At 41.9% G+C, this 121,431-nt stretch overlaps 5 protein-coding genes across 6 annotated transcripts; 2 read left to right on the top strand and 3 right to left on the bottom strand.

The window, feature by feature from the left end:
- Positions 1 to 318: 318 nt before the first annotated feature.
- On the bottom strand, positions 319 to 55,998 carry prkar1b (protein kinase, cAMP-dependent, regulatory, type I, beta). 2 transcript variants are annotated; one of them, XM_044051060.1, is made up of 11 exons: positions 55,868 to 55,998; positions 54,091 to 54,278; positions 43,173 to 43,343; positions 40,196 to 40,287; positions 23,919 to 23,980; positions 21,291 to 21,337; positions 17,933 to 18,091; positions 13,380 to 13,440; positions 10,618 to 10,739; positions 2,093 to 2,174; positions 319 to 1,782 (listed from the first exon to the last, which is right to left on the bottom strand). In XM_044051060.1, exons 2-11 carry the CDS (start codon positions 54,262 to 54,264, stop codon positions 1,610 to 1,612), a joined length of 1,143 nt encoding a protein of 380 aa, XP_043906995.1. In that variant the 5' UTR covers positions 54,265 to 54,278; positions 55,868 to 55,998; the 3' UTR covers positions 319 to 1,609. The 2 variants fall into 2 exon arrangements, with proteins under 2 accessions (XP_043906995.1, XP_043906996.1); XM_044051061.1 differs by lacking the exons at positions 54,091 to 54,278; positions 55,868 to 55,998 and adding an exon at positions 45,596 to 45,788.
- A 687-nt stretch (positions 55,999 to 56,685) lies between these two features.
- On the top strand, positions 56,686 to 81,543 carry LOC122785903 (dynein axonemal assembly factor 5-like). Its single transcript, XM_044051911.1, has 14 exons — positions 56,686 to 56,781; positions 57,720 to 58,272; positions 59,427 to 59,611; positions 59,728 to 59,852; positions 59,984 to 60,102; positions 61,775 to 62,007; positions 62,402 to 62,626; positions 66,230 to 66,373; positions 67,481 to 67,649; positions 70,089 to 70,236; positions 74,128 to 74,278; positions 75,709 to 75,865; positions 76,354 to 76,545; positions 80,981 to 81,543. The coding sequence occupies exons 1-14, from the start codon at positions 56,767 to 56,769 to the stop codon at positions 81,133 to 81,135; spliced, it is 2,571 nt and encodes an 856-aa protein (XP_043907846.1). The 5' UTR covers positions 56,686 to 56,766; the 3' UTR covers positions 81,136 to 81,543.
- Positions 81,544 to 82,724: 1,181 nt separating this feature from the next.
- Positions 82,725 to 90,161, top strand: LOC122784752 (glycerophosphodiester phosphodiesterase 1-like). Its single transcript, XM_044050077.1, has 6 exons — positions 82,725 to 83,183; positions 84,001 to 84,176; positions 85,040 to 85,145; positions 85,343 to 85,435; positions 86,431 to 86,642; positions 87,336 to 90,161. Exons 1-6 carry the CDS (start codon positions 82,920 to 82,922, stop codon positions 87,481 to 87,483), a joined length of 999 nt encoding a protein of 332 aa, XP_043906012.1. The 5' UTR covers positions 82,725 to 82,919; the 3' UTR covers positions 87,484 to 90,161.
- A 6,043-nt stretch (positions 90,162 to 96,204) lies between these two features.
- LOC122785277 (protein-glutamine gamma-glutamyltransferase E-like) lies at positions 96,205 to 99,088 on the bottom strand. Its single transcript, XM_044051008.1, has 4 exons — positions 99,082 to 99,088; positions 98,788 to 98,948; positions 98,074 to 98,213; positions 96,205 to 96,858 (listed from the first exon to the last, which is right to left on the bottom strand). Exons 1-4 carry the CDS (start codon positions 99,086 to 99,088, stop codon positions 96,699 to 96,701), a joined length of 468 nt encoding a protein of 155 aa, XP_043906943.1. The 3' UTR covers positions 96,205 to 96,698.
- Positions 99,089 to 103,300: 4,212 nt separating this feature from the next.
- Positions 103,301 to 120,307, bottom strand: LOC122784771 (trinucleotide repeat-containing gene 6A protein-like). The gene is made up of 4 exons (XM_044050107.1): positions 120,165 to 120,307; positions 115,055 to 115,155; positions 114,805 to 114,826; positions 103,301 to 104,735 (listed from the first exon to the last, which is right to left on the bottom strand). Exons 2-4 carry the CDS (start codon positions 115,115 to 115,117, stop codon positions 104,299 to 104,301), a joined length of 522 nt encoding a protein of 173 aa, XP_043906042.1. The 5' UTR covers positions 115,118 to 115,155; positions 120,165 to 120,307; the 3' UTR covers positions 103,301 to 104,298.
- Between the last annotated feature and the right edge of the window lie 1,124 nt (positions 120,308 to 121,431).

Raw genomic sequence — 121,431 nt, 5'->3', positions numbered from 1 at the left:
CTTTCTGACAGCCCAGACTGACGGATAACTGACACTCGCCTTAATGGGAGAGGGATGACAGTGGGCTGGGGGTGGGGGGTTGATGGAGAGGAGTTGCCTGTGAAAAGTGTGACTGAGGCACACTTTGCACCTTCGGGAAATTAATAGAGATCTCAAATTTGGTGAAGGAAGGAGTTAAAGGGAAAGACAGGACTGAGTCCAGTCACGACGTCAGGACATTGGGATAAACAAAGGGGATTCAGAGTCAAATTTACTGTGGGACATGTGGGGGCTGATCAAGAGAGGAGCAGGGGGGAAAAAAAAGACTCTAATCAAAGATTTCAGAGGCTTATCTTTATTTTCTCAACATTGTTTGATAGCTGAAAGAAAGAGATACAGAGACAGAAAATAGGGAAAAGATTATTTTCTTAAGGTCCCGTTTCATACAACAGCAGACGATGGGTCAGTTGTGCAATTTTTGACAGAATATAGTTGATCAAAGGAACACAAACATAGAATATGTATACATATATGTCTATAGCTATTTTTTTTTTAACCTTTTTTTTTTTTTAAATAATATTCTATGTTATTCATAACGTAAAAGTCATGTCTTAAAAACAAGCTGGTTCAAACTGTTGTAATAACCCAACGCTACAAAGTCTTACGTGGTGCAAAAGCTTTCATCTAGCAATAAAACGGAGAACAAAAGCGTTGCGGAACAATCGGAGTAAAGGTCTGTGTTTGTGTGTTTTGCAGATTTCAGGCCTGAGAGAGTGTAAGCATGTGTAGCACGGCTGTGTGTTCCGTGTTCGTATCTATGAGGACAGCACTGATTACATGACTGCAACTTTGGAAGCTCCTGATCCGCTTCAGGAAAAACTGACACAGAGAGGGGCTAGAAAAGAAAAAACAATATAGATGCCACACACACACACACACACTGCATACTCAAATCAAAACATCAGTGCCTCTAGCAGCCTTGCCAACTGGTGGCAGCAGTAAAAGCACATTTATGATGGACTAAAAATGGACGTTTTCTTCACACCTCTACATCTACATTTTAGTGTGTAGTGCTGGTCTCATCTGACCCAGAAATAGCACCACACACACACACACACACACATACACTCAGAAGTGATAAAAAGGCAAACCACAGCGTGCAAAGAAATGGAGACTCACTTCCCCCTGCTGTACGTAAACATGACTTCTACTTCCTCCTTATTTCCTGAATTCAGCCGTGTCCTTCAATAAATTCACAAAGGTGCAAGCGCCAGTCTTTGTCAGTCTAGAAGCATGCATCACATACAGTCCACACACACTGTACAAAACAAAGTGAACAACCTCTGTCCTCACTCTGGTTTTCACCCTCCTGCAATGGTGTTGATGACATAAAGCTACGTCAAGTCAGCACAGGTCAAGTCAAAGTGCACAAATGTCAAATGTCCAAAAAAAAAAAAGAAAAAAAAATGCGCAAAATGAAAAAAGAAAGCAAGAAATGTGCGCCCTGTTTCTGTCGATGTAAAACCCATGTCCTTGAAACCCACATCCTTATCCTTATCCCACCCACTGATCAAAACTGCCGCGCTGATGTTGCCCACCCCTGCTGGTGGGGCCCGGAGGGGCCGGGCTGTCACACAGTCAGCGAGATGAAGCTGTTGTATCTCTGGATGTTCCTCTTGAGGATCTCTGAGCATGGGCCCAACACACGTTCGAAGCGGGGCCTGTCCAGCTTCACACATTTGAGGGGACCGCGGGCGACTACGGTGGCTGCCCTGGGACGGTTCAAGAGCAGGGCAATCTCGCCTGGAGCAATAAGAAGACAACAATCAGCTGGGATGACATTCAAAATCCTCCACACCTACGTAGATATGAACAGCTGTAAAACATGTATGTCTGAAGACGTTCCTTTATCGTTGAACGTGTACGATTTGTGGTCATTTATGTTGCATTTAAACTGATCAATATATCAATATATAATAATTCTGTTGCCTTGTCAGGATCAGCAACGCGGTCAAGTCGGTGTTCAGTATCAAACTGATTGAAGTTGTCTCGGTGAGTATGAAAAATCAGTAAAAAATAATACATTCATCACAAATGGCTAAGCGTCACTCACCAAAGTAGTCTGAGGGTCCGAGGCGTCCGACCTCCACATACTCCTCGTTGTCAGACCTGCGCTGCAGAACTGAGGCTATTCCCTGAGGACAGAGGAGATGAGGAGAGTGAGAGGAGAGGAAAGAAAAGGCGTCAGAGACAAGAGGAAGAACAAAATGACGAGATGGGAAAAGATGTGGAAGGTTTCGTTGTTGTTGGTGGAAAAGAACGGGGTATTTAACAGGGGATTGAAAATCATCAGGAGGATTAAGCTGAGGAGAAATTCCTTTGCCTCATAAGAACACAGGTGCACAGGATTTAGCCCACGTCTGTGGGATAGACACCTGCTCCGTGGGACGCAGTATGTGCAGCAACTCGCTCACATGTTCCAACTGGGCTCTTGATAGAACATCTGATCAGTTCTGCTTTCAGAGTGTAACAAACACAAACAGCTCAACCGCTGAGAGGGCTGAACTGAGTCCTCGGTGTCTCCATCGTGTAATCCACCGGTATTAATATTCACCCACAAAATGGAAACACGAGTATTGTCCAAAACTGAGGCAGCTACAACATAATGTGCCCACTGATACATACACGCTCAGCATGGTAACTAGTGGTACTGTATATAAAAAAAAGAAAAACATAAAGGAACAAACAGATGGACACAGAGTGAAAAGCACACTTTGTAAAAATTCCCCAAAAACAAACACACACAGTGGGAAACTCAACAGCTGATGTCTGCTGGATCCTATGACCGACCGTGCTAAGGCTGTTACCATTACCCTCTGATTATTTAGTGACTTAGTGTGTGTGTATGTGTGTGTGCATAATGACTCATGTAAAAAGTATACGGGAGGAAATTTGATTTCCGTTTACTCTGCCCAACAGATCATGTTCATGTTGCAGCTGTTGAGAAAACCCTTGTGCATGTGTGAATTAATATTTGTCTTTATCTTTAGCCACCACCAGACCAGAGTTGTGCCCCTACGTCTCTGTTACAGACGCGCGGTGTTGATGTCCAGACATTCACACGTGCTCAAGTTCGGCTGGACTTGGTAGCAGGTAGAAAACCCCGTGGGAGAACTTCCGAGTTTGCCTTTAAAACAGATTTCCAGTGCCTTTTCTCACCATCTCTAATTCTGTCCCCTTCACACTCTCACCAGGCTAACGATGCTAAATGTGAATATAATGAGACTTAATGAGAAACCCCACGACTGCCAGCAACTTTCTGCAGACATGCAACGCTTCAGAGACTTTATATCACTCTAAGGGGGTTCACGTCGCATGAAATGAACGGTGGAGAAGTAAGAGGTAGTGTTCAAGACAACGGCGGTCACTCTGTGAGTAATACCTGGCCAAACTGTGCATAACATTTTTTTTAAAAAACTGTGAATCATGCAAAGTGACTGAGCTCGTAGTTTGCTCTTTTTTTCCTTTTTTTTTTTTAAACCTTTTTTACTCCAGTTCTACTGAATCAACGATATGTGTGAAGTTGCATGTTCTCCTATGTCCTCCAACAGACCTGTTTAGGAATTGAATTGAGTGATTTGAATCTGCGGCGATTGCAGCAATTAAAGCTCAGTTTCCTCTAAAAAATGTCGTCAAATATGTGCTGTGTTATATTTACATTTCAATACTAAACGTGCGATAAACGCGATTAGAACGTGTCACTAGTTTGTTACTAGTCTTACGTTACACTAAAACTCTCTCTAAGGTTTGTTTCACTGGGGTGAGCTCAGCGGTGAATGGACACAGGTGGCAAGAGCGTCACTTCCACGGAAGCTCAGCTTCTCTGGGAGTCGACGGAGCAGTGGGCGGGGCGCAGACGCTGGGCTTCTGCATGATGATTGGAGGAACTGTCTCAGTCCTGTGTGGACGTTGTGCGGGAGGTCTGTAGACAAACAGCTTGTTGTTGTGTGTCATTTCCATTTGTATATACACACTGTAAATAAAAACTATTATAACATTTCAGTTCAGCATAATTATCATGTTTCCTTGTTCTGTTTCAAAAGGAGCTTCCCCTGACCAGCAAGACCTCCGCTGAGATACATACACGGGAAAAAAATGTATGAAGTAATAGTGGATGTTATTTATTAGAATTACTTGGGAGTGCAGCGCAGATATTTGATTGTATTCTGGCAACATCTTGGGCCAACAACACAGCGAGAATTACTTTCTCTGAGAATGTGTATTTGTGTGAGGTTCTAACTCGATTTGACAAGCTCGAGGGGGTGATAGGGATGGCAGCCAAAATCCCAGTCGGATGAAGTCTGCTGAATGTATTTTTGTAATTATGCCTACTGATTAAAGATCAGCCAGTCCCAGCTCCCAGGAGGTAAACTGATCACCCGAGACAGCTCTCTTAACGGCACTAAGCATGTGACTACAGACCAGAGGCAGGTAACTTCCTGTGTCGCCCCAGACCTCCGTTTAACTCACTGTGAGCATGTAGTAGCAAGCAGCAGAGAAAAGGCTGGTGTCACACAGTTTGCTTTTGTGGTTGACTAGAACACAGCTATGCTGACCAATTCAACCTGGTCATGGTATGCTCAGTCTAAGGCTTTTAAGGCACAATATGAGCACATCATGAAGAACAAGACTTGAGCAAACACAGTTTTAAATCAACCAGAGTTAAACTTTTGACAGACTGAATCAGAAATAGGAGATAGAATAATGCGGACGAGGTTTGAACAACTGGAGAGAAATGACGATGATGTGATGGAGCACAACCACATGACATCACCACAAATGTCTGTGAAGTCACCAGCTGGATTCCAGCAGTCATTCATTATTAAACATCATTTTAAGTCTTGTTTTCAATTTGTCTTGACAAATCCACCAAACATCTACAGGTGTGTAAAATGTAATATTTGTTGTGTGTCTGCTCCTGGTCTCTTTCTTCTGTCTCTACCTAACCTCCCTCTTGTCCTTTCTCTCCCCCCTTTCTGTCCTCCACCTCTCCTCTGTCAGCCATTTTTTTTACTTTCACCCCAACCGGTCGAGGCACATGAAATAATAAAATATAAAATAAAATTGAATTGAATTGGATTTATTGGTGTAGCATAGCATGTTGCAGCTGAATATCCCTGACCCTTCCGACAAAAACGTAGCATATCATGGTTTGCATTCGCCCATTAACCTGAGTTATTACTGTGTCACGCCTTTTCCCTATTTCCCAGAATTTCATACGACTTAACAATGAAAATCATGAACCCAAAAAATGTCCCTCTGTTTTACACAGAGAGACATGAATGGAACACAGCGAGAAGGACGGTGCCTTGAAGACCCTGTGTTTACAACCAGTTGATTCCTTTCCTTTCCATTCATGTCCAAACAAAGTGAGACAGCGCAGCACCATCTTGTACAGTTCCAGTGTGGTCCAGATTACCATCTCACACTATACCACCCCACGGGCGGCTCCACAGATATTTCTTTGTATAAACAACGGAGATGCTGCTCCGCCACGCTGCCTGTCACAGGGTGCAAAGGTTACAAAGTAGGACAGGCAAAGAGAGATCACACAAAGTATGTGGGAATGAATGAATATCAAAACATGTATGAATATATTAGAAAGAAATCATCACTGCTGAGTGGTATTCCTGGTCACATAAGGTCATACTTACTACTCATGTGGACCCTATGTGGAGGACTGTACACACTGTCTGCACATACTCCCTGCAGCATAATACTAAACAGTCCAACAGGTGGCGCACTCTTGTTTTGGCCAAATAAGACATCAAATAAGATGGAAACCATTGACACTCAAAGAATACTAGACGTTTCATATGAGGGCGAACGCCACAACAAAAATCTCCGCTACCGGAATGTAATGTAAGATCAAGTACACATGTGTGGAACGCTGTGGAATTGCTGTCCTGTCTGTCCTCCACGCGGCTGCACGTTCACACCCACTAATGTCTAAACACGTCGAACAATCAGCTCACACTGAGAGATGCAGCCGGAGATGGAGGAAAGGTGATATGATGTTCACGAGGCTGTCAGCAATGTCTGCACCTTCTCATTCAAACTGGAATGGAATATAAACACATGTAAACAGACAGATCAGAGCTGTTCTTCTTCCTACATGAAACAGCCTTTGAAGAAAGTCGCTGAAAAAATGCTTTAACCCTAATCTTTACCTTTGCTCTTGTTGCATTCAGACACAAATGACTTCATTCATTAAATGCATTGATCTTAAGCTCCATTAGCTTATTAGCACGTCCATGCAATGATGGTTACAGTAACAGCCAACATGTGACTTTACTGTGAGACCCACGGGGACCCTTCAGATCTCCTCAGTGGGATTACTCTTGTATGGGGTCAAAGGTCAGATATGAGACAACACGAGAGCAAATGCATTAGCACGAGGATCATCAACCCTCACCTTATTTAATTACATTTTCATTAAGTAGTAGCTCAAGTCATAAAAAAAGATTGCTTTGGCAAAATAAAACAAAAAGACTTGTACCCCAACGTTGACTTTAACACCAGCAATTCAGTGATTTCAGTTTTTAGAAGTAAGATGGGAAAAAAATGAAAGATCACTTGGTTGCAAAATTAGAAGCTTTGTAACCCGAATTACCTGACAGGACGCACAGCTGTACTATTTTGCTTCTAAATGTTATGAAGTTAATTGGGATGCAGAAAGCATTTATTATCTCAGTAAATCTACTCACTGTTTAGTATAAATGAAAGGCACGTGCTGATTTTTAAGACTAGAGACTTAATTAAAGGCCAAGGCGAGTCAAACATGATAACTTCTCATCAGTGTTATTGTTAAATAGATTTTAAAATCTGCTGCATGTATATTTATACAGATGTAAAGACAACAGCCGTGCAGCACATCCTACACGCCACTTTCTTTTCACCATTTCACTCTCACAAATGTCTTTTCCCTCACCATTTCAGGGCGCACTAAGGTACTTAGTGACAGAGAATGTTGTGTGAATTGAAGAATATGTCCTATAAAAGGGAGGAGTCGAAGAGAGGGAAGGTGAGGCGGAGTCTTCACGGCCTCAAGAGTTCTGTAAAGGCTTGTTTGTACAATGTAAGGAAAATATGTAAACATGCCACTTTTCATTAGGGCCCCATTCCTCGTGCCAGGAAGGGACAGTGATGTCTCCATCTATACCTCTCTTCTGTGAATCCTCCACATCAAAAGGATGGAATTGGTTCTTCTGGGGTTTGTCTTTGGCTAATGCTCTGAAAACTATAGCAAAGAAACAAATGAGAGTGAAGAGACACCAAAGAAGAGGGAGATGAGACGGAGATAAAAACATTACACCTATTTTAGCTTCCTTCCAGAATACATTTTAAGATTTTAATGAAGTATGATCTGGTCTTGCCTCCAGATACATTTTGGTTCTCCCCTTACTGTATGAGCCAGACTGTAAATACAAGATTTATTTAACCATGTCCCATGTCAGTTCCCTTACATATATATATATATATATATATACATATATATATATACATATATATGTGTATATATATAAATATATATATATATAAATATATATGCAAATATCAAAATCATCTCGCAACAGAACAAAGTTACGAATCTGTGCAGAATAAATAGGTAGGGTTCAAAAAGAGAAATATACATATTTAATGTACAACAATAAGATGAAAAAGGAGTATACACATATAAAACATATAAAAAAATCATAGAATGTGATAACTGAAAAATGCACTCTACTCAGCTGAAGATTGCAAAAACAGATCTCGTTAAAATAATGTGAATTTTAAACACATGCTCAACTAAGCCTGTTGTCGTGTTGCTGTACTAAAAGTTGACACAAAAAAAGATTCTCCTTCTGCTTTGGGGTTTTTATGGTTGTTGGCAAACCAGCTGAAATGTGAATTACCGCCACCTTTATTGAACTCTGGGACATGGCGCTTGTCACGTGACGACAGGGGCAGCTGACGTCGCCGCTCTGTGAAGCATTTATGACAACACAGGGATGACAGACACACACTCCTGACACTCACCAAACACAGCTGTTCTGGTTCCACTCCCTCTATGTTGATTACAGGCCCCGCCCAGGTTTGGCCACCTGTGTCTGATTTGCCCATTAGCGCTCAGTATTTAAGCTCTGCTCACTGCAAGATCATGTTGCCACATTACTGCAAGTGGTCCAGTGTGTGTAGCTGTGTTTGACCCTGTTTGACCCTGTTTGACCCTGTTTTAGTGATTTTTACCTGAACCTTCTGTGTCTCATGTCCAACCACTCTTTACGGGTTGTTTCTTTTACTGATTGTTTTATTCAACCATGCTGTAACCGTGTTTTGAAAAGTGCTATGTAAATAAAGTTGCAATAGTTAACTGTGTGCAATCGTCAGATTTACATTCTTAATCAGCCTCCGTCCTGCTGTATGTCCCTCCCTGATCTCTTTGACTCATCCCTGTCTTTCTGACTCTCTCTCTCTCTCCCGCTCTCTCCCTCTCCAGGGAGGCTGGGTCTCCTGACCCCGTGTGAAAGTCAGCAATGCGCATTCCACCACAGTCCACCCTGCTCTGGGAAAATCAGTCCCTGCTACATGAGAGACCGAGTGAGAGAGCGAGGAGTGACAGAGTGACAGAGAGAGCTTAGGGGAAAATGATAGAGAAGGGAAGGAGGCACATAATGCTGCTGGGTGTTGCAATTAAAGAAAGACCAAAAAGGGAGGGGAAAAATGTTATTCTTGATCAGGAAAAGCTTAAGAAAGTTGGAGAATTGCCCTGGTGCACGCTGCTTACTTGCTCACAAAATTATGATGCTCAAAATCTCTGGTGTGACATTCATGAAGAGGGAGATGGTAACCTGGAATGTGCTGGCTGCCTTTTACTTTTTCCTCCTCTGGCTCTCCATCCAATAATCCTATGAAGATTCCCGTGCATATTTTGTCTTTCTCCTCACAGGGATGTCAAATGTCTCAGACTGATGAGTCATGCATTGCAAGCTGCTAAATTTGCATCCTTAACCCCAAATGGATTCATTTTTTTTGCACACACTGCTTTTAAGGGATTTCTGCAGTTTCAGTAGGCTTCAATTGGAAGCTCAAACTTGACCAACGCTGGTCTGATACTGTGTGGTGTATACTTAGAGAATACTTTAGTGTACTAGTGTAGAAATATTTGGACAAGGACACGTAATGTGTTTGTTTGGCTTTATACTGGGTTTTTAAATAAAACTGTGGCCAGTGAGGAATTAAGAAACAACCTTCAGTTTGCTGTGTGTCTGTGCAGGCCATTTTTATTAACATCAGCCCTGAGTGATATAATACGTGTGGAGCACAACTGTTCATACCTGGAATTAAAGTGTGTCCAGGTGTCTCCTGTGACATGTCTGCTGGCCTGGTTGTAATGAGTCTGACTGTACAAATGTGTCTGTTCTCAATTTGTTTATATGTACATCTGTTAATAGAGAGAGAGAGAAGAGGGTCGAGAGAAGAGTGGCTACAAATACAGGTGCTGAAAAGTGTAAAAAAAGACATTCATTAATGCGCCCCCAAACCATCTCCTAATGTGGTTTCTGTGACCAGATCTGAAGCCACGTTCAGGACATGGACTTGTTGAAGGTCTGAACAGAGCCCCGGTGACAAACACAGAGGCATGGCAGCTGACACATGTGCTCTCAAGTGCTGATTGTCCTAAGCATGTTGACAGCAGATGTGCGAAGTAAAATAAAGGCAAAATGTACCTTATTTGTTTATTGTAAATGATGTACAAGAACAAAAAAATACAGGCGCTACACTGTTCAAAAAACGTGAATGGTTGAAATCAGAAGTTTAGGCTTATGGGCAGCAAAATATTTGAAGACGGACGTCGTAGGAGAGTGGGGAGATAGATGACAGAGAGATGGAGGATCACAGGTTAGATGCACATTATCATGCTCTTCACCCTGTGTCCATCAAGAGTCCTCATGAGTCATACACGGGTTCCTTTGCTGTGATTAAGACAGACGGGCATTCAACTAAATCCGAGAATAAGTGGGTAAAGTAGGAGGCAACGACAACATGACAGACGATTGCATGCCCACCCCCCAGAACCCTGATGACTTATGGAGTTAATCAAACGTGTGGTAAGATGACAGGCGGGGGGGCCCTACAGTGTCAGGGCTGTTCTCACAGTATTTGTGGTTGAAGGTCTGTGACAGAAGACCAGTGAGTAGTCTGTCTGCTGGTGGCCATATTCTAGGACCAGTTCAAAAAAAAAAGCCCCCATCAGCGCTTCAGCGTGACGACATGTACTGTACATCAGGTGTAAGACCTACTCGATGATACATACATGGTGTGGTTCCTCACAACATCTACGGCTTATGAGTTATGCGTTGTGTGTTTTTATTTGCTAGCTCTCTCTGCAGGTAACCACACCATTGGTTATGGCACTGCAGTCATTGCTTTAATTAATCTAGATATAGTTTGTGGTTTTGTTCGATTACCTCGAGTTCATTTGACAGCAAATCCCTTTATCCGTCCTCCCCAACATTTCAAAAACATTTTGGATTGTGTTTAAAGGGAGACGTAACACACGCACGCACGCACACACACACAAACTGACATTACCTCTGTGATAATGAAGAAGTCATCGCCAGGTTCTCCCTGCACCACTATTTTCTCTCCATCGTCAGACTGAACAGGTTCCAGAGCATCCGCTACAGTCAAGCGTTCCCACTTATCCAAGGACTCTGTGAAAGGACATTTCATATAGATCAGTAACAAAAAAACAAAAAAAAAGAGTACCTAGGTTTGTAATAACATTATCAATGCGGTGCAGCTGGAGATTTACTAACATGTATCTGTTTATGTCTCGTGGTCCAGTGAGAAGGACTGAATTATGAGTTCAACCATTAACCTCTGGCTAATCCAGTCTTTCATCAAGCACCATTACATCTCAGATGCTCTGCCTCCACAGTCCCATCATGGGGCATTGAAATGCTAAAGCACCTCAAAATAAACCTCTAAATCTGTAAGACTGAGGGTGTGGTGATGGAAAGCTGTCCTCTCCCGGATTAATTCCAGTCTGACCAAACCATGACACTAAGATCAAACGTTTCTAGTATAGACTAGTATATTTGGAAGGGAAACTCATTTATATATATATATATATATATATATATAAAAAAAAAGGAAGGAAGATCTGATGTTAATATTTAATATTTCCGTTCTTTTTATGAAAATTGTGTTACACACTCGACAAGAACAACACATTTGTAATTAAAAAGAAAAGTTGATGGTTACTCAATGAATTTAAAATCTCAGAAGAGATTTATTTCTGTGACATTTATCATATTTGAACATTTGTGACTGGGTCCTGCAAAAACCTGATGAAAACCTTTTTCAGTTCGTGTTGATCTTGAGAGCCAGTGGCGACAGCTGTCTTTCCGACTGTCCAACCACACGTAGAGTCACGTGGTTAGCCTAGGGTATTTCTAGAAGCTGTTGGTATTCACGCAGAATCCCAAAAACACAGATGGTCACACATCTTCACTGGGAAAATGTTCCGAAAGAGTTTGGAGAAACTTTTTTTTTCATAGGCACAGGAACCAATAGTAACTAAATATCTCCACACAGAAGATTTACCACATGAGCTCACCCTACATGCAATCGGATTACTTGTCTGCAATGAAAACACTCCCCATCTTTAGCTTTGTCGAGAACAAAGGATTATTCAGTGCCTTGATTTGACTAAGACGTGAGTTAGAGGTGTAAAACTATAGCAGAATCTCTTTGTCTGAGACTATTGTCTCCTGATCTGAGTAACTGATCCCTGTGTGTGTGTGTGCACGTGCGTGTAAATGTGGTGTGTGTGCGTAAAATGTGTATGTACTTAGGATTAACTAAGGTGCAGGTCTGGTGGTTTGGAGGTGTCCAGTGTCCTTTCTAGTGGGGCCGTGGTGTCTGCCGGCCGGGCCCCAGATAGATGTCCCCTGTCTGGCTGCAAGCTAAAGGCAACAGGTTCTACAGAGGTGATCCTTAACAGCCTGGCAGGTAATGTGATACACAAATGTGCTGACTAAAGAAGCTACATTTCATGCTTCACAGAGCCTGCACCCACTTGGATCACCTTGCTACACACACACACACATATATATATTACACTCACAATTGGCCATTTAGATGTTGAAACCTGTGCATGTGTGTGTTTGTGCGACAAAGAACATGTTGTTTTCTTACCCTTCGCTCCACGACATCAAGGGCTTGTAACCCAATTTCATGGCTATCTCAAAAATCAAAGACTAACAACAACACTCCCGCCTCCTACCCCTCCTCCAATTCAGGGAAGCAGAGCAACACGAAGACAAGGAAAGCACTCCGAAGTGAGATGCGAGTGCTTGAATACAGGCCTCAACACGGCTGTCCAAAAGGGGGGTGCAAAAGAAAAGGAGGTGAATGAAAAGAGAGTGGACCTTGTAGAGACATTCTCTTAAGACCTGAATTGAGTGTATGTGTTTACTCAGCCAGCTAATAACTCTGTACAGGGGGCATGGCCTTGCTCTATACACCACACACACATGATCAAGTGGAAAGGGATGAGATGTCAGTTCCATTTGCAACTCGTTTTGAAAATCTGAATGAATCTCATTCCCCATTTCACCAAACTCAATGGCCTGTGTAGGCCGGTGTTATCCTAATTCCAGTGGGAAAAGAGAGGCTTAGCTTAACTCCCTCTTTTTTAATTGTCCACACAGCGACATTGCACATTGTGACTGGCTTTAATAAGAGCAGAAGATTAGGACTGCACACACAGAACATACTCAACTATGGGCCTTGCCTGTGTTTATGTGGGCTAATCTACAGAATACAGTATGTTGCACTCACAGACTTAACTGCCCGCACCCGCTGACTGGTTCTGAAGATTTATGCGTAACCGGGTGCACACGTGTGAATGCAGTCATGCTTCAGCATATTTGTGAATGCTGAAACAAACAAACGGGATGTCATTGCAGTTGGGCTGCAGCTAATGGTTCATTTCAGAATCGATTAATCTGTCGACTACTTCCTCAATGAATCGAGCGCTCGATCGTTTGGTTTGTAAAATGGCAGAAAATGTAGAAAAATCGGTGTTTGCCAAACCTGGAAATGAACAAACCAAAAAAAAAAACTAACCCTAACCCTAACCCAAAATGATTTCCTTGTCATATGGAGCAACAAGGAAACCACAAAAGGAAACATTTAAGAAGCTAACGAATATGAGAAACTTGTTTTTAATTATTGAAAAAACACTGATTTAATCGATCATCAAAATAGTTGACGATTCATTCATTAATAATGGACTCATCAAATAATCGCTGCGGGCCTAAAGTGCCGACGTGATTGAGACTCACCAAGAATGGAGACCTTGCTTAGGAACTCTTCATACATCTTTCTCTTCCTCAGTGTGCTGCCCTGTAAAAGAAACAAAGTTTATAAAATGATACGAGTGATTAGCCTGAAAACTTTGTGATCATCAGAATTACTAATTGGAGGAACTCCTAATGAAAAACAATATTGATCAGTGATCAATTGTTGCCATATTGAAGAGAAATCCTGTCATTTGTGTCATTATATTGTACCGTACGGCGTCAGTGTGATCATCCATTCATGCATTCAAGTGTAAAGTCTATTTAAATAGACACAAGCACTTCATGCCACAACTGGTATTGGTACAAATATTACAAAACGCAGAAACCACGGGCAACCACACAACAAAATATTATATGATTTCATAGATCATAGCTCATGGGGTCAGACTTATAGAAAACGTTCAATGCTTATGTGTGACTGTTTGTGTGTGGCCCACCCCACCCACCGAGCGGGGGACTTTCCCCTCTCTGCCTCTGCCATGAACATCAGGTGCTTCCTGACAAGTCTAGACCCAGAGGACCCCTTCTCTGACTGCATTTCTCCCTCTTCTTTTCTTTCCCCCTCCTTCTCTGCATGGAACCACTTGGCAAGAGTGGGACCATAAAGAGAGAAAGAGAGAGTGAGGAGAGACAATCTTGTCCGCCCGCCCTGTGTCTGCCTTTGCATATGGAAATGATATATTGAGGCTTGGGGTGTCTTTGGTGCGTAAGTGCCTAAGACCCGCTGCTGCCTCTAATTTCATATAATTTCACATTTTGTCTTAAAAGGGGAGAAAATGTTCCCAAGTGAGCCAACGTCAAACTCAAAATCGTAAACAACTTGATTAAAGGAATTCTAGCCTGCATTGCCTCCCTGCTGGATAAATGATTGGAGTCTGTGTGTGTGTCTATTTGTGTGTATGCAGAAGGACAGTGTGTGTGTGTGTGTGTGTGTGTACTTTTAGTTGTGCCACTTCTGCTCCGTCTCTGCAGACGAAACTGCATGCTCACTGACACATGCACAGTATACGCTACTTTGAACATAATCTCACACGCAAGTACAAACACACTAGACACATGCGCACAGTTCTTCGGATTTTATATATTTTCTTTCTGTGCAACTCCTCTGACAGACTTGTCGAGCTTAAAGGCTTATGCCTGGGCCACACTGGACGCGTGTGCAGAGCGTGAAGGCTGCATCACTTGATCTGCTGCGTCTTGCCCGTTTCTGTCGGTCTGCTGCAGAGCTGCTGCTGCTATGTTTTTACGTAAAAATGAAGTCAAATTCAAATAAATCCTGTTCTGTACCTTTTTAAATATGCCTCCGTACACTAAACTAAATGGCAGGACTCTACAGTATGAAACGTGCATCTACTGGTCCTGCAAATGATTTCATGATAAAAGCCTTCATCAAAAAAATATATATAAAGAATGAAATCACGGAGCCGTATGCTTTAACTTTGAAAGTGGTGGAGAAAGGCAGTAGAACTGTGACTTTGCATGCACATCTTCGCTGTGGCTCAGGGCCTCACTGTGCACACACAACATATTACACAGCAGGTCTCAGGATTTACTGTCATGGACAGAATGAAGGTGATACCGTTTCTAAATTTGTGATTCTACAATTTCGCATTATCATATCTTTTTACCTGCATCTGTCCCTCGTCTTCCCGGCTACTTGGGAGGGCCTACGTACATATTCCAGGTACGAAACCCCCCCCACTCCTGTTGGTCCTAATGTGTTCACTCCTGCTGTGGTTACAGATGAACCAGCCTCTGCGTCTGCTCACTGTCTTTGAGGTCGAATCATCAAAGTGCTAAGATGTGGAGCAAAGCCAGAATAAACCAACCTCACCTTATGCCCCATCTCCCTCACCTTCATCTCACTCCAATGTGAAACACAAACACACACACACACACACACACACACACAGCTCCTCATTTCTTGATATAATTTCTCCTTTCGTCTCATGTTCTATTTGTTGACAGTGGTCTGTTAGTGTGTTAATGGATTTGTCTGTAGCTGTGTGTCTTTAAATCAAAGATGAAAAAGATACATGGCACAACAAGGAGGGCATTGTGTGAGCGGAGCTGACACAATGGAGTTGGTGTCTTTATCACGGGAAATGGTATTACACTGTTTACAAAATGAACTTCTGGATAAAAAGGAGAGGAGGAGGTGGGGTAATGTGGTTTTGAAGACTCAGATTTTACATGACAAGTTCATTTTGTTACATAACCCATGTGTCGACGTGCTCTGTGTTTGAAATTTGTATGGCTGTGGTGTGATGGATACGGACACATGTGAAGGTGCTCTAGAATAACTATTCATTTCATTATCAGGGATTGTTCAAACTACAAAACTTTGAGTACTTCCAATATTTGTCATTGTTTCTTCTTATTTAAGTGACTGGAAATAATTTATCATCAAACCTGTTTAAGGTTTTTAGTGATTAACTATTTGATTAATCTACACCAAGGGGTTTAAAACTATGAAAAAGAATATAATATATAGCAGTATATATAATGTGTGTGTGTATGTATATATGTATGTATACGCATGTATATAAATAACCTGCAATCTCGTATTCATCGCTGTTTGCTATATGAGCGTGTTGGCTGGACTTCTTTGTCTATACGTAGACTAAACCATTGGCAGATATTATTTTCCGTAGCTATTCTCGGTCTTCTCCCCTCCTACCTGTTGACTTTTATCAATCAGAGGAGCTCTGGATCCTATCGGCTTCATTTCCAGGGTGTTCTCTCCCTGCCTCTCTCACTCCCAACAGTCAGAACTGACTTGGGGAATGAGGCTTTTATGTTCGCAGCTCCCTTAAACTTAAAGGCTTGGTCTCACTGGATGTTTTAGGAGAATGCTGGACGACCGGAGGCAGACACATCTGTCTGTAGATGTTCTTGCTGATTTATGGTTGTGATCTTGAAAAATGTGTTTATTTAGTTTTTGTATCGTATGTACGGCCGCTGACTGTTTGACAAACTGTAACCCAAATATTCAGTCTTTACAGTCTGAAAATGTAGAGATGCACCCGAGAAGCAGGACAGGGGAGAGCCAGATGTGCAAACAATGAAAATGATGGGAGCACAGCAGCCCACCTTCCCAAGCTCCTGACTAACTAGCTCCAGGCATAAGCACTCAGAATCATTCTTACAGGGAAACACGCACACAGTAATAGAGAAAGAGAGAGTGCGAGAATGCTTACTGTGTTGGCCTATGACGCTGCCAGCATACCACATTTTATAAAAACAGCTTTACAAATCATTGACAGCAATAATTAACTACAGGTTCACATAACTGAATTCTGTTTCACCACGTCTCCTCTCCTGCTGCAAGAAACGAAGGAATGAAGGCTAAGAGAGATAGAGAAAGAAAGGGGGCGGGGTCCTCTCAAAAGAAGGGTTACCAGGGCAGACTGTGCCCTCAGTTAAACTATGTGCTTAAGAGGTGACATGAGTGCTGGGCAGGCCGGTGCCAACTTACACTGAGCTGAATGGTCCAAAAACAAATCAAACTATTTTAAACAAAGAAAATGTTGCTTTCACAGGCATTTGGAAGGTTAATTGGTGGCTATCTAATTTATTTGGAATATGGTGCTAGGAACATTCAAGGTGGAATTTAGATGAGCAGAAGCAACTGTGTGTGTCTGTGTGCATTTTTATTTTAACCCCTTCAAGACCTTTTCTGGACTAAGGTGTGAATTGTGGTAAGGTTAGGGTTAGATATTAACTGGTTATGGTTAAGGTCAGGGATAAAACTGCAAGTGAATGCAGTGTCCTAACAAGAATAGCTGCACAAACCTGTGTGTGTGCGTGCGTGCGTGTGTGTGTGTGTGTGTGTGAGAGAGAGAGAGCTGGGTATGACAACTTGGGCAGAGCACCTTGTGTTTCCAGTTTAAACATTTAGACATTCCAGCCAGATAGGCTCCTAGAGCGGGACATGTATGCTGAGGTATTAGAGTTGACCCGCTGTGTCTCCACTGCAGCCCTCACCCACTCCCCTCCTCTTCCACTTTTCTGGCCCTGTTCATTTAGAATCAAACCTAGAGGAGGATGTGACCAACTGAGTATGTGGCATGTGTCTGTTTTGAGCATTAAAAAATGTGTAAACTATTCTATTTAAAGACGAGGAGGAGGAGGAGGAAGGACCATGAATGGTGAGCGTGTAGAGAGTCAGCGCGGTGCAATTCTACCATCACAGTCCTCTCTGTAGCTTTGTCGCTGTGTGGCAGCTCTCGGTGAGTGCTGTTCAAATCCTGCGAATCAATTAACCTGCAAAATGAGCAGTTTCCTAGATTGCTCGGCTTCTGCTGAATAAAGAAAAGAGTCAAATTCGGAGCTAACAATTTCTCTGACCATGGGTGGCAATGCTGATCTGGCTGATGTGTGTGTGTGGGTACACAATGAGGTTAGTGTGGTGTCTCAGCGTCGGAGTTAATTAATAGCTACCAAAGCACTCTTTCTATCTTTAGTGTGATATTAACAAACTAAAACAACCTCCAAAAGTGGAAATTGTCAGGTCAGAATGTTGAAGTTCCTACCATGAGGATGCGCCGGTAGCTGTCTCGGTCGATACCCCACAGTTTAAGATCAGTCTTGGCCTTGACAGTGGCAGCTCTGGGAGTTCCATAGATCAGGGCCAGCTCTCCAAAACTCCCCCCTTCTCCAATACTGGTCACCCACTCGCCGTTCACATAAACCTGCAGACAGAGTGACAAAGACATTGCTGGATGGGGTTGTAAATGCTTCTGAAGAATGTCAATCATCTATTTTTTTCTGGGTTCCTCGGTTTGCTCACGAGGCTTGAACATGAGATCCTCGCTAAGCCCTAAGATGAGACCTTCCAAAAGGATCTTATCCCTCCCTCCAACCACCCCTTTTCTTTCCTCCACCTTGTCTTTTTAGAGTCTTTGCTTTGATTTAGAAGTGATAGAGAACAAAAAAAGCTGTGGTAGATTTTGTGGGTCTACCTTCACATCTAAAACAAACACATACACTATCATGTGCAGCTCTATTTAGGGCAATCAGTGTAGCTTAACAGACAATAAAACCTCACTGGGGCTCATTCAGGCTGTCTCTGGGGCTGTTACGGTTTCACCTGTTGACACATTACCCAATATCTTATTGACTTAATAAAGAGCCTTTATTCCTCCTGTGGCCATGGCGGATTTTCAGAATTGTTGCAATGCCATTATTCAAGGCTCAGTGTATCACCAGGGAATCGTCACTATAAACTGGGATGGCCTCCGAGGTGCAAAGTGCTGGTTACAGTTACATCACGCCCAGAAGAAGAACAATTATATGAATGTTACTAAAGCATGACATCAGAACATACGGGTCATATAACAGGCTCTTTTGCAGTTTCCTGGGCTAATGCTTAAACAAAGAGTATGTAATTTCAGCTGTTAGCGGTCCCTAAATCAAAACAATAACAAAAGACCAAGAACAACGTGAAGCGAACATCAATGAGGAGTCTTGTTCCACTAGTGATAAATAAACACAATAAAATGAACACACTGGCTAACTAGTAATACCAAATATTTCCTTGTAGCAAAGATGATCTCATACAAAGATGACCAGATGAAACACAGATTTCTAGGGATGAGTTAATTTTTTTTAAATAATTCTGCTGAAGCATGGCTGAAAAGCAATGTCTGACTTTCATTGGTTATATTTCATAGAATTTTTATTTCTTATTACTTTTGTCAGATTCAAGTTATTTCTGTGACCATTGTGAGTTTTTCTTTCATTAACCGAAGGGCAGCAACAATTTTGTCCGTGTCTAAGTGCAATCAAGTTGGTTTTTTTTGGATACTTAAATGCAGAAATGTTCCATATTATATCTTTAAGTTTTCCCTAAAGACAAAGACTTTGCATTTATTCTTTACGTCTGTACATGTGATCCTGTTTGGCTCCTCACACACACACACACACACAATATTGAAAATATTAAAAAATGGAAACTAACGTACAGTAATACGTCAGCAGTTTAGAGAAGGTAAAATGGAGTTCGTGAAGCACTCTTAGTCTTGAACAATGTCTTCTGTCCCACAGCTGTCACAGATATTTTTTATTTAACTACAGCAGACTGTGTGTGTCTGGTGCTAATTAAGAGGCAACAAATCTCAAAGTCTGGTGTATGAGCAGGCATTGTTTCTGTTTGTAGTCACTCAAAGTGCGTTTTCTGTCTTGAAGCAATTTCAGGTTTATTTTATATTGAAACGCACAAGAAAATAAGAAAACAATGAATTGTTTACATGGAGGTCAAAGTACATAATAACCTTAAGATTCACTAAAAGTAAAGTATAATATAGATATATTAATCTGTGGTGCTAGATATGTGATATTTAGTGGAGAAATAACATTTTATTTAGATCATTTTGGATTGAGGGCCTAATTTCTCTTCTTAAAAAACCCATATATACATAAAGTCTGTGACATGAATGCATTTGTGTGCAGACATGGAGGAATGATAAAATCGGTGTCAGCTTCCAGAGGTTTCGTGGGATGCCAGCAGATTCACACCCCAATTTAATTAAAGACATCTCCACACTTTAGTAACATTTAGTTGGAGGCAGCAGCTGTCTGTGCAGACAGATGGGTGGATGGTGGAGTAGAGGAGGATGTGGTGTGGGTCACAGTGCGGCAGGGGACAGGGGTCTTCACCCCAGCTTGGACGCTGATTGACATGGCCCTGCTTGTGAGAGCCGATGACTATAAGGCCAAAGTCTTAGGTGAGAGCAGACCTCCAGTTCAACGTTCAAAGACAGAAATGGATTCTGAAGCTGTAGGACTGAACAGAACTGTAAACTTCTAGGTGAAGTAAAGTTAACACAGACAGATTTATATAAAGAACCTAAGTGAGCAAGAATAGAATATCTGCAGTGCGTAAGATAAACTTTATTTGACTGAGCAGGCAATATCTTATCACAGTTGAGGTTAGTCTGTGGAAGTGCAAGTGTGCAAGTTTGCCACGGCTCCTCTGAAAACAATCACGATGGCACATCTCGAAACAGGCGGCAGTAATGGCTGGTTTTGTCTATCGAGTAGACCATCTCTACGTGCAGTATTTGCACACCTCGGTGGGCTGTCTATATTGGCAAGTCCGGTCAAGCTTGCCAACCTGCCTCACTCCTGTTACCCTGCGCTCACCGCTGTAAGCCGATAAGGTCACTTCCTGTTTAACTTTCCGTCAGCTCCTGTGTTATCTCTCCACTTAACTCTATCGCTCTGTGTCAGACTTGCTAAAACAAAGAACATTCTCGGTTCGGCTGTCTTCACAGGGCACTGGATTCTAAAGCACCATGTTCAGATTGTCATCAGAGTGAAACCGAACAAAACATGGGGGCAATCCAATACAACCTGTCTATTGTTGGAGGTAAACATTGTCGTAATATCAGTTGGGAAGGCTTGGCTTTCCCACTGAGTCACAATTTTTATGACCAACCCTTAAAAGAAGGTGAATAAAGGTTCATAAACTATAATACTACTTTATGTTTTATGCCTAAACAGAGCTGCCTGTTCATGTGGGGGGGGGGGTTGCTGCAAAGAAAATAGTATGATGATTATGATCTGTGGGAATTAAAGGGTTGTACTGACAAACACACAAAGCCACGGTCTAGAATGTCAACCCATTATCATCCCAAATCCCCCCATTAACAAAGATGATGTCATCGATATGAATTCAACACTGCGTTCCCCAAGGAACTCCACAAAGTTTGAAGTTTTTTTGGGAGAAAATGGAAGAGCTGACAGAGTGAGATCGATATTTATAGATGAGTGGTATGGCGTGCGTTCATTCAGGTTAATGTTAATGGCAGGAATTGTTCTAAAGAGAGAGAAATTTGAAAGAATAAATACACATGTTTTTGTGTTTGTGTCTCTGTGTGAGCCACTTACGTCCACTTCACCTTGGTCAATAACATAGAAGTTGTCTCCTTCATCACCTGGACGGGAGAGAAGAGAAAGAGGAGTTTGTGAGTGACGAGAAAAATACCTGGCTTTGAACCAACCAGGAAGCTTATTTTTCCTCTTACTCTGAACAGTGTTTAAACCATTAAACCAAAAAGGAAGTTACGCTGGGCATTGAGTTTGAAATCTGTCAAATACCTGGATCAGGTTTTCTATTTGTTTTCTATGTGTTGGAGGACTGAACCAAGTTGAAACTTTGTTACACACATTGTTGGGCCTCAGCCTGTAAAGTTTTGGGGCAGACCAATATTTTCTACACTGTACTTTTAATAATGTAAACTCAGGCCAAGGATGTAGAGCTACAGCCCCTCAGTAAAGAATAAATCAAGGAATAGTCTATCATTTCAAATGTGTGCTGAAAGTTTCTGACACAAGTTTCTGAAAGTTTCTGACACAGACAAACGTTTCACGGTGTCCATTTGGGATCTGTTTTCAGTGTTTTTGTACAGGCAAAAAAAAACAACTCAATAAACGCACATGAGTTTAAAAAATGGAACTCAACCTTGGTTTGTTTGTCTGGTTGTGTTTTGTGTTTGTCTGACGGGATCCCCTTTGTGTCACTGATGGTGGTGTGCTTTCAAAGTGAACCCTAACCCTTGAAGTGAGCCACAGGATGTAGGTGGTTGTCCACTGAAAGCATCGAGTCTGGAGATAAGGCTGAAAAATGGCCGTGTTCCTTTAATTATGCTATCCATTACATAGGGCTGGGGATTATTAAAATAGATTGACAGAAAACACATAAGCACTGTGAAACTCTCCCTGCAGCAACCTCTCACACACAATAAGAATATAAGTGCAACCCCATTCACAGGTAAGAGTGGGTAGTGATGCATGAACATACATGACACAAGTATGCTTGTGTATGCATTTCAGAGGTACCAAATGAGGGTGTGTATGACTCTGCGTATGTGTGTTTTTTTGTGTGAATGTTCCTCTGACGAGTTGAAAGGCTGGGAGTGCCATGTGTGCAAAGTTCACAGGAGTTCACATGGCTAATTAATATTGAGTGGAGAGTGCTCGTTAATCATATAGCTCTATCTGTCACAAAAATGCTCCTCGTCTGTCTGACGGTCTGTCCGTGGAGACCCCAGAGACACACACACACACACACACACGCACACAGCCTTCTGCAACCTGGCCCTCTGCTATCTCCCCCTCTCTCTTTCTCTCTGTCGCTCCTTCTTTCATCTCATCTATCTTTCTTTCAGGTCCCTCTCGCTCTCATCTTTCTTCTCTTCTACTCTTCCTGCCTTTTACCACTTTGGTTCTCTGGCCTTTGTTTTCTGCCTTTCCAATCCCCTGTGCCTGAGAGTGCAGGCAAATATTTGACCAGAACGTGCACAAACATATAGACACACACACACACACACACACGGGCTGGTGTGCTCAGGGTGGCCTCGTTTTAACACAGGGTAATTGTTATAGACACTGTTAATGTTCTCTGGTTGTGCTCAATAGGAAGACATGGGTTCATCCTCGGCCTCTGACATATTTTGCTCCCAAAATGCTGGTTGTCAAAAACAACAATGAATATATGCATATAATGTCAAAATAAAATTAAAAAAGGGTTTTATGGAAATAACTCCTGTCCTGCATTTTGCATTGAATGAATTCTCCTTTTGTTTAAATACCAGTACAGCTGCTGAGTCAATAACTCCTGGTGGTGTCTAAACAGTGTGTGATGGGCCAGTAGCACGGGTAGTTTCTTGAAGCTGTACAGTAGTCCAGACATTAGCAATGACATCACTATTGTATATATGTACCACACACTAAAGTGTATATAACAATGGGCTGTCTAGGGTTGGGGGCCCCGCAAAGATAGCTAGACTTATTATCACCAAATTAGGCCTGACGTACTCCCAGATGCTGACTTGGAGTAGGTAGGAATAAATGAGCGATGATGTTGACAGTTTTCCTTGACTTAACATCCAGGTGAGTGTGTTTGCAAGGCACCCTTTCGATTTTGCGCAGGTGTGTATGTGGTGGTATACGACAGTGAGCATTCGTCTATGAGGATGTGTGTTTTCAGCATTTAAATATGTGTTTAAACGCGTCTGGGTATGTGCTTGATAGGAGTTTGAGTGGGGGGCACTGGAAAAATACAGTCTGGCTCTGTTAAGTTCTGTGTTCCTTCAAAGTCTGGGGATGTCTAGTGAAGACGTCAATGACTGTGGTTAAGCGGAGGAGAGGGACCTGACATCTGGTGCAGGCTGAGGGAATGCGAGGGTGAGGCAAAAAGTGGAAAAGGGTGTAACAGGATGAAGTGACTATGAGTCTTGGTAGCAATGCAATACATGCATTCTTTGAGATAAAGCCATCGAAGGGTAACCAGTGAAACCAGCACACTAATTGCTACTTTTCCACTTAAGTGGCTGGGTGGATCAGATACGGCATATGTCGATGTGATGAACTCAAAGAGTCTACGTTGTCAGAGTGTTGCTTTTTATATCAACTAGTGCAGTGGAAAAAACATACGGTGTATTTCAATATCTGTTGTCGCCGTGGTTTTAGGCTTTGTTTTCCTGAAGCAAAACTACCAGTCTGACATTTACATACCTTGCTGGATGACTGTTTCTCCTGCAATGTGAGTGACCGGGAACATGGCATCAAATATGTCACTAGAAAGGAAGGAGGAAAGAAGGAAGCAGGAGGAAAAGAAAGGGAGGGCGAGAGAGAACATAATTGTTATTAACATGTCAATATGGTGCATTCACCTTAAGTTCTTCTGATTTGTTGACTCATTTCAGTGCACGAGTACATTATGTTAGCCCTAGAGTTTAGGCTGCCTAGTCACGTGCACATTATGATGTTGATAGTGTGCCCTTGTAAAGTACTGCACAGTACCTTTGGACCAAGTTTTGATGGTCAATCATGCAATCGCTTTCCACTGCAGCAACGTGCCAATTACATGCGCAACCACACCTCGTTTTAACACCAACACAGGCATGGATTTAAGTGCATTTGCTGTTTAAACAATAACGGTGTTGGATAGGAAAATGGCAACAGTGTTAGTCTGAAATTGGCAAAAACACTCACATTGTATTGGGTTTGAAATACGGCCCATAGAGTTCTAAGGTTCGGAAGCATCTATTCAACCATGTCTTTTGGCAAGCATCCATTATTACACTTGTTTGAAATAACTTTGGGAATTCTGCTTAATCAAATTAAGTACCTGCCAAACATCACACAAATATCAAGTTTCAACCACTCTCCCGGCATCTTTACATCTTTGCAGGCGTATATAGGCTGGAACATGTCGCTACATAACATGATCAAAGCATGTATCTCCTATCCTAAAAAACCCTCTTCTTGAGAAAGCAAACAAAATCGTCTGTGCCTAAGCACTTAATTTCTGTTTCAGCACAGCAGGGAAAGTGACTGTTAGACTCTTCCTAACTGGTCCATTTGACTGCATGAAGCCTCAGCAGATTAAAGTTCCAATGCAGGGATGTGTTAGGACAAGAGAGAACTTAGAAGCCTTTCTCTCCTCCTCTCTGCCCGTCTCACACCTTCAGGGTGTATTTATCTATCTAATCAGTTGCATACCACCCGTCTTATAGAAATATAGTAACAACAATAAAAGAGGGTCAGACATATCAAAGACATGACCTGCTGAGTGAGTGTTAGCGAGTCTAAGCCCGTTCTTGGCTGTGTGTGTGTGCGTGTTTGGTGTCGGAATATGCATGTATATCGCCTATGAAAACACACAGGTTTATGCAAAATAATGTGCAAACCTTGCGGAACATAAACATGTTAAGTGTTGCAGTGTTGCATGATGAAAACTTGTCTGGTGAAAAAAAGAAAAGAAATGCAGGTCAACAGATGGTGGGGAGAGATCTGAGGCTGTTATTAAAAGGTTTGGAGGTGAATAGACCCTGCTGGTATTTGTTTATGTGACAGTGAATAAAAAGCAGACTCGGGAAGGTGGAATTGAGCCAGCTCCGTTCACAGGTAGGCCCTGTGTGATGCAGCTGGCCATTGACTCACGTCCTCAGCGACACGCGCACACTCTTTGAAGTGCACGTGCTAAAAGATGCATCCACACACTCACTTCTACGACACGTCTTCCAGTACATACACGCGGTACTACGCATGCAACTGATACAGTCAGTGGTGCATGGCAACACACTTGCGCACACTTGTAAGAATAACAACACATTTAAGCGCTGGCATTTGTGAGGAACACAGGAACACTGGCACTCTCATATGACACGCAAACTCTTTGATGGTGTTTAGTCAGTGCAACATCTGCAGGAGTGCGCTCCGCTCTCCTCACATCTGTAACGCCCTGCGCCTGGCACAGAGTGTGTTTGTTCAGGGAGAGTCAGGGCTGTGGATTTCAGATCACTTATCCCTAATAAAGTGTGAAAATACCACAGGAAATTCACTGTCCACTGTCATACTATTCATGTCATATGATTGTGGTTAATATCATATATTCTTTGGGAGAAAATACATAGGTTGCACTTTGGTGTATGCCTTTTGGTGGTTGTGGTGGTGGTGACGGACTTGATGATAGTAATAATGCATTACATGGCCAGAAGGATGTTTCGGGCTGCACCGCATTGTCAGAGTGAGAGGATCAAAGGCAAGCAAACCTGTGTTTAGGTAATTACCCTTGACCGTCTCTCTCTTCTATACCCTGCCTCTCACTGAATGCTTAGGTGAGCACAACAAAGACACTTATGCAGGTAATTGCTTCCTCTCAATTCTACCTGACTCTCTTTCCCTTTCTTCATCCCACACTTCCGTCCTGTCAGTTCTCAATCACTTTTTCTCTTCCTCTCCCCTCGCAATTGTCTATCTCTTATCTCTAATTCTCTCCGTGACCCACCTATCCCCGCGCCTTTCCCAGATAAAGTGATTAATCCTGTCCTTTCCGCTACCTGTAGCCCCTCTGACCTTATGAAAAGGCACGGCCCTATTCCCCTTACAATGGATGTGCTGTTCTGACAGAGACAAAGAGACAGAGAGAACCTGGTCTGGCTAGGAAGTTCACCTTCTGTCACCCTAAAGATAGATGATTCCCCAAAAAGGGGTGTACGTGTGCATAACTTCACACATACTGTATTTCGTTGTACACATGTATGCATGAGAATAGACCAAAACATGCGTAAGTAATCCATGTAGTTACCATTTGTTAATTACCTTCATACATGGTGACATAATTGTGCAAACACAGTCTTTGTTCAGACTGCACAAAGCCCACTGTGTCCATTGGTAGTGGCACCTCTTTAATAATATGCACTGCTATCATGACAGTGAAGCGGCATAGAAGAACAGATGATATCAAAATGACAGTACATTTGCTGAGCTCATCATTAACCTATTTTTTTAATAAACATCAGATTAACTAAGCCTCTCTCCACATCGTGTGTGTGCATGTGTGCGGTTGTGTTAAAACGACAGGAAACGTTTACATGCTCCTTCACTCTCTCTTATGCACGTACACACAACAACGTGGCAACAGGCTATTATTCTTCTCAAAACCCCATAAAGACGTGGTGAGCTTGGGGGATTCCAGTCACTAATGAAATAAAAATCAAGCCTGCTTTTGTAGCTGGATTGCTTGTTGTTCTTCCTGGCTTGGCATAGGCGGCTTTTCCCTCGTACCTCATCCCTCCTTCGCTAATCTTTCCTACATCACAGCTGTTTATTTGTTCAGCAGCAGACACCTTATCTCTAACATTAGTACCTCAAAAGACAACACTGCCACTATGCCGTTGCCACCAAAGGACTCTTTAGCAGTGCAGCGTGCCGCCATGTCTTTGTGTTTCTTAATGGAGCGCAGACTGTTGCGTTACACAAGACCTTCATGGGGAGACACAATGCTCACTCCATCTGTTTGGAGGAGGTTTTGCAAAAATCTAAATAATCAACAACTGCACCGCATATGGGAACTTCTCAGCTCTCCAAGCTTTGTTTTGGCTTGGCAGGATTGTGCCACTGGTTTGGCTGCCGCAGCGTTCATGCCGTAGGTGCTTGCACAATTAATTTTCACTGCCATACTTTATACTAATTGAGATTCTGCCTGAACAATAGTCTTTGTTATTGCGTTGAGAGACATCTGTAATAGCATGACGACAAGAAATATGCACTTGATTTGAATAATATGTTGAAGTTTTGTAGGGTACCCGATCTAGATGATGAGGCCTAACATACAACTAAAGAAGGGGTTACAAGACTTTGCGGTCACATGTAAATATACAGCTGTGAGAAGAAGCATTCCTTATTTTCACACAGTTTTACATCTTGTAGCTATTAAGGTGCCAGCGTAATTACAAATACGAGATTAGAAAAAAAAAAGGTTTGCTGATATTGTGTTTTCAGCGCTTCTAACCAACAACACAGCGAGTGTCCTGAACACATTCTCAACTACTTTAAATAAAGGTTGCCATGAACAACACAACTTCAGCACTGCTTTTTGTTTACCGACGTGAAGAGTTGCGATTAGTCAGCACAATGTGTTCAGGCTCAAGCAAACTCACAAAAATAAACATGCAAACATGAATTAGACTTGTTTATTAGCCTTGTTGTGTGACTCATTATGGGTATATCACAGTAAGGTGGAAAAGTTTATGAGGCTAACTAAGTGGTGTGCAGTTTAATGTCCACAGTTTAAAGTTGAGCACAACCAGCCACAGCAAACCACATGGGACAACCAACTCACCCCATTGTGCTCACAATGGAATTGACTCAAAACCATCGAGTAATATAAGCATGTACGCGGTTCTCCACTCACATTCAGACAGACACACGTAACCGACAATGCTAAGGCAGATGAAAGTGTGAGTGGGAGAAAGAGATGAAAGAGGCATAATTATAAAGCTCCGAAGAGTTCAGGGAGGAAATTTATGATGTAAGTGCTCTTGGCACGTGCCCTGTCTCTCCCTGGAGGCCCGGTGAAAGACGGAGATACCAGTCCGTTCCAGCTGCTGCCCGTTCCCTCACACTAGTCTCCAAACTCTGAGGAGAAACCACACTAGCATGCGTCATGTCTTACTTGATCCCATCGAATCACAGATCCCATCAAAACTGCCACTTCACCTCAAATAATATAACTAACAAAATTAGTAATTAAATCACAATACATTTGTAATAATACAAGTAAACAATAATACATTCATTCATTGTCTACCACGACCACTGCAGCCAATCCCAGCTGACATAGAACAAGGTACAACCAGTTTCGACACCCCTGATTTAGAGTGTCAAATTAACCTCTGCATGCTTTTGGACTGTGGGAGGAAACTGGAAGTACACAAAGGGAGAACATGCAAACTCCACAAAGACACATGTCTTATTGCAGCAAGGCAGCAGTGCTAACCACTAGGCCACCATGTGGCCCTGCATAAAAACAACTTGTGTTTTAAAGGGTATAAGGAGTTTTTACTATACTTCACTTCCAAAGCCATATCATCACAGATCAGACCACTCATTTAAACATTATTTTTGAACGTCAGTGTCTTTGTCTGGTGTGATGTCTTCTAGCCTGTACAGAAGGCACAGGCACGCAACTATGCAGCACAGAGGTGGTCCTGCAGGTTTACAAGTGGACATAACCATTTACGACTGGTGGCAATGGCCACTTAGATGGTCAACAATGTGTGAGGAGAGATGAGGGAAAAAAAAGAACCCTTGCTTTTCTAAAACTTAAGTGGCTTTTTACCCACTCTGCGTTTCTGCGTTTTGGATGTGGTCCGTGGAGATCTAAAACTCCAGGTCTGATAAAATGATAAGCTTCAGAACACTATTCTGCAAACTCACAATGGGCTATTGCACACAGAAGACTTTTTTAAGTCCGTAATAGAAACGAAACACTTTGGACCGGTATTTTTGTCTCAAGGATCTAAATTGAGCTAATGTTCGCATACGTGGAGGTCTACAGCAGTCCGTTTAAAATCAGCTGTGTGATTAAATGTTGGAAGTTGTACTTAAAACCAACAGAGGGCAGAGAGCACAGTGTGTTAAACCCACACACCTGGCCCTGGTGGGTTTATAAGAGGGTGTAAACCTGGATGAATCCTGCTCTCTCAAAATGTAGATCTGTGTCTCAGTTGACTTAAATATACCGCATGTGCACTGAAGGAGGGTCATTGCATTTATGCTGCAGGTCTGTGTGACCTGTACACTGCTGCCAAAACCTGCTGTAGGAACCCAGTGTGTCAATCATAATTTCTGCACTTATCAGACCCCCTGAGCAAAAATGAGTCTCTAATTCCAGAGTGCAGAGGCAAGGTCCATATTTCCCTTGGCTCTGCGCTTAGTTTTGTCCAATTTCGTTTTGCAAATGACTGAAAGACATGGGTCATTAAAAGAAAACTGCATCTACTTGGGCCAGCGTGTATTTTTATGCTTTAAACTGTGATTGTGATGTTCATTTTCAAATCCTGCAAAGCCACACCTCTTCATGTTGTTTTTGCTAAGAGATGCCTGGACAACTGATTCAGTCTGATGCGTTGACTCAGCAAGGGAAACATCACTGCCGATTTGGCCTGCCACCAAACAACCCTCATTAACAAATATTTTCACTGCAGTTGTACATGTTGACATGAAACGAAGCATGTGTTCTTCTCAAATGATTCAGAAACAGATTTTGGTGAAATGTCTAGGTTCCTGAAACAGGTGCCATTTGGTCCAGGTGGAAAATCTGAGCCAAAGGTCACTGGTAGGTCAATAAGGGTTGCATTTATCAAACCATGTCGCAACTAGGCCGCTTTATCATCACTCAGAGGAATTAGTCCTGTCAAGTTTTTTAAGATAAAGTGATGTGAGACGAACAAATAAAGCTCGGCAAGAAGAATTTTTCGTGCTGCACGTGCCTCCAAAGTCACAAAACACTTCCCACTATCTCTGAGCTCCAGCACCTCAACTCAACTCATTCAATCAACAAATCGACATCTCATCATTGCCAGCATTTTGGCTCTGCTTTCCTGAAACCTTTAAGCCTAACAACAGTAGTCCTATGAAACAGGCTAAGCAACAACTGAATCAGGACTGGCACCATGCACTCTACTAGTCTTCCACTGCCAACTTTATCAAAGGGAGATATGAAATATCACCTCATACCAGCACACTATTGTTACACCAATGCTTTTCTATTACTGTTGTGTTGCTGGCATGGAAATAGATCGGCTTTGAAGAGAGGAAAAATGGGACAGTCAGCAAAATGTAAAGGGATTTAAATGAAAATATTATAGCACCATTGAGGTGCAGCTAGCTGATGTGGTGAACATATGACAGTGAGACCCTCTACCACAAGTACACAGAGCCAGGTTCGCCTCAGGAAGGTGTGCGTTGGAGTTGCATGGCAGAGGAAGAAAGGTCCAGTCTGAAGAGGAAAAGAAGCAATTGGCAAGAGGATGTGAGCAGAGATGAAGACGTGTTATGGTGTGAAGAATCAACATCAGATTTTGACAGTGTCTTGATTATAAACATACGTCACATTTGAACCTTTTGATGGTCGGAGTCACAGAATTACTTGTATGTTTCTGCAGAAACTTCCATAACAAAGGCGTATCTTCCGACATTCCCAAACAAGGCTGTTTAGTCACTTAGGGTCGTAAGGCTACAGCTCCAATCTACCTTAAGCTGTGATGCTATTTATCTGCCTGTTTCCAGCCTATGTTCCCAATACCCTATTTGTGCCACACTTGGGCCCGTTTTTCTCAGAATTCATAGACTAGAAAGGTCATAAACATCTTAATTCACCTAGTGTGTCCACTGTGGACACACTGTGTAAAAATCCCAAAGCCCTAACACTAGTTGAACAATAGAGTTGGCTATGTTTGCAAGACATGATTAGCTCAAATTTTGAGATTTAAAGATTTCTAGGGTAAATGGAGAAGGGATAAAAACATTAAGTCTGACACATCGAGCTAAATCTCTGCACTGGAGATCTAAAGGGTTCCCAGCTCTCTTATGTTCAGATTACTGTGTATAGAGTGACAAAGCTGTTTTATGGGCCTACCTGATGATCCAACACACGCTACGTGGTGATGTAGCCATGATGTCAGCCTAAAAACATCACAAACATGTCCAACCCTGTTTCCCTTCTTTCCTCTACCTTTCCTTTCCACATTTCCCCACATTTTCCCAACATAGTGATTATGCTGCTGTGCTGTTGACTATCTTCTGTTAAACTTTTTTTCCCTGTGCTTACTTTAAATTGTGTCTATCTAGATCAGATTTTAAGGACTTGGGGATTTTCATGCTTTTTTCTAACGCACCATTGACTCTGCTGTTTATTGCCCCGGGGCAGACAAAAGTGAGTTCTTCCTCCACTTAGAGGGAAAAAGGGCAACGCTGAATCAGGCAGGGCTAAATCTCACCCGCTCTGATGTGTTTACAGGGGGATGTGTCAGAGAGAGTCACAAAGAAAGCACAGTAGAAACCTTGAAGATACATATTTAAGTGATTAGTCTACCGAACACACACGAACATTACATACAGACCGTCTATATATTGTGTACAGGTGCCTAGAGCTGCGCCTCTTTTATGTTCCTCTCTCATTCGCTCTCTTTCACACAGACATACACACACATCCTGACACGTTGCTTAACATCACAAGAAATGCCGCTGTCCTGCGGGCATGTCTTTTCCTCTCCTCTCGCCTCTGTCCCCACTCTCTCATTCTCACCTCACAGAAGACAAGCACGAGAACAAGATAAGCATCTGAGAGGCAGACTGGGACACAAGTTGTCCTTTTAAGGGTTCAAACCAAATAGGTGTTTACACAACACAGCACACTATTGTGCACACTCAAACACAAATGTATAAGAGTGGACAGCTGAGACAGAAAGAGAAGTCTAAAAAGCCTGAGGGTGCCTGAGGAGGGAGGAAGGGAAGGATGAGTAGATGATTAGATGAAGGGAAGAAAAGGAGATATCCACTATAGAAGTGCTAAAGGCTACATCACACTGTATATGTACTGTATGTGTAATGTGCACAGGGTGTATGGGGGGGGGGCTGAATATCTGACATGCAATGGCTGACATCTGACTGACGCAAGGCCTTCCCTGCTGTAAACAGAGAGCTTCATCAGAGACACAACAGGCAGACCTGGATAGTGTTGAGCAACTAACTAGCACCTTGCAGATAATGTGCTAACACAAAGGAATGTACCAGTGTTAGCAAGTGCTAAGCTTTGTAACTGTAACACCAGGAACACGCTCAATTATGGATACAGATTAAAACAAACTACTGACATTTATTTTATTATGACTTTAAAAGAGTAGATCTGAGAGGTTCGACTAAACTAACTTAAAATGCTGTTACATTGTGTTACCAACATGTTTATATCGTGTACATACTACTGGTGTTCATTAACATGGGCTGTCTGAATAATGAATGAATGAATGAATAAATAAATAAATAATGAATGAATAAAAAGAGCAGATTTCTGAGTAAATTTATTGTAAATAGATTATTGACAATCATAGAGCATTGCCTTTCCCTCTGAATCTATGGATTTATATATAGGTTGCTGTTGTTACTGTATACTGTCCATAATGTGGAGGAACTGTCTTGCAAAGTTATTTATGAAGCAGACAGGGAGATCTGCTGCATCTCATGAGGCCAATCCCAGCACAATCACCACATTGTATTTGTTTTTCAATGGAGATGTGAACAAAATTCAAGTAATTTAAAAGAAGATAAAATAATCAATGAAACAACTTTTAAATAAGAAGACAAAAAAAATAAAAAATAAAGTTCAACGGCTCTTCGATGCTCCAAAATCTGCAACACCGATTCACAAGACCTCACATACTGAAACCTATCAAGCCTGGATTTAGACTGACTGCCTCTTATCTAAATGAAACTCAACCAGAGTAACACCAACAAAACGATGAGGAGGTCATGGGAGAATTAACACGCTATAACAAGACTGTTGTCTGTGTCTGTGCACTGGAACCTATCACAGTAGCATAGACAAAGCAGACGGGATGTATACAATAGGAGGCCATGGGCCAACCAATGCTATTTTATAGGGCACTGAGCTTCTCTGTCCTCAGCTAATGTGTGATGGTCAGTGTGTGGGTTGTTCTCTGGGCTCGACTGAGCTATAAAGGCACTGAAGAGTTGCAGGAACATCATGTCCTCACAGCGGGGGCAGACACTGGTTAGGAAGTCACTGTCATGCACACTTGCACATTCAGCCTACATATTCATTCAGAGATGAAACGTGACACTCTCCATGATCACAAACACCCTAATTCACACCTCACTCTGGTAGCGCCGGACACACACACACACACACACACACACAAAGGTAGTTCATTTTAAAAGTAAACAGTTCAGTACTTTCACCTTCTCAGCTGTCAAATCATTAGGAGAAATATTTTTTTTCAAGACAGACTGAGATGATTCATTGATTCAATACTCCCACTGGAGATATTTGATCCTGAAGTGTTTGAATCCAAAATAGAGGCCCGTTTCTCTCCCTTTTCCTCTTTACCGCAAGATAAACATTCACATACACTGGACATGCAAATGTCTACAGAGAAGCACATCCACATTTTATTGATCATGTGCATCAGTGAAACATATTGCACACAAGTATACACACACATTCACATTCATTGGAACAGGAAGTGCTTCGATGTAGACGCATGTCCACACATGCAAAACAAACACGCACACACACACACACACTCACACTGATGGTATAAGCAGCTGAAAAGGCAAGGATGAATCATAGCTAGCTGGAAACCTGTCCGGCACAGACTCGGGGGTACATTTTGGAAGGATTACGAGGTTCTAAAGGGACTCCAGACACTTATCACGACCACATGAGTCATTGCTTTATAGAGAGCTGGATGGAGAAATTGAGAGAGAGAGGGAAGGATGGAGAGAGATGACAGGGGGCGGAAGAGACAGCAGGAGACAGGTTGAAACACAGCAGAGGGTAGAAGTGAGGACAAAAGTTTCCAGCTATCTGTGCAATTGTGTGCAGTGTAACTGTGTGTTTGCTCATACAAGTGTGCACATGTTGATGTGTGTGTGAGTGTGTTATTGGCCAGCAAGCATGCAGTCTGGCTGATATGAACGTTCTTCAAATGCTATGTTTGTCCGCGTGGTTTCCTTCAGCTGAAATGTGAAGTTGCCTGAGCTGAAGCGGAGATGTGATGTGCTGGGGTGGGGGTCGTCCTGTGAGTCTCCGCGCACTGGACGGTGGTGGGGATGGTCGAGGTTCAGTCAGGCCTGCAGGTCTCCTGTGGAGAGTGACCTCATTGCCTGGCCCCTGGCATTGTGGCAACAACACAAAGCCATGCAGGGGACAGAGGAGGCTACACATGAATGTGGGGGACGGACTGGACGTGAGTGTGGATGTAAATGTGAACGACTGAGAGAGGGAGAAAGACAGGAAGAAAAAGAGAGAGGGAGAAAGAAAGAAATAAAGAAGTGAATTCTGAAAAGGGGAAAGGAGGACCACCAGGCTCTCAGGAAGAACGGGGATGTGAGAACACACAGACTGTCAATGAGGGAGTCGGTAAGACAGGAAACACAAACAGAACTGCAAACAAGCTACACAGCAGACTGCAATTAATGCATAGCCCGCCATAAAATTTAAATCATATACGGCATCACACATCTCCACAGCTCGTGCAGCTGAACACACAGAGAAACAGGTCCTCACAATGGCTTGAAAATGCACAAATAACTGTGAAGCCAACACAATGTGATTTTAAATTTAAATCCCAGTTCGAAACAATGCAATTAATTGCAAAGGCTGCAATTTAAATCTTCTCATTTTGATTGTCCTAACTTCTATGCCGATACAAAATGTACCTCGTATTTTCGAGTATTTACCGTTTTGATGGTGATGTCATAAAGGACAGTAACTCAATTTAAAGAGTGTGCAGGACAAGTACCTTATGTCTACCACAGGCAATGGCTCAAGTGACAGATTCATATGTGAATCATCTATGTGTGTGGCAAAAACACCCTCTAGGGGCTGCTGTATGTTAACAACACAATCTGATGCATGTGGATGTTTATGTAGCAAGTGTGTGGCTGCATTTAGTCACATCTCAACAAAATCACACTGCCGGTGCCGTTCAATTCAGGAGGAGTGTATCTGTTTCAGTCACGAACCCATTAACTGGAGCACCAAGCTTGAGTCTCATGTCTATTGATATGGAGCCTGATTCAAATGAATGAGCTATCAGATATGATGATGAGAGCTGTGTTCATCTGATATGACTTCACAGCACCACTATCTCACGCCGCATCTTCTTTGTTGACTTGTTCCATAACATAGGCCTTAAATAAACTTCCGCTGGAACATGAGGCGACACAGGTCTCTCCTGGGTCGTTTTTAGTGTCGGTCCTTTCGCTACTGTTTGTTTATTTAAGTGTTCTGTCGCTCACTGATTTTGCACCTCTTAAAGCACCGTAAACAGAGAGAAGGAGCCAATCCACTAAAGATGTTCCCCGTCCATCAGCAGATGCTAGTGGGAAAGGTGTAGAGGTCAGAGTTGGGGGTCAGAGGTCAACTAATCGGTCACTTCATCAGCTCATTACTCTGCTTGTTAATCAGAGGATTAAAACAGGCAGGATGCAATAATCACCACGTCTGTACAATCCCTTTCCCCCTCTGAATCCTCAGCTGTAACCTTTTAACTGCAAAAAAAAAACATTTTCTTATAGAATTGTTGACAAGAAAAGTATTTTCTTCTATTTCTTCCCCCCCGTGTTAAAGATAAAGTCATGTGTTGTTGATGTACAGCTTGGGTTCTGATCTAAAGCGATTTAACAACTCCTCTTAACAGACAGTTAATGTTATTTAAGAATAGAGCAGACTCTGCAAACACAGCTTAAGGAATGGTATAAATGTATAAACAGGGTTTCCCAATACCTGCCAGACTGTGTGGTTACACAGAGAGCTTCTCGAGTCTGTTCTGTCACCAGGAGAGTGTTTTGTGGTGTAAGGGCATTAGACTAATGCATACAGGCAGGAGGCTACAACCTGATGAGCACACGCATACGTATATGAGTGTATTTGTAAGTGTTTGGTTTGCATCATGGGAAAAATAAATCCTCCGACAGAAATCCCAGAGGTGCCTTCTTATGTAATTCATCACTGAAGGTGACACAATTGCTCCTGTATCTGTTCCTTCCTACCTTCCCTCCATTGTTGCATTCATGCTCACAAAAGAGGCAGCAGATCATCAAGGTCATTTATACAGGTGTGCATAAAAAGTGACGAAAAACAAAACGCTCTACCGCTATCAGAGGTCTCATTTTCATACCACTTAGGTAGGAAACTGATACGAAACTATTACAGCTAACACAAATGTGTTTTAACAGGCAATAGGCCTATTGTTGACCGTATCAAAAGACAAGTTCTAAATGAGCATGTAATATGGGGAAGTGGTTTGTAGATAGGCCAGCAAATCTCATCTGAGGGTGCACCTGGTCAAATAAGCTTTATGTACACACGAAAACGCGTATTGACAATGTGGCCGAGAGCAGATATCCAAATTTGTGCAAAAGATTATGTTATCACTCCTGATTTTTTTTTTTTCTAAAAGCCCAGAATCTGAAAACGATCATCTACGTGCGGTAAGTTAGCTGAAACGAAACAAAATAATCCCAGATTCAGGAGGAAAAATTTGATATTAAGTTCATTTGATATGATAACAACGACTGTACGCCTACAGTATTGAGACAGGTGGTTGCAAGCTGATTTGGGTGTTAGAAACCCAGGCTCAGCACAATATGAAATCGAACACCTGTTCCCTGTTTATCGTGTGTGCTTGTGTGTCTGTTTGTGTGGGCATATCATAATGAGGTCATTATGGCGGCTAATGTTCAGAGAAAAAGGAGCTCCACCCTGTGGCCCGCTGGGAGCCACACCATGGCAGAGGTTCAGAAGTCAGTCAAGGTCATTATGAAAAACACACAGAAATACTGTTCGCTGACGGTACAGTGTGTTTCAATTCCGCCTGTAGTTTTAGTTTTTTTGTATATATTCTGCAAGGCAAAACAGGTTAAAATGGACTACACACACACACACACACAGCTGGTGCAGCTCTGAAACATGAAGTCCATAAAGTTTGACATATGAAATGGTGTGTTAATCAAAGACTCCACATTCCCAGCTGGAACAGCCGCACTGGGAACAAAGTCTAAAATGCATACTTGAGAATGTGGTCGTGCATGCGTGTGTGCGCATGCATGCATGTCATTTATGATAATTCAATCCTCATTGTCCTTAATAGTGATGGTGGTATTTAGTGGACTTGCTTATGCACATGTGTATGTAGAGGGATATGTGTTTATATTATATGTATTACCTCTGCAGGACAGGGGCATTCTATACTGTGAACATATATGCAGCTTTTCTTCCCTCTCTAGAGCATTATACATCACAGGTTTACATCGCTTGAAACTGAAGCTGAGGATAAGCTATGATGTGAAATAGTATTTTACTTGATGTTGCCCTTGTGGATATTTTTTTCTCCTGTGTGGCTTACTACTGTAATTTCAGACACAACAGAAAACTAATGAGAAAAAATCACTGCCCAAAAAAATCCCTCTACCACTCATTTACTGTGTAACCAGAACATGCGTGCATTTGGACACCAAATATGAAAATAGAGTCACATTTATCACTAGATACCCAAGTAATAAACATTTAACATTTTGAAATGTGTACATTTGACTCCCAACATGAGAAAACAAATCTTATTATCAATTCCTGATGATTGCTGTGAAAAAAACCTGCATGTTTTTGATTGAAAAAAAAAAGTCCCCCAATTGTTCTTCACAAAAGAGACGAAAAGAGAGGTCTGATTGTTTTTGATTGTGCTTATTACTCATGGGGATGATAACATAACATACTGCCAATCAGAGAACAAATTATGTGATTCATTTGCATATGATCATGTGAATGACTAATCAAATGTGTTGCCTCATCCCCTTTTTCTCATGGAGCCATAAAACAATAAGCTTTTTATAAAAGCAGTCAGATGAGATACAATTCAGGAGCAGATTCTGCCTATAAGTATCTGTCATCCCATGATGTATGACTCTTCTTCCTTATGTCAAGTAGCTCCCACTAACTCTTCACAGAATGTCTCATAACCCAAATGGCCAGCTGTCTGCACACCAAGGGAATAGAGAAATAGTGCGATACAGAGAGAGAGAGCGAGAGAGAAGTCAAAATACATCTGCTAATGTGCGTCTCTCTCTGTGACAGTTTTGGCACATTGGAAGAAGCCAGTGTTCTTCATCAATGCCAATGACAGAAGGCATCAAAAAGCAAAAGTTTGTCTTCATGGTCCCTTGTGTTGCCAGTAGTAACAGGCTTTCTGTCAAGACCAATGTTGTATATTACATTATTTATAACATTTGAGGAAGTGCAGAAATCAAACCTCATTTGTGGATTAATGTTTGTTTCTCTGTGACAAAGCAGTAATGCTCAAAGACCAGCTTGGCAAAGTTGTTTTCATTAATGCTGGAGGAGCACATTTGCTATATATCAATGTACATCTGTCTGTTAGGGCTCCAGGCACAACAACCGCAACACAACTGCAGTGCGACCGAGCCACCAGCCAGCCATCGAGCATCATCAGCTGGAAGCCAAGAGTGAGGAAGAACAGAAGAGAGGGGGGAGCCTGAGAGAGCAGCGGAGAGTTAGAGGAAGAAGGCAAAGTCAACTATCTGCCATGTCCCTGCAAAATCCACCAAATCACATGGGGGTTCGCACTGCAAGAGCCGTCAGCATTGATAGCTGCATGTTCACCCACAAATCACACAACAATGAATTTCTGTGTGCATGGAATTAATGATTGATGCGCGCTGCGTGTAGTGAGACAGCAAACATGACAGCCAGTCGAATAAGTTCTTCATCATGCATGGTTTCACGGGCTGACGACAGCGCCATTAAATAGCTTAGCATGTCAAAAGGCCTTGGGTACATTAAAACCTGATGGTTTATGGTCTACTGCCACATATTTCTCTAATGTAATTCTAATCTGCCACATCAGCCACCCAAGTACATAGTTCCTCAGGACTGTCCAGACCTATCACATGTTGCGCTCTGCTTGCGGCTGCTTCAGGGGCACTGACATGCAATCAGTGTGTGTGTTTGTGCCAAGGGAGCACAGTAAATTGTCAGCTGATGAAAAGACTAGAAAGAGTGTGTTTTGAGTTTGGTCTTTGGAAGTTTTAGCCAACGAGGAAAGCGCCGGGGTTTTCCTTTCCATGTGGCATAATGGATTCTCACCGCCAATGAAACACTATTTCAGCCACCTGAGAGCCTTTCCCACAACACCCCCTTCCCTGTCAGAGCCAGAACCAGTCATCAGTGGACATGGCAGACAGATGGTAGGATAGAGTTAGATAGGATAATTGAAGAGAGGAGGAATGTGAAAAGAACATTGAATATGAGCAGATGGCAGAGCAAAATTGGCATCTTTGGCGATTTTCTTCCGAAAATGAATAACAATATTTGAATTCTGAGCAATATATAAATGTACCACCACCCATACCGTGATACATAGTGGGTTCCCATGGCAACTAACAACACAATGCAATACACAGACACTTCCAGTTGTTCCCATACCCACCCATCCATCGCTGCAGCCCCAACCTCCTAATCCACATTACTCTACATTAAGCCCTCCTTCTCTCTGCCATATCGTGAGATGCTCCTACAGCAGACAACACTGGCACACAGTGGCCACAAGGCCAATACACTTAACTGGGACAATGGCCTTTTTCATGACTTCATCAGCTCACTACAGTAACAAACACTCACACACACAAATACACTCCTGAGCAAACCTATTAAAGAAGACTTTGGGGTCACAACAGTTTCATACCTTCTCTCATTGTCATCCAAGTGAGCGAACAGCACATTCTTGGAGATGGCTTTGGCCAAGGCGGTCATGGTCTTGTAGTCCTTTGGGATCACCTGTGTAGGCAAAGTTGGAATATCTATGATAACGAAGACTGCAACAACAATACGCAGGTGGACACATGAAACAAACCAGCACAAATGCGTAACAGACCTGACTTCAAAGGCAGACTAAATTGAGTAATTAAAGAGCAGCATATTGGCAAACTCTGAAAGGAATAGCCCACAAATGTGTCTGTGTATTTTTGGGAAAGCCCATCTGTTCAGGGATTACGCTCAAAATGTCACACAGCCCTGAAAAATTCACAAGAGGCCTGAACTCATTCATAAAACATGCATTTTCATGTCCCAGTCTCTGTGGTGTGTGTGTGTGTGTGTGTGTGTGTGTGTGTGAGAGAGTGAGAGAGAGAGAGAGAGAGAGAGAGAGAGAGAGAGAGAGAGAGAAATCATATGGGAATGGCTGTTGACTGTAGCCACAACAAAGCCACAGAAGTCTTTACTTATAAAGAGGCATCCTTGAAGGGAAGCCCCCTTTTTTTACCATCAGTTGGGAAAAGCAAAAAGGAACTCAAAGACAAATGTGGAAAAAGTATGAAGATCGAACAAATCATTTCTTTCTGCAGCAAAACTCAGAGAGACAGGACTGTGTATGCGGGTATGCATTTGAGCGCACGTGTTTTGTCTCCGAGCGTAAGCTGTAATTACGTTAAACCAACAGATGTCTCCACAAGAAGACAACCACAGAGAACTGCACACTACGCGCACACTATAACACACACGCACGTGCACACACACACACAACCACATCACATGTAGAATAAAAAAAGGACCAACTTTTTATCCCTGTCCACTGCTTAGTCAGTGGACAGAAAGAAAAAGAGGCTGTTGTGGCCCGGATACTCATTTAGAGGAGGCCACAGACACCCAGAGGGCTCAGTGGTAGAACTTTTTCCAATCAGCAAAAAGACATCTTTAGCCTCTAACCTATTGGGAAAAAAGCCACATGGGAAAAGATGAATGGACCTTATAAATTATTGTAGGTTAAGTCGTGATGACTTAACCTACAAGGGTTTATGAGGTGGGTCAAATTCAATACTTTTTAATATACATACAGTATGATGCAAGCCATGCGATAGATTTCATGTGAAGAGTCCTTTTCAAATCTTCTAAAAATGAATCTTGCTCCCACCTTGTGATGGGGATGTCCACACAGATGAGTGGGTTTGTCTAGTGCTCATTTAAACTACTGGTTCATTTTCAATTGAATTGATGATGTAGGAAGATGTCAGTGCAAAGGTCTCTGTTAACACCAATGCAAACCTGTTGAGGGAATATCCAAAGTGGGCGTTTTAAATCCACATAGTACTACTGAGTCCTGATTCACTTAAAACCAAACAGCACCAAAGAGTGATCACTCAAATCTATCAAATGTTTGTCGAGAAAGACCGAGTGAGAAATGCTACTGATGTGCCATAACCAGTTAATGCCAAACCCTTACCTTGACCTGACCACAATAGGGCTGTCACTATTTATGTGAAATTCAATTTATTTCAAACATGGGACGTAAGGTTCATTTCACAATTCATATCTTACCCCTAAGTTAACTGTTTCTTCAGAAAGTACCAGGTTTTGGTCCCTGTGAGGACTACTGGTCCGAACGAAGGTCAGTGTTTATGGCAGAAAAGGTCATTAAGAGGTAACAAATACAAGCACACACACACACACACACACACAAACACTCATAATACATGCTTCGCTGGCCATGAGATTACAGCCTGGCGATCAGGGTTCATGCCATTATGTCATTACCAAGCAATTAATTTCGTGTCAGGCTAATTACAAACGAATGAGCACAGTAATGACATAGCTACGAGGGTGTGTGTGTGTGTTTGTGTTTGCATGTGTAAGGGAGAGTTACACTTTCTGGCGGAGCAGCACGCTACACTAAGGTTCCATTAAATTTTGGAATGAACCTGGTTCATGACAGGTTGCAAGGGGATGGATCAAAGAGCCCCAATTTTTCCAGCTACATTCCCCTTGTGGAAACACTACGTTAGAATGAGTCACAGAGACAAGTGCAGCTGCATGTTGTACTGATAGAAGACTCTAAAGTGGGTCAATCGGCTCAGTTGTGGCCAAATAGAAGCGGTTTTGAATAAAAACAGCCCATCTTTCCGGTGTTAAATATGTCAGCGATCTGCAAAAACATGGCTGGGTGTCTGTCACAGTCAGTTCTGCTGCTGACTCACACACACACACGCACACATTTCCATGCAATTATTAAATAAGCTGGAGTGTTCATTGACGGCTGTCATAACTTAACACAGATTATCTCTCGTGCCGCTGTTACATTGTTCCAATTAATGTGTTTATGTGCATGCTTTCAATTAGAGATGCAACTAACGATTATTTTCATGTCAATTATTTTCTTGATTAATCATTTAGTCCATAAAATATCAGAAAACCTTAAATATGTTCATCGGTGTTCGGCGAACCTGGAAATGATGATGTTCTCAAATGTCTTGTTTTATCCACAAACCAAAATGATTAACTTTTAATGATTTCTTTGTTATCCAGAGCAAAGAAATGAAGAAAATACTCACATTTAAGAAGCTTAAACAATTTGGAATCTTGTTTTAATCCTGAAAAAAGCTTTGAACCGATTAATAGATAATCAAAATAGTTGTTGATTAATTTAGTAATTGATTTTCAGCTCTATTTCAAATGAATGACGACAGCAGCTCTTCAACTTCAGTTTTTCTTCTAACATTGTTGTTGTATATATTCCTATAATTGTTCAAATGTGCCAACAAATAAACAAATGACTTAATCTGTTTTATAAAGACAATATGCATATGGAAAAACTCTAGCATGTGCATGTTCTGAATGTGTGTCTATCTCAGCACAGATGTTTGCTTATGCATGACTCTTCCAAGGCTGACCTTGCGCACGTAGCTGACGGCGTCCTCTTCGGTGTACACTTCGGCACTGACCCCTCCTCTGCGGCGTCGGGCCTTGACGACCGGGTTGGGTGGTGGGGGAGAAACCTCATCATCGTGTGAATCTGACTGGCTGTTAGATTTCTGGCGTGCCATGATTTGCTTGCATTCTTCCTGTAAAAAATACAAGAGAAAAGATTGGAGAGAGGGACACTTTAACCTCACATTCAAACAAATCTGAATGTGTGAAAGTATGCAACTGCGATTGAAGCTTCAGGCAAGAGCAAGATCAGAAAGCATCTGTTAGTCACATGAAGAACGGCTGACAACCCTCTTCAAAACCACATCTAATATTACACGTCGCATGAGTTCTTCCTCAGATCAGAATAAAACCGCAGATAAAGTGGACGTGACTTTGTCGTGAGTGTCTGCAGTGATATTGAGTCAAATCTTAACCTACCCAGAACCACAAAGAAGTTTTAAACAGGTACTCTCCTCCTCTCACATAAGCAAAAACAGAAAGTAATGAAGACGTCAAAGGGGAGACAGGATTCTTATGGCAGACTGTGGTCTAACTGCTGAACTCTCTTTAGGTGATGACTTATTTATTGCAGATTGATTAACAAATGAAAACCACTGTTAGCTCATTAATATGTGAGATAATGGTAATCAAACAGCCAGTAACTACAGCACAGTAAATGTGTACAACTAATAATAATGGTTGCATATCTTCGGCCCGTGTTTTCCCCCCGTTGCCAGCAACAGTATTTGTCTCCCTCACAACACATTTTGATGCACTGACAATATCTAAAACACATTTTCAGTACGTTGAAAAAGCCATACTGTTGCCTGTTGTATTAATCTACTATGCAAATGTCTCTTTGGACTGCACACTGACTGAAGTGGCACTCTCCCAATGCAGTATAGCAACACCAAAGAGACAGAAAGAAACAAAGAGAGCACATGGAGCGGACTCTTCTTGGACTGATAAGAACACAAAATATTGAATGATATTCAAATTCACTGTATTGTCAAGAGAATATTGATCAATTACGCAACTAAAATGTAAATACACCGATATAACTAAAACATATTCTTTTGTGAACTGATTAAAAGAGTATTGATTAAATGGCCGGGTCACACTATTGTTTTGGTCAACAAAGAAAGTCTGGCACTCAAAGAATACAAGGACTTCCAAATCAATCTCACGTTCATTCCAGTGGTGGTGGTGAGAAACTGGAGTGAAATATAAGATTGAGTGGAAGTGGGTGGAATTAAGACTGATGTGGACCCTTGTTTAACTATGAACAGAACCGCTGGCTTGCACATGCACGTGGAAATGAGAAGCAGCTCTCCGTGGATGCGAAATGACCCAGCCCTTACAAGGACAGCACCCATGTAATAGTATTGCTTGCTCATACTGACGCACATATTGGCCACAAAGAGCTAAAGCAGTACTTTTGGATATCCTCTGCATGTATTTTTTGGGGGGTGGTATATCACATTCCCACCATTTTTATCATAAAAACATACAAGAAGAGGCTGGAGAACGGAGGATGGAAAAGGGGAACCCTTGAGCAGCTGAGTGATTACTGAGTGTCTTGAGCAGACAGGCATGACAAACACTGAAGCTGGAGAAAGAGAAACAACCTCTGACAGAGAGGTCAAAAAGATCACAGGAACACTGAAAGCCAGAGCGAGACAGGTGGGGACATGCGGTAAATTGACTTATTACCCGAAAAAGGACAGAAATGTCAAATCCAGACCTCACAACCCAGTAAACAAATCCTCCCTTAAACATCTGTTTCACAACATACTGAGAATAATGGAATAAGACAGTAATATACAAAGCGTCAGCCAGTTGTCAGCCTGCACTTTCACTCACTGCTTTCTCTCCCTCATGAACTTTCTCTCTCTGTTATTGTCCCCACCCCCCTCTGTGTCTCTCTCCTCATTACATCCTCAGGTAACTGTGATGCTATGTTGTTCACTGTCTTTCTTAAAAGTCTTAAAAACACACAACACACAGACGTAAGCGGACATACTCATGTCACTTCTTGCTTACGCAGAGTCACTGCTTCTGCAGGGAACACAGCCAAGAGGAGAAGAAGGCAGGCAGAGCACGGAACAGCACACACACACGTAATCTTACAAACGAATGCATAGGCAGATTGCAGGGGAGAGAGCTCCAGCTTAATCTAGGTGGCAAACTCTGCATTCAGTAAACACACTGCATCCTCGAGAGACAGTGACCGTAAAGCAACAAAAACCCTTCCACTCACAAATGTAAACATTATGTCTTTCTTTGCTCACAGGCTACACGTCAGACTCACAAACTAGCAGAAACACTGTTACTCTGCAACAAAACATTGGCTAGCTTCAAGGGCTAACTACATGCTAAGTTTGTTAGGTATTGAGGTATTTACCATGGCATGGAGGGGCCCCTGGTCAGAGGCACCAGGTGGGCATCAAGTCAGAGTGTGAGTGTGTCAAAATGTGCATGGGCATTAACACACATGGATCCCAACCTCATACACATCTGACACACATGCCACACCGCAGCAGCAGCAGCAGCAGCAGCAGCATCTTGCCAGCCTAGCACACTGATAGCAACACACAGCATGCAGCTGTGTGCGTGCGTGCGTGCGTACGCAACACTGAGATTTGCATGTATGTGTGCGAGTAAGCAGAGAATTCAAGAGAGAGAGAGAGAGAGAGAGAGAGAGAGTGCAAGAGCACGATCGGTAAAATATCTGCAATCACCACGACACAGCGGCTTAACAACAAGGCTACTGATGAAAACACTGATCACAGCAAAAAGCCTGTCCCTCCATCTCTCCTGCGCAACTCTCTGTCTCTGCTTTCTAACACCTCTCTCTCTCTCTCTCTCTCACTCTCCCTCTCTCTCTCTCTCCCTCTCTCTCTCACACACACACTCACAATCAGGTGGCGCAACGAGCGGTCTCCTCTCCCTCCCCTGTCACTATGACAACTGGGTACTGTGCACCTCCTGTATAGTTGGTGGAGTCTGAGTGCGAAGCTCGCACACATACATTTGCACACACACGCACACACACCAGTTCCGACATCTGTTGACAAATTGTCTCTCTGTCTCTCTGTCTCTCTGACTCTGACTAACACATACACAGTGATTTACTCCACACAAGGGAAAACGTCTCATGCGTCAATACTAGACTTCTGTTCTGACCAAATGGCATATCTGCATGTTCTGAACCGGCGAGTGGCTCCAAACATTCGCACAGGAATAAATCATTGTCTCACACACTCCCTGTTTGTACCAGACACTGTTCTGTACCATGCAGTGTCTCAGTCCTTTCTGATCTCCATGACTCTTGGGTCATAGGGTCAGCCTTTAAGTGAGGACAACATGCAGTTGTGTTCCCAACATGAGTATACAGACAACATGTACAGTATGAATGTATGTAAATTATTTACAGAGAGGGGCCTTTATTGGTTCAAAGTAAGATGGGGATGGCTAAAATATGTTGTTATCAGCAGAAGAGCCTTTATTTCTGTGTTTGCACACAGTATTTTGCAGGAATTCCATTTTACATTTCCACGAACTAGAGTAGCAAAGCAAATTTCTCTGTTTAGTCCATGTTTGCAGCTATTCTACTACATAATACTTCTTGTGTTTTAGAATCACTTCTGTTGACTATGTCAGAGGCTCTCTCTCCATCCTCTCCTCTGCTGTCCCTGCGTCATCACTGGGGGCTAGGTGCCAGAGAGAAAGAACAGCAGAGGAGAAGCGAGGACATGGGTGTAAGCAGGGCACAGATGCTCCGTAAAACATGGCCTTTCCATTACAGACACAGAAACTGTGCGTAAGAGATTACATCAAGAACTAAAGACTCAAACAAAACATGACATGCACTAAATCCCATGAATACTCACTCTGCATAAAATCACTTTTATTAGACCACTGTTAATTCTGTTAATGTTCCATCTCATTAAAGGTGGATGAGTCATATTAGAATTGGTCGCTCCTGTTTTGTTTTGTCCCTCAACAAAGTTGCACCGAGCAGATATGACACATCCACTCGTGTCATCCTGATAGCTGTGACTAACTAATGTTATTCAGTCCAACAACATTACATTCTGCCCATCAGAAATGATCAGTAGTCTCGCAGTTAGGAAATTAAGATTAAGTTAAGAGAAACATCCAAGTGGTTACCTCGGGTAGCCTTAATGCACACACACACACATATAGGTAATGATGCATAGAGTGCAGATACACCAGAAGAACTAACAGCCTACTCATCACTTTGTTCCACACCATTACGGGACCACAATGGACCTGCTGGTGACGGAACAATGTTCACTCTCATTATGGTTGCTTCACATTGGATTGTTTAAATTCATCTTGCAATCCACATGACATCTCTTCACTGGGTATGTTTGTTTGTGTGTGTGTAACCACCTCAAATGTACCTGCTAGAGAAATAAAGAGGTATATAATGGACAGATGAGAGTGCACAAAAGAAGGACCACCATGTAGACAGGAGCTGTGGGTCCAATTCACCTGTAGGGGCCCAAAAAGGGGGCAGACAGGAGGAGTTTTAGGCCCGGGTCACTGCATGCACCTCAGGCTGATTTGACAGAAAACCCTGCTCCCAGCACGCTGGTGATGAGTGAGCGCACAGATGCTGGAAATCCTAATTATACTCGTGCCACAGAACATTGGACAAAGCATTTGTGATGCTAAACTGCTGGCACACTAACACACACACAGATTGATCTTATTAGTCAGAGCATGGCAAGAGGGAAACTGGGACAAAATAAAGAAAGCTACACCAAAATCTCTTCCAAATGCTCTCAGCAGACTCAACAAACAATCAAGCCCTCCTAATAAATTGTCAATCAGAAGCCTTTGAGGGAACTGGAGGATTTGTTATGATAGGTCCTGGTGACAGTTGAATGGCTAGCAGCACAGAAAGGCTTCTCATCTTACAGGGGAGGGGGAGAGAGTGGCTGATTGACTGATAGAGAGATGAGTGAGTGAGGAAGTCTCTCGTAATGCAAAATGACAGGGTCTTCCACGAACAGTGTTGATGCAGCAGGGCTTACGTTTGTTTTTTCTATATGAACGATTGACCCAATGTGCTGTTACTCTGCTGCTGTTATGAAAACCAATCTTATTATGATATGGTTCATTGATAATAGTAATGCATTAACCCTTTGATCGATAACTTAGTCGTCAGGAGAAACAGAAGACCATAGGATGCGAATAAACATAAAACTTTAGTGTTTAAAGAATTAAGTCTCAATTAAACTTCATCTAAATGCAAATGGTAGCCAGTGATTGGATATGCAAATGTTTTCTTCACTTTCATTACCGACAAGGAGAGATGTACAGAACATACGGAACATAAACATGTGAGTTGACGGGAAACAGGAAGTGAAATAATCAGGAGTATGGAAACATGGGTGTGAAGAAAAAAAAAAGGAATACAGCTTTACACGAATATGAGCGCTATGGAAAAAAGAGGGATGAAAACAGGAGGGACAAGAGGGCAAAAGGTGATGTTGTAAAAATATAGGAGAGACACACGAGAGAGCCCTGTGAATGTAAAGAACACAGGAATACTGTGTAAAACACACACAATCACACCCATAGACAAATAAAATACACACATAACCATGCACAACACTAAATCATAAAATACTTTTTTCATTTAAGCACCACTGCTCAAGCCAGGCAGACAAATTTGCTTCTTTTATATTTTCTGCTGACAAATCTACCCTGACTACACTAATTTAGTTATTAGGAATTCTGCTGGGAATATTAACACGCTTAAGAATTATTTTTATCAGGAAAATCCACCACAGATTTGACCATGAAACGATTCAGTCATTTCAAAACCTCAGCAAATGAAAACTTTCCACAGCTGTTCATGGCAAGTGAGGATCAGCCCCCGGGGACGCAGTACAAACAAGATGAGGAATGAACCGTAAACTGTTAGCTGAAATTAATGTGGAACTGAATGCCAAAGATCACAGCACATTTGAAACAGTTGCTAAGTCTTGATTTAATATTACAGAAGACATTCCTCACTCAAACACAGCCGCTAGACTCAAGCTCATACGTTGTAGGTTTTCCTGTAATAACCTAGCACAACTAAATGAATCCGGGAATTAGGTCTAATTTTTTGGTCACATTTTTCATAACTGGGGCCAGACAGTCAGCTAAAGCCGACACTTGTGACGATGCAGCCCACTTTATAAACTGAGAGAATGTCATGTTGGTACAGATTTATTTAATGTTTTTTACTTTGACAGAAAAGTGATAAAAAACAATACGTTCTTTGAAACTGATTCTTACAATTCCAATGCTATCCATCCAGCATCTTTGGAATAAAACACAGAACTGAGTGTGGAGTGAGATACCTGTTATTTTGCGCTTTACAATGTCAGCTAGTGACACATTACATTAAAACACACTCGTCAGACTGACTCTACAAAGAACAGTTTAAAATTGTTCAAAGAGTTGTGAAAACATGTGATGGAGAAACACAGAGCCAGAAAAAATTGGTTCAGGTACAGGTTATGAAATGAGGTTGGAGCTGACCAGAAAGAAAACCCTTAGCATGTGAGATGACAGACAGAATAAACTTTGTGAACACAGGGATTAAATGAACAGAAAATATTTCAGTCTAACAATCCTCAACAATATTGTTGCCTAGGTACCGGCTCCTAGTGGGTGACCGGTGCTGACGAAAAGAGAGCGAGAGAAAGAGGGAGAGAAACACAAACAAACCTGGAGCGTGAAGTCCATTAAAAATTATGAAGACAGACTTAGAACAGAACAGTGATAAAGGTCCAGTGTGTAGGATTAAGGGCAACATACATGCAAAATCCCTACATTAGCGCTAGGAGCTCGGACGTTCACATTTAACCTTGAAGAATAACAAGATCAATTTGTGAAAATAAGATCTGCAGTCCTAAATCCAGATTAAATGGACATGGTTGAAATAAATTGCTCCATGTGCAGGAATAAAGGAGCACTCTGAGCTCCTGAAATAACTGGGACACTACAAAAACATACATGGCCCGTGGACTTCAAAATACAAACAAAGTCTGGGCAGCTTGACCAGAATAATGCTGAGCAACTACGAGCCAAAAGAGACTACAGGCCTGGAGAATTTTATACAGCTATGTCACAGACCACCATGCAACAGTATTTTGTTCAAGACCACTTCCAAAATGCATGTTAGATGCATATGATTCTGGATTTTACATCTACACGGACAGAAACACATTTGGCAATAATGACACACTATGAAAAGTGTAATTTTGTGCGTGCATTTATGTTGTACTTGTACAAGATGACATGGTGTGAGTCAGAGGCACGCGAGGCATAACTTATTAAAAGCATTACACCGAAATGAATGTCCTTCCTGCACCGCAGACTAGTCAAACAATTCTAAAAATGTATTATGAAAACATCACTAGGACAGGGGCTGTCCTCTTGGCTTTTGCACATTTTGTTTGTCGAAGCAAAACAACTTATACACCTCATTTCCTCTGGATAATCAAACTCACATCTCTGGTCATGTAAACAGAAATGTAACGTGCAGCTTTGTGATCACGAAAGCAGTGAGATTATTGTTTTTCTAATGACAATGTTTGCTGCAGCAGACGCTTGAGTAGTGACAACAAAAACATTACCACCTCCCCGAGAGCACACTATAATCAGAGCCCACAAGTGTTTGCACAAGTATGATTAAATACTATATGTAAGCCTCAGCGGTGATGATAGTGTAGTGCATGTAGCATAGCGGCTGCAGCACAAGCGGCAAGACTGAGCAGGTTACAGCAGCTTACACACAGCCACTCACTGCAAATGGTGTGAGGAATACGCACTACAGTGAATGGAGTGAATGGAGCTTGAGATGCTACATTCTAGCCCCGTCTCAACCAAGCCAACCCGTTCTAATCCCGAGAGCGTCTTGTACCGCCGCTCTGCCACACCCCCCTCGTGCGTCGCCTGACAAAATGTACCCTTCCACGTCTGAAAGAAGACACACTTTAAGTCAGCATCAACTTGGTACTACGCAGCCACTGACAGTTTTGGAGCAACCAAGTACAGTGAGCCGGGTCCTAAAGGGGCGGGGCTAGACATAATGCAGTCTGTTGACTGGTTGATAGACAATCATCACTTCAATGTGGCAACAGGGTGGAAAAAAAAAACAGCTGTGTTGTTTCTGTGCAGCCTGCAAGCTTCTCTCAAACAAAACTTGTCTGCTTCTGATAAACAGCTACATGGCAAGTAGAAAGTACACAAAATGCTGGACGCTCTCCATTATTACCATTTGTTGACTGTGCTACATTCTTCGTCTTTATAGAATGTATTGGTGGGCTGCACTGTGTCACGCCGGCCCACACACCTCGTGGTGGAAACACAAGCCAGATCAGGGTGTATAGAATTCGCAACTGAGCTGAACTGCACTGTTCCACATGTCAAGTCGGGTCCTACTCAAGTTGTGTGATCAACTTCAATGGCTGGGATACACACAAAATAAATGCCATGAGAATTGAAAGCAACTAAAAGTGAATGTTACATGATACCTCGCACTTTTGGCATCTGCTCTTGTGATTTAATAATCATCATTCAACACTGCTATAAAACTGTACAATATTTACAATAGCATCGCTGAATGATGGCTCATCAAATAGTTCCAGAGATAAACGACAATTCCATAGTATTTCCATTTTACACACAGATTTTTTTTCTACTTTACTTTTACTTTTTTAAAATCCAAAATGCAATCTAACATCTGCCTTTAGCCTCGACCAATGTGGTTAAAGCTTGGAGCACGCAAAGGAATAGGCAATAAAGACTGTTAAGAGCATATAACAAAAGATAGACCTTGACATATGATGAAATTGGATTATAAAATATAAAAGATTTTGAGACACAATACTTAGCTTTACCATTTATCTGTACAAGCTACTGTGTATATATATATCCATCTATCCATCAATCTTCCACTTAATCCTCCACATGGGTCGAGGGGGGTGCTGTGCCAATCTCAACTGACAAAGGGCGATAGGTAACCATCCACTCTCATACTCACACCTACGGGTCAATTTAGAGTGTCCAATTTGTCTAATTCCCAAATCTGCATGTTTTTGGACTGTGGGAGGAAACCAGAGAACCTGGAGAACCCCCCCACACACACACACACACACACACACAAGGGGAGAACATTCTGACCGGGTCACGAATCATTATGTGATAAATAATCAAATACAAATGAACTTTTTATATCCCTTTCTCAAGAAAGATATTGGTGCATTTGATCACTCCAGCAAATGCAAATTATGAAAAATCCAAACCCATTTTTATGACAACACACTTGGCATTTTGTTTCCATCAAGGGAAACATGAGATACATGTGTGTTATGTGTGCACTGAATGTGAATTCCACTACACCATGGATTGCTTCCAACTCACTACTGTGTTGCTTCTGCTGAGCTTCATCACATCCATTATTATTCATGCTGCCGCTCTGACTATGCAGCATCACAGTCCACACTACAAGCAACAGCTCTACTATAAATGCTGTGTTCAATTTTAATGCCTGGTTTTATTGACAACAGAACTCTGTGAGGACAACTGACAGCAAACAAATACTTATACAATAAAATCACATGCAGGGCACACACACACACACACACACACACACACACACAGACACAGACACAACCTAACTTTGTTCTTCTATAGCAGGTACAAATGACTATTGCAAACAAGAATGTGATAATTAAATGGCCAGCTGCTTTAATAAATAAATCAATGATTAAATATAACGTACAAAGATTGTAGAAAAGATCACTTGTCATTCTAAAAACAGATGAAATCAGTTGACGCTCACATGCTATCACACATACACACACTGCACTGCAGCAAGGTTGGAGACCCTCCTCAAGGCATCAGAATGATGAGCATGATCCTTGTATATCTGTGGTATCTTCACAAACACATCTCTTGTTGGTGGGTTTTTATCTACAGGCTTAAATTCTCCTCAGACTAACGACAGCCTTCAGCTCCACCTCATCTACCTTTGGAAGAGTAGAGCTCATTGTTAAAGCAAATAAACCTTGTGATCCACTCATGAGCAAACCCCATCTGTACCTCAGCTTGATCAAAGACTAGAAAAGGAACATCCTTGTGGGGTTAAATCATGAGACAACTTGAACTCAATTGCCCTTTAGGCATATATGTAACGTATGTAGACCATAAGAGTCCTGAAATAAATAAAGTCATGAAGTTCAGTTTTCATGTAAACTGCTCTAAAGTGATGCTAGTGAAGGTACATTAGAATTTTGGGACTGTGAATGTGTTGTATTAATAAACACAAGAATCACTGGGGTCAAAAAATATAGCAGGACCACCTGTCTTAGTAATGCAAAGTGGTTCAACAGCCACACAAACCCAAGCCTCCAAATGATCAAACATCTCATGAAAAACCATGTCAACACTGTATGTTCAAAATAATTGTTCTTTAAACTATGGTACGTCTCCAAAGAAATTGGCAAAGAGGAATGAACAGGAATGAACTTGGTAACGTTGATGTAAAGAGATGAGACGTGTATATTCTAACACACTGTATATGTATTTACTAACCCATTGGTTGCATCACAAACACTATTTCAGCAAACAAAACTGAAAAGAAATAGTACTTGATCAATGATCATAGACAGAAAAAGACAGCAATCAATTTGTACTTTACACAAATATCGACGACATTTAAATCACCTCTAAAGGTTTTAAAGTATAACACAACTAACAACTTCAAGCTCACCAGATAAAAAGGTGGACTTGCACAGAGCCACAGAAAGAAATTCAAACTCGGAGACCAAAGTCATCCAAACACAGAACTCTGTTATCACCAACCTTCTCCAGCTTTTCAAAATGCTCCCGCAGGAACTTCATGGGACGATCAGGCTTAGCGATGCAGAGGTTCACGATGCACTCTTTGAGGATCTGCTGGATGTTGTGCTTCTGCACAAAAATTTCACAGCTCTTCAAACTCTCATCTTCTTCCAGAGTGGAGGAGGAGGTGGCCATCTTATCTTTTATCTCTGTGGCAATGGGAGAGAACAGGGTGGACCGTGAGAGGAGGGGAGGGAAAGCCGAACAGAGATGGAGTTAAGAACATAGCAGCAGGAAATGTAGCAGAAAACATGATGAGAGTGACATGAGAGTGGTTATCCCTATGATAAACCATTATCATAGGGAATGCACTCGCTGTTTCCATCTGAACGCACTGCAAATAGTTTTTAAAGTTATGAATCGATTTAATGATGCTGCTATGCTTCTACTTCCTCGCTGCATCTTTAGACTCTTATGAGACTTTGCAGGTGAGAAACCTCTTGCGAGACTCGCTATGCTCACGTCACATCTTTTTGTTACCGTCATCTTACCTCAAAACTTCTCCAAGCCAAATGATTTGGCAGAAACATTTATGACAAGATGAAATGGGAAAATGGATGTCTCTGAAATGCTGTGTTATTTTTGATATTATGTTGCGTCAAATCCTCACTGACTGAGCTGGCACACAGAACTTAGTCCAATAGTATATTTCTATTTTCTTATATTCTCTCTACATTTGTAATCTCTTCAGCTCTTATTGTGCCTTAAGTGAAACTGTACTGTTCATTTTGTTCTCAGTGTCAGATGGGCTTGGCAAAGTTCATAGATTTCAGTATTGGACTAAGAAGAGGCTCTATCTGTTTGTTTTCCTCACAACTGCCAAAGTTAGGCATCTTTGCATTATATTCACAACCCTGAAAATGTTTGTTCATGCATTACATCTCACAAGTAAACACAACAACCTTTAGTCTAATATAATGCTGTAAATATCCATGTGTCATTCGAATGCAAAAACAAATGCATAGGATGCTCTGGTCTTCTGTAAATTATCAGCAGAATTTGAAGCTTAACAGTAATAAATTGGCTTGTTTTTTAATTTTTTTTTAATCTTTCCAGAATCATATCATATCTAGAAAATAAATCAAATCATCCACAATGGAAAACACAGTTTTAACTCACATGAGGGAAGGAGAAAAAAAGCGAGCTGTGGCATAAATATTCATCACCATAATATTACCATAATGATCTACCTGCACACCTTTTGCCTTCCATAATTACAACAATGTGACATTTGGAGGCAACTAAATGTGTAACAGCTGTGATTGTACAGTATCAGTGATGTACAATCGAATAACAAAGCAGTAGCTTATAATGGCACACGAGCCAGGAAGCAGAGCAGGTTGCAGCTAACTGTGATAACTACTAACCTGTGTCACTTCCTCAATAGGAAATCGCGATGGTAATGGTTACTACAGCATAATAAAACATCACTATAACGGTTATCACTTTAAGGTTGTGACATGTGGCGGCTGCAGCAGTAAAGTAGGTTTATATGTACATATACACCCACATATATATAACGTTTATACACCATGTAAAGTAAACTGTTGGGGCTAATGATTATAACCTGTGCATTCAGCGCAGAGCTAATCCAGCTAGCTTTGCTAACCTTATACAATGACAACCTAACTGCAACGAAGTGGAATTACTGCGACTGAACTACGCAATAAGACGCTGTTACGGTGTTAAACCGCCATGTAGAGTTCATAATGACACGGTGCGGTCGCTGTGCTCCTACCGTTCTTTTTTTGTTTCGGAGGATGCTCAGTGAGGTAACACCTCGGTGGGAGAGAGGATAGGTACCGTTTATTAGCTGGGATGCTGCTGCTGCTGCTGCTGGTGCTGCCGCTGCTGATGCTGCTGCCGCTGATGCTGCGCTACCACGGCTCGCTCTGCGTCAGTACCGATGACGTCAATCTGTCATCTTCCCGAACTGCAGCGGGTAACGAGCCCGCGAATATGGCAAGCCTATTTAACATTAGTTTATGACTGGTAAGAATGACATCACAATTACAATAGTCGTAGTCTGTAATCTGTCAATCTTGGTGATAAAATATTAAAGGTGCCTGTCATACACACCAGCCCCTGTGCAGGTAAAAAACTTTAAAGGAAACATCCGGCTAAAACTGAGGGATGCACTGTGATTCCAGGTAAAGTGATAGAGTCTTTGTTTTTGTTTTTCAAGACAATAATCAGGTCATTATATTTGCATTTAAAGCTGCAGTACATAACCTCTGAACATGTAAACTACATCCTTCACCTGAAAACATACTTTCTCAAACAAAACTATCATGGTGCATTCCATTTGTAGGCAGAACTACAGCAGCAACAGCACTGCTACTTTTACCATTAAATAGCACTTGTGTGTGTTTCACAGTAAATCAGTCAAACACACACACCTTTAACCATGGACATGTTGCTACGCTGTTGCATGCACATGATGAGCATTAATATCAATGGGTATTGCTAGCTTAGTGCATCATGGCTATTCCAGGATCCGTTTGAGTCAATGGTTTTTTCCAACTTCTCTCTGGAGCGTGGTTAACTTGGAGGTGACGTCACTCCCACTTCCAAACTCTGAGTTCCGATGGAAATGGAACGCACCAATATATACACATATGTGCGTTATGCACATGCATGTGCAAGCCCAAGGTGGGTTTGTAGCTAACAAACAAAAAGAGTGAGACAATGGCAATTTCTGTAATAACTGAAAAGCACCATAAATACACAAGAAGGCAGTAGTGCAAAATTATCGATGCAAACTGTCAGTATATAGCTAAAAAAGATAAAAGGATAAAAGGTAGAATAGTTGGTTGGTGGTGTTGGCAGCCATAATGCTCTCTGATTTCCTTTTCCTTCTAACTGTGATCAAGAATTTGAACTGTAATTAACAACTGCGGACTGTGGCCGTCAACATTACACCTACAGCCTGCCAGAAATTATTATTAGAAAAAAAAAGAATAATCCTGGATCCAGGAAACTTAACAAACAGGCAGTAATGCAACCTTATGGATTCAAACTGCTGTAAATCACCAAAAAAGTAGAATTATTTTCTCAGGTAAGGTGTTTAGTGTTTATCTTTAAATCAGACTGGTCCTATATTATATACATATATATAATACACTGATCCTGTCCTTGACTCACTCTTGCCCTGCCTTGGACTTCGTCCATAAAAGTCTTGTCTTGGTCTGGGAACACTCTGGTCTTGATTAGGACCTGGTCTTGGTTATTGCAATCTTGACTACACCACATCTGATTAATTTACCAGCAAACCTAAATCCCCAGACTAAGATTTGTTCATAATTACCAATAATAAAAAGTATTGTAATTTAGACTGATTTATTCATTTGCCTATGATTTAATATTAAATACATGATTATATATTATTTAATCCAATGTTAAAGTCAATTAAGTAACATATCTCAAACAGGTTAATGGTGACATTAAACTACAGAAATGAAAAAGAAAAAAACGCAAACAAAATTTAGAGCGAAGTACCCAAGGCTGTGTGTCGATGAGTGCTAATAAAGTTTGGGCTTTTTGAACGGAAGCTGCCGTAAAGCAGTCGTTTGTTTGTCGTGCATCCGCAGGTTGCCCTAACAACAGTCAAGATGGCAGCCGGAGACGAGCAGCATGCTGCAGGGGAAGTTTTAAGAGCACTCGCCCGGCATTTGAACTGTCTAAACGAAGACAACAAGTCGACAAGAAAGAGGGCTATTGAGCAGATTAAGAGGGAGACCGTGGACAAAGGACTTTCCAGTTGCGTCTTACAGGAGGTTTTCTCTGCCCTCCTCAAGCCTCTCCTCAAATGTCTGTCAGACCCCAATGAAGGATGCAGAGAAACTGCGATAGCTGTGATAACAGAGTTCATTCGCTGTGTCCCCAAACCCGAAGAGTCGCTGCCTTATCTCATGCCCTGTCTGGCTGTACGGCTCGGGGAGAAGGAGATCCGTGAGCCGGCGGAGGAACTCCGACTATCGGCCATGGAGATGTTGACTCTGACCGTGGAGGTGTGCGGGAAACATCTAGCGCCTTATTTAAGTGATATGATGAACATACTTCAGAGAACCATTGTTGATCCGTTCCCGGATGTCAAACGAGAGAGCTGCAGATGCACTGTAAAGTTCTCCGATAGTGTGTCAGGTGAGTGAAGCGCTTTGTTTGTTGTTTGTCTGTTGCCATAGTTTCCAGACATGTACTCACAGTTTTTATGATCATTGCACTCGTTTTAGTATCATTTACCTAACCATCTATATTTATTTAAAACATTTATTTATTTGTCAAATTTGACATTTTATTTTCATGTAGACATACTATCTTTTTTGTGAAATTATCCTCTATATTTACATATGTGATTTTCTTTTTACTTACATTGACCTAATATCTGTTATAAGTATGCGCTCAGTGCTGCTCAATGTGTTAATTGTTCTTACTTTTGCTTTGCCATTCAGGCTTTTGCCTTTCTTATTTTCATCCTCTTGGTTGGATTCTGTATTCTGTATCCAGTAGTGTGTGGGGAGAAAAACATTTTAACATAAAGAAAATCTAGATGTCTTTAGATACATTGACTTAATGAAAAATGAAAATGAAAGTGCAAATTAAACCTAGACGGTTTTTGTGATTTCACTGACCTCTAATCTTGACTCTAACTCACAAAACTCACAAAGCTATAATATAATTAATGCAAATTATAGTGTTAAATTTGTATCAGTAATAAGTAAAGACCCAAGTAATAGCCTAGGTGACTCCTATGTGGTGTAAGGGGGCCCCAAATCAAATTTACCTTCGGGCCCCTCAAGGATTGGGCCGGCCCTGGTGATCCAAGTCGATGTATTGTACGATAGCCACTTTATTAGGTACACCTAACTAGTACCCTTTGCCTTCAGAACTGCCCCAATTCTTCTCTTGTGGCATGGATTCAGTCAAGTGCTGGAAACATGCTAGAGATTTGGTCCATAGTGACACATTTGTCAAAATGCAAAAGCTAATCTCTTGTTCCACCACATCTCAAAAGTGACTCCCAAACTTTTTCTATGGATGACAACCAGTCACAGCCCAATTCACTATTTAAATCCAAACAAGAGCAAATATGTGTGAAATACAACAATTCTGACTCATTTAACAGACATTTCTTGGAAATCACAAAATCTCAATGCTAATGCCACCACTGAAAATATGCTCAGATATTTCCCGCGTCATTACCGACAATATACACATGTTTTAACCAGCTCTCTGGTGAGTGATATAAGGGTTATAAATAACTGTAGTGGGTTTTTTTTTTACCTTTTTCTCCTCAGACCACTTTCACATGCAAGCTGAGAGTCTGGTCAAGCCGCTCATGCAGACGATTTCTCATCAGCACTCCCGGGTACGAGTGTCTGTCATTGAAGCCACCAGAGCAGTCATTCATCATGGCACTGGGAAGAACGTGGACGACGTGCTCTCTCACATGGCACAGAGACTGTTCGACGACTCGCCGCAGGTTCAGATTTTGCAAATAGTCCTTACATGTGTTGCTCATTAAGCACAGTATTAAGTCACTCGTCTCCAGGGCTGACGCTCGTACCATTACTTAGTGCTCTATCTTCTGTGTTGTAGGTGAGAAAAGCTGTGACTGCGGTTGTTGGTGATTGGCTACTTCACATGAGGGACAGATACTCGTATTTCCGCAAACTCATCCCTCTCCTGTTGAGCAGCGTCAACGACGAGATCCCAGAAATAAGGTATTATTTTACATAATTACATACATTATGTATTAACCTGCTGCTTTACTTATAAGTTCAGGTTCAGATTATACATCTAATAAATATTTAGGAAATATCTAAAACTTGCATTTGTACTCCCCTCCTCGCAGACTTCTAGCAGCTGATTTATGGAGACAAGTAGGTGCACAATGGGAGAAGGAGAACGAGAACGAACTTAAGGACAAGATGGACTTCCTCCTCACCCCACCTGAATTCTACCCTCCAGGAGGTCAGTCACAGCTGGCAAAGCAGCATCTTCTTTCCAGATCTTAGCCATTTTGAAAAGGACCACCAGCAGTACCCCTGTTAATTTTACTTTTGCATTTTAAGTAATAGCTACAGATCATTTCCAAAACGTTCAATTGTATTTATTCTCTGCCTTTTGGCTCATCTTCCCCAGTTATTTGATCTGTCTATCACACTGTCAACTGGGTGAATTCCAGGGGTTTGTGCAGTCAAACTAGAATCTACATAGATGGAGAAAGAATCAATATAAAATAATAAAATACATTTATCATACCGCTTCTGTCAAGAGCAACACTTGTTTTTAAAAGGCAGCAGCATATAGTCAGGGGATGTTGTGGCTGTCATAAAAAAGCACACACAGAACATTATACTGTAGAGCTTAGAAAAAGCAGATTTAAGTAATGCCAATAAGTCATTACTCCTACCTCTTAAAGTATTTGTTTGCATCCATTGCTGCTGTTTGTTGTTTGATCGGAAAATACTGTATGCTAAGCCTCTGTGATGCAAAGACCAGAGCGTCTAGACAGCTGTGGTGTTTACCTGGTGAAATAACCGTAATATCCTTGAGATCGAGCTTAAGCCCAGACCATAAGTTCAAACATTCTCACATCCTGTAAGATGATCTTGTTGGTGCTTTTAGCCAAAGTATTAATTAATGTGAATTTAAAGGTCGGGATGGAATGGTGGCTGAATTCCATTCACAGTTGCAGCAGAGATAAGATTCCAGGTGTCTCTCCTTTTCCATCACGTTGACAGCAAATGTACATTTTGAATGCAAACACGATCATGTACATCTTCTCTCTTTATTACAGCTGTCTAAGGTTATTACAAAAATATATTTATGTTTCGTATGACAGCATAGTTTCCAGGGCAGGCGCTGGCTTGGAAAGATAAGAATCTGCCCTGAGGGGTTGGAAATGAGTGTGAACCTGAACATGGTCACTATGGCTTACCTGTGTGGCCTGGCTGGATGTGCATGTGTGTGAGTGCTGGGTTTTGGTTAGAGGCTCATGTACATGTCCGACAATAACATATGTGACACTATAGATGCATACAGCCCGTGCCTGGAGACAGGGAAGTACTCTCCCTCTCCCTCTTTGTCTTTCTCTTCTTCTTGCCATCATAAATCTGCTGGGCCTCCCAGTGTGAAGAGGTCACTGTCAGACAGTTAGAGACGACTAGAAAGGGGCTTGTTTTGTCTTGTCCTGGTGTGTTTCTCTGATTTATCTTTGTGTTCCTCTAGTCCCCTCTTCCTCTCTCATTAGTGCGCCTTTTAGGAGAAGAAGAGTAAGGATGGAAAGAGAAAAAGAGACAAGTGAAGGGGGAGGGGCAGGATGCAGGAGTTTTTTGTTTTTTTTTTAGAATGCATTTCACTTGCTCTAACAAGTCCCTTGTTGGGTAAATCTTATTCAATTATTAGGTGTAGTAAATGTGATTGGAGTTGGAGCGCAGTCAACAGACATTTGCAAACCGGTGAATCAGTGTATTTATTGTCTGTATGTAAATTCTGTGTGATAGTTTACTAGATAATCATAGACTGCAAACTTCAAGGCAAAGAAATTGTCTAAACGCAGCAACTTGCCCATCTCTCTGCAAAGTAATTTACTAAATGAGAGGGTTAAATAATGACTAACATCCGTCATTTTCTCTTTCAGTGGAGCGTCCAGGGCTCGGCTGCAGAGAGCTGGTGATAAGAAACCTGGGCAGTTTGCTTCCAGCCATCGGCAATGATATAAATGACTGGCTGGTGCCCACGCGAGTCAGGACTTCACAGTTGCTTTCAGTGCTCTTGCTTCACGCTGAGGACCACAGCACCCAGCACCTTCAGCCTCTCCTGGCAACAATCTACCGGGCCTGCACTGACACAGAGAGGGACGTGGCCAACAATGTAGGTTTTAGGGCTACTTTTAGTTTAGAAATACCTGAAATAATGGTCTTTTTAACTTATCACATTCATTCATATGTTTGATTTTTTGTTTCTTTGTTCATTCTCAGTCTCTACACTGACAGAATAGAATTGTTATGTGATTTGTCTTCTGGACAGGAACATTTCAGGACACATCTGTTGAGCTTTAAGTCAGCACATACAGTTTCTCACTGTTCTTAGCTTAGAGTGGAGCAGGGCTCAAGGACTTGGGATGCACCTGCTTACGTGTGAGAATTCAGATCTCTGATGTGCGGCAGGTTACCATTCCCGCTGGTGTGTCCTCTTTTGTTCGCTGCCATATATTTCTTCCGTCGCTTCACTCTCACTTTCTCTCTCTCTCTTTACCTACATCTAGTGCCTGGCAGCTGCTAAACTGCTGGGAACCTTTGTTCCTCCTGCCGTCTTCCTCAAGCTGCTGCTGGACCATGTGACATCACCCTGCTCTTCCTCCCACCCCTGGACCCCCCTCATGGTGTTGACTGCAGTGCTGGCTGGCTGCTCCAAGCCCCTCCTTAAACCACATCTTGAACAGATCGCCAACACACTGGCCCAGCCCGACGTCTGCCAGGAATATCAGCAGGTCAGCAGAGGGTTGCAGGGCTTTGGTTGGCGTTGACCTGTTTTTAGCTTTTTTTTTTTATTTACCCGTGAATTCTTCTCTGCCAGCCCGTATCACATGCTCGCCCAGTACCACCACATAGTATCAGAGGAGTAGGAGCACATTTTAAATTTACTGGGAGGACAGAAATAGATGAACATTACAGTCAGGCTTTGTTGTTAGGTGAGCTCATTTTTCTGCTTACCTTAGTGCTCTTATTACAGTTCACCGGTCAGACTGTACATTTCTTGCCCTAAATTGTAAATTGGGGTTTAGCTGAACACTTTAAGAGTCTTCAATAGCACTAGTGTACACACGGTGGGTTCAGTGGGTTCACTTGTTGAGCACTCCTGAAATACCGACCCTGGGAAAAGTGACAGTTGGGCCACATGGTGTTTTTCAAATCTAACGTTTCAAAGTCAAATGTGCTTGCACTATGTTGAATCTCGCTTTATTTTATTATTTTTTTACATAGCAGAAGAAATAATTAAAAATACTGTTTGAGGTTCTCAGCAAATAAGAGCCTGAGTCTGCTCCAATGTCGATGGGGTTTTTCCAGTGTCATCCCTGCTCTCTGTACACCCAAATATGTTTCCCTCCCAGAATCAAAATAACAGTTGCCCTGGCAGAGTGCTATTTTCTGATCCTGCTGCACTATTGACTCACCTATACCCATGACCCCATCCCCCCCCCTGTTAGTGAGACCAGCAAGAATTTCCTCTCTAGGATAATAATAACAAAAATCCACTAATTTCACGTGACCCCTGCATGGTTGCTGTGACCCCTCGCAGCAGACAAGGCAGTGCATAGTCTTTGTCTGTTTTATAGCCATGTGTAAGGTCTCAGTACCAGGCTGTGGTTCATCCCCACCATTGAAAGAATCCCAGAAATTCCAAAGCCTGCCTGGTCAAGGCCAGTGATAAATAGGCAGGGAAGTTGACCCCCCTCTGTCCTCCCCCCCCCGTCACCATCCTGCAGGGTCAACCTAAGAAAGAACTAACAGGACGGGACAGTCACACATTGTCGCACAGATGGAGGCAGACCTCTGCTTCCTCTCGTCGGTTTCTCCATCCATCTCCCTCTGTCATTCTTTGTATCTCTGTGTTTTTTGAGGTCAAAGCGTAGAGGGGGCGTGATTCACGAGCTCGCCCAGGCAAAGCACCTGCAACGCTCTGTGACAACAAACGGGGTTCATGGCAAGGAGCAGGACCAGATTACTTGTGTAGCTGTAAATAACAACCCAGGAGACACGGAGCACCTGCATCCCCTTTTCCCTGACCTGTGATATTATGCACTTGCCCATCACACCGTTGTCTGTAACGTAGTTCTAATTATAAAACGGAAAAATTAGTCATATGAAATAGCAGACTCAGTGCCCTTGTTTTATTGTATTTCTTGAAAAGGGCACCATAGGAACTTAAGTATGTGGATTTGGATACAACATGAGAGTTATGTACCAGTTTAACCAGAGGCAAAGAAGTGAAGTTTGACTTGGACAAAACTGAAGCCTGTTAAGAAATATAAATAATCTTCAAAGTGAACAGAGGCAGGGGGAACTATGAGGCTCAGTGGGAAGTTCAGGGAACAACATGAAGATTTGGAAGCTGATATATCATGCCTCTTTGCGACTTATCCTCACCGACTCTTTCAAGTGCCTGTTTTCTTTTCTTTATTTCGGTAGTGGAAAAGACCGCTTACAAAAATAGTGCCAGATGCTCTGCAAAAAAAATGAAAAATATTGGTTATAAATTAAAGATGATGGCAAGTGCTTGAGGGGAAAAATGAAAGGTAAGCCCGTTGTAAGACTTGGTAACCTTGTGTAGTTTAAAATGGGGTGTTTGCTTATGATTCACCCGTTGTCTTTTTAAAGATGTATTCCACAGAGGATTCAAAAACCACAATCTTCACACACACACCTTACACAGCTGAGAGTTGCTATCTTGTGAGATGTCCATGTTGATGCAGGAATCACAGCATCTGCAGGGTTGGAATACATTGGTTAATGACAGTGGTGAGTTTTTGCGTATTTATATTTACAGCCAAGTTTGTTAACACCGAGCGTGTGTGAAATTGTAAAAAGTGCTTGAAGAAGTATCTTTCGCTTTTCAATGTGGTTTGCTCGGGGCTAAAGTTCACAGGGTCGCATACTCTGCTTAATATGCAAACACACCTTCATACATCATCCGCCTCCCTACTGCACACCCTCCCTTTGTCACGAATGTCACCTCCGATTTGCCCTCTGCTTTATAAAGAGAGGAGGAGAAGAAAAGCTCGAGCAGAGACTTTATCTTGCTGCATGGGGTCAGCATCACGTCCACCATCATTGTTTGTTTTCCCATTACCTTAGCAACATCAGTAGCTGTGGGCGGTGCATGCCACACTGGATGGGAATCCATCACCTGATGGAATGGCTCCTTAAAGTGGAGTGTCTGTCTCTGTGTGTGTGTGTGTGTGTAAAATCGGTGCATATCCAGTGGACAGATGCACACATACTGTGTAATGAGGCCCTGAAGCGTGCCAAGGCCAATGAAACCAGGTGTCTTGCCTGGCTCCAGGTGTCCACATAGTCATTACGCCGCACCACTTTTTCCGCTCTCCCTCTTTTCTCACTCTCGGCCAACCCTAAAGGTTGTTTTCTGTCCCATGTACAGCATATTATATGTGTTTATTTACTGCATGTGTAGCCACCTTCCTTCATCTCCTGGTGGGTTTATGTGCGAGTGAATAACTTGAAGCTGATGAAGTTGTCATTGTTCATAGCTGCATGTAAGTTTAGTTTAACCTCAGGCTACCTCAGGAAAATGTGTTTAAACACTTAACTAACACTTGCGGAACAAGCTTTTCTCCAGTGTGTGCTCGGCACTCTGTCGCAAAATACAAACATTTGCTCATTAGCTCCCCTTCCTCCTCACAAATCCAGTGTTTTTCATGTTCATGAGCATCTTTACTTGGCTTAACACTTGTTTTGACTAATGCCAGGCACTCTACAGTAACTACTGATGTTTGTGAGAAGATAGTGCGCCCCCTAGTGATCCACCTCTGGTGTCTTTCTGAGAGGCTATGTGAGGGAGAACATGTTCTGAGCGTGTATACTGAGAGCCTTTGCTCCCCCCCCCCACCCCACCCCCTCCAGACTAGCCATAATGACAGGCTGCGTGAAAACAGGAAAAGAGGCCGTGATCCCAGTGATGGCATGGAAATTAGCCTGAGCCGCAGGTCTTTGTCTAAACATGAGCTCACCACAACACTGGCTGACAAGTGACAGAAATTTGACACATGCTCATTCTCCGGGATGGAAATTAAGATCTCTGTATGACTCATTGTATCTTATGGATCACTTGCTATTTTTCTATGAAAACGTAGTCACTTGGTTTCTTGCACCAATTACAAAGTTACTGGAGAGTAAATGGAGATGTTTTTTCTCTGGAAGAACAAATGGACGCTAGGGACTTTTATTGTGATGACTTAAGTGAAATGGTGTTCTTTAAAAGACACTCAAACCAAATCCTTCTCATAGGGCTCACATCTACTATAAAAGTGGAAAGATAATATTATAGTGCTTCTTCCTCTCTCCTCTTCTCCCAGGTTATGTACTTGGAGCAGTTGTTGGCCTGTGTGGATGTGCTGCTACGTCAGTGTGAGTCAGACTGTGGCTCAGTCAGCCTGCAGCTGCTGCAGGTGCTGGTCACCGTCCAGAGTCTCTCCACTGATACCGACCTCAGTGAAAAGGTGAGAAAATATACGTAAGCAGCAGGAAGATACTCCTCACCTCCACTGCTCTGCCATTATCGCATTTTTTAAATCCCCATACCCCTTCAATTTTCTTTCTTTCCATCACTTTGTATGAGCAAGGTAAGTGGGTTTTAGGAAACAAGACTGCTATTCACAGAATGCAAGCATTTGTACAGGTTCACAGTGGGCATGGTTAACAGTATAATTACCCACTTATCCAGGGTATCTGAAATTGCACCTTTGGAGTGGAACTTTAAATCCAATCCTGGGCGAAACGAGGCGGGTGAAAGGTGGAGAAAAAGAAAGACAGACAGCCGGAAGTATTTTAATTTAAAAAGAAAAGAAAAAAACTTGGGAGACATGAGCTGTGTTTCTTAGCGGGTGTGTCATCAGCTCAACACCTCTGCAGGTCACAAAATCCCACCAATATGAGACTAACCAGCTTTCCTGTTGTGGTCAGCGTCCGAATGCGAAGGCACAAACGAGAAGAGTGACAAGTGAAGCCAGCGGTGTCTGAGACCAGTGTGTCGCCAAACTTCTTGTCGCCGTAGGAGGCTAATGATAGGGAGAGAGAAGCGGGAAGGAACTGGCACTGATGCTAACCAGTCACCACGCGGGCCACCAGTGTGTGCATGTGTTTACGTCTGTCTGCTAATGTCTATCTTCAGACCGGGAGTCGTGTTCGAAAAGAGATGGGAAGGGATGGATCGAGAAAGAGAGGGAGGGTGAGAATGGCCTTGGGCATTCCTGGACGCAGAGGAAAAGTCAAACTTGTTTTCCCAGAAAGGGGGCACGTCTTTCCCATCAGCAAACAGCTCAGGGTTGTCTATAGCTGTCTTTTGAAGGGGCCAGTCTGTGACTCAGACAGCTCCGTCCCTGTCCATCCCTTAGGGACTGTGAAGGGAGCTATGATGTGCCCTCAAGGTCTGTTCTGCTGCCCTAATTATTTACTTGCCTATCTCTCATTCCCGCCCTTTTCCTCTCAGCTTGTCAGGGTCCTTTGCCTTTGTGGCATCCTGTATATTTGTTTCTATAGACCTTGTCATGTCTGCAGTGTTGTTCTTCCCATGGTTTCACTCCCTCTTCTAACCCTCTGTTCCTCAGGCCTTGGAGAGTGCACAGTGCTTATGTAAGGTGCAGGATCTGGACTCGGTGATGGACCTCTATAGACAACATATGGCCCAGCTGCTGGATTGGCTGTCTGCCTCTGTCAACACCTGGTCCAGTTACTCCCCGCAGAGACTCCAACTGCATGTCGTAGTCACCCAATCAGGTGAGAAGTGAAGCCTGAATGTGAACAAGATATTGCCAAATAAGACTGCAGGAGCTGAGGTTTGCACATGATCGAGACACAGAGGGGTGGCCAAAGAAATACAGTAAGATGTTTAAGAGATGGGTCAGTCGGGTTACTTGTTTACGATGAGAAAATCACAGCATCAGTCCTGCATCTCAACGTGCTTTTTGGCTCCTTGGGGGTGAGACCACAGTCTCCATAATGTTTTAACAGACATGACATCAGGGTGTGATTGGTGAAGTATTCTTTTCCTCAACTTGTACAGACACAACACGTTACATCACATTTAAAGCCCCAAGCTGTTTGCCCCATTCGCACATGATCGTGTCACGTACGTGAACACCAGCAAATAAAAAAAAAAAACAGAAGTCAAGAGGTTGTCTTATTATTTCTGGTAGTTTCAAATGTTGGACATATATGTTGGACCATGCTGGTCGGACCAGGTGCTACCATTATTTGGCAGACATGTTACCGGTTACATTTAATATTTCACATCAGTATGTTCTGTTGTCTGAGGCGCCGACAGATATGTGCTCTTCCATGGTGTTGGTCGCCCACAAATGACCCGTGCTCAGAAGCACAGTTGAGAAAATGTTGAATTGTTTGTTGTTTGACCCAAGCGGAGAGGATACAGACACACACACGGAAGCACATGCGTGTGCTGAGAGACACTTAGCACCAGCTAGGTTACTTTTCAGTCCGTCACTATTTGTCTCAGACTTGTCTAAATAGGTTAGTCTCTGTGTTTGTGTTTGTGTGTGTGCTCTGACCCTGTCTGTGGCAGTGAGATTTCATTTTACCATATAATCCTTCCTCATCCGCACCTCCCTGTGTCACACTTTCATCTCCATCCCTTACCCCACTTCTTTCTAATTGACTAGGCAGCTGTACCCCTCTAATCCTCGCACAGGCACACACACACACCTACACTTTAAACCTAACCTGAAGTCATAACGCTTCAGTTTACCTGTTTACCTGTAAAGACTTGTATTTTTTCCCCAATATTTATCACCATTCTGCATTTAGTCACAATTAGGATATAACAAAAAGTCATCTCACACACACACACACACACACACACACACACACAGGGCTAACTGGCCATTCCATTTTAAGTCCGCTCAGTAATCCACATGCGGGTCACCACATCAAACAGGACTACAGCCGCCTGCTCTTGACCTTCCCTTGGATCAAGGCCACTTTGAAGCGCAGCGTGTGTGTGTGTATGTGTGTGTATGTGTGTGTGTGTGTGTGTGTGGTGCAGTGGGTTACAAAGCTGTGACCCCGTCTGTGAATGCTGCTCTCAGCCCCCATGGGCTTTATTCTGACAGACGTGATCTTTTGGACTATTAACATGACTCAAGGTCTTCATTACTGGCAGCGAAACGGACATTGTGTTTGATGTGCACATGATTCAGGGAAGTTGTCCCTGTGCTGAACAATTGTCGACAGTCAATATGACAACCAAGAGTCGGCCGTTTTGCTTGCTCATCAGCTCTTGGGACACTCCATCTGTGTTTGCAGGAATAATTATGACCCTCTCATATCCTCTTCACACTCTGGTGTTCCTCAGCCGGTGTGAGAATATCTGATCCTTTTATCCTGGACCTGGCGGGTCTCGGTGTCTTGCTTGCGGACAGGATATTCGCTGACTGTAATTCAAAGTGCTTACACATAAACGTGTGTGTTTGTTTGCCTATGAGGGCAGTGAAATGTCCTGTTGTCATGTCCGTAGTAGCTGGGAGATGAAGACCGTCTTCTCTAACACCAGTGATTAAAGGACACACCCTTTGTTTTACACATTCCCACTGGATGAAGTGGGTCTTTTCTTCCTTCTCCCTCTTACTCACTCTCTTTATCCTTGTTTTCTCGTGTCACTTTATGACATTGGCCACCACCCCCGGGCAGTCGCAGGATTTCCTCTGTCTCCTCTCATGTCTGTACAATTGAGTCCAAACAGGGCATGGACACTTATCACTCACTACACACACACACAGTGATGACTATATATAGCTCTGTAAACATGTAGTCAGACTGTAGGTGGGTGTGTGTGTGTGTGGGAATCATTCTAACTCGGAATACGTACGTTGTGAGTTTCTCATGTTCCTCCGCACTCCGTCACAAAGAGCTTTATTTTGTGTGTCATTTCCCCCTCGCTCTGTGTCACTGTCTCGCTAGTCCATTGAGGTCCAAAGAACACAAGTCCTCTCTGGTCAGTGCTTGACATAAAATAGATCTGTGAGTCCTGACAAAGAAGGAAAGTAAGAATTAAGGCAGTGCATAATGAAAAGCATTGTCTGTCTGTCTTAATTGTCAGTATTTAGTGGTGAGGCTGAAACAGTGTGGTCGCAGAATGAGTTGGAGCGCACGGTTGATTTCAGCAGTATCAGTGCGCGTGTATGTTGGTGTGATCTGCAGGTCCTGTGATTGGGGAGTTTGTGAGCCAGCTGATGCCGCTGCTCCATCGCTGCCTCCAACCAGACAAAGACGCCGAAATGAGGCTGAGGGTCTTCACGATGCTTGCCAAGTTGCTGCTGGATGCGCCCAACACGCTGGATTCCCAGGGGTGAGAGACACACACACACGGACATTATCAAAAGGAATTAAACAAGTACAGGAAATGAATGTTTAAAAGGTCCAGCGTGGACACATTGCTGACATCTAATGGTGAGACCTCGAAAATGTGACAAAGGGAGAGCTCCTCCACTCACCCCACCCCTGACGTGCGTCATTGAGCTTAGGTGGCCTTCGCATACTACTTTAGAAAGGATGTAAACACTCTTTTGAAACTCTCTGATGCTTTTTCCTCCTTCTTTGTCTGTTTATGCATAGATTTCTTTTTTCTTTACATGTGCAGTAAGCTTCTGCTTACGCATTTCTATTCAGGCTGCTTTAGAAACATATTGAAGCAAGATGGTGACCTCTGTTAATGACGTACATATAAAAGGCTTATTCTTAGGCTATGAAAAATGAATGATTTTTATTTTAAAGTGATTTTACCCTATTTTTTGGACCTTTCAAAACAAAGTGCGGCTGTAAGTGTGTCTTTTATTGGGTCAATAACACATTTTTGCTGAAGTCGTATTGAAGAAAGGCACACACACAACGTGCTCCATCCACTTTCCAACATTATTGTTTGAGTTTGTCTGGGCGGGGTTTTCCCAAGTCATCACTTGCTAGTTCTATTTAGACTTTGCATCACATTAACTATTATATTAACCTGCATATTAGTGTGGCACCCACAAGGGACAATAAATAGAATCACACACCTACGGCCAATATAACCTTTTTGGATGTGTGGTTTATTCTGGCAGTCAGTGATGGGATTATGTATCCTGGTGTATAGTCCATAACTAATCTCAAAATAGTCTCCTAGGGAGCATTATGTGGATTTATCTTAAGTTATCACTTGAAAAGAAATGGCTCCTGATCATGGCAATGAAACTACTCAGTGATCTGAATAAACATTTAATGTTGACAGAAGTAGGATGTGACAGATGTGTGATACCCAGAGAGGAGCTCCTGTTTGAAGGGTCTTCCTCCCTGTTGTGCCCCCCACACACACACTCCCCCACTCACCCTCCATGATCCCCCCCCCGCCCCCCAGAGTCCTCAGCTGTGCAGCTTTCAGCCCAGGTTCACAGCTCTAATCGGAGAGAATGCATTAAGGCTGAGGCCCATCTCGGGTCCCAGTGATCACAGCAGCTGCTTCTGTCGATCAGAAAGACAAACTCTCTTCCAAGAGGTTGCCATGGAGATATCAGTGCAGCGTGTCACTAACCCGGACCCACCAGCCTGTGCGGGATAGTAGTTGTTTCCATTGGATAGTATGAGGGATGAATGGCTATCTTTGCATGCCTTTGGCCTGAACTTGGCCACAGTGCAGACTGAAAGTCGAGTTTCATCATTGAAATTTTTTTGCATTTACAAGAGGAAATGTCCCTCAAAGTCAAAACACTATACCGCCTACTCCAAAATACATGGCAATTATTTTACCCGTAAATGTGCTTATTAGACAAAAGGAGCCACTGTCTCCTTCCCACTCACAGCGCGGCCACCTGTGCTGCTGGATCTCCAGTAATCGTAGAACTGACAGCCGAAAGAAATCAGGTTACACCTTCAAAAGATTTCCAGCAAATGCTTAATTTACACTCTGTGGGGTTGTGCGGTCTGCCATAATATTTCCATTCATACGCATCTCATCCCTTCATTCATGACTTGCAGCCCGATGTTTGGCTCTGCAGACTGTAGCCCACACACACACACACACACATGCTATGTCATCAAGAAGACAATGATAGTCCTAGAGAAAACCTCTTCTCTCTCTCTCTCTTTTTTTTTTTGCAACCAAAATGACATAATGACAGCTCCACTGGAGAAGGAGCAGAGAGGGAAAGCAGGCCTCTGTCTCTTTGCATGTTAGTGCCTTTCATCCACACACACACACACACATAATGTTTTTGTTTCATGTGGATTTGTGAGCTGTGATTAAAAACTTTGATGTGAAATTTAAGTAGAAGGTGTAAGAAATGCAAGTTAAAACTTTTTCTCACTGGATGTGGCAGACCAAAATCATGTGCCACTTACAACGGAGGTATGAGTGTGTGTGTGTGTTTCATACATGTGTGAACAGCAAAACGCATCTGTCTTTGCTCTGAATTTTAACTTTGAAGACATGAAATAATAAAAAAATAAAAGAAAGAAGTGCAGCTGTGGAAGAGACCTTCCTCTTATTTCGAGTGTGGTTCCGCCTTCTGTCATGAGTTCTGCAGTACAGTAACAGATTCAGCGGCACATGTGTCAAAAATAATTTATTCTGTCACATATTTTATAAAGACTGAGTCTGAAAGAAATCACGGGAAACATTTAGCAGTGTGTTACATGTGTGCAAAAATCACAGCTAAACAATCAAACTGACGTTTTTGACATCACAAATCTGAGAAACAAGTGCACTTCCACGAAGGGTGGTAGTTCGATCCCCAGCTCCTCGGGGCTTCATAAAGATGTGTCTTTGGGCAAGAGTGACTGGAACTTAAGCTCATATGAAAGTGTGTGCAAATGCAAATATCTTTACCTTTTACTAATATGACTGAATTACTGACTTTTTCCTACTCTGTGAATAACTCGCTTGGAGGTAGGGAGTCGTTTGCTCTGCAGCTGCTTTTTGAAAAGTGCAGAAGCACAGTTTGCTGTATTTTGACCCCTTAGATGGACAGTTAAAATTCTTTGCTGTGTGTGTGTGTGTGTGTGTGTGTGTACACATGTCTGCAGTGTGAGGACACATTTTGATTCACACCTGTCTTAGTGACGACATTTTGGCTGGTCTTTACAACTTTAAAGGGTTTTTTTATGGTTAGGATTTGGTTTTAGGGTTAGTGTTAGAATTGGGTTTTATTGTCCTCGCTGAGAACGCTGTACAAGAATGTGTGTGTGTGCACGCACACAGCTGCAGATCTTCAAATGAAAGGTAAAAGTCGAGTCATGTTTCCCTTGGACATCGTGTTTCCCTGTAATATGGAAATATGTCTTTCCATCTTCTGGCGTCCTTCGTCCGCGATGAGCCTTCAGCACCTGTTGAGGTGAAGAGACCGATCCTAAGTCCACCAGCAGAGACATGGCAGTGTTAGTGTCGCACTGTCTCCCCCTGCTGGCACTGAGTCACTACAGCACAGTCATTAAATACATGTCAAGTTTACCGGGACCTCAGCTGAACAGCCAGAGGTGAAGATGTGGCTGCCAGAGCTTGTGGGGTTCAGTTTGAAGTGAAGAGAATTGCAGACTTTTGTGTGTGGTGCGTGTGAGAGGATGTCAGAGGGCCGGAGCCAGCATGGAAACAAGAGCAAGAGAGAGAGAGAGAGAAGGAACTGGAGGACACCCAGATGTTGTAGTCCTCGTTGCCTTCGGCCCTTCAGCCCCCCCTCATCCCATCTGCCTTTGAAAAAGTGTGGGAAAGTGACTGTGGTAAAAGCGTTGTGTTACATTTGGTCATGAATTCAGGAGGGATGGCTCTTTGAGTCTCTAAAGTGTAATCTCTCTTTAAACCTCTTTAGTTTAAACCTCTTTTAAACAACTAAGCTGTCAATTAGACATAACAAAACCCAGCCATTTTAAGAACAATGCGTGGTGGACACTTGCAGCAGTTACTCACGTCCTTGTTGCATGATGGTGATGTCGGACACGTCTCTTTACAGCAGAGTTGTTTTTAGTGAAGCATCTACATCATATTTAATTTTTTATGGACTTTTTTTCTATATCTGATCCAGTAATTTTGGTCATTTCCAGCATTTCCAGAGCGGCACTAGAATTCAGGAGTTACGGTGCATCTTCCCAACAGCAACATCTTCAGCAAGCGTGTCATGTGTTGCCTGTCAGCTGCCACATGAATCAATGTAGTCTTACTCTGCTTCTGATGTGTGTCTTAATTTTCTTTTCTTTTTACTTTCTACATTCCTTTCAGGCGTTTTCGTGACGAGTCGGAGAAATTCCTGTGTGATGTCCTGCTTCCTAACCTGGTGTGGCACGCAGGCCGTACTGCTGCTGCTGTCCGCACCTCAGCCATCAGCTGTCTGTTGGCCCTGCTCCATGGAGGGGCAATCACACCTGGAATGGTACACACACACACACACACACACACGCTCAAAAAGGCCAAAATACGAACCTCCTTCTCTACGTACTCCCGATCACCATGCTGTTGACACACTTGTTATTGACTCAGCTGTAAAGGAAAATATGTGGAAGTGCATTCTTCGAATCCATCAGGAGTTGACATTCGCTTGAAATTTTCTGTTTTATCCATTTCACAACAAAATAGACATTCCCAGTTGGCCATTTAGGAAAATATATCCTCCGCCATCTTTCTCCTCTTGGCCGAAGCAGTTGGCAGCGGCAGGTAGCAGGTGTTCGTGGGGTCAAGAGGGTTCACATACCTTTGTCCCTGAGGAACAAAGCTCCCAGTGTTTTGGGCTCTTGTTATATGTAAGAGATGGAAGAGTGAGACATGCCCTTGCACCTGCCGGTCGCAGTATGTGCCCAGTTATAGTATCGTATGCATGCTCACACGCACACATCTGGTTGTGTTTGCCCCCGTGTGTGCTGAGTGACCAGTTGAACCCGGCTCCTGGCTCACACACTTCCTCTATTCACACATCTTTAACTGCAAGGTAAAGCAAACATGTGAGTTTAGGTGTAAGTGTGCGGCTTTGACTGTAAAATGGCATCCAAACGTCCTCACAAGAAAAGGAAATCTGTAAAAAAAAAAAAAAGAAACATGTGGTGACTGAATACAGCTGCGTTACTCTCACCCTCAGGGGTTGAAGTTAGGTTACGGCTGAGATGAAATAAACAACATGTCCTGACGGGTTTGACAACAGAAGGTTATGTATGTATTTCCACAGGCAAATCAAACCGCCTTTCATTTCGAGGGACATGTTTCCTCACTACTCCCTGTGAAAACAATTAGCAGCTTTAGTTACATTTGACATCCTCAACAGTAATGTCGGATGGCCTCTGCCAAATTTCCCTCCTCTTTTTCTCCCCTTCCCTCCCCTTTTTTCACTGTTTCACTTGCAAGGTGAAGGGGTGACAGCGGTTTTTGCCATCACCTTTTGGCGTGTTGCTCGTGGCGCTCAGCCTCAGATACCTTGTTTGTCCATTTCCTCTGTGTAATGAAAACATTGGTCTTCACTGGGCTTCTGACTATGGGCTCCATGCCCATGTGTCTGTACACACCGATCCAGACCTGATGTCAGTCTGCCATGCTTCAGACGATATTTCACTTAATTCCTCACAAATGTCTGAAGGATAGTGTGTAAACAGTCCTTAAAGTTTGTGTTGTTACTTTTACTAACAAGACTTGTTTTTCCTTAGAATTAGAAGCACATTTTAGCGAGAGTTGCGGAAATTCTACTTGGTTGAACTCCAAGTGTAAATCCAGCCACTCATAACCTCTGAAAGAGGATTGCATTCTTAGCCAAGTGAGACAATAACCTGGGCAACAAAAGGCTTTGTAAGTACAGTATGCATGTGTTTTTGTCTGCAGCTGCTGTGTCTTGAGGAGAAGCTCCGACCTCGGGTGTTGTCGGCCCTGGATGAGGACTCTGCCATGGGCCGACTGTTGGCTTGCCGCTCTGTATCCACCATCCTCAGACTCATAGGAGACAGTCTGCACCCTGACGCTCTCAACAAGATCTACCCCGGTAAATGACGTGCACGCCCACAGAAGCCAATGCACCACATTCTGTCACTAACACATGAACACGGTGCAGTTCATTCTTATTTATTGACACGTTAAACCGTAGAAAGTATATAATAATTGTCGAGGTCATCCCCAGTTTCTTCCTCAAAGTCAACCTCTGAAGTAGCAGTATATTAAATAGCCACCAGGGGTCAACTCATTTGCAAAAAATAATTTTTTAACAACAACTTAATTTTGCAACATCCACAAACAATTTCCTGAAGAATTAATGGTGTCAATTTTAAAAATGATGCTCCTGTTAGAAAATTATTCATTGACAACTAGCGTTAGAAGCCTGGTTGCAGGTTGACGTACATAGTTTATATGTCATTTGTTTTATTTTATTGTTTTGTACGCTTTGTAAACGCTGTTTTGAATTATTATTATTATTATTATTATTATTGTTGTGTGAAGCAGTTGCTCATCTTTGTGGGTTTATTTCCTTCCCAGAGCTGCTGAAACGTCTAGACGACAGCAGCGGGGACGTGCGTGGTGTGGCTCTGCAGGCCCTGGACAAGTGGCTGTCCAGCCTGAACAAAGATTACGACCCTCAGCTCTTGGCTCCTCATCTGCAGCTCCTCTTCCAGCAACTGCTTCTGCACATGGACGATCCAGATTCCGCGGTTCAGGACCAAGTGTTCGGTAAGACTGGACGTGGTGTTTGAATTAACGACCTGGGGGATTAGAAGTTGAATGTTGACGGTTTTTAAATGGTTATGGGAGTTGAACATGTGCTCTGATAATGTTCTGTTGAAGTAGGTGCAAAATGAAATGGAGAAAGCGATTAGAGAGCACTGATCTCCATCGAGGCTGTTCAATGTCCACCAGTGTCAAAACACTCCACTCCCAGAATCGAATTATTCATTCCATAACCTACATTTGCAGAAATCTGTATCCTAAACTGTCCTGTCAGACGCAGCCAAAAACAGAATCAGAAAGTACAAGAGTGGACAAATACTTGATTGTTTATTGGATCACTCCATATGTTCCATTTGTTCCGCTGAGTTTGTTTTCTCAGTTCTTTCAGACTCATCAGTGTAAATCATAACTGTTACTCTTTAATGAAGTGCTGTCTTGCCTCACAATCACTTACTGATGACAATGAGGAAAGATTGTGTCTCTACTCTAGCACAGTGGGATCTGAACTGATTACGTGACACAGATATTATCCGATACAAATAGCAAAGGTGGTAACAGTTGATTCGAACACAAATCTAATGGTGATACTGCAGGTTATAACAAATGGAAGACTCTTGTCATTCTTTTTTTGTTTGCATAATAAGCTTCTGTTTCAAAATACTAAGCAGTTTGTGCTGCTGTAGAAACATGGCAGTGCAAGATGGTGGCCCTCCTAAATAACATAGAAAAGTCTTATAAACGTATACATGATAATTATTTTAAAGCAGCTATGCATTTATACAAAAATACTTGTGGGTAATATATTAAATTGCCCTCACTGAATTATTTTACATTCTCACAGCCAACATTTATATAGCCCAACTTTACAGTCTGTACAGCAGGTGACACCCTCTGTCCTTAGACGAAAAACTCCACAAATAAACCCTTGTACGGGATAAAAAATGGGAGGCACCTCAGGAAGAGCCACAGAGGAGGGATCCCTCTCCCAGGACGGACAGACGTGTGGTACTCCTTTATTCAAAAACCCTCTTCATTATCCTTCTTTTCCACACAAATCATCAAGAACAGCTCGAAAAAGTCGTTTTGGGGTTAGGGTTGAGGTGGACCTCAAGTGAAACTCAAGATGCAAATAATTCTCCCTCCAAACACACACACACACACACACAGTGGTCCCAGCTAATGGCAACCACATGGGACCCCCACCACCCCCTGCCCCCTCACTACCTTTTCATATCTGTCCACACACCCATCCCACTTAATCCCTCCATCTTTTATCCGTCCATCGCTCTTCCCGCTCTCATGCGCTGTGTTTTCTTTGACCGCCCGTAGCTTCACGGTTGTGTTGTTCGTTCATGTATCAGTGGAAAGTCTGACTTTCTGGCTTCTCCTGACGTGCGTAACTGAACCTCGTCTTCTCTGGACTTCCACTCTCTCCCACTCTTGTGGATGTAAGCTGTCATTCCTCCTGACAGGGCGCAGGTGAGCGCTGATGCCAAAGGCAAAGATGAGAGGCCTCATTACTGGATATCACATTTTCATTCAAGGAGTCAGAAACCTACATGCAGCAATTAGCCTCTATACCAAGACATCTTTGAAATGACTTACAAGACGATCTGCTCTTCTCTTGCCGTGGGTTATCAAGTGTCCTTGTAACCTTGACTGCAGAAACATGTATAAATAAATCAACTCCAGCTTTCGCCCACATGATGTACGACTGTATTACTCAGGGTTGAGTGATTTGTCTGTCGTGTGCATTTTTCGTGTATAGGACTGTCTTTGATGCAGGATGTTGAAGTTTGATCATAAAAGAAAGTGTTTTTGGGGAAGTTCCTCCTCTGTCTCAACCTCTGCAAGTGATTGTGTATCAAAGCTGATATTAGTAACAGGAAGTTCAACTGAGACAGCAAATCCAATGAAAAGAACAAAATCAGCAGGTATTGTTGGTGCAGCCAAAGCCTGATATTGATAGCATTGATTTCCAAAAGCTAAAAATAAGATAAGAGCTCATGTGTGCACTGTGCAACACTGTTTAAAGTACTTTATTTCTATAGCCGTTTACAACAACCAAGGTGCTTTACAAAATAAAAGCATTACAGACACACGACATTTGAAACGGACTGTACAAACAAATTCATGAAACATACATAAATCAAAGCATGAAAATACTAATTAAAAACAAACAAGAATGAAAAGTGAACTAAAAGAATAAAAAAAAGAATAAAGTCAATTAGAGTCTGTCTCACATAAATTGCTGTAAATACATGGAATAACTTCAAATCCATATTTTTCCCCTGCTGAAAACGGTCCCAACAAAAGCTCAGTTTACCCCTGATTGTGTAGTAAAAAATGGTTGTTGACATGTTGACGGTAGCTCAGTGGTCGAGCGAGTTGTCTTTCAAGTTGGAGGTTGTGGGTTCAATTCCTGTCCCTGCTAGTCTACATGACGACGTAAAGCAGCTTTGAGTGGTCATCGATACTAGAAAAGCACTATATAAATACAGACCGTTGACAAAAGTATAGAATGTTAATTAATACAAAATACCTTAGTCTTTACCCACTTAGTTTGTCCACTGTGGGCTACTGTAAACGCACGATGCTCCAAAATGTCTGCCTCAGTTTGTGATATAAGTATAAAAGGCTCATTCTGGAGTAATGAATGATGACAATTCATACAACCGGGTTGTTGTATACATAACATTTCTGCCAAATGAAAATTGTTCACACTGGACCTTGAGTTTAAAAATGAGAGTCAACCACACAGAGTCAACTTTTTAACCTGTGATACTCGCCAAGTTCAGCTCGGAGTCTCTTTGTGAAAGGAGATGACCTCACGTCTTGCTGAGTGATCGTCTGTATCTGACAGACGCCACAAATGTTGAAGCAATTCTTGTGACTCTTTTTGAAGCGTTCTCTTTTTTCACCCCCCCCCCCATCCTCGCTTTCTTTGTCTTTGTTCCTTTAATAGTTGATCCCATTTTTATGCTTCTTATATTTCAAAAGCATATCTGTGAAGTGCCTTAATGAAGGCAGCATGTCCCAACAGCATGACGGAGAGCAGCCCCCCCCTCCCCCTATCCCTCATCCACTCATCCTTCCTCTGTCACTCATTCTCTCGATAATCCCACCATCCTGGCAGCGTGGCTGCTACCTGCTCCGTCACGCAGATTGTTGGCACAGGTATAACGCAGTCCTCACAAGTCATCATTGTTCTCCTTTTAATTCAGAGTCCCACCTCCGCTTCCTTCATCCCAGCTGAGTACAGTGTACACAAAAGCTAAAAATCCCCTCCATCTCCTTGAAGAACAAAGGCGGGTATCAGATGATGAGTTTACATGAGCTAACTCCTCCGGAGTGACAGCATGTCAACACTAGAACAGCACTTTTTCTTCATTGTGGTTTCACCAAACATTTATCCACTGACAGCAATTCAAGTAATTCAATATATCTGTGAAAATCAGCAGATGAAATGAATGAGTTGGGAGGAGAATTATCGCCTCCCCGTGGAAGATAAGGGCGTTGTAAAGTAGATTCTGCAGATCACCGCTGCCATCTTCTGGTGTTTTGACATAACACAACATGACTTATGCTTACCAGCCACTTTATTAGGAACACAAGACACCTCATAGAGTGCACTCAGTTTGGTCTTCTGCTCCTTCTTCAAGGGTTGAAGTGCAAATACTTTGTTACTGTGCTTAAGTACAAAATTCCTGTATCTTCACTTTGTTACTGCAACTTTTACTTCTACTGCGCTACAATTCCTCTAACTATCTTTGTGACTCGTTACTACCAAATATAATCAGAAGAAGAAGAGTTGGTAATGGTCTGTATTTACATGGAGCTTTTCTAGTTTTGATGAGCTGCTTTACACGTATCATTCACCCATTGACACATCTATTATACCCCACTCAACATAGGTGGCTTGCTCAATAGATATAGACTAGTCAGGAAGTGAACCCACAATCTTCCAGTTGAAAGACAGCTCAATCCTAACTCCTCACTTTTTTAAATACTTTTACTTCTAAAACTTCTAAAAGTACATTTTATGTCCGAAAATTACTTTTGATACTTATGTACAGTAAATGTCATACACTTTTACTTAAGTAATATTATAGAAAAGTGACTTCAACTTCTGCCAAAGTAATTTTCCCGTGACATATTTGCACTTTTACTCAAGAATCTCTTTTAGGTACTTTATACAAGATTTCCCATGATCCCACACTGCTTCCTTGCGTCATCAGACTAGGTTTTTTGTTTTTTGTCCCTGCTTTTATTGAGACACCCCTCACAGCAAAAGTTCCATACAGTGCCTTCAACTATTCTACACCAAGAAGCTGTTGTGCTACAAAATGAACATTTTATATGTTTAATATTTTTTTTTTATGCTTTTCTTCGCTTACTTTGACTAAACTGACTCCCATCTGTCTGTGTCCGTGTCCAGATATCCTGAAGAAAGGTAGCTCGGTCCATCCGGCGCTGCTGCAGAAGGAAGTAGAGGCAGTGAGAGATAAACATCGCAGTCCACTCTACTGTGAGCGGCTGCTGCAGCACATCGGCTCACTGTCTACAGACATGGCAGCAGACTGTCCCGAGTGACATGAACACATCCCAAATGAACAGTAACCATCTTTCTGCTGCGATACAGATTCCACAGGCGACCAGCTTTTTAATTATGTGGATTTTCTTTCTTTTTGAGTTTAATTTTCACAAAGATCTTAATGCTTTTTACATATTGTTTAAGTCTTTTTTGCTTGGAAATAGCTGTCACATCTTGAAATGGATGGATGGAGTAGATAGCAGCATGAATTACATACATACAATAGAATTGTTTATGTAGTCCAGGTCTCAAATCTATGATTCTTAATATATCGAAAGAGAAAGTGCCCGGATTTGTTCAATTTCTAATGTTTCTGTGTCTCTTCTCTGCTGGAACTTGGTGAGATGTGTTTGATGCCTTAGTAAAAAATAACAATAATAATAATAATTAAAAGAATATTTTTTGCATCTGTTGCATTTTTTAACTTTGCTTGTGTTGTTTCGTTTTTTTGATGATAGATTGATGTTCGATGTGCTTTGAGTAGGGTCGTTGTTCTTCCTCGTGCAATACGATAATCGATATCATGCTGTAATGTAAACAGTCACTGCCAGTTTCCCTCGCCAGGTGTTGCCACTTCATGTCGCCTCACAGGGAGCTGCACAAATGAATGAGGGAAACTTGGGTGGAAGTTACCTGGCCGGAGAAGAGGGCATTTAAAAAGGGATAAATGCGGAGAACGCTGATGCTCCATCCACGTTCAATACATAGACTTTATGCACCATGGACCATCTATCGTATGGTGAGGTACCCTCAGTGTGAGTAACCTTCAACAAAACTCCCAGCCTCCAGAGGGTGCTGTCTAAGAATACTGCTCTTTTTCTTAAAATGTAATCTCGGTTCTCCACAATTCAAGATACCTTAAACTAAAATGATGACCTTTTTGTAAGTTGGACAGACAGCACTGACAGAATATTTCATGAAGTTTATGCATTTTTGTTATCTAAAACTCCATTGTTTCATTTTAAAGTTTTTTTTTTACTTATTTACTTCAGTATACTTATTTTATAATAAGTATACTGAAGTGCACACACAAAATGCATATTGAAGAGAAGACATGTTTATTTGTCCTCTGACATTATTAAGCTGTTACATTTTATAAGATGGACAGAATCTGGCCCGGCAGATGATTTAACAAATCTGATCTTAAATTATTTGCTTATCGTCACAAAAAAATATTAGTATAACATATTGAGTTCAGAGCTTTTATTCTGGAAAAAAATATGAACTTATTCAAATAGATTCTGTTGCTAGAATTGTATTTGCATAGCGCCAAATCATAACATATATTATCTCAAATAAAATAAAAACACTGCTCTTGTTATGGACAGCCACGTTTGGAGAGTAAATGTCCCTAAAATAACTACTTACACATAGAATTAATTCTTAAAATTGAAATAATAATAAATACATAAAAATAATGAAGACATTTTAAGGCACTATGCTTGATGAAGATATGCTGTTTTGGCCTAATATTCAATTGCTTACAAAACAATTGGCCCTCAGCCACATTTACTTGCTGATCCCTGATATATCAGGATCACATATCGGTATCGGCTGTCCTCAAACACATCGGTCGACTGAACTGTAATCGGAACCTGTCGTTGGACGCGTCCTCTTCCCGTCTTCCGTCTAAACCGCTGCTTTTCGTTCACGATCAGTTTTGCGGTCATCATCAGCAGCAGCCGCATCATCACTGACTGATGACCTCCATCCATCTCTGTCGTCGACCATCTCTCGTTCTCTCATCCTCCAGGCTCCTCAGACCGTGTGTCCTCCATCCACCATGCTGCAGATCGGGGACGAGGTGATGTGCTTCTCTGCGGTGTTTCTGCTTCTGTTGTTGGGGACCAGGAGCGCTACGGGAGCCTGCCTCCTCACCGCATTCCTCTACGTATTCATGGTGATGTTCCGCTTCCCCCCGGTGCCAGCGGACCGGGCCGGCCACGTCCTCCGGCCCAGGGCTCTTTCTGCAGGCGGCGTGCCGGTGGTGGCGCACCGCGGAGGCAGCCATGACGCTCCGGAGAACACGGTGGCAGCGATCAGAGAGGTCAGACACCAGTCTGCTGTTGTGATGACTCTGTGGAGCTCTACTATAAACCTACTATTATCTTTATAGAAGGCTAAGGGGGAGGCGGGCTGCAGAACACCTTATCTACAGAGTGGTTAGGATGAGAAATAATGGAGTAACCCAAAAACATCACCATGAACATACTAGAAATCATGTTACAGATATGAACCCTTATGTTTGGATAAGAGTATAATCACTTCCAAATTAAAAATAAATATTTGTTTTTTGTTCTAGCACAACTTGGCTGGGCACAGCTTTACTCCATTCATTTGCTTTCCCGTAATTTTTTAAGTTCCTGCACTGGTGAGCCGATACCAATGCCGCTTTTCCACTACACTGGCTCGCCTCGGCACACCTCTTTTTCTGCTTTTCCATTAGCGATAGTACCTGGTGCTTGTTTTTAGTACCTGCTTTGGAGAGTGTCGTCACTAGAAGTCATGAGAGCGACGTCCGACACAAGACTCAAACCAAACAGTGTCGAACTCAAGACCTGTTAAAAAGGCTTAAAATCCTCAAAGTGTGCGTTAATCTGCAACATTTAGCACGGAAATGTCGAAAATCTCAATATTTAACTGAGGAGTCTGGTGTATTTAGCGACAGCACTGATCGTGAGCCGAATCGCAACCCGTTCAGCCACATTTTAACTCAGTGACTGTGTAATTAACTGATTCTAATAATACACCGAAAAGAAAAGAAAAGAAAGGCTCTGCCGCTCACTAGTTTGTGCGTTTGTGTCGCCTTTGATTCATTTTCATTTGTATTCATTTTCTTCTCGCCCTGTAATCTCCCGCTCTAGGCCAGTAGGAACGGGGCCACTGGAGTGGAGCTGGACCTGAGTTTCACCGCTGATGGTGTGCCGGTCCTGATGCACGACGAGACTGTGGACCGTACGACCAATGGCTCCGGACCAGTTAGCAAACTGCAAATTGTCCAAATCAGGAGATTAGATGCTGCTGCTCACCACAGGCTGAAGTATGTTTTCGATCAAGTTTGCTTTTTCGTTATCGATTCATCTGTCAATTGTTTTCTCGATCGCCTGGTCTGTAAAATGTCAGAAATTGTTTAAAAACGTTGATCAGTGTTTCTCAAACCTGCAAATGATGATGTTCTTTAATGTCTTGTTTTTGTTTGAATTATTTCTTTGTTATCTGGAGCAAAGAAACCAGCAAATATTGACAGTTAAGAAGCTGAAAAATCGGAAAAAAACTCTAACCAGTAAATCGATTGTGAAAATAGTTGATGACTAATTTAGTAATCGATTAATAATCGGGTAATTGTTTCAGCTCTAGTTGTCTGATGACATTCCCCCGCTGCACACACAGAAAGTGATTTGTGTGTGTGTGTGTGTTTTAAGTTTTAAGAATAACCTCAGTCAGGTTTAATAATCTTTTCTGTTCATGAAGACCAAACAAAGGCAGAATATCATCATCATCATTATCATCATCATCATCATCATCATCATCATCATCATCATCATCATCATCAACAACAACAACAACAACAACAACAACAACAAGAATAATCACCAAACATGTTGCAGGGAACCTTTAATAAGATACTAAAGTCACTCTTATGGTCCATAGTATTGAATTGGAAATGTTCTTGCAAATGTGCTGACGTTGCAGCTTGAATATCAGTGACCTCTTGCCCTTTCAAATACAGTACATCACAGTATGAAGATTTTGACTCTGTTATCCTTATCCTATTATATTTGAGCTTTTTTTTATCACTGTGATCCAAGCAACACAACTTTGTACTTGATTTTCAAAGTACAGTAGGTTTAAATGTGTAGATTTGCCTCTGATAATTGCTGTGTTTTTGTTTTTCCTCTCCAGAGACAAGTTCGGTGGAGAGAAGGTCCCAACTCTGCAGGAGGCCGTGGAAGAGTGCATGAGACACAAACTGACCATCGTCTTTGATGTCAAAGGTCAACCTGATAAGGTGCTAAATGTGCAGCATTTTCTGTTCATGTAAAATATGAACTCTGTCTCCCCAATTCCCTGAAAGTGCTTTTTTAAATGAACTATTCTCTAAATGACACAATACCCTGTCATTTGGCATAAACCCAAACTTAAGTAGCGTCGTCAATAATTTGCCAGTATCCTCTTGTTCAGTTATCATGTTTTCCTCTTTTCCAGGCTGCATCAGTGCTTCATGAGATGTACAAGAAATTCCCCGTCCTTTACAATTCCAGTATTGTTTCCTCCTTTGAGCCCAAAGTTATCTACAAGGTAACAAAAAGTGATGGATCAGTAACAAAAATGTTAATCATCCACTTTTGAAGAGTTTTCATTTTTAGAATTTACCCATTTTTACACAGGTGTATGAAATGTGTGTGATGTTTGCTTTTGCTTGCAATTAATGACTTATTATTTATCATGTTTATTTGCAAACAGGGTTAGTGCATAGACAGTAAATGCACCAATGGTAATGAGAGGTGGGAGGCTCGAGTCTTGAGACTTGACTTATTAGACTTCAGTAAAATGACTTAAAAATTAGTTATAGTCCTCACTGCAGGAGACCCCGGTTTGAATCCCACACTGGACGGTCCTTTCCTGCATGTCATTCCCCCTCTCTCTGTCTCTCCATTTTCCTGTCTCTCTGCACTACTTACTTAAATACTTAAAAAAAAAATGAGTTACCATTACAATTTCTTTTTGAAACATGGAAAACACTGGGTGTCTGCTTTTGAAAGCTTGCCTTAATAAACCTGGCAACCGAGCGGCACCCACACCACTGTGTGAAATTTCAGTCGTCACTTCAAATCCCACAAAGACTTCCTGTCTTTGTGGGATTATTTTACCTTGATGGGTCAAAAGCTGGTTATAATTAGTGTGCGAAACGTGACGTTTTTTTAGTCTCTTTGAAATGTATTTCCACAGTTTAATGTAGGCCTAATGTTGAATATGTATATTTTTTTAAATAAATGATTCAGTTGTATGGGACCATTCAGCAGCCCTCCTACTGTATGAGTAATACAGTGTTTCTGTTACTGAGAAAACTCAAGCAGCTCAAAATAACTTACTTTTGTGACTTGTAACTCGCTTGATTTTAATGCAGGGACTCGACTTGCTTGATTCTTGCAAGAATTACGTCAGACTTGCACTTGTATGACTTCCTCCCGTTAGTAGACAGTGGGTGTTACCATTCTCTGATGGTAACACCCACTGTCTACTAACGCCGCATACTACAGTGATATTGTCATAAAGATTGTCTGGTTTCACAGATGCGTCAGACTGACCCCGACGTGGTCACAGCCCTGACCCACCGGCCCTGGAGACTGAGCCACTTCGCTGACGGCACTCCTCGGACGCCGTCGGCGTGGGGTCAGCTCTGGACGGGGTTTCTCGACGTCTTGTTGGACTGGGCCCATCATCACATACTGTGGAAACTTTGCGGCGTCTCTGCCATCCTCATGCAGAAAAACTTTATCTCGTTGTAAGTGAAATTAAGAGTGTTTTATCCCCAGTTTCATTTATATATGACTGTATATAATAACACTTTTCATAAACAAATTTAAAACGCAGATTTAAAAACACATATTTAAAAACAACACATTTAATCTCAACAGAAACATAATTGTAAGGTATGGATCATAACTGCTGGCAACAGAAGTTACAATCGTATAAAACAATTTAGAATATTACTATCTTATCAGTCTACACAGATTGGGGCAACAATGCCTGAATTGTCCAGTGTATCTGCATGAACTACACAAGTCATGTTTGAAAATGATAAAAATAGCTAATTGCTTAATTGCTTAATCCACAGCAGCGTGTGGTACAAGTCTGAAGCTGTTAGAGCTGGAGCAAACAAACTGCAAATGTGTTTGGTATCAACATTTCAGGCCTTTTTTTTTATCAATGTTTCCCAAATTACAGTTTCCCAATCATGATCACCCAAAACATTCCTAGATATTAAAAAAAAAATGTTTGCAGCACAATTCAGGATCATTTAATCGGTTTGTGTCTCTTCAAATGAAACATCACAGACTCATAATAGAATAAACAGAATAAGACCATAAACTACAGTATATTAGTATAATAGTATAATAGTGCCAAGACATTAAAAAAATACTGTAGATACTGTGTCTGTGACTGTGTGCTCTTCCCCCTCCTTTCTTTCACTCAGGGACTACGTTCAGTACTGGGCAGAGCGAGGTGTGGAGGTGATGGGCTGGACCATAAACACCGCTGTGGAGAAAGACTATTACCAAAATGTTCTCAAGATCGGGTACATCACTGACAGTCTGCTGGGAGACTGTGATCCTCATTACTGAATCACACACTCACACAAAGTCAGTATTATTGCAACCTTTTTCAGTTTCTTAACACACAAAACGGACACATTTACAGATGAAGTCTAAATTAGTGCTGTCAGCAAGTCAACATGTTTGGTGAAAGACGACATTTATTCACTGACAACAAGCCTAACGAGAGTTGTGGCTCCTTATTGGATAAAGTGTTGTGGGGATACTCTCACACCTGAGACTGAGGCCAAATCCATACTATGTGGTTTTAATTTCAAAATGAGCAGCATCCAGTCGAGGCTTTTCAGCTCAGGATCAGAAGGAGGCTGCGTCCATACGACCACACCCCGAAAACATATATAATGAGAGCATTCAGGTGCACTGGGCATGAGCATGCAGGTGTAAACAGGAGACTGATTCTGCCCCACCGTTTCAAACCACAGACACAACAAACTTTGTAACCAATTTCCAATGTTTCAATCCTGACAAAGCACAGACTAGACGATGCACTCCAGACGCAGGACCACACGTTTGGCGTTTAATCAAACGATTTCCGGGCGGAGCTTCCAGGGATTGAGGATCTCACAGAAACTCAGAAATTTAACGTGACTTCAGACATGGAGGCGGAGTGTCGGCGTCATCAGTTAATAGCTGTTGTGTGCGGACGAAGTCATCGCTGAGAAGACGGAATCAACTAAACAGAAGTACGCAACATCCGTTTCCCAATCACTAATTAGTTGTAAATATCAAACGCTAATTTGGCCAAATAATTTGTTCAAGTGGGAAGCCACCCTCGATGTCAGAATGGCCAGATTTGGACCAAACTCTGGGTAATTATCGTCTTTTTTGGGGCAAGCTTTAGTTTCAAAAAAGTCCTGAGCTGATGCTTTACAGCTCCTTTATTTTTCTCTAAACCGATAAAACATTGTGAACCAAAAAAAAAAGAAAATGAATGTGAGCAACAAAGATAATATCCAGTTCCGCATGCCCAGACTAAAATCCATCTAAACAGAGCTAGCAGCGTTTACAGCGTTTACAGTGTCAGTTATTGGAGCCGCATTATATGGAGGACAGGAGTATCTAGAGTAAAAGTTATGCAGTGTTTTACGTTTTTAATGAAAACAGAGTAATGTGAATGTAGTCACTCTGGATCAGTGACAGCTGTCAAAATATAGAGCTCATTAACACATATTTCAACAAAGCGATTTCCCTGACAGCAGCTTTAAGGATGAATTTGGTCTTAACTAACTAGCACTACATTAGTCTATTTGCAGAACGCATGATTTATTTTAGAGATAAGACGAGATCATGACCTGTAGCTGGCATACAGGTGTTTTCCTTTAAATCTTTAGACACATTAGACCAAGAAGGTTCATTTTCATTTACATCGGAACTCGGTAAAACCGAGACAAGTCGGTAAAATCGTGCACACAAACGTACACCTGGACTATAGCCGTTAGCAATAGCAGTCAATAACAGTACATTTTACTGATTTACTGTAAAACAAATATGACTGTAAAGTTGGTGGCAGCCATCTTAGAATCCTTTCCGAGTTAAAAATCCGACTTCTGGCTACAATGGGAACACACCACAAGGCCCGGGTGACACTTTCCACATCCACTCTGGTCCATGAGGGTCCACATTACACAAATTCATCCAACCATTTCCACGGTGGTCCACACAGATGAACAAGAGCAGCCCTACAGCGTTGAGTCCAAGTGGACTGGACTCATGTACCATGACACTTTCCTATCCAGTCACTCTTTTAGTTTAAGGAGACAACGAAAAAGACAGTAACCATGGAAACTTGTGGTTGTGGTTACATGAGGAAGTATGCTCCAGAATTCCTGAGGAGAAGTTGCCACCGCTGTAGTGAATTGTTAGAATGAGCTTTAGTCTGAATGGAACCATGCTCATGGTACGTACATGTGGAAAGTGTGACCCAGGCTAAAACCTCCTCATCCTTATCCTATGACCAGCAGCAGCACCTCCAGCTCTCCTGAACCAGGTTTTTGGATCATGGTAAAGACCTTCTCTACCTTCAGAGCTGATCTTTCAGTGGCTTTGTTGCCTTCACTGTAAATAGATTTTACACCTTCTTGCATCGTGCCTGCCCTCATGATATTTATTTAATAATGAACTACAGAAGATCTTGGGTGAATGTGTCGTATAAAGTTTATACGTCACATTCACTTGCCTGCCGTTGCTGCGCAAACACAGAGTGTTTGAGAGTGACTCAACTGTAAGAAACAACAAAGTTTGGTTAATCCTTAAGGGGAAAGTGAATGCTTTTGTTCAACTGTGTACTGGCCTACAAATGTAACCAGTTTGACACATGTCAGCTATTGTGTAATATGAGGATAATACGTGTAATTCCTGTTTAAAGAAACGGACTGTAAAAAATTCTGCCTGAAAAAGCCAATCAGGAGTAACTGCAGCCCAAGAAACAAGAGTGACAACATTTCTTGTTGGTAAAAGCTTAACCACCTCATCTCGTTACCCACACATTTATTCTGTAAGGTATTTAGTTGAATAATAATATTAATAATAATAATTCTCCTGCATTTAATTTTTACATTTTCATCAAAATATTTGAATTTTTGTCTCAAATAAACCTTGAAAGTATTGAAAGCCAGTTTGCAAATATGAAGTGCATAGAATTGTTTAAGTGAGAATTGTAAGCAAATAAATTTTATTCAACAAACATGTCTTGTGTTTGTGTGCGTTGTCTTCTTTGTCCACTTGTAAGTTACGTGAGCAGAACGTCACCAGTTACACTATAGTCAAAGTGTGATTACATTGTAAACAGACGTGTGTATACACTGACAATGTGTTGTGTGCCTAACTTCTCCTGTGTGTACTGTAAACACAGGGACGTTGGGCAGGTGGGGGACACAGTTTGAGGGAGCAGGCTGTTGTTCACCCCCACTGAGTGTATTCTTGTAGAAATGTATAATATTATGATATATTATGTATAATAATAGTTATGCATTTTATTTATACAGCAACTTTCAAAACAAAGTTCAGAAATGTAAAATCCGCTCTCCTAATTGTTAGACTGTGGGGTTCTCTCCAGGTTATCTGGTTTCCTCCCAAACATTCAGATCAGGTTAATTGGAAACTCTTCAATTTAGAGTGTCCAATTAAACTATTGACCTACTAACCTACTCCTTGGCTAGGGCAGTTGTTGACACACATTCTCCTTTTTCATATGTTAAAAAAGTAAACATAGTAATTTTTCCCCACCCAACAAAAGTAAACTACTCATCATAAAATGTGCTGTTTTATTCTTCAAGTTGTTGCAATTTAATGCAACTTAAAATTGATGGTATGATGAAAAAGGCCTTGAGTAAGAAGTATTTTGGCTTTTTGTCTCAATGCTTCAAAAGGTAGATCTTGCCTTTGTTCAGAAACAAGGTCAGGGATCTTTAAAGATCTCAAAATGGTTAGTGACCACTCCATCAGTGGCTTAGGATTCAACCCCTGACCCCTCTGTTGGAAGATGACCAAGTTACCCACTAAACCTGTGTATTAGGAGAAATGTGCTCTCTGCATGACGTCACCAAATTTATCATGGACTCATCTAGTCATGCCCACTTTCACCTCCAAAAATCGAGACAGAAAACCCAATATTATAAATGCTGTCTTATAGGTTAGTATGTGGTCCAAAATTTGACAAAAATGTCATACTTTAGTATGTCGTCCAAAATTTGACAGAAATGTCATGCTTTAGTATGTTATCCAAAATTTGACAAACATGTCATACTTTAGTATGTCGTCCAAAATTTGACAAAAATGTCATACTTTAGAATGTCGTCCAAAATCGGTCAAAAAAGTCATTGTATAGTATGTCGTCCAAAATCACTCAAAAATGTCATAGTATAGTTTTGTCGCCCAAAAAGAGGGAGGATGGGGAGCAGCACAATGAAATGGAATGAGTGATTAAAAGAGGATATTCAGAGGAGGGAAAGATGATCAAGATAAAGAGGAGGGAAAATTAATGAAGAACAGATGGATGGGAGGGAAGGAAATATGTGAAGTCAAAAGGGAGGCAAAGAGGAGAGAATGAACAGAGGGGTGAGAGGAAAGAGGGAGACAAATGAAGGAAGGAAGGAAGCAAGAAAGGAAGCATATAAGAAAGAAAGAGTCGATTAAAGGAGCAAGGGAGGAAGGATGGATGAAGCAAGGGAGGGCTGTAAAGAGCGAGGGATGACGAGAGGGAGGCCGTGATGGGGAGCCATTAATAATTTATGATGGCCTCAGCTTTTCAAAGCAGCCCAGCGGTCCCGCTCTCTGCTTTCCCCTGACGTTTAATTTGTCTGAAAATCAGGGAGCGTGGAGTCTGATTATCGTCTCCGTCTGCCGACGCCTCTGCCTCAATCTCCCTGACACCAAGGTAGGATCACAAGCTGTTCTCCACACACTTCAGCCTGGGATGGTTAACCCTCGTCTGAAAGCTGCACCCATACAGACACAGCCTGCACCACAAATCTGACTATAAAGCATCTCTGCGCCTCTCACAACTGCCTGAAACTCACCCTGAAATATTCTCTATCACTCCACTTATAAGGCTATAAACGACAGAGAAATATGTGTGGCATGAGCAGTAAAGTCTGTGAAGTTTTCTTACAGGCTATTCCTGAGCAGGTGACAGAATATATCCTGCTCTTTCAGTGCTCCTCTTAACATCAAAAGGGCTTTGGCATCTCCACTGATGTCTCCTTCACCACAGAGAAGTAGAAATGAAAGCGTGCGATAAGTGATACAATCTCCTGACTTTGTCACGCCACAGGAAACCACCATACCAAATAGAAATGATTAACAAAAGTCACTAAATGCATCAAAATTAAGTTTCAAATGATGTAAAATTCAGCAACATTCATTCTCTGCTCTGAAACACACACAAACTTGTTTTTATATCTTAGTGAGGGTTGACATAATATGATTCCCTAGCACCTTACCCTAACTTTAACTATCACAACTAAACCTAACCTTAACCCTTATCCTAACCTTAACTCTAAAACCAGATCTTAACCCTGAAAAATGCAGAAAAAAATCTCCCCACAAAAGATTGTTTGGACCTCACAAAGATATAAATACAGGCACACACACACATTTGTGCAGGTATTCTTAGTAATTACTCTCATTCTTACACTAGGCATTGGCTTCCGTTTATTCATTAATTTGGAGAGCCAAACAAAGCGTTACCTCTAATCTTCATCCTAACTGTCATCCAATGGGTTCTGCCTCATTGGGACCAGGTTTTGGTCTCCATGAGGACTACTGGACCTGACAAGAAAAGGTCCTAAAGAGGTAACAAATAACACCTATAGACAGATTGGTGGGGATCGAAGCAGGTGAATAATAATTTACAATCACATTTTATTTGTAAGCGATCTCAAATACTCAAGGTCACTTTACACTTTAAAATCAGAAGAGACATCAAACACACAAAGGTTAACAGAAAATAAAACAGACCAATTTAAAAATGTAAAAATGAATATATATAATACTGAAAAAGATGGCTAAGGGGTTTTTAGCTGGGATTTGAAAGTACACAGTGACGTTATTGTTCGGATGCGTTTGTGGGAGTGTATTCCAGAGTATTCCAGGCTGAATGACCCATTGTGGACAGACGGAGAGGAGGGAGGCTGAGGAGGAGCAGGTCAGTGAGATAAAGATGAGCTACAAGCTATGAAGGATATACAGTATATGGGATATATAAACACTCTGGTATCAAACCGCTTGTGTAACAAGAGAAATGACATTTCCTGCACTGTTTTGTGTGTTTTTGCAGGACATTTTCAGAACAAACACATGTCAATTAGGGCAGGAGCGTTTTGTCATGTCATTACAGTGTTTGAGGAGGAGGAGTTATGTTAACGATGGCTCATCAAGCTATTTTTTTTTTTAGACACACCTAAAAAATCCTGAATAGGATTTGAGATAATGGACTGGACCAATGGAAGAGGACTGGAGAGATAATGTCTTCTGTCCTCACACCATAAATCCTTTCACATGTTCTCAGCCACCATCCATCCATTCTTCTATTGCTTTATCCTCCACATGAGGGTCGCAGGGCGAGGTACATCCTGGACAAGTCACCGGTCCATCACAGGGCCACACAGAAACAAACAACCATTCACTCTCACACCGTCAGCCACTATTTTCTAACATGTAATAATATAATATAATAATACATAATTTAACATGTATAATGTGTGTAGAGGAGAGACTCCTGTATTTGCCTTACAGGGACATCCTCCCCATGAGGAAACCTACTTCTGGAAACTGATTCCTGGATTGTTGGAGGATTAGAAGGAGTTTTTATTTGCTCCTTGTACAGATAAGTCTCTTACAGAAGTGAAATGAAAGCTACAACAACAAAAATTGTATAAACTCATACAATACATTGTTAAATGTTTGTGGGTCCATGTTGTCATCGTTCAGACGGACTTTTAGTCTTGACGTCTCGTCGTTTGCATTAGAAACAGTGGACAGAAAACATTAGTGAGGGTTTCGGCTCACTGTTGCTGCATTAACAGAAGCTAAAAATGAACATCATATAGGAAAAATGTCAGAATCATGAAGTAAATAATATCTGTTTAGTGTTAAAACCGTGATACATTTATAATTTATAATCTATTCTATGTTTTCTTGGTCTCAGTAGTAAAAGAATGGATGCGGGCGTTAAAGTGGATGATTCAATGCTGCCACCTAATGGTGTGCATTATTGCATTACAACAATGCAATGCAGTGCAGCACAGCTGAGGCTGTAAAGTGGCATTCCACCAGTTTTCTATCAAAAAGTCATATAAAAAGGTCCTTTAATACTTTTGAGAGGGTTAATAATGTGACAAAAAGAATTTAACAAAATACAATTTCACCCTGTGGCTCAGGAAAGGGAAGTTTGGGGTCCCTTGCTGAAACTGCTGCCCCCGCGACCCGGCCCCGGATAAGCGGAGGACGACGATGATGATGATGACAATTTCACCCTGAAGCTACTGAGCAGTATTATGAGAGGTTTCAGAATTTTCTGGGGTGACTCAGTGACTGAGTGACCGACAGGTAAATCTTGAACTTGAACCTTCCAAATTAAAGTGAGCATGCAGATGTCCCCTGACTTTGTGACAGTGCATAGATTCCTTGGAAGGCAAAAACATGTATAAACAGGTTTTCGGTTTTATGAACATGCCGTTACCTTATAAACCAGAGAAGCAAGAAGTCTGGGGGAAATAACAGAGGTTAAAGCTTTCACTGGCAAGACTTTACAAGATAAAACAAGATATTTAAATCACTCCCTGACTAAGTCAAACCCAAATAGTTAGAATTGTTTCAGTACTCACACAAAGGTGTGGCTGTTTACGCCAATTAACCAGATAAGATGACACATTCGGTGGAACGTGGACAGTTTTTCTCAGACTCTCATCCTCACCTCACAGTCTTCATTAGAGGATGTAGAGTGGTAGGGGCGAACGCACACTTAATTCCAATGCCACCAAAAGTGGTGAGCTGTAGGCAGGTTTCTATGGGCTTTACTTGTAGGAACCGTTTTAACTCATCAATCACCAAGGCAAGAAAGAGTTATGTGAAGGGTTTGCACATTTATTTCCACTTGCCGTACATCCAAGTTACATTTCTATCCACATGTATTCAAGCTTCTTGAGGATCAACAACACATAGAAATATTGCCTTGACGTTCAAAAAACCTTATTACACCAAACCTAGTACAGCCTCCAGCGGACACATCCACCTACAAAACTGCTATTTCCATCATAGCCGTCAAAGCTATCAACTTAGTACTTTTTATCTAATTAACTAAATATCAGAAGGGCCACAAAGCTTCTTTTCCTGCAAGAAGTTAATCGAAGGCTTAAGGCCAACAGTTAACTACCTAAACTAAATTAACTCAACACCGGCTCCCACACATAGTTTCATTCATCATAGCAGGAAAGTACAATTGAAAAGATTTGTTATTGGCTCAAGTCCATCAAATTCTTGTCAGTGAAACCAACACAGATACTGACATTTGTGGTGCAGATGCAGGTGATGCAACACCTGCATCTGTTTGATTCCTTTGAAACCTCAAGTTTGTTTGTTTTTTATTTCAAAGTGAGCAGATGTCAGTGATGTGTAGTTGTAACAGGGTCAGTTACTATAGTATATTTGTAAGTACTGCCATTTATTTAACACCTGATATTTATTTTGTTTTGCCTTTTTATGTTATAATTACACAAAATGCATGTTAAGTTTTTATATTTTACCCTGCCACGGGAGGTGAAGTTGTCATGTGGAACCTTCGTGATTTTCTGTCCCCCACGTTCACTTTTGGGGTGCCCACCTGATATTTAAGGGTGTGTCTGGCCCTCACCTCTCCCCTTCTGCCGCTGCATACTGTGGGAGAGGTACGTGATGTGCGCTTGTGTGTTATCCATATTGTTTAGCGTTGTCATTATGCATATATGGAGATTATCACGCCGAATTTGACACACTTCACAACGCAGAACGCAAAACTACACCGGTTACATAGTGTGTCATCAACATTTTTAGTTTGGCACAAAATGTTTTGCATAACTATATAGTTGGATCAGATCTGTAAAAAAAACAAAAAACATCATGCACTATAAAGCAAATACTCATTATAAAATATTGATAAGAATTAGAATGAGTTATTCTTGCACACACCTCTGAATTTAACCCATCCTTATTACACACCAGCAGTGAACACACACAACTGGGAGCAGGAGCAGTGGACAGCACTTATCTGCACCCAGGGTGCAATGGGGGATTGGGTGCCTTGCTTAGGGGCACCACTACCCTTGGTATTTTACCCAGCAACCCTAAAGTTACAAGCCCAATTCCTTTTCTCTTGGCCGCGGGCTTCCGATACAACTTGAATTAAATATTTAGATACTTGATTGTCCATTTACATTTGACATTAATACGTTTCATAATCAGTAGGACAGAGGATTTTATATAAGTGGATGGTGCGAGTACATTTAGGGCACATGCAAACACACCTCTGTACGAGTCTGATAGTGTCATGCTTCGAGCTCAATCAAGCGAACAACAATTTGAGCATGAGACGCCAAAACAGTAATGCTGATAATAATCACAGAAGAAGAAAAATCACAAAGCATTGTAGGCTAGTAAGTGTAAAGATATCACTGGTCCCAAAGGCTTGATTGGTCTTATGTAGTCAGGAGGTTTAACATGTTTGGAAGGACATACTGTTTGTCTTCTCCTTATGATGCAGCCGTGACTTTGACTTTGTGGAAACCCCTGGAAACGACAGTGGGGCTTCCGCCGTGTGAGAATGTGGACATCAGCACTTTGGTGCCGGTTGAATTGGCCGTGAAGGACACTGTCTTCTCAATCTTCTCACCGGGCTTTAGACAAGTCAGTCTGCATGAAGACGGGATAGAGGAGAAATGTAAACTAAACACACAGACACAGGTTTGTGCTACCTTAACCATAACCATTTAATGCCTAACCCTAACCATAACCTAACCTCATTTCAAGTCTTAGACCTAAACGGAAAAGTTTAGACAACTGGTCCAGTGTTTATGCCAGAAAATGTCCAAATGTGCAGATCCAATGTTTTGCAAAAAAAATAAAAAGACAGACAATCATGAGTGTGTTGATTAATACCACCAATTATACAACCAGTCATCTGCCAGGTATAGCCTCCCAAAACTGACTCTTTTTTAAGCCAAGAAACAAATGCAAAAGCAGTTTTATAGTTCCAGTATTTTGCCTGATGATTTATCACCTAGTAATAATTCTGCTGAGGCTCCTCGCTTGTTAGCTAGCTTATTACTCTCTGAGGTGGAACTCTGGCTTTATTGTCTGAGCCAATAAAAAGCCACTGTTGCTCCAGGGAACTGAAATAACGGGGACCAAATATGACCAAAGCAGGAAAGGTTGGACTTAACGGTCCACACTTCCAATGACCAATGACCCGTTTTTCCAGTTAACGCCATAAAAGACCGGGATGATGAATAAAGGAACAAGCGCAAGAGGAGGATTATATAGGATTATATGGAAAAAGTTAGATATCACTTGAAGCTCATTGTAAGCATAGTTGTTTACGCACCATAGTACAGGCTGTGCACTGCTACTATAGTGTTCCAGTCACGGGGACAGCACAGAACTCGGAATTAGCTTTTTGTCAATAAAAACGTGGCAAAATTGAATGGTCCGAGGCTTGAAACTGCAACGCTAATTCCGCACTTGTTAGACCCACTTGTAGGGGGACGGGACCTCATTCCCAGAATGTAAACAGTGTCCGCCATCTTTGCTAACAGTTATGCTAACAGGACCGAGTGTCACTGGTGGGCACGTAACAAAGAAAAGAATGAAGATATTTCTCAACTCAGGGGAAACTGAGGTTGGGAAGCACAATTTTTCAAAAATACTAGCCCTATTCTAGTAATACGAAGCTAAATGCAAATCAGTGAAGTATTCCTGTAAGTTAAATAAGGAATTACCACTAGTAGCAGTAAATGAGTAACTTCAAGTGGCAGTTGAGCAGTCAAACGAAGCAAGGCAATAAAACCTGCAACAGCGTCTTGACAGTTGGGAATGAGGAGTCATTGTTCTTCACAAAGCTCTACATACCTCTCTACCTGTTTGTCCTTTAACAGGCCAGATCCCTCCACAGTGAGCACAGCTCCATTCAGAGCCTTGCTAAATATGTTGGTGAAGGACACGCGGGCTGTGTGCTCCATCCTCACCTGGATGCTGTCCCCTCCTTCGACCTGTAGGACAGCAGAGGACATGATCAGATGCTGCAGCAGAGGAGCCATTATCCCTCAAGGTTCAATAAAGCACTGGCGACCTGTCCAGGGATGGATGGATGGATGGATGGATGAATAAAGCAGTCTTACTCAGAGACTGAGGATACATTTATGTGTTTATGTTTTAAATAACATGCATAAACTTAAGTTTTAATTCATTTAACAAACTGAAAAACTGGTAGAAATTTCCTGTTAAATTAATATAAATATGAAATGTTACAGGAAGGGCAGTAAAATTGTCAGAAACATTTTATCATACACAATTTTCCTCCGGTCGTGTGTTAACTGGTGAATTGGGGTCACGTTTAAAATGTAAGTCCCCAAAGTTTGGGAAACAGTGGATTAAAAGGAGAATACACAGTAGCAGTAGCACAGTGCAAATCATGTCAGTGTACTGTATATACAGCATTTGCTGTTGCACCACCAGTCAGTGGAGAAAAATATGATTGAAGCCAGATAGTCTACATCGTCTGAGGTCTTTGTGTGTTTGTTTTATCCTCCACAGCTGGCACAGAGTGGCTGTATGCTGTTATACCTCTATGGTTATCTTTGGTGAAGTCATGTTGAACTCCAGTGTCTCCAGGACTCTTTCTTCAGTCACCATGTCCTTCATCACCACTGCAACATTCACTATGTCGTCAGACGACACGAACGACTCGTACTCGGATGGAGGGATGGTGTGACGGAGTGTCAACACTGCAGAGAGTGCACAGGACCAGCAAAATAAGTTTGGTTTATCCGTTATATCAATGTGACCAAGAGAATTGTAAAAAAATTAAATCAGCAGTGCCAAGACGCGGCATGAGACAACCCCCCTTGCCTTCCTCACCCCTCATGCTTGGTCCCTCCCACCAACACTGCTCTGGCTGGGTTTCTCCTCTTCTATCTATTGCCTCACCCTGGCTTTATTTATATCATGCTCTATTCCTATCCTAACAGAGGATATACTCTCTGTCTGAAAAGGACAGAAGGAAGGCTAGTTGGGGGAGGGGACGGTAGTACTGAAGAGATGAGGTGATATTGATGGTGGTGAGAGGTTAGTTAACAGCTAAATGACATTACCTGGAGACTTTCATTATGCGCTCACAAGGCACAAGATAAAAAACAAAACAAAGGGGGCATCCCTATCCATGTATCTTCCATGTCATTAAATATTTAGCCAAGACCACTTCATCTGCAATTAGCACTGCCACCCACAAAGCCTTTTATTTAGGCAAGAGAGAAAGCACGAAATCCCCCTCAAAAAACACTGCTGCACCTCCGGTGGTGCTGGATTGACAGTTGTTGTTACACATGCACATTTATATATGAACAACCACATTATGAGATCACGTGATGTAAAATATCAAGCTTTTGTCTGATTGGTCAGATGTGGAGTTATTATAAGCAGTAGGATCATATTTCTGTTGGACAGATAAGTGTCTCTTCATATGGGAGTTTTCTTTTGGCACAGAGTAAGTATTCATCTGGTCAGAGTGAGAAATAGGGGTAGGTGATATGATCTCAAACAATGTAATGGAGGGTGGGTAGTGGGCTAGCCATGTTGAGGCATGGTTTGATGACAATATGGGAGCTTGGCAAAAGAAAAAGAAGAACAGCATTTGCCTGAATCAAGGCTGGCATTGTTTACAAATGATCCCAACGCCCACCCAACAACACAATAAGTCAATGTTTGGTAGAGAACAGAGTGTCTTTATGGCTGAGGCTCAGCCCCCTGTACCTCTCCACTGAGAGGACCTGACATGCGGTGAGGTCATGCCATGCAACTAGACAGCCACTTCCTCACTCATGCATCTCCTGCATAGGAGAAAACAGAAAGTATTCAGGAAGTATTACTGTCTAATACTGTCTGAAGATCATCAGATCATGAGAAAAAACGTCTTTTCTGCTTTCCTAAAGTCCTCCATCATTTTTCATTTTACATGTCGGCATGTAGAGACGTGTTTGTGTATGTGGTCATAGTGGTAAAGATGAGGTAGGGACAAAGGTGGGGCAAGTACGGCTCAAGAGGAATTAAAGTACAAACATAAAAGGACAGAAAACTCGTGGACAATGAAGGACAGTGATTGATGTGAAGATGGAAGGAGGAAGTAATCTAAGAGAGCTGTGTGGGCCTCAGCTGGACTGATTCTGGCTTAATTAAGTCCCTATGGGGCAGAGGTACAGTGCTGACAATGCATGCTGCCAGCCAGATTAACAAACTTTCTGATGGGCACCAACACTCGATGACGTTGTTTTGGTACACAGTTGCCTACACAGTCTAAATATGAGCTGACTCTAAACACATAACCAGAACAGCTGAATAAAATTATTGTGTATATGTGTCAAAAATGGAATGGATACTGAAACCAGGTATTAAACTGGCTAATTTTGAAATACTGCAGCATCAGTAGGTACCACCATTAACAGTGCTGACAATGGTATTGAACAAATTAAGCCATTTGGCTATGATGGATTTTGGTTGTTCCCAATCGTGAGGAAAAATCTGTGTCTCTGTCAGAACCCATCGGTGAAGAGGGGTGGGGTTAACTTTCACTGCCTTTCTTTCTCACACACATACACAAGAAGCAGGAGCCTCATACAGAGACACAGACATGTTACACCCGCAGAGGAGAGAATTACATTTTTAAAGTCTGGTTATATTTCAATAGGCTTATGTTATGTTTATAGTCGTTGCCTCAAGGGCAACAAGACTTTTGTTTTTAAAAGGTGGTAATACGAGCAATCTAATCAAACATTTAGCTTAAGTAAATCACATTCATACGGAAAACTGCACTATGATAAACAGCCTGGCCCACTATGAGTCAGTCTGCATATTACCTTATGCAAACATGAGTTAATAGTAACCATTAGTCCATTAAACCAGTTATTCAGAAAATAGATAAATATGTAATTAATCATTTTTTTTGATAGAGTCCAAGCATAGCCACATATCCAACTATAACATTTGTAACATTTTGGTTAAATTGGTTCTAGCTGACAAAGACAAGACAAATGTTCTATAAATAAATATTTTATTCTATCACTAAATTATACTTCAAAATGACTGCTTTGCAATAGTGCTGTTAATCGATTAACAGCAATACTCTAGGATAAACCAGGTCAAAGGCTTTCTCCAGCATGCTAGTCGTAAAATAGCCAGCTCTCTCATGCCTCCTCCACATGAAAGGGCACTGAGGTATAGATTGTTTGCCAAGCAAAAGGCAACATTGGGGGAAGACTTCAATAATGGTAAGATTGATGGACATACATCTAGTTTGTGCAGCCTGACTAATCCTGACTGCCTCAGGGCCAGTAAGTGTGAACTGAGGTGTTGGTATAGTGGAAGAGGAGAACACATGTGCATCAGAGAACAACAAACACTGAGCAGGCAGGGTGAGATGGAGAGAGTGATCGAGCCGTGAACATTTGTGGTTAACGGAGAGCTGATGTTTAATCACATCACAAGATGTCCCAGTGCTCTTTGAGGGGATTCCCTAGACTCTTTTACAGCTTCGGCAGTCAGGTTACAGAGCAGATCAAGTTTAGCCTGCATACACTCTCTGTTCACCACCAGATGAGCTATTAGCACATTGGCTAAAACCTTCTTTTACTTGATGAGGCCTGTTTACATGAAGATGCTTTGCTGTTGTCAGCTTCTTTGGTACATAAGACCTTGATCATTACTTAATGGCCTTTAACAGACTGGTCTAGAATAATACACAGAGGAGCAATATAAATCTTAAGTGATATTACCAACACATTGTAGGGCTACAAACAAATGTTTCGATTAGTTTATATTAAATGTAAAAGGGACTTGATTGCTGGGTGCATTATTGCCACCAAAATATGCCCTTAATGTGCAAAGATCAATGGCATAAAAAGACCTTCCCTGTGTTATGTAACTAAATACACTTGATGAGAAACAAAATCAATTCTCACTGAAAAGGAAACCTTTACACCTGTCACAAACATTCACCATTAAAAGATACCAATGATTGTTGAGAGTATTGCCCTGAAGCAGCGATACATTTTATGAAAGTATTAACTACAGGCAATTTTTATTTGACCTAACTTTCAAAAGAGGAGACCAGGGTCGGGTAAGCCAGGGTGACATGAGGTGGAGGTGGATGAGATAAGAGGGGCAGGGAAGGGAATAAATGAAGCTAGTGTGCTTATACACTTAGCTATTCTCAACTAATGAATGGAGGTAGGGGGAAATCAGATCATTGGACAAGGCAGTTGGGACAGAGTGATGTGTGGGATTACCGATGGTGGTCTGTCTGTACTGCTGCATGTTTTACAAAACAGAATCAACTTTGTTTAAACAGATACATGAAGCATTATGAAGGGGAGGCTGGTGAGTTGCCTTGAATGTTTAGCAAACAACTTATCACTTGGTGCACATGAAACCCTCCCAGTGGACTTCTATTTTGCTTTCAGTCTTGAAGGTTCTACTGTCCATTGTTCATAAAGTAATCGTTCAGTTCACAAGAAGCAAAGCAAAGTGAAGCAGGCCTGCCAAAGAAGGGCGGAGAGAAGCAGCAGTTTTTACCGTAAGCTATGAGTCACTTCAGCCCACAGTACTGGACCTCTGCCACGAGCACTCTCTCCTCATTTCTTTCTTTCCTTCTCACTTTCTTTCTATCAATGCCAGGTCAGGCCCACTGAGAGGCCCAGCCAACTAGCTAGCTCCATATTGCTCCTCCTCCAACAAACAGGGAACACCATGGAGCATGTCAGCAAAGCAAGAGTAGGAGGATGATGATAGAGAGGAGGCAGAGAAGAAGAAGGCAGGATATACAACTCAGGATATACAGCTCTGTCACCATGGTGACAGAGCTGTATTCATATTGCATTGTGAGGTTTGATGCTGCTCAGACATACACTTCTGCTAAAATGTGTTTTTCTCTAGACAGTGAGAACTGCCCATGTGCCCTTAAAAGAATTTCAATCACCATTATCAAAGTGGAGATAATTATAAAGGAACATGTTTGTACACTTGGAAAGACACAAGAACCTTGTTTAGTGTGACATAAGGAGCTCCGGGAAAGAAAATATACTCAAGATATCAAGCCTGGATTTATTCTCCACACACTACCCTTTAACAAATCTATTCCCATTTTTAATCCACAGCCAGACAGAGGCAGAATGGAACTTAACAGCAGCACCTGCAACAGGTAGAGAACTAAAAAAAACTGAGTAGACGTAGCTCTTGAAATGAGATAATGCCCTTAAAAAAAAACATTTGCAAATGTTTTTAATCATTATTCATCATTAGGTCAGTAACTCTGAATCTCAAGGTCCCAAAACAGTTGTCATTCACCGCAACTGACAATTAAAAAAGAAATACATTTAAACTCTGGGTTCAGATTCAGAGCAATATTATGTGTTAAATGGTGCAAATAAATAAGTCAATTTCAAAATTGAAAAGTGAATACTGACAGCACTTCAGATGATTGTGATTGTGCATAAAAAAAAACTAAAATTGGACCAAATGAATTGAGGGGCTTCTTACAACAAACTAAGCCAGTGAGAAATTATTTTTCACCAAAGTTTAAACATCAGTAAAAACACAACACTGTCCAGTTTTCTGAAGTCTTATTTCAGTTTCATTGTGAAATATTGGCAGGACCTATTGTGCACAACTTCATACTGAACAGTCCTGGTATTTAGTTGAGTACAGATGATGATTTTCAAAGGCAAACCCTATGTCAAAAGACAAATGCACCAGATTCAGCAGATCAGCATATGCATCCAGTGTGGACCTGGCCTTGGGTCTTGGGAGTATGAAGTACCACTAATTTTTCTTATGTTCACAAACGAGAAAACATCTCTGCATTTCTCTGTGTCAACACTGCTGTGGAAAAAATGTACTTGTTTGTACAAATACCATATTTAAACTGGCACTTGAAAAACCTGATAAGGACTTGAAGCTTAAACTGATAGTTCAGACCTTTTGAAGGGTTTGTATGAGGTACATTAACTAATGTCTTACATACACAGTTGATTGTTGACTATATTCAAGTACCTCATACATGCCTGTGTCAAAAAACATGTGCGACCCCTACAGCTTTAGTTTAACATTGTGGCCAGTCAACTGACCTGCACAGTCCAAACATAAAATTCGTAGGTGCTGTTTTGCAGAGAGGTAAATACCTGTAGGAAGGCTGGCTGTGGAGATAGAGGAGCAGGAGTGTATGGCTACAGCCGTAGCAGGTTCAGTAGTGTAGGGACGTCCTGTGGTGGTGAGAAGCAGACTTCCAGAAGGCAGAGCCTGACCTCTCTTCAACAGCTGCTTGTGCTCCTGCTGGCGGAAGCGAGGGGGCACCTCTCTGGATGGGTAGCGCTGCTGAAGCAGAGTCTGGGGCTGCTGCGTTGTCTGCTGCTGACCTCCGGAGGGAGCACGCTTGCCATTGCCACTGCTTGGGGCTACAGACGGGGCGGCACTGTGGCTGATAGGGGGAAGAGGAGGAGTGGGGTTGAGCTTGGCAGAATCTGGCACTGTGGAAGTGGAAGGATGGAGGGGTAGCAGGGATGGAAGATGGGGGGTACACAAGCATTAGGCAAAAATAATTACAGACTAGTTATTGATTAAGTTTATTGGCAAAAAGAAGTAGGATTCCGCAAATAGCGTATCGGAACCAATAAGAGCATTTTCTAACAAATCAGAAATTGAAATTGGTCATATTTTAATATGATGCCTAATATGTTTTTATTCCCTCTCTTTTGAGACTCCTCTACCACTGGAGTGTTCTTTCTCTCTAAACTTCATTCAGGAATATTATTTTCTATGCTTTTTAAAAATTACCAATCACTTAAAAAACATGTGTACTCATAGGCAGTAAAACGATTGAATCAGGGGACCAAAAGGCTGATTGGGACATGCCAAAAAAGAACCAGTGTATGAAACTTTTGATTACTGCATATTTGAACCTGTGTATTTTGAAAATGTTAAAAGGTTGAATTATATTACTTGGCCATAAAGTATACAAATAAGGCAATTAGAAATATAGCTTCAGTCTTTTCTGGAAAGCTGCTGGAAGCCACTGCTTCTTTTCAAAGCCATGGTCACTTTTGGATGAGCGGAATAAGTCAAACGAGGCGATGGCTATAAATGCAGCAGATTCACAGGCTTGATTTTAGGCAGCGGTCAGTCTAAACACATGGCTGCTCTTTGGAGAAGCCAAGGGCTGTAATAATCTCAGGGTGGTACTGTAGTAAACTTTGAGCCTTTTGGAATGGCCAAAACACACAGCACTCAAATTCTGCTATGGTACATGGTCACATGGTACATGGAGGGAAAGTGTTGAAGAGGTCAAGTAGAAGACAAGGAATTTAGCCTGCTGTGGAGTGGGCTGCACATAGGGCTGAGAGATAAAACAATTATGATATATATTCACGATAGAACTTTTCCTCCCTTACACTTGATATATAGTCAATAGAACTAACTTCATCCCCATATTGACAATGACAATGAACCATGAACCATCATGAAGCCAGGTTGACGCACACCATGTAAGACAAGCAGGGGGAGGCACGCGTGGTAATGTATTCATGACTGCAGCCATGTGGACCAACACGCCAGAAGTTAGAGCAAGATAAAAGAAAAAATGATGACAGAAAATCTTAATGAAACCTCAAGCTACAGTGTTACCGAAGAAGACACCTGAAGGATCATTCCCTGGAGAACACACACTGCAACACTTTATTGTCTGAGATGCAAGTGTGTGGCAGTGGTCCTCCCTTTAAAGCTAACATGATCTGCACCACAACCGCATATCATAGCGTCTTCTCTATCTACAACAAAAACGGGGATATCACATACGCAATTGTTTACTTTAATGCCAAAGACATGATGCAATTAAGCATAGTCAAAAACAACAGACTTTAACTGCTGATAAAAGTAATTGACCCTTGTTAACAATTTGAAGTAACAAACATTATTCTCCAACAGGTCTGCGAAGAACTGCGAAGTGTATCTAACTTTGTTTCCGCGTCACGTAAACAGGATTCCCAAGGGAAAAAAAACAATCCAGACCATTTTCCTGGGAAATTTAATGATGAGTAACAGGAAAAAATGATAATGATGACAGATGAGATGCACTTCAGATGTGAACACTAATGAGATCTGTTAATGAAAACTTCACAAGTAAAAAGATGCTCTCAAGAGAGGGGGAGTTCATCAGTGTTTTTTTAGAGGGACACAGTTGTGCTGATGATTGTTGTTGTTTTTTGTGTTAAATGTTTTAAATAATTTAGTGAGGCCATAGAAACTTCAGATTCACCCAGATCTGGGTACTGTGAAGAAGAGATGACAATTCATTTTCTTTGAAAACAATGGGAAAAAGGGCCACACGGTGGTTTACTGGTTAGCACTCTCGCCTTGCAGCGAGAAGACCCGGGTTCGAGCCCCGGTTGGAACAAGGGCCTTTCTACATGGAGTTTGCATGTTCTCCCCGTGTGTGCGTGGGTTCTCTCCGGGTTCTCCGGCTTCCTCCCACAGTCCAAAAACATGCAATGTGGGGATTAGGTAAATTGGACACTCTAGATTGACCGTAGGGAGTGTGAGAGTGAATGGTTGTTTGTCTCTATCTGTGTGTGGCCCTGCGATGGACTGGCGAACTGTCCAGGGTGTACCCCGCCTATCGCCCGATGTAGCTGAGATTGGCACAGCACCCCCCGCGACCCTCTGGTGGAGGATAAAGCGGTTAGATGATGACTGACTGACAATGGGAAAAAACAAAACAGAAGAAGCCAAAGCTGTGAAGTGTCCTCAGGAGGGCAATAAACTGTGACTGAATGTGGAAGTGCAAGGTCAGAGGGCACCACTAAGTCAAACAAGATGATTAGCATGAGGTCATAGAGTGACTGCTGGGCGCCTAATAGGGCAAAAAGCACAATGGATAGTCACTTCAGTGCATTTCATTACGTAACAGAATAAGCTGGTGTAAGGGAATGTAAGCAGGATGCAAAAAAAATGTGTTAATAACCTAAACATGCTGTACAGGAACAGACCCAAACATCAGCTGACGAGACATAATGTGCATTGAGCCAAAATGGTATTTTAAGTTGTTGCTGGTCATAAATACAAGGCAAGGAGGAAAAAAAACTGAAACAGCAACAACTGAGAGAGAAAGAAAATCTTTGTGTGGCCCAAATGAGTTATAAGGAGCAGTGCTTCACTTCTGGCTGCCATCCCGAGTGTGTACAGTGAAGCAATGAATAACTTGCAGACTTGCGGCCAGCCCGACACACTGAAAAACAAAGAGTTATGTAACGCTGAGGCCCACGCTCAGGGGAGAGGACAGGATGGTGTCATGGAACATACATTTGCACAGACAAGTAAATACTAACACACATATTGCAACTGTTGGTGTTCTTGTTTTTTCTGTGTATGTAAATAAGTCTGTCGTGGGTTTGTTTAAATTCCCTCATTGCTGTAGCCTAAGTGGACCATTGACTGCACATCTGTCTAAGGATCTTCCTTTCACTGCAGGAATCAGAGAGAAACCCTAGAGGCGGAGCTTACTTCTCAGTGGATTTCTCTACATCTGCTCTACTTCCTCTGCCTTCTTTTGCTTCAACCATTCCCACCTTTGTTGCTTCCCTTTCTCCTACATGATCTACTCTGATTTACTATTATGAGTATTTAGGGAAGCAGATGCACATCATGACTCCTTGTCAATACTCAATATTGATTTTAGGAGATGAGTTTCTCTGTAAAACAGAACACTGTGTTTGCGCCACAATGTATAAAAATAGTTATGGAGGTGATCGTTTTACAGTTGGGACTCTGATGCGTGACGTAGTTACTTCTGGAAGCTGGGGGAGGGGAACAGTCACTGGCTTCTCTGTCAGCCAATCAGAGGGAAGAGACATAGAGCGAGCAGGAGGGAGAGTGGAAGTGGCTGCCAAATGTACCAGAGGAAGAGAAGGAGGTAGAGCAAGGAGAGTAGGGCTGAGCGATATGGAGAAAAATATTATCATGATCTCCTTTTTTTATTATTTGATATCTATATATATCACAATATAATCATTAGCTTGTCGTTTCCCTTTTACTCCGAAGTCGAACTTAAAGATAGGAAAAGATTATTTTGGTTTAAATAATTTAAATTCTTATTTACAGGCTCCTCAGCTAATTTATCAGCTATGGTCCATAGCTGATAAATTACCTGAGGAGCCCAAAACAAGTGAAAACCACTGATAGTGGCAATGTTTATTAAAGCTTTTTAAGGAGGTGCTTTGCAGAAAACCGTGAAAGTGAATAAAATGAGATCAGAGTCAGTCTCGCTGAGAGCTTATTTGAAAAACACAACCCTCAGTGGAGCAGGAGCACAGGAAAATTCCCACTTCATCAAAGAACACATCAAAAATGTGGCCTTGGGGCTATGTGTGCTTCACACAGAGGAAGATGTCCCATTTTCCACTTAAAAGGAGTCTTAATTTTCTAAGAGAAAATATCATGGCATGCTTGCCTAGCTGTTTAAGATCTATATGAAGTTGGAGGAGGTTGTCAGGAGAGATATTAGAAAGTTCAAGGTTGATAAAGAAGAAAGAAGCAGGTGGAGAGAATCGACAGTGCTCCTTTTCAGTGTCTTTCCTTGGTAAAAGCAGAAAAACATGGGCCATATGTCCTTGAAGATTAAGGGAGGAAGAGGCACACAGATCAGTACTACTCAAAACCAACAGCAAAAACACATGTTTTTATAAATGGAATTGCCATTTAAAGAGGCATGCAACCTTCTAAATATTCTTACTGGAGGTGCATGCCTTTTTCTACCTCACCTTAAAAAAGGTCAGTTACTTTTGTGCTGGCACAGCTTTAAATGTTGACCTGAACAAAATTGCAAAGGAGATGGATCAATGCCTAAGCCATTGCTATTAGTGCATTGTACTCGGAGGTGTACTCAACTTGTAGACAGGTCACTGTTGCTTAATATCCAGATGGATGATTTTCAGCACTGCTTTCAGGCACTGCACTTTTCAGATTCTCTGGGGACTGTGAAGAGGGGCTGTATGTGTGACGCAAATGTTTGTATAAGTCATCCGGGAGATTCCCATAAAGTTCTCCTGCCAGCTTTGGTGTAATCTACGGTTTATGTCCAAATGAGCTATGAGAATACAGGAGAAAAAGCAGGATTTGTAGCAAGAGAATCGCCTGTGTCCTGCTTCCTGCACACTCAAGCCAGGTGCCACACCCTAGCCTGGATCCTTGCTACAACTCACCCAGACGACCTCCCGCAGTGTGCATGTCAAATGTGAATGGCAAACTCTAGTGAATGTCTCAAGACAAACGTTACCCTTAGTTCATGTATGAAAACGGCTTTGGTTTATAATTTAGATTGGTGTATTAGGGCCATGGTAAATTAAAAATTATCAAAACTATAGTCTTTTAATCTATGCATATACATTTTTGTTTTATTCTCCAAGATGCAAACCATCACACTCCATTTCAAGTGAGCCACTTCAACCTGGTGTTGCTGCCAAACTCTCAAAGCAGAGCGCATAACTCTGATTTTAGTAAAACCAGAAACCTGGAAGTTACTAGATCTGTATCAGATGTCTAATAAAACAGAGGCAGAAGAAAGAGTACCAACAACATGTGAGCTGGACAGGGAGACATGTCTTAAGCTTTCTACATCTCTTTCCTCCTCTGGGTTTAAAACACGAGTAGTGCACCACACAAGAAAGGAGATTAAAGGGATTAATTACAAGTGAATAAATATGACACTGTAGTTAAGAGGAAAAAACCACCCCCAGCTGAATCACATGCAATACATATGTAATTGTGAAAACTTGCCTATGTAGATGACAGCATTCTACTGTCTTATACTAGGTATCTGTATGGAGCAACAAACGACAATGCAACACCAATTTAACAAGTAACCTGCAGACATGTTACGGCCAGAGCTGGCCTTTGAACTGGAAGACAGGGGTTGCTCTCAGCCGACAGACGAAGGACAGAGACAGACTCATTGCTACTGTGTCCCTAGCATGCAAATTCAATGTGTCACCAATAAAATGATTATTTATTGCGTAATGTTAGTTGTTTAACTCCTGAGTGAGTCTTAATTTTAGACATGTGTGATTGGGCACAGTTGTTTAATCAGTGCATCAGTTGTATATCAGTGCATCCTCCCTATCACAGCTCACGTGAACAACCAGACATAGCACACTCCAAGTCACAACTTAAAAGAGGGAAAAAACACTTTATGAACATATATTTGACCTCAACTGAGAGAAAAGCAGAAAACCTGAAAACACCAGGTCAGTTGTGTTAATAAAAATAATAATAATAATAATTCAAAAATACTGAGCTGACTACATTTACTGGCAATAGGCTCAGGTGGATAATTTATAAGGCAACCGCAATCAAGCCCTTACCTCTGTTGCTCTTTAAAATGCAGTTAATCATCACTGCTAATGCATCCATTTAAACTGTGCTCAGTGGGATAAGACATGTAAAAGAGGCAGCGTTGATGACAAGAAGCACACTGGTATAAACACCCCCCTGATCACAGCACAATTTATGACTCTCCAACACAAGGCGCTAGGCGTAATTAAGGGAATGTGAAATGGTAAATTAATCTTTTAAGGAATTACTGCCGCAACACTACTTTATAATAATGTTATCTTTTATTACACAATGTAAATGTGTGCCTTGATGTGCAAGAACGTTGCCCCCGTCTTTCTTTGATGAGCATAAAATGCACAGCACGAACACAAATGCAATAGGTCATTAACCCTCCGACAGCAACTCAAGTGCAAATACTTGATGGTAGACGGCGTGGGTTGTGAGAGTGACAGAGGCTAATGTCTCACACTATTAATCTGTATAATCTGGAATGCGGTGCTTTCCTGGGGAGGGTTGGTCAGAACTAGATAATCACAGTTGTGAGATTACAACTTGTATGGCAAACACACACACAATGTGAAATAACAATTACAGTCCAGCGGCCCACTGATAAACCTGGAAAATGTTAAAAGGCTTTTCCGTGACCATAGATATCTGAGCAAGTAAGAAGTTTATGGGATTTAATGTTATGGCTGCACGGGGTGTCAACTTATTCATTTCAGATCTACCACACTCGTGGTTACAGGGTTTCTGAAGAGCTTGAATTTAAGATCTTAGGGTTATTTTTACTAATTATATATAAACAATGTACAATATTTTCTAATAATATGATTGATCAGATTAATCTGTCACCATGTCTGACATTTTTGCCAACAGCAGGTGAACATTTGTGAATCCTTTTCAGTCAAACAGCTATATAATCTCTCTATTCACTTACTGAGATCACTTAAGGAGTTATTTCTTGAACGGTTTGTGATACACAGATTGATTTATTCTAACAGTAGTTGAGGTTTTGAAATAATGCAATGTTTAAATGATACATCTACTATCATGAAATTTGTGGTTTGTCCGTTTTGCCTTCAAACCAAAAAAGAACCACACCAGAATTAGCTTGGAAGAAAACTGAGGCCCTCCTTTTGAAGGCGGTCTCAGCTCAGCTGTTTAGTCTGCACCTGAGTTCAGCAAATGGCTTTCAAACCAACCCAAACACACTGCACTAAATATATCAAAGTTTGCATGTATAAATTGATATGGGTGTGAAGGCAGCCTTGCAAGTATTTTGGGATTTGGAGGTGACTGTGCTACATTTGCTGATGAAATTCACAACACTGTCAGTTGTGCAGCAGAAGGATTAGCCTGTGTGGTATTTGTGAAAAGTTAGGTGACATAATGTGTGTTTTCAGAGGCACAAAATGTTCATATGCGTCACAACAGGGGACTGGAGAGTGAGAGGGAAAGATGTGTATGTGTGTCACAGAAAGAAGCCAGGAGAAATATCCTACAAAGGGCCCTCTCGGCTGTGCTGGTAAACAGAAAATTGCATTCTCGCAGCTTCACTTGGCTATGTCTGTTTCTTCTGCTATCTCATGTCCTATTTCAACTTTATAAAACCAGCCAAAGGCAACCACTTTTAGCATCCGCCTCCGTGAACATTGCACAAATATAACCAAAGCAAATTCATCACATCTCCTTCCTTACAGCCCACCTTCCTTCAGGTTTTCCCGTTGCCCTCTGATAATTTCTCCTGTTGGTCCCAAGGTGGGATTCTCTGTTAGACCAGACAGGAGGTGGTGAAGTGTTACTATGGTGCTCGAGGTCTTCCAGAAAATCTCCTGTGTATGGATGACTGTTTATTCCGCCTCCATACTAGCCCTGTTCTCCTAATTAGTTCCATGGGGTACTCTGCTTAAGTATTACAGACAATCTGCCTCCTTTAGTCCATTAGTGAATTAATCACACATTTTTGTTTGGTTTGGTGTTTTATAGTCTTTTTTTAATGGTCTTTCTTCTGAAGACTATCATTAGTGTAATATTTGACATCACAATAACATTTATGAATATAGCTTCAGAGTTTCTTCTTTTATCTAACAGGATTTTATTCAAATAAAAAGATTCATATCTTGGAGAAATCCTTGGAGAAAAGTAAGACTTTCCTCTAACAATATTAATAACAATCTTGTTGGAAACTGACCAAACATGGTTGGAGATGAAGGCCATGGACACAGCAGAGTACACACATACTTGGAGTAGCAAATTACTTCTAACTACTCAGGATCCTAAAAAATTTAGGAGAATCTGCAAAAATGTTGCATTATTTCTTTTTATCCACATGGATCCAGCATTTTGGGAGGCCTTAAACATGACGATTGGAAAACCTAAAAACCCACCCTTGCGTTTTTGTGTATACAACTAATGTGCTACTTTGGGAAAATGGTGAGGTCATAGCCACACCACTCTCTCTCTCTCTCTCTCTCATGCTCTTGTATTCAATGTCATTATCTTTGTCATCTTCCTCTTCTTCTGTTTGGAGATTGCTTGGTTTATTCGCTTTATGATAACGTTTACTTTCTTTCCTTAGTCCCCCTGGCTTGGTTCATTCTGTCTCTAATTCTGTGATTGTATACATCATAATGTACACCTGTTTGAATAAAGCTTTATTTAGAAAGGTCTGTACACAGCATGCATGCTTTATGCACAAACTCCACATCTCATCCCTATTAGGTGTATTTCTCAAGCTGAATTACAGTGCCATGTACAGGCCTGGCATATGCACTACAGCATTTGGAGTTATTTTGGGTGGGTGAACACTGAATTGTTTAAAGAAAACGTTTTGAAATGAAAACAATTGAATTGTTATGTTTCCATGTAGATGAAGCCTTTAAAGTCAAAAAAGTAATTTAAGGAAGAGGTGATCACAGTGAATTAAGGTCATGATCGGCAGCCAATACAATAATTGTGTAAATCAGAGCCTGGTTTGAAGATAGGGAGGAAAGATGTTGTATGGAGGTCAATTTGCTGGGGGTAGCAAAACAACACCAAGTAAATAAGAGACACAGAGAAAACTAACATAGCTAACCCAAATCATACTCATAAGTGCAGCAAACTGTGAGGGGCCAAGGGTGACGCAGAAGAGGAGAATAAAGGGTAAGAGGGGAACCTCTGTCACTACAGCAGTGTTTCCCACAGAGCAGCCAGCTATTTGTGGCAGAGGAGGGTGATCCCCTCCGCCGCCACAAATTGGCAGGCACTGTTGATTCTGTGACAGCCCACAAATTGGTCAATGTATGGGAAACCCTGCTACAGTCTCATTAACTCATTCTTCAGGGACAGAGTGGGAGGTCGAGGCACTGAACCTTGATGACAGATTTCACAGTTGTACACAGCCTGACTTACTACTATGAGCACAAAAACACTCATTTGTAATCAGTGGCCCATCCTTCTGCTGAGCACAAAGCAGTCTGTCGATGTTGACCAGGAGTTCTAATCAGATCAACCCTGCCTGTCCCTTGAAAGTCAGTAAGTCCCTCTCCCATCTGCCCTCTTATCATCAGCAAGGAGATCTGCTCCCGCCTCCTGGGCTAACTTACTGTCCGTCACTGCTTTCCACCCTCTCTCTCTCGTTGTTAACAGAATTGGCTTGGAGGTGACTAAGGGTAGTGTGGATCTGCACCTGCTAGTAAAGGACATGCTTTCCAACACAAGCCAACTTGAAGTTATATTTAAAGTTTATTAAAGTTATTTAAAGTTTATTATAACCCTCATCCACTTTTGTTTGTTTGGTGGTTATTTCATTGTTTTCTTGTCTTGTGATATTCCCCCTCACCTTTACCCTCCTAGGCACTGTATGCCTGAGGAGCCAATGGGGAGACCTGAGGAGCAGCTGCAAAATCCCCAAGCTCCTTATTAGTCTTGTATGGGCACCTGGCCTCCTTTCTGGCTCAGGTAGTGTGGACCACCTGGTTGCTGCTAATGTTCTCAATTAAAGTTGTTTGTATGCTTCAAATGCAAATGGTACAGTCGTGAACAGTGGCTAAGCTGAGTCTCAGTGGCAAAAAATGAATCCTGCAGACACCTACTACAAAGTCAGCCTCTGCTCAGTCTAAAAGTATCATTATTAATATGAAGTTTAACATATGCTTCATGGCAGGAAAACCTGCAGACATAAAACAAACTTGCAGAATGCAGAAATAGAAAATACAAGATTCCTCAACTCACCTTTGGTTATCTCTTCTGTTGCCTGAAATAAGAGAAAAATGCATAAGCACAGAGAAAAACAAAATCATGCAAAACCAGCCAGGGCAAATTATTAGAGGCTAGTGTATGCCAACAGGTTCATGTTTATTCCCAATAAATATTTAGTTTTCATCTTGTGAAGCACTTTGAGTTGCATTGCTTTGTATGGAAGGTGCTGTATAAATCAACTCCGACTGATCATTTACTTTAAGTCAGGTGTTATGCAGTTTACCTTTTTCTGAGCGGCTTCTTTCTTTTTCTTTTCTTCTGGCTTTTTCTTTTTCGTATCTTCCATCAAATGGTTCTCTTCTCGTGTGTTGCTTCTATTCACAGCTGAATTACAATAAAAGGGAAAAAGAAAAATAATGAAAAACTGCTTTATTTCCAAAAGCCAGCTTATGACAAACCTACTGTGTGTCAGCAGGTGAACACCTGCAGAATCTTTACATTCAGTGTGCTGCATTGTTTTGCTGTGGTTTTCCAAGGTTTAAAGTCTTTATTGTCAGTGAACACTGTTGTTGCACACAAAATCACATGTGTGAACATAATGCAACCACCAGACAAAAGAATGTGTGTTTTTTGCATATTTCTTGTGAACCAGTGACATCTGGAATTGTGTGCAAGCGTGTGCTTTTGTTAGGTGGTTGGTGGGGTTGGTTCTAAGAACCATTAATGGGGCTTTGCAGGTCGAGTATAGATGTGACCAATGACACAATGCCCCCATTCTTTAGACTCCACACCCAGTCAGGGCAACACATTTTAACATAACTGATAATGCTGCATCAGTTATGTTAAAAAGTAGGTAATTCATAAGAAGGTACTTGTTTTGTAGTGGAGTAGCAACCTCTAGTAGTGGAGTAGCAACCTAATCGTGCCGTGTCGTGCCATGCCGAGACGGGTAGAGCCGGTGGAAATAAGCCATAAGCTTCCAGTTGTGTAGCCAAGCCAGTTCTTTGGCCCATGTTTTCCTAAAAGTTAAACAATTGCTGAGCTTAGAAAAGTACTAAGTAGGACTCACACTTGATTAAGTGATTGTGACTTAAGATTCCCAAATTGTTGCTTATGAGTTGGGACTAATTATACATTTAAAAGTATATTTACCATACTAATCATGCTTACTGAATTTGACGACAGCAACTGCTACCACAGTCTCCATCATGCTGTGGTCACTTCAGCTCTTAAGATTATGTGGCTAGCAAACAGGTGACACAAGGTCATCATGTGGGAACATCCCATTCACTTCCCAGACCATCTGTTCTTTATATCATCTAAACTACTATCACATGTGCAGACATTATAACCAATCCTCTATGGAAGGAAGCAAATGGGAGTAATACTATGCACATTACATTGTGCTATTAGTTGCAAATGGACAATGAAGCACACTGTGAAATAAATGATTCAATAAATACATAGGGGCCACACGGTGGAGCACGGGGCTAGCACTGCTGCCTTACAGCAAGAAGATTGCCAATTTGCATCCAGGTTGAGACCTTTCTGTGTGAGATTTGCACGTTCTCCCTGTGTGTGTGCGGGTTTTCTCCCACAGTCCAAAAACATGCAGAGGTTAAATGGACACGGTGGGTGTGAATGTGAGAGTGAATTGTTTGTTGGCCCTGCAATGGACTGGCGACCAGTCCGGGGTGTACTGCACTTTTCCTACGTCAGCTGGGATTGCCTCCAGCTGCCCTGCAAGATGGCGTTCAGACAAGCGGCATTCCATCAGATTTGTGTTTGTTAATTTCAGTCAATAAAGAAGTTTAAAACACTAATTTGGTGGTTTTAGTAAGTCCAGTCCCACTTCAATGATAAATTATGTTTTTACAAAACCTAAAAAAATTAAACATACTACCACTAAGTATCAACAGTGCCAAATACTGTAAATAATGTTGCCCATGCAGCACGTGCCTTCAGTATAAGCAGGAACTGATAAATGATTTCAGCCACACTCTTGATGGCACAAAAGAGCAGCAATGAAAAGCAGTTTCAAAATAAAATGAGACTGTTATTCAAACTGTTGGCCTGTGGTCAGGTTACTTGAATTTGCTTTGACACAAAAACCTCCTTGCCACTCGACACCCATCTACCAGTTTTTTATCTTCAAAAGCCTGATATGGAGCCTTGAGCTGCAGCTGCCAGTCTAAATATAATGGGTGCTGCTTCTTTCAGAGGAATCACTGGGCTTGTGCTATTGAGGGTCAGAGGCTAAGAGAGATGCTCCGGTTAATGAGATCTGATGTTGACCTTCAACCTGAATGAGGAGGGAGTGTGCTGAAAAGCCCATCAAAGTGATTTCTCTTTAAGAAACATTTGGTCCCTGGGCAGGATAGAGACAGCTTTGTACTCATTGAGAGCCACTGTCTCATTCCCAAACACCTGCCTGGCTTGGACAGATGTGAATGCCTTGGGATCAGCATGGTGAGAGATGCCCACATGCTGCTGTACCTCTGGTAATATAATGGAACAGAACATGCAATCTTTTTAAATGACTCATGCATTATCAAAGATATTTTAAATGTTTATTTTGAGGAGCACCAAAAGCAAATTTAAATGAGAACATTAATTCAATTCTAATAAATAACAGAATTAGAAAGAACAGCCTATGTCAATGTTTTTTGATTTGATGTGTCCTCAACTAGCTATATCATGAGAAACTGCTTGCAGTAGGGAAACATGGTGAGTGTTGACATGAAAGATGCACCAATGACTAGTGAGCTCAGCGGTGTTGTGGAATTACACCATCCTGTTAGAACAACAAGATTAGAGCTTGGTGTCCCTCTTAAATCCAGACAGTCATTCACTTTACAAAGGAAGGTATAAAAAGCAAAAAGTCAGAGCAGAGGAAAGGGAGAGGGGACCTGTCACAGGCACAGGTACTGCTGTGGGCATGTAAATGCCTCTAAATGAAGCACTGAGGATGAGGGTGCTAGAATTAATGGGGTTGGTTTCTGTGTTTGTGTGAGAGATGGGGGAAGGGGTGCTAGACGGCAGTCGCTGGGCACAGAGCCAGGAATGCCACTGCAAGCCAAACAAGAGCACGGCAAGCCCTTGGGAGAACGCTTGCTAGCAACCACAGTAGCAGTCGCCAGAGCTATGGCAGGATGTGCAGCCCCCTCTTCACGTCTGCACAATCGCATGTTTGGACTATATGATTTTTAAAATAGCTCTGAAGAACATCTGCTAGGCTACAGTGCAGAAAAAAGCAAGGGGCCAAGCAGTCACTGCCATCTTTAAATGTGTGTGAGGGTTTAAAAACTGCTAGGTAAGCACCGACTGTCCATGTGCTGTGCAAAGAGGATTGTAGTCTCTTAACTATCTGAGGCTATTCTCGTTAATGCTTCCTGGCCCAGGCTAATAACAAAGAAAACAGAAACCAACACTATGTCATACTACTGTGTTCTAAACAGGCCCTAAAATAACTTGTGTCCACACATTGATAGTGCTGCCTCCAATCACAGTGTCAGTTGTCAGCTGGAAAAGTAGTGAGAGGTTGGTTGACAACATAGTGGTTCATCCCCTACTATCTACACATACATACTATCACATACAGTTACTGCACTATTTCCAATGTCTTCAAATATTAAAAAAATAGAGAGAAATATTTATCTAAAAAACTGTCATTTATAGACTGAAAACTACAAGTTTTGAAATATAATCTGTGCAAAAATCTGTCATATACCTACCCAGCATTTAAAATGAATGGAAGTGAATGGAGGTAGTATTCGAGAAGACCTGTTTTTAAATAAAACAGCAAAACCTTTTTTTTTCCACTGAGTGCAAGCTCATCATTTCCTCACTGAGGAGTCCAGCTAAGTATCTGATCAATGAAACCAAACAACACACCAAATCAAATAACACAATCTGGCAAAATGCCCCCTGGTCCTCTCGTCCAGCAGTACATAAAAGGCCACTGAGAGTTTTTCAGTGAAAAAGGGGCTGTGACCTAAGCTGTATAGTAATCTCAGTATTTAGTGGCATGTTTTTGTTATCAAGCCCCCTTTGGCGCCTCTTTACACACTGCCTCTTTCAGCAGCATGGGTGCTGACTGGGGGCCCTGACCTAGCAGGGACAGAAAAAAAACTCACCCCCTTCCCTTAACCGCCACTGCTGCTTCATCCCCTGCCAAGCCAGGGCCCAATTTAGGGACTCCAACACATCAGTAAAACCAGCAGGCCTAAAAGCTTACGTCAGTCCGCCCTCCACATGCATCAAGGAGCTGGCATTCCCAGTCTACACACACTGCCCTCTCCATGAAGACTGTGTTTGTCACTGCAGGATGTAAAGCTGCAACAGGGAGTGATGGCTGTCACCATGGTGGCACAGGAAGCAACAAAACATGAACACAAGTGACCTGTTTTAATGTGTGTGCACGTTTCACTTAATAAAACCACAAACCCTAGAACATTACAAAGTAACTTCAGGCCCCATGGATACACACTGACTATTGGCACTGTAACTTATGCTTATCCTATCCATTATCAATTAAAACTGTTGCTTATTTCCTAGGCTAATTTTTCAGTTGTTTGGTCAATAACATGCTGGAATTGTTTGTGTATCAAAAGTGAAACATTTTAAAACAAATCCAAACACAAGTGTGCCACCACAGAGGGGCAAGGAGACCAGAACATACTTACATTACAAGGATGAAATCGGAAACACGCCGGCTGACAATTTAGTAATCGAGTGACAATTGATTAATCCTTCCAGCCAGATTATAGTATGAAGCATATTTGGATTTTACGCACAATAACGAAGTCACTTTCCAAACATTGTGTGAAAGTGAAGGACAGAAGCACCCAAACTAATAGAGGTGTTGATCAAATGAACAGTTGAATGGATACTGATGCACGGGCAAAAAGACAACAGGACAGGACATGTCATAAGTGCCGTGGTTCATTCAAATTCAGCCTCTGCGTTTATTGCCCGTCTGGTGATGCATATTAGGTCCAAGCTGCTCGCACCAACCTATGCATGCTAAGCTACTACACATAACGACAAGCCAACGAGCAATGACACGGGGTGCCCTTGAATCATTTGCAGTGTGCAGCTAGCTCAAGCAACTGCTATGCAGAAAACTTATCGAACCCACGCAAATGACAAGAAATGCGAGCACTATCGTCAAAGAATAACAGCAAAGCTGGGACTCTGTCGGCGACAGCAGCGGTGAAACAGTCGTAGCAGCGAAGACAACACTGATGTCAGAGTGAGCTGAAAATATTGTTTGCTCCTTCTCCAGCAGCTGCCATTTTAAGCTCCAAAAACGCCGCGTATTTCCAACAGTGTAAAGGGACGAGCCGCTGCTGTGTCGTGCTGCGAAGCCAGAGGGGAAGAATAAATCCTACCATGAAGCGTTTAGCAAGGGCTCGTCAGCGGCGAAGCCTCTGCAGCCATTTTGTAGTAACTGACCGGAGCAGGAGCTCGAGACGGTTGAATCGGTGGTAACAGGGGGAGGAGGGGGTGGAGCTTCACCTTGCCACGTGACCTTCAATAACAAAACAAACGGTCCCCTCCCCTCCTCTCCCCCACCGCCCCAGTAATGCGCGCACCCCCCTACCCCCTCGCCCCGTGTTTCCATGACAACTGCAGCCCCTTCATCACTGCCCTCTGCACTGATGCGCTCGGACTAATGCACACACACACACACATACACTCTCTCCTGACCTCAGATTCACAACGAAGTAAACAACTGTTTAACTAACAACCACAGTGTAAATGCATGTCACTGTGTATATACTGAGCCTGTGTTGTGTTAGTACACCAACAGAGGGCACAGTTTCTAATGTTACTTTTGAATAGTCTGAAAAGCAAAAAGTTCCCTCGAAATAAACAAACAAATAACTTGTATAGAAAGCATTAAACAGTCTTTTACAAAAGTAAATATTTCTTCCAAAAATGTTACTTGCCACTATTATGAGGTACACATGACATCTAGTAAAATGGCACATGTTTGTGTGTGGCCTTCTGCTGTTGTCTCTTTTAAGGTTTGACCTGTTGACAGATGGTCTTCTTAGATGTAACCAAGGCTGAACGATTTTGAATAAATATCTAACTACCATTATTTATGACAGGAATTGCGATATGCGGGACGGTCATTCTTATATCATTATTTTCATTTTCATTCAAAAACATTTAAAATGTTTATCCATGCTGTTGAGATTAATACACGACAAAACAGGAAATGATACTGAAATTCTACCAGGTTTTTTTTGTCCAGTGACTGAAAATAAATATTTTAATTATATCAAGTTTCTTAAAATGATATTAGTTACATATAATGATTACATATGTACATATATGTATAATAATACAAGGTTGGGACAAACATTACAACATAACATTCTGGGAACCAAATGTGTGACCAAAAACTAACATTCGGGGAACATTATGAAAACCTTCCATATTAATCACAGGAGAACCTAGAAGTTCCCAGTACATTCTGGCAACCAAAAATTGTTAGCTGGGTCCTTCCTTTTTCCTGATCTGAAATGTTGTTGTGCTTTGTGAAATGTCTGCCTGGTGACAAAACCAGTCAATAGTCTGGCTGCTTTCGGAATGAGAAATTCCTATTGCACATGGCAATCAGCGGAAACCGTATCTCCACCACAGGAT

This window comes from Solea senegalensis, linkage group LG19 (assembly GCF_019176455.1).
Source record: "Solea senegalensis isolate Sse05_10M linkage group LG19, IFAPA_SoseM_1, whole genome shotgun sequence".
Lineage (NCBI taxonomy): Eukaryota > Metazoa > Chordata > Actinopteri > Pleuronectiformes > Soleidae > Solea > Solea senegalensis.
Note: the sequence above shows the minus strand (reverse complement) of the source record. Positions and strands in the feature narration are given on the sequence as shown.

Bases quoted from the DNA above. Each gene is read 5' to 3' on its own strand.
- LOC122785277 (XM_044051008.1), bottom strand. The intron at 98,214-98,787 runs GTATAACAGCAT...GCTGTCCTACAG, and splicing joins CACCAAAGATAACCATAGAG to GTCGAAGGAGGGGACAGCAT. The intron at 96,859-98,073 runs GTATGTAGAGCT...GTCTTCATGCAG, and splicing joins AAGGACAAACAGGTAGAGAG to ACTGACTTGTCTAAAGCCCG.
- LOC122784771 (XM_044050107.1), bottom strand. From the start codon at position 115,117: ATGGAAGATACGAAAAAGAAAAAGCCAGAAGAAAAGAAAAAGAAAGAA. The intron at 114,827-115,054 runs GTAAACTGCATA...CTCTTATTTCAG, and splicing joins AAGAAGCCGCTCAGAAAAAG to GCAACAGAAGAGATAACCAA. The intron at 104,736-114,804 runs GTGAGTTGAGGA...CCACTTCCACAG, and splicing joins AACAGAAGAGATAACCAAAG to TGCCAGATTCTGCCAAGCTC.
- prkar1b (XM_044051060.1), bottom strand. From the start codon at position 54,264: ATGGCCACCTCCTCCTCCACTCTGGAAGAAGATGAGAGTTTGAAGAGC. The intron at 18,092-21,290 runs GTAAGTGGCTCA...CTCTGTCTGCAG, and splicing joins TTGACCAAGGTGAAGTGGAC to GTTTATGTGAACGGCGAGTG. The intron at 1,783-2,092 runs GTGAGTGACGCT...TTATTGCTCCAG, and splicing joins CGGACCCTCAGACTACTTTG to GCGAGATTGCCCTGCTCTTG.
- LOC122784752 (XM_044050077.1), top strand. From the start codon at position 82,920: ATGCTGCAGATCGGGGACGAGGTGATGTGCTTCTCTGCGGTGTTTCTG. The intron at 85,436-86,430 runs GTAACAAAAAGT...CTGGTTTCACAG, and splicing joins AGCCCAAAGTTATCTACAAG to ATGCGTCAGACTGACCCCGA. The intron at 86,643-87,335 runs GTAAGTGAAATT...TCTTTCACTCAG, and splicing joins CAGAAAAACTTTATCTCGTT to GGACTACGTTCAGTACTGGG.
- LOC122785903 (XM_044051911.1), top strand. The intron at 62,627-66,229 runs GTCAGCAGAGGG...CTCTTCTCCCAG, and splicing joins TCTGCCAGGAATATCAGCAG to GTTATGTACTTGGAGCAGTT. The intron at 75,866-76,353 runs GTAAATGACGTG...TTTCCTTCCCAG, and splicing joins TCTCAACAAGATCTACCCCG to AGCTGCTGAAACGTCTAGAC.